The sequence below is a fragment of the Procambarus clarkii genome, chromosome 46 (assembly GCF_040958095.1).
Source record: "Procambarus clarkii isolate CNS0578487 chromosome 46, FALCON_Pclarkii_2.0, whole genome shotgun sequence".
Taxonomy (NCBI): Eukaryota; Metazoa; Arthropoda; class Malacostraca; order Decapoda; family Cambaridae; genus Procambarus; species Procambarus clarkii.
In genome coordinates this window covers 9,441,058-9,585,236 of record NC_091195.1, presented here as the reverse complement: position 1 = coordinate 9,585,236, position 144,179 = coordinate 9,441,058, and the positions used below count along the sequence as shown (strand labels likewise).

Below are 144,179 nucleotides of genomic sequence, written 5' to 3'. Positions count from 1 at the left end.
AAGACATCATAAGAAGGAAAGTGAAACGCCATGCAACCTCTGAAGAGACAACTAACACAACACCTATACCCCATATTAGACTATTTTACAGGAACTTCTTTTGCACAGCCCATAAAACGGAGGAAAGGGTCCTGAAAGATATTGTCAGTAGAAACGTTATCCCTACAGACAAAAATCAGAAGATACAACTGACGATTTACTATGAAACCAGAAAAACGGCCAGCCTACTCATGAGAAACTCTCCAGACACAAAGCAGAACGCTTTAAAAGAGACCAACGTCGTCTATGCCTTCAAATGCCCTCTTGGGGTCTGTAAGCCTAAAAAAAAACCAGTATATAGGCAAGACAACAACATCTCTTTCCAGGCGTTTAACGATGCATAAGCAACAGTGCTCCATTAAGGAACATATAATCTCTTCCCACAAACAAACCATCACCAGAGAAATCTTAGCAAACAACACAGAAATCATCGATAGATACAGCGATAGCAGGCGGCTTGACGTCTGCGAGGCACTACACATCAAGAAGTCAACACCAGCAATCGACAGCCAATTAATGCACAACTATATTCTACCCACTTCAAGACTCCGCTCCAATATAGAAGCATCAAGAAATATGGACCAATAGGCTTTCTACAATTACTTCCATTCAATACCCATTGGTTCGTGTTCTGTCTTGAGTTTGAATTTAATACCCATTCAATACCCATTGTTGAAAGTTTGTTTTCACCTCATCCACCTCACCGAAATGTAGATATAAAATCGAAGATGTGTAAGCTCTATTCAGTTTCAGTTATGTGTTTGTAAACTAAAGTCTTTGAAAATGTAATAAGTTTTACGAAACGCGCTCAAGTGTTGCGTCAGACTAAAAATAAAAATTGAATTTTGGGGAATTGAATTTTGAATTACCATCAACAGTGAAAAGAAACGTAAGATAGATAGAGAAAATTCGTGTTAGAATTATTAATCTTACTTTTTCGGTCATATTTAATAATATATGTCTACAGGAAAGACTGCTACCAAAATATACTAATATATACATATATATATATATATATATATATATATATATATATATATATATATATATATATATATATATATATATATATTGTGACGGTACCGCATTGGTGTTCGGCTGTTCAAAAGCTAGGGGTATGGCCTCGTCACATATAGAATAAAAATAGAAAATCTGGAACTTCGTCTGTGGTAAGGTAAGGAGAAGTCACACAAAACAAGTAAATTTTAACAATGAAATTTTAATTACGTTAAAGAAAGCAAAACATGAATAAAATGGACATACAAATTCGTATAATAAAATCAATCAAAATAATAAGAATAATCAAATGGCAAAATGAAAAGTTACGTTAAGACAAGTGAGCTAATAACAAGTGTATGACAAACAAAGTAAATAGGTGCAGGAATATTGGCTTCAAGCTATCACTTCTCTTCGTACACGTAAGCCTGGGGCTTAGTCTACCAACGAGACGTGTTAACTTGTCGAAAGCACGGGATATTCTGAGGACTGAGGTCGTGGCGGCCCCAGATATCAAGTAGTATGGTGGGTGGAGTGCAGTTGCAGCTGGACCCGCAGCCAATCAGCGAGGAGCAGGCGACAAGACAGGTAGTTTGGTGGTTCGAGGTGGAGCAGGTGTTCCTGGCTGCATACGTTTTGCTCTCTGGCAAACCTTGGAGACGTTGTTGTCGTTGTTGAATATTTCTTCCATATTAGTTGTATATAGATTTGTAGCGACGTATTTTGGAGGGAAGAGCAGGCTCAATCTCTTGAAGGAGATTATCGTCACAACTCTCCCCCGAAGCCTGCGGTTCTGGAAGAAGTACGTCGTTATGTGGTGGAGTAATAGATGGAGTCGCTTCTACTTCATAAACTCTGGAGAGGGCATCGGCTATGGTGTTGTCAGAACCCTTGATATAGCGGATCTCCAGGTTGAAATCTTGTAAATACAAAGCCCATCGTAGAAGACGTTGAGATGAGAAGTGGGCGTGCTGCAGGAGGTGTAGGGTGGTGTGGTCCGTGTTGATGGTAGACCGAGCATTTTTCAGGTGTGGAGTGAAGTGCTGGAGCTTCAGGATGATGAAGAGTAGCTCCTTGCCAATTGTTCCGTAGTTCCTTGTCGCAGTAGTCGCTGACAGGTGTATTCTCCTCGCCTCGTTGCTGCATCACGACACCACCAACGTCGGTACCACTGGTGTCGACATGGAGGATGAAGGGCTTATCTGACGAAGTGAGAGTGGAATTAGAATATGGCAAGGGAGCACTATTATTATCCTGAAAGTATTTGGAAAGATCATTAAAGGATTTTGGAATTAGAAAGCGCCGACTCCTTGTCAGTGCTTTTGGGAGGAGAAGCTGGGAAGGTCTCACTGTGGAGGTAGGGTTCTGTGAAGGTAGAACAATTAATTAGGACAGTGGGAGGAGTACCATTATATTGCTTCAGGAGGTTGACGTGGCACAGCTGGGTCTTCCGCCGCCTATCTGGAGTCTCTATAACGTAGTTGTTGTTATTTCTGCACTCTTTGACGCGGTAGGGTCCTGAAAACCTGTTTTGTAAAGGTGAACCTGGGATAGGGAAGTATACTAGGATGAAGTCTCCCGGCTTAAATTTTCTTACTTTGCTGGTCTGGTCGTAATGAGTCTTCATCCTCTCCTGGGCTTTCAATAGATTATCATTGGCAAAACGGTGGACTTTCTCTAGAATGTGTTGAAGGTTTTGAAGAAACTGGGGCACATTCTGATGCTCACTGAAGGTGGCATCTCTGAGAGAGTCTTTGAAAGCCTTAAGGGGAGTACGGCACTTACGGCCGTAGAGCATCTCATAAGGAGATACTCCTAGGGACTCATTGGGAAGACTTCTGTAAATACACATTATAAGGTCGATTTGCTTATCCCAATCCTTAGAGGTTTCCCTACAAAACTTTTTCAAGAGTGCTTTGATAGTCTGATGACTACGTTCAAGAGAACCCTGTGAAGCAGGATGATTGGGGCTGGACAATACCTGTTTGATGTTGAACTCCTCCAGTGTCCTTTTGAAGAGATCACTGGTGAAGTTGGTACCACAGTCGCTCTGAATCTCCCTGGGAAATCCGTATTGAGTGAAGATCTTCAATAGATGTTTTACAACCGTAGCAGCCGTGATGTTCTTCACTGGAACTGCTATGGGAAATCTGGTGGTAGGACACAGGATGGTTAAGATATAGGCGTTACCTGAACTGGTCCGAGGTAAAGGACCAACACAGTCTATTATGAGTCTGTGGAAAGGTTCCGCAGGCACCTGTATGGGAATCAGTGGCGCTCTGGGAATCGAGATGTTCGGTTTGCCTGCCATCTGACATGTATGACACTGTTTTACGTACTGTTTGACGCTATTTACCATACCTGGCCAGTAGTAGTCTTGACGAATTCCATGGTAAGTCTTGTTGAAGCCGTAGTGGGAGAGTGCTCCGTGGGCCAGGTGTAGAATAGTGGGCCGCAGGCTGGTAGGAATCACAAGTTGTTCGATGTTGGCCCAATCGTCCTCCTCCTTCAGTTTACTGGGTCTATATCTGCGGTAGAGCAAGTCTTTCTCTAGGAAGAACCCAGGAATACTGTCGGGTTGAGTCTCAGCCTGGAAAAACAATGGTGTTAAAGTAAGATCTTCCCTCTGCAACTTACGGAACTCCAACTTGGTCAGATTCGGGGGTACTTTCTGAGGGTCTTGAGGGACAGCGGTAGCAGTAGACTCGGCTGGCTGTGGACGTGCGGCTTGTGCACGGGTGGTCACAAGAACCGGAGGAGAAACTTCATCACTCTCTTGAACCTCTGCTGGAACATACGCTAGAATAGGATTAATTGGGACAGATGTACACACCTGGGGTTTGTCCATGACGATCAGGTTGGTCGGTTGCAGGTCTTCTGCCAAGTCGTTGCCTAGGAGAAGTTGCACTCCAGGCATGGGAAAAGGCTTTTCCCTGACGGCGACTTGGACTTCTCCGTTCACGTAGGGACAATCCAGGTGGACTCTGGCGAGAGGGTATGGAGTGGTAGCAGTGAGGTCAGTGATGAAGACAGTTTCTCCGGTGTAGACGATGTTGGGCACAGCCGACTTCAAGATGATCGATTGAAGAGCCGCTGTGTCCCTCAAGATCTTCAATTTGAAACGTCCCTCCGGATTTGAACTGTTGGCAGAGACAGTTCCAGTATACAGGTGGTTACTGAAAAGAGAAAGATCATTAACATTAACACCAACATTCATCACAGGCTTACCGGACTTAGGAGGAGTTGGTTTGGGTTTCTGTGGGTCAGTGGTTCCCTTGTATTGAGACTTACCACACTTGTCTATGGTATGTCCATAGAGTCTACAATACTTGCAGTACAATTGCGAGCCAGCTTGATCGGTGCTCACTTTCTCGTAACTGTACCACGACTTCTTACTGGAGGATGGTTCGGGTGTCAGCCGGTGGATGAGGCTGTAAGTGTCAGCCGACTTAGCACACTTCAGGTGGTCGGTTTCTTCTTTATCTGCTAAGTAGAGACGGACAGGAGGCGGCACACGCCTCAAGAATTCTTCAACTAGCATCAGGTTGACGAGTTCTGTAAAAGTAGAGACATGTGCTGCTTCCAGCCATTTCATGAAATATCTCCGTTTTGTGTTAGCAAACTCGAGGAAGGTAGTGGTACTTGCCTTCAGGTGGTCACGGAATTTCCTTCGATAACTTTCTGTAGAGAGGAGGTAGGCGTCCAACACTGCTTGTTTCAGAGTCTGGTAGTCATTCTCAGACGCCAAAGTACTGAGTGTGACTGCAGCTCTACCTGTAAGATGGACTCTGAGAAGTGTGGCCCATTGGTCGACAGGCCAACTGAGTTGATTAGCAAGGGTTTCAAAGGTGGTGAAAAACACATCAACTTCTACAAAGGATGGCATTAACTTACTTGCATGTGATATATTAAAACTGACGGGAAGATTGGCAGTAGCTTGCTGGCGTTGAGCGAGGTGTGAAGTTTCCAACGTGTATTCTCGTTGACGACACTCTAGAGCCAGAGTCGCTTGTTGCTTGTCATGTTCGCGTTGCATCTCCAACTCGCGTTGTTTGGTTTCAAGCTGTACTCGTTCCCGCTCACGGAGTAGTGCAACCTCAAGTTCTTGTTCTTCCCTCCTCAAGGCAGCTTCACGTTCTTTGAGGGCGATTTCACGTTCTTGTTCTTCCCTTCGTATGGCAGCTGCTTCTCTTTGCTGCTCACGTTCAATCTTGGCCAGCTCTAGTTTGAGTTTCATCGTTGCCAAGTCAGTTTTATCTGCAATATAGTAAGTTTCATGAGTTTCAGAGTCTATCTTACCTTGCTCTAAATAGTGATCCAGCAACAGGTTGTGTATGTCATTCTTGTTGGCTTGGTAGGGAACGTCTAGTTGGTACTCATGTGCAAGAGTTTGTAATTCAGTCCTCTTGGCACGACTTAAAGTCCCTATTTCACCTGCTGGATCTGCACGGAAAGCTTGGAGACGAAACATGGTGAAATTAGCAAATAAATATACACGAATATTCAGTTATAGTGAATGTCAGAAACAGGACAACGTGGCAACTGGTACCTATCCTGTGGAATCTTTAACAATTAAAGTTAAGTACAAGATGTTAAATGATTAATTTAAATCAAAGGCGCAGGAAATCTTGTACCCGGTACTCATGTAAGAGGATAAGGGCAAGAAAATCCTACTAACAAATGAAACAGAGTTTCGAAAACAAATGAAACAGTTAATTGCCTCAAAAGTAAAATTGGTAGTCCAAGGATGTAGGCATACCTTGCCGAGTCTCTATAGGACAAAGCAAGTTTTTCCTACTTAATTTAATATGATACTTACAGAATTAGCGAACTTTTGTGCTCTGAAAAAGTAATCTAATTCCCTACCGTTGTATGTATCATCATCTCTGACTGACGTGTAGGGGTGCGAGGTGTCAACTGGTGATGAGAACTGCTGCTGAGGTCCCAATTCAGCAACTAAAGTTCGAGCTAGAGGAACTATGGCCCTCTTTGTCCTCCTACAGTCAGATTGCAGAAGATTAGGTGCACTTGACCCGGGGCAGACCACAGTACCAGGGTACCAATATGATGATCTGTCAAAAATGAGAAATATCCAAGGGACAAAGATGGTAAACACGAGTAATAACACGGAGGGAGAGATGACCAATTAAGAGTATGACTGAGGCCTACAGTCACCACGTAATCCAAAGTTGTCTCACCTTCACCATATGCTACTCTCGTAATGCACAATACACCGCACCATATAAAAAATGAAATTGAATATGAAAAATAGTAAAAGCTACGTTAACAAAATTAAATACGCTTACCATAAATTACTACTTGGCACCAGTACCTGAGTGAAGCTCCTAGGACAGGCCCCCATATAATATGTGACGGTAACGCGTTGGTGTTCGGCTGTTCAAAAGCTAGGGGTATGGCCTCGTCACATATAGAAAAAAAAATAGAAAATCTGGAACTTCGTCTGTGGTAAGGTAAGGAGAAGACACAAAACACAAGTAAATTTTAACAATGAAATTTTAATTACGTTAAAGAAAGCAAAACATGAATAAAATGGACATACAAATTCGTATAATAAAATCAATCAAAGTAATAAGAATAATCAAATGGCAAAATTAAAAGTTACGTTAAGACAAGTGAGCAAATAACAAGTGTATGACAAACAAAGTAAATAGGTGCAGGAATATTGGCTTCAAGCTATCACCTCTCTTAGTACACGTAAGCCTGGGGCTTAGTCTACCAACGAGACGTGTTATCTTGTCGAAAGCACGGGATATTCTGAGGACTGAGGTCGTGGCGGCCCTAGACATCAAGTAGTATGGTGGGTGGAGTGCAGTTGCAGCTGGACCCGCAGCCAATCAGCGAGGAGCAGGCGACCAGACAGGTAGTTTGGTGGTTCGAGGTGGAGCAGGTGTTCCTGGCTGCATACGTTTTGCTCTCTGGCAAACCTTGGAGATGTTGTTGTCGTTGTTGAATATTTCTTCCATATTAGTTGTATATAGATTTGTAGCGACGTATTTTGGAGGGAAGAGCAGGCTCAATCTCTTGAAGGAGATTATCGTCACAATATATATATATATATATATATATATATATATATATATATATATATATATATATATATATATATATATATATATATATATATATATATATATATATATTATATATATATTTTTTTGTGGATTACTAAACAATAGCGTGTGATACACAGTCTGAAAAATGTGTTCACCCGTTGTTGTTGTGGACTTGAGTATGAACTCTGGGATATTAGGAGTTTTAGAAACTCATATCTAGTCTATTTTTATTGCTTAAGAGTTGTTTGTTAGTTGTATTTTGTATTGGTTGTTGGTTACATTGATTTTTTTTTAATAAAAATATTGTTGGGTATCTTCTTTAGAGTTTAAGGATCCAGATACGCTGTGGTGGGCAGTTACCACAGGTGTGGAGTGGAACACTAGGTCCCTGAGAGGTAGTGTTCCTCTATTTTGAAATATTTTTTTTTCTTTGAACTTTTATTGACATTGTTTCTATTTTATGCGATGTGCTGTGATGTGTTTGATCGTTATTCCAGGAGGAATACTGGGATAGCTGAGGGCTGACGGAGGATTTTAGCTAGTTGTAAGTTGTTGGGTATGGATTTTTTTTTTTACAGTTATTTGTTACTGTATCAGGACATGTATAGGATGTTTTGTCTTCCAGGTAGTTGGAAGGGTACAGGGCTGCATCCAGGATGGACAACCAGGATTTGGGGACGATCTCTGTCCCTCATTTATTTTGTTTATGTATTATTGCTGTTTTTTTTCTTTTATGTTGTTATGTATTCATACATGCTGGGGCACACCTTTTGGGGTGCCATTATTGTTTTTAAGGATTGTATGGAATTAGTTAGGATTAGATAATTTCTTTTGTTCTTGAGGCATAGGGTTAATATATTGTTGGATTAAAAATGTTGTTTTTAGAGTTAATAGTTATGGTAGAGCAGGATTTTCAGGATAAGAAATTTGTGCTTTAAAATACTTTACACACAAATTTCTTAATTCCGGAGAGAGGGGAGTTATAACGGCTGATTCTCTCCTTCCCTCCCCCCTGTTCCCCCCACCCTCCCCTTCGCCCATTGTCAAGGGCCAAGAGGTTGACCTGAGGGTGGTCTTGCTCTTGATGCCTATGCTCCCTCACTCAATTCTCCCCACTCCGATTCTCTCTCCATCCACCTCTCATTCCCTTTCCCCCCTCTCACTGATTCCTCCTCCATACCAGGCAAGTCAAATGTCCCTACCTTTTATCTTCGAGGAGACAGGGTTGAACATAATTTATCAGTTTGGTAAACATTGCTCGGATATGCACTAGGCTTGGGTGGTCCACTATAGAGGCGCCCTGTCCCCTTCGAATAACTGGAGAGAGCTGACTCAATCTTCAAGAATTTCATGTATCCTTTCACCGCAGATCATGGAAGGTGATTGGCGGTAGATAAGTGCCAAGTCCTTACTGGCTCTGAAGAGCCAGACCTCAGGCCTAGTTTTAAATGGTTGGCCATAGCCAAAAATAATGGGTGGAGCCCTGGGGCTGTATTAGATTGTGGGAGGAGCAATCCTTTCCACTGGTAAGCTGGTGAAACAAAATTTCAGTAGTATGTTCTGGGAGTGCTTGGGGGAGAACTCGGTCTGGCGTCAAAGGGACTGAGGGCAGCCATCGACATCTTGGCCTAAGTGCGGTTTTAAGGAATTTTACACTTGAGTATTCATGTCCTTGGTGGATATCCACTTTGCCTCTTAGGGATAATAGAGTAGGGTATATGTTCATAGTATTAACTGGTTTTTGATTGTTTAGTTATCTCTGTCTCTTTTGTTATTAAATGAAAGCAGTTCTATATTCAGTATATATATGTGTGGTATTTGGAAATCCTCCTGTTCACCTCCCTTTAATGGATATTAAAGTTGCCCTTGGACTTAAATAAGCAAAGTAAATTAAACAAACTAATTCCCAAGATTTTTTACTGAAGTTCCTATTGCCCGGGAGTTCCATGATTACTGATTCCTTGCCTTCCTGGGGGATCGGTGATAGACACATTCAGGTATGGTAGATCTGGAAGGTGGTGGCAGTGTCTAATGAGTTGTTAATTATTAGTTATAAATTAATACCCCTATTCTTGTTGTGTCCTGCTCATTTAATATTCAGCTTGTATTCGTGGCAGTTCAGTGAGGGGTCATACTGGACTGTAACAGTGTTAAGCTGAGGTATTGAGTGAAGAAGAGAGAGGGTAGGAAAGATTTATTACAATGGTAGATTTCGGCACATTACAATATACTGAGGGACCGAGTAGCACTAGATACAGTGCGAGTTTCAATCACTAGGCAGGAAACTATGATAAGGAAATTTGGTACTTTTTGGATTTATTTTTGAATAAGGGAAACGTTTGACAGCTTTTCAATTCGTTAGTGAGTTCCATAGACCAGGTTCCTTTATTTGCGTAGAGTGTTTACACAGATTCAGTTTAAATCTCGGGATATCAAAGAGATATTTATTTCTGGTGTGGTGATTTTGTGTTCTATTACATCTGTCCAAGAAGAGTTTCAGAACAGGGTTTACACTTAAGAAAAGGATTTTGTAAATGTAATTGGCACAAGAGAATGTGTGGAGTTAGTTTATGTTCAATATGTTTTGGGATTTAAACAGGGGAGGCGGTGGAGGGGGGGGGGGGGGTGGGTGTGTTCTATCTGAAGCTGAATTGCATTTGTTGATTTGCCTCCAAATAAGATGTAGTAGGTCTTTCCTATGTTTAGTGTTAGTTTGTTGATTGACATTCATAAGTGAACCTTTTTTAGTTCATTGTTTACAACTTCATTTAATGTGTGTGTGGATTGGGATCTGAGTAGATGAGGGTAGTATCATCAGCAAATAATATAGTTGTAAGAATGTTAGAGACATTAGGCAGATCATTGATGTATATAAGAAATAGGAGAGGTCCTAGGATGCTGCCCTGTGACACCCCTATGGTTAATGGTTGTGTGGGAGAGGTTATATCATTGACGGTTACATATTGGTGCCTGTCACTAAGATAGGATCGATATAGTTCAGGGCAAGGCCTCGGATTCCATGATAGTGGAGTTTAAGTAAGAGGTTAATAGTATCAAAGGCTTTTCGCAGGTCAATGAAGAGTCCAATCGGAAACTCATTTTTGTCAAGTGGCTGAGTAGATTAAGTCAAGCAGCGTAATAATTGCATCATTGGTACTCTTTTGGGTGTGAAAGCCAAACTGACATGGACTTAGTAATATGAATTTTACGAGATAGGAGTAGAGCTGTTCGTAAATCATTTTATCAAATATTTTTGATAATATAGGTAGATTTGATATTGGTCTGTAATTATTTGTGTCTGCCGGAATGCCTCCATTATGAACTGGCGTTACTCTTGCCTTTTTAACGATATCAGGGAATGTATGAAACTCATGAGATTTGTTGAACAGAAATGCTATGGGTTGCGCAAGGGCATGGGAGACACTCTTGTATACCATAGATGGTATTTCACTAATGTTCCCAGATTTTGTTTTTAGTGAGTGAATGATGGACACAACATCTGTAGGGCTGACAAGTGAAAGGAGAAGAGAGTTTGGGTAGCTGCCTCAAAGATATGTGTTAACATGTGTCTGAGCCTGTGGAATTTTTTGGGCAAGGTTAACATCAATCGATGAAAAGAAGGTATTAAATTCAGTTGCCGTTTCAAGATCTTTTGCAGGTGTGCAACCATCCTTGGAGAGTTTTATCTGGTTATGTGAATGTTGTTTAGATCCTAGGAATGTAATGAATGATGGCTCTCCATTTGTTTTTCATGTTGACTTTTGCTTCTTTGAATCTACTCTCATAATAGGAAAGTTTTTTTTTTTTTATTATACTGGTAAGCACTGGCGAGAACCCCTTAACTACTTCCTTTGCAACTAGGCCAACCCAAAAATTTTCTCATATTCATGTTTCATGTCGATTGCTAGGAGTATGCCATTTGTAAGCCAGGGATTGTTTAACCTTTTGTCAGTTACTTGCTTGGTGAGGAGAGGACAATGAATGTTATAAAGGTTTAGAATTTTGGAAAGGAAGAGGTTAGTTAATGAATTTATATCCTGAGTATTATTAAATTCAGATTCCCAGTTTATATTGTGGAGTGTATTTGTAAGATTGTCTATTGATGCTTCACTGTGTAACCTAAAAGTAAGTTCCTTGTTAGCTGGTGGTGTTATGTCCATGTTCGCTACTAGGAAGGTAGGACATTGGCCAGTTGATCTGTCAGTAATTATACCAAATGCAAGGGGAGCTGTTATGCTAGTCCATAAATTATCCAAGGTAGTAGCGGATGTTTGAGTGATTCGAGTGGGCCTGGAGGTTGTGGGGATTAGCATACAGGAGTTCATGCTGTTTAAGAAATAGCCGACTTGTAGGCTATATTGCTGACCTAGGTCAGTATTGAAGTCTCCTCCTGGATTATGTGATTTTTGTTGAGATTGTTGTCTTGACAAGATTCCTTAGGTTATGTAAGAATGATGCTATGCTAGTACTGGGTATCTGGGTTAATAACTTGAACCATGGGTTCTGTTTACATTGTTTACAACTTCAAGCAAAGCGCTTGAAGTTGGAACAATTCGGCAGCTCGTTTAAGGTGTTTCATGTGGTTATCTAATTGTTGCATGGGCCGTGACGGACACGCCGATGACGTCGCTCAACCCAGTTGAGATGTTTTTTTGTTTTTTTTTGCAGGGATATTCATGCGCGGGCCCTAAGCCTCTAGCTGGTCCACTAAGTGTTGCTTGTTTCTGTTTTACTTGGGCGGAGTATGAGTATTTATGATTGGTATGGTCGCTTCAGTAAGATTTTGCCATATGTGTTTAACAACTTCTTCTGCTCTGTTGTTATTGTTGTTGAGGGGAGAGACCGTACCCCCTCCTCCCCTGGCCTCCCCAGTGGAGGAGACAGCCACACTATTCCTATTGCTAGCCTGACTAGTTGGGTTATTCCCGGTAGGTGTGCTGTCATAGTGGCCTTACAAGGATTCGTTTTGGTATGCATGGTAGTTGGATAAATGGGAAAAACTCGTCGGTGTGGCAGCAATGAATGTTGGGTACACACCCACTTCCTCCAGGGAGCAACACTTGTGAGGTTGAAAGGGTATATTATGGGTTGGGCTCGTCGTTAGCTTCAATCACATTTCGGGACTGTGTACATAGCTGTCTTCTGGGGATGCTACATCGTCTGTGGGTAGGTGTAGGCTCAAGAAGCAATTAGTAAAATTGGAGGAGCAGCAGCGTAATTATAAATTAAGAATTATAATTAACCTGTGGTGTGCATAGCTACCACCTATGGCTCCTTGTTTAGTATTTTGGATGATTTTAAGGTTTAATAATTAAGATTTTGTTGAAGTCGTCAGCGAAAATGATGGCTGTTGTCAGCTGAATGCTCTCTACTATAATGAAACTACTAGTCAAGAAAACGTTATAGTGAGTCTCCATTCTGTGTCAATGTTTCAACCCATGATTTAAACTGATTCTACAGTGAATCCTGTTAAAGGTTAGCACTGAGGAAAAATCTTGGTGCTTCTCTGAAAATTATAATAAGCACTCTAAAAGTTATTAAATATAATAAAGATGCTTTTGCCCACAGAATGGGTATGTGATCTACTACCCCCCACAGGATGAACATGCGGTTCACTACCGCCCACAAGATGGGTATGGGGTCCATTATCGCCCACAGGATAGGTATGGAATCCACTACCGCTCAAAGGATAGGTATGGGGTCCTCAACCACCCAACAGATGGGTATTGAGTCCACTACCACCCACTAGATGGGTATATGGTCCACTAACGCACACTGGATGGGTATGGGGTCCACTACCACCCACCGAATAGATATGGGGTCCACTACCATCATCAGGATGGGTATGGGGTCCACTACTACGATTAGGATGGGAATTGGGTTCACTACCACCAGTAGGATGGGTATGGGGTCTACTACCATCCCCAGGATGGGCATGGTGGTTCCCTACCGCCCTCTGGATGGGTATGGGATCCACTTCCACCTGTTGAATGAGTATGGAGTCCACTACTACCTACAGTATGTGTATGGTGTCCACTGGCCTCCACAGGATGGTTATGGTGTCTACTACCGCTCACTGGATTGATATATTGTTTACACTTACACGATGTGAATTGGGTCACTACCACCCATAGGATTGGTATAGGGTCCACTACCACCAACAGGATGGGTATGAGGTCCATTACTACCCACAGGATGGGTATGGGGTCCACTACCGCAATGTAAACAGTACACACGTAAGCTGTCATGGGTGATGGGTCCATTTAGGAGCCATCACGTATGACCTAAATGGATGCCATGGTGAAGGCATCCATTTAGGAGCCATCACCCATGACCTAAATGGATGCCATGGTGAAGGCATCCATTTAGGAGCCGTCACCCATGACCTAAATGGATGCCATGGTGAAGGCATCCATTTAGGAGCCATCACCCATGACCTAAATGGATGACATGGTGAAGGCATCCATTTAGGAGCATGGTTGAGACCTGGTCAGTCGTCACGGGTGGTTGTGAGTTCGTTGTGAGTGTAGTGTGAACAGTGCGCCTCTCTTCATTTTATTTTATTAATTTATTATGCACCCATTCCGTGGGCGGTGGAGGAAAGGGATACAAAGGCATATAATTGATTCAGGAACTGAACCCCAAAGTTCGTTTAGCTAAGCAAGTGACATTCTTGTGAATCTAGTTACACAGTTATTAATATTACATACACATCTACATATAAATTCATACATTAACACAAAATACATATACACATCAATAATCTTTTTATATCACAAGTGATTCAAGAAGAGACTCACAATAGTCACTTTACATCTATGGTGAGTCATGCAGTTTCTAATCCTGCTCCCCACCCACCCAACTGGGCGGCAGTTTTACAGTTATGTGCTCCACACCCACCCAACTGGGCGGCAGCTTTACAGTTATGTGCTCCACACCCACCCAACTGGGCGGCAGCTTTACAGTTATGTGCTCCACACCCACCCAACTGGGCGGCAGCTTTACAGTTATGTGCTCCACACCCACCCAACTGGGCGGCAGCTTTACAGTCATGTGCTCCACACCCACCCAACTGGGCGGCAGCTTTACAGTTATGTGCTCCACACCCACCCAACTGGGCGGCAGCTTTACAGTTATGTGCTCCACACCCACCCAACTGGGCGGCAGCTTTACAGTTATGTGCAAGCTGCACCTACAGTAAGCAAACTTTGAGAACTTGTCAAAGATTCCTGGCAGTACATCATTATGAATGAAGTACAGTACTTACTCATTTCTTGGACTACATTGATAGTACTATCTCTGAATTCGGAGATTTTTTCACGTTCCATTATATAATGACGCAAAGTATGCGAATAGTTCTGCTGACAGAGTTTACATTTACTTCAAATCTACATCAGCAGATGTTACAAATTCCCAGAGGTACTTATAGCCGTGCCAAAGCTTAGCAGTGGTAACATCTAGATGTCTGCTAACCTTATGGAATGACCTATGTCGTGCGGTTCTTCCAGCATAATAGAATGCTGATAGATGGAGTAATTGGTGTGAATTTCACTTTGTCTCAAGCCTACGCGATATTATTGATGTTCCCAGAATATTACTGCCCTCAGGCTGCTCAAAGGTAGTCCAAGATGGTAATCAATTCCCTCTTTATGAGCAAAAGTATGTCTTTAAGATTTATTGTGTAAATCTTGTTTAGGTAGTGGATGAGGCTAACTCGACTCATCAGTAGTTCTCTGACAGAACTGATGAGTGCGCCTCTCTCCCTTGTCACCATGCACTTCATATTCAATTGTACGTTTACAGTGAAGGCTATTTACAGAATTACTGCATTGCATATTCCATGTATTTATTGTATACTAGCAGTACCCGGTCACGCGTTGCTGAGTCACAGCAACGCGTGTGCGTTGGTGAGTCACAGCAACCTTCCCTGTCCCCTCGTCCTTCCCCACCATTACCCCCTCCCTTGTCCCCTCGTCCTCCCCACCATCTCTCACTTCCATCCCCTCGTCATCCCCACCATTCCCCACTCCCTCGTTCGATGCCTATCCAAATGGTCTGATTGTGGGAACCGACCTGTGAGATTTATATTTATTTAATTTATATGAATTTATATAGAATTTATATTTACGTTAATTTATATAATTCGATAGCAATTGGTATGATGTTAAGTGGACTGTATTTCTGCAATATTTCTCACAAATCGATCCTTACACATTAGGGGGGTTTATATTAAATTTATATATATATATATATGCAGCCAATCAAACTACAGCATTAAACTACATATATTAGTATATAAAATTGGGGGTGCCTTATCTTATTGTACAGCAGGCTTAGTCCACCAGGTATAACTAGGATGTAGAGACCAAATTATCCTCGTGAGAGGCTGGCTTCCATCACCCAAGTAACTGATGTACCAAGATTAATTCTTGCTTCCTCTTCCTGTTCCTGTCAAAGGGCACTAGCTGTAAAGCCGGAATCCGAATATATGACAGCTATATCAAAGAAAACACTGTATATAATTAGATAAGGACCAAGGCTTAATTACCTGTATTTAGAGGCTCTTTCTCGTGCTAACTGGTTCGCCCTTTATCTACCTAACATTAACTGGCCAGAAATGATTAGATAAATGGGTTTCGGTAAGACACTTCTCTTGTTTATGTTGACAGCGTGTTGATGATGGTTGAACACTAATTTGATCTCCATAACACTTCGTCCAAGAGAATTATAGGAGCTGAATTTGCTCCCTGCGCCTCTTGTCTTAACATACAATGGCAGACCTCCCTCCACTGACACTCCTGGCTCACTTTGTCCAGATGTCAATATGTGGTAGAAGGGTCACATTTACTCTATTTTGATACTGATAATTAAGTTAATTCTAATGAGATGTTTTTATGATATTAAATGTCCAAAGACTAATGTATTTAAGAATAATTCCCAACAGAATAGCTGGTGAATTGATAGTACTATGTGGCAATGATATCACGTTTTCTATTGACGGAAAATTCCACTACAAGCTACATTTTCTATGGGTAACTTGTGTATACAACACAGCAGCAATATTATCTGCCTGTTGTATGTAGTATTATTAAATGGTGTCGGGTTTTCCGACACTGATGTTCCCATCAGAAAATTGGGAACATCAAGTGATCTGATGTTCCCATCACTGAAATATAAGAAAAACAGGTAAAATTGAAATGAAAATATGAAAAAATAAAAAAATAAACTACACTCATGAAATGAACGGTATGCTAAACAACACAACTCAATTCCAACGCAATTCACACAAAATAATTATATCAAAATGAAAATAAATTAAAATCTTTGAAAATTCAATTTATCAATGCGATCAGAAACATTGAAATGGAATTGTAACATATTTCAACCCGTTCTCGCAAATTTAATAAGTCAATATTAATGCGCCAATTCGAATGCAACGTTGTGTCAAAATTACAAAGCAATCGGTGAAGAACTTTCGAAGATTAACAATTATGCACAAATGAACATTTCCATTTTTTTATGTAGATGATTATCATTCTTATTAATATATATTAAAGACATATTTATATTTATCATTAAATGGACAAAACAATTTAAACGAAATAAATAGTGCCAGAGTTCATTTCATGTGGATTCCATCCCGTGGGAAGTAGTGGAACTGATATCCATTCCTTGATCTCTATTGACCCCATACCCTATCCCGTGAGCTGTTGGTGACCCTATACCTCAACCCGTGAGCTGTAGGTGACCCTATACCTCAACCAGTGAGCTGTAGGTGACCCCATACCCCAACCCTTGAGCTGTTGGTGACCCCATACCCCAACCTGTGAGCTGTAGGTGACCCCATACCTCAACCCATGAGTTGTAGGTGACACCAGACCCCAACCCGTGAGCTGTTGGTGACCCCATACCCCAACCCGTGAGCTGTAGGTGACCCCAGACCCCATCCCATGAGCTGTAGGTGACCCCAGCCCTCAACCCGTGAGCTGTAGGTGACCCCAGCCCTAAACCCGTGAGCTGTAGGTGACCCCAGCCCTAAACCAGTGAGCTGTAGGTGACCCCCATACTTCAACCCGTGAGCTGTAGTTAGTAGGGAGATTTAAGCCTACGAGGATGCACTCCACCTGGACAGCTGGTGCAAGAGGTGTTGCATCAGGTGTCCAGGAAGATAATTGATGCAACCTTGTAGGCGTAAAGGGCAAAAGTGGGTATGTAACCGCATGCTCCTCCCCTTTGGAGGTGAGAGAGCCATAGAGTCTGTTGAATAGTTGGAGGAGTTTAAGAACAAGATCCAGAACAAACATGTGGAAGAGATGTGGAGGATGTGTGTGTGTGTTAAGCCCAGCCCACAAGGTGTGTCTGAGGGAATGAGTGAAGTGGGAGGAGTTTGAGGGGCCGGTGCATGAGCACCAAAACTTCCTCAAACACACTCAATTTTTTGTGCATAATCTTTATGGTAAATGCTTCAACTTTTCCTAAAGGATAAACATCATACCATGAAGAGAAAAAAAGTTAAAAAAAATAAATTCACAACTTCAAATTAGTAACTAATATCTTAAAATGTCACCAATTGTTGTTTAATTCATTATGGTCTCAGATTGGCATATAACGTTCATATTCCTTGCAGAAAATTATTGTTTAAAAGTATAGTTTACTGTAAATCATTTTTTGAATGTGGCCATCCATGTATGTGTCAAATTAATACACAAAATACTTATAACTCCAAATATTATGGCTTTATAACTAAACCAGTCTCCGTGGTGAAGTGGTAAGACACTCTCCTTGCGTTCCGCGAGCGCTTTGTCATGGGATCGTATCCTGGCCGGGGAGGATTGACTGGGCGCAAATCCATAACTGTAGCCTCTGCTTAACTCAACAGTAAAATGGGTACTTGGTTGTAAAAACGATTCTTCGCGGCGGGGGTCGTATTCTAGGGACCTGCCCGAAACGCTACGCGTACTAGTGGCTGTACAAGAATGTAACAACTCTTGTATATATCTCAAAAAAACAAAACAAAAAAAACGATGGCAAGGAAACCTTAGAACTAAGAACTTTGTACATAAAATGTAAACATGGTGAGAATCGGTAAGAAACTGAATTTTTAGTTAGGTCTCAAAGTTAAAATTCCTGTTATAGAGATAATTGAAGTTTAAGTTAATGACAATGAATATGGGGTATTTTCAATTAATGAATTTTCTTGTATGTTTTAATAAACATTGTTTGGCATTCATACTCGAATATGTGAAAGTTGTAGGTCAATATGTGTTGAAATGAAGTCAAGAAAAAATATCCCTCTCCCCCCAAAAAATATATAGGGATATTTTAGGGTTAACTGTGGAACAGACAGTACATATATATGTCTAACAGTAGGTTAGACATATATATGAACGAGATTGGGTGGATATAAATATGAGCTTCCTCATATCGGCAATAGGCCTTCTGTAGTTACCTCCATTCTTATGTTCTGATAACGAAACATATATATTGCAGTAAATTTATTGCCCATATATATAAGTGATAAGACCCTCATCTAGTTCTCATTCATGAATACAACCGAAATAGACAAAGAGAATAAATAGCTTGAAATCTAAATAAATCGGCCAATAAACAGTAAAAGTCACAATTTCTGCCACCTGTGCCTGATTAACATGTTGACCAATTTCGTTACAACTTCACATGCTTAGTGCAGATATGCATTCTCCAAGATGTAGAATTCACAAAAAATCTGCATAGAAACATCGGGTGAAGATTAATGAGCTGACATGTGCACAATTAGCCTCATAACTGGGAGAACAAGCGTGTCCACGTGTATCTCTTCAACTCCAGATTATGTCTTAAGATGAGCTGTGGGTAAGGAAGAGCCCTATGCCACCAAATACAGTGGGTAAATCATAAACCATCAGACACTGTACTTCTTTATACATAAACAAATAAGAAAAATGGGGAGCATATAGCTGACTACTTCAGAGTCTCAGTTGAAAGGTGATAACCGTTCAGCGCACACCTGTCACTCTCTTTAACTCCTGAAGTCTCCCGCCGTTTGTATATGAGTTTTTATATAAATATTTACCTTAACCTTCTAAAACACACTTCACCTCTCTCTCTCCTGAAGGAAGGAGACACCTAGGAGATCATCACCTGTTCGCTCCTGCAAGAGGAGACTATCTCTCTCTCTCTCTGTCCTTCTCTCCCTCCCCCCTCCCTCGCCTCTATACACACTTACACAGTGCAGGAAAGAGGATGGGCTTGATGCTATCTGTCTGCACACCTTCTCTATTACAGGGCGGAGCTTCCACATGTGTTCTTGTTGTTAAACTCCTCCCACTATTCAACAGACTCACTCTCTCTCTCTCTCTCTCTCTCTCTCTCTCTCTCTCTCTCTCTCTCTCTCTCTCTCTCTCTCTCTCTCTCTCTCTCTCTCTCTCTCTCTCTCTCTCTCTCGCTCTCTCTCTCTCTCTCTCTCTCTCTCTCTCTCTCTCTCTCTCTCTCTCTCTCTCTCTCTCTCTCTCTCTCTCTCTCTCTCTCTCTCTCTCTCTCTCTCTCTCTCTCGCTCTCTCTCTCTCCCTCGCTCTCTCCCTCGCTCTCTCTCTCTCTCTCCCTCGCTCTCTCTCTCTCTCTCTCTCTCTCTCTCTCTCGCTCTCTCTCTCTCTCTCCCTCGCTCTCTCTCTCTCTCTCTCTCTCTCTCTCTCTCTCTCTCTCTCTCTCTCTCTCTCTCTCTCTCTCTCTCTCTCTCTCTCTCTCTCTCTCTCTCTCTCTCTCTCTCTCTCTCTCTCTCTCTCTCTCTCCCTCTCTCTCTCACTCTCTCTCTCACTCTCTCTCTCCTCATCCCAAATCCTTATCCTGATCCCTTCCCAGTGCTATATAGTCGCAATGGCTTGGTGCTTTCCCCCTTGATGATTCCCTTCTCTCTCTCACCTCCAAAGGGGAGGAGCATGCGGTTACATACCTACTTTTACTCTTTACGCCTACATGGTTGTGCTAATTATCCACCTGGACACCTGATGCAACACCTCTTGCACCAGCTGTCCAGGTGGAGTGCATCCTCATAGGCGTAAATCTCCCTACTGTAGTTGACCCCATACCCCAACCCGTGAGCTGTAGTTGACCCCATACCCCAACCCGTGAGCTGTAGTTGACCCCATATCTCAACCTGTGAACTGTAGTTGACCCCATACCCCAACCCAAGAACTGTAGTTGACCCCATACCCCAACCCAAGAACTGTAGTTGACCCCATACCCCAACCCGTGAGCTGTAATGGACCCAATACCATTCTATGACAGAAGTGAACACCATACACATCCTGTGTGGTGGTAGTGGACCCCATACCCATCCTGTGGATGGTAGTGGACCCCATATCCTCCCAGTGGGTGGTAAGGGACCCCATATCCATCCTATGAGCGGCTGTGAACCTTATTGCCATCAGTTTGGTGGTAGTGGACCCGATACTTATCCTTCAGGTGGTAGTGGACCCGATATCTATCCTACGGGTGGTAGTGGACCCGATACCTATGCTACGGGTGGTAGTGGACCCCATACACATTGTGCGATTAGTTGTGGACCCAATATACATACTGAAAATGGTAGTGGACACCATACCCATCCTATGGGCAGTTTTGGACCCCATACCCATTCTATGGGCAATTTTGGGCCCCATAACCATCATATGGGCAGTTTTGGGTCCCATACCTATCCTACAGGTGGTAGTGGACCCCCTTATCCATCCAAGATGTGGTACGGGACCCAATACTCTTCCATCAGCTTGTAGTGGACCCATGCCACCCTGTGGGCGGTTCTGAACCCCCATACCTATCCTGGGGGCGGTAATGTACCCCATACCCATCCTGTGGACAGTAGTGAACCATATACCCATCCTGTGGGCTGTAAGGAACCCCATATCCATACAGTTGGTGGAGGTGAGCACCATACCCATCCTATGGGTGGTAGTGAACCTCATACAAATCCTGTGGGCAGTAGTGGACCCATAACGCATCCAGTGGGTGGTAGTGAGCCCCATACCCATTCTGTGGGCAGTAGTGGACCCCATACCCATCTAACAGGTGGTAGCGGACCCCATACCCATCCAACTGGTTGGAGTGGACCCTATACCCATCCAACAGATGGTAGTGGACCCCATACCCATCCAACAGGTGGTAGAGGACCTCATACCCATCTAACAGGTGGTAGTGGACCCCATACCCATCCAACAGGTGGTAGAGGACCTCATACCCATCTAACAGGTGGTATGGACCCCATACCCATCCAACAGGTGGTAGAGGACCTCATACCCATCTAACAGGTGTTAGTGGACCGCATACCCATCCAACAGGTGGTAGAGGACCTCATACCCATCTAACAGGTGGTAGTGGACCCCCATACCCATCCAACAGGTGGTAGAGGACCTCATACCCATCTAACAGGTGGTAGTGGACCCCATACCCATCCAACAGGTGTTAGTGGACCCCATACCTATCGTTATGGGTGGTCGTGGACCCCATAAACAACTGGGCTATGAGTAGTTTTAATAAGGAAAGTTTTCAGAAGCAGCATCCTTCTGCCAAACTGGAATTTTCAACTTTCCCTGACTACTACTGACGCTCAGAGTATTACTGACACACGCCCAGGTGAATTAAATGTTTATATCCGCGGAAGTGTGGATGACAATTTATATGATGTGGGCGTGGGTCACTAATTACTGTGGGCTTCAGTAGTAGTCAAGGAAAGTCGAAACTTCCAATTTGGCATCCAGAAGCACCAGGATGCTGCTTCTGGAAAGTTTCCTTATTAAGACTACTCATAGCCCAGTTGATAGATCTTCGCCCTCACACGCGTGGGGGCCACAGTTCCATACTCATACAGCCCAGGTGAATGGAATTAGTATACCATATTATTTAGTTATTTTACTGAAAAGGAAAACAGATAAATGAACAATAGAAAAGGACTGAAATACCAGTGCCTATGGATAATGTAACTATTAAGAGTAAATCTTTAAACATTAATGGACTATAACTTAAATTACTATTCGAGAATAAACTTCGCTTCCTTCACAAAATGGGGGGTTAATACCAGAAATACAGTACTCCCGATACGCTTCATCGAGGCTGGTTCTTCCTCGAATAAAATTAGTAACTCTTACTAAGATATAAACAAATACACATTAAATAAATTGGTTAGTAGCAAGAATATTGAATGATGACAAAACAAGAAAATTATTCTCATTTAAAGTTCATGAGGCTATCAATTGTACTTTATCTTCTAAATCACGTAAATTAAATATTCCTGGCTAATTATTAGTTATCAACCGTCACTTAATAAAATAAGAACTAAATTAAAACTGAGTCAGCTGCTTAGCTGTGACAGTGAACGGAGATGCAGAGTGGTGATGGCGTCATCTGGTGCTTGCTAGGACACGTGAACCAAGAGCGTGGCATGGGAAAATGATGAGACCACAGCCGCTTCAACACACGCTGTTGTAGGGGGGACATGATCACCACATTCAAGATCCTCAAGGGAATTGACAGGGTTGATAAAAATAGGCTGTTTAACACAAGGGGCACACGCACTAGGGGACACAGGTGGAAACTGAGTGCCCAAATGAGCCACTGAGATATTAGAAAGAACTTTTTTAGTGTCAGAGTGGTTGACAAATGGAATGCATTAGGAAGTGATGTGGTGGAGGCTGGCTCCATACACAGTTTCAAGTGTAGATATGATAGAGCCCAATAGGCTCAGGAACCTGTACACCTGTTGATTAACAGTTGAGAGGCGGGACCAAAGAGCCAGAGCTCAACCCCCGCAAGCACAACTAGGTGAGTACACGCTGAAATTCCAATTAAATGTACAAATTGTCTACACCAAATATATTGTGTCATCAGTATTCAATAGAAGGAATAGAGCTAATTCCTTGTGGACGTACTTGGTGTTTGGGGAGGTCTTGTGGTATAACGACGGACATGTGTGTTATAAATGTAAACGAGCTCGAGTAAAAATATGAAAACACTTAACCTGCTGGTTGTCCACCGATGCAATCCTTAGATTGCTACTGGAGCAGTTGCACGCTCCTAGGCCGATTAACTGCAAGGGCCTTTCGTAGAATTGTTGGAAATTCGCCTCTCCCTGGACGCTCGTGTACTTCCGATGGCGTCGCCAGTACGTCCAGTAACAGAATGGCGTATGGCGTCGCTACGCCTCCTCTCCCTCAGCCCTCTCTCACGCATTCGCAATCGAATTTAGTAAAGACGGAAAATTCTTTTCCGTGTAATTACAACCCTATTCTCATTAATGAGAATAGGGTTGCAATTGTAGGGAATTAAATATTGTTTATATTCTCGCTAAATGGTATTAATTATGAACAGTGATCTTATTAACGACAAATGGAGAGCATTTCTAATTTCTCCATGGCGTTTGGATTTAACAGATAAAACTGTTATTTAGTAATATTTTAGTTAATAACTCGGGGTTATTGAATCACTAATGGTTATATTATCAGAGATTAATTCTTAGAAAGAATACTGATAAAAGTTGAGAATATTATTCAATTGTCTAGCATGTTGACAATAATTATGTCCTGCTGGACAATATCTGACACAATCCTGCCTCTCGATGTACTGAGAATTTTAGCAGATGGTGCGCAGATAGGGAAATATTAATTTGTATTAGTACTACAGTTAGTAGAGTTAATAGATACTGTACTTAGTATACAACAGTAATGTATTATGATACAACAAGAATGTATCAGTGTTGGAACTTTCCAACAACAGTGTCTGTCTCCAAGTTAACCTGTTTATTCTACTGCAGCGGGTTCCCCGCAATGGGAGGGGGGGGGGGGGGGTCCTTCCTCCTGTGGTGGCTGGTGAGGATGATGTGATGGTCCTGAAGAAGGAGGTCTGCCGGGAGTGGTCTGTACTGATGCCCGGACCTGTGGATATTGTTACATCCAACAGGTCCTACACCACAGGGTCCTGAACGACCCTGTGATGTTTCCCCCTGACATGTCGCATCACGTGGTGGTGCCTGCTGTGTTGCCTGCCCCCGTGATGCCGCCCCTGTCCAGGGGTGCGCTTCCCCTGTGCCAGAAAACTATTTGAATCCCCCGCGTGCATACATAAGTGTCCGAGGTTCCGGATCTTATGGCGCACCCTCGTGAGCGTTATCATCATGGTGAGCATCCTGAGGTGTGGCGTTGTTGGGAGTCGTACTGTATACGGTTTCCGGTAGCAGAATTTCCGGACAAACACTACTAGGGGTGGCATGTGTTGCTTCGCCTGCCCTTTCTGTATTTGTTTTGGGCTCAACGGCGTGTGGTAGCGTGTATTTGTTTACTTATTTTATTATTTATTTTTGTGTATTTTTCTGTTTTATTTTTCTATGTTCCCGGCTCCTGTGTGTGCCGGTCTGTTTTCTCTGTGTGTAATGTTTGTGTGTTCTGTAGTTCCTGGTTCCTGTGTGTTTAGGTTCTATGTGCGTGTCTGTATTAGTTATGTATTTTCCGTGTGGCCCTTCTGGCTTGATTTGTCCTTTTTGTTTCGTGTGTCTGTTGTGTGTTTCCTTTTGTGCCTCCTGGCTGATTTTGTGTTTTGCCTTTGTAATGTATGTTTAAGTGTCCTGTTACGGTTTTGTGCTTGTCATGTTCTTATGTTACTGTTTTGTAGGCCCTTCTGGCATGTGGTATTGTGTTTTTATTTATTTTTCGTTTTTTTTCTTTACGAATTTTGCTTGTTCTTCGCATGCTTTGCATGTAAACATAAACTAAAAACACTACAGAGCATCAGCGGAGCTGAACTTTGACAAGAGTCTGGCCAACGAGTCAGCCGTTGCTCTGCCCAATGCTGACATTCTCTCTTGCACATCACACCAGTTAAACTTAACCCAGTATGATTCTACCATTGTCACAGAGATAATGTTATATATATATATATATATATATATATATATATATATATATATATATATATATATATATATATATATATATATATATATATATATATATATATATATATATATATATAATGTTTTGGGATGAATAAAACAGTTAGCATGTATATATAATTACTATTGATAGGTGATATATGCACAGATAAGTATGCATTTTTTCGGCGTATATTCACTTGAGAATTTACTTCAGTACTGGACTATGTTAAGGACTAAAGAGTATATAGTGATTGGTTCGTATACTAATGCCATGGCTTTAATAACCCTTCAGCAGTTGATACATTATATGAGAGAAGTGTACCCGCTTCTCGGTTCAGAAAGGTAGTTACGGCTTTAATAAGCCAACAGTGCCAGAGATTGATAGGCCTTAAACACAAGATCAACCACAATTAAATTTTATTTTTAGTTGTTAATGAAATCATATAATTATGCTTAATAATTATGTTTACACAGAAACATAGGCTTACATATACGGTCCGTATGCCCTTGCACACACACACAAAAACATTTTCGCTGATTTAATTGATGCAACCAGATCAGTGATGTATTTCTGCGATGTACCGTCTGAAACCTATGCGTTGTTTTCTTTGGGTTATTTGTAAATATTGTGGTCTATTGCGTTTAAGTGAGTTCTCTCATATTGACTAAACTTCTCAATTATCCTAAGTTCCTTCTCAAAATTGTTTTTTGGTAGCATTTTTTCTCATTTAATAAATCCACGTTTGATATTCTCACTTATAAAGTGATCATCAGGTCCCTTCTACCTCAAACTGCAAAATATATCTTGAATATTTGTTATTAAGATACAATAACGACCCATGTACTCGTTATGAGTGTGACGTTGTGTAATATCACTGTAACAATTTCTGTTACATTGTAATTAGGTCTCGATGGATTAGTTTTAATCTATGAATTTGACTTATGGTGTTGAGCTTAAAGCCTATAAACCTCTCAAGGGTTATTATGGTCACAATAATTAATAGCTTATTGACCATTCAGTAAGCATTCAGGACACGTTTTGTCCTGAACAAAGTGGTGGACTAAATTCAAATTTCACCGCATATTTACCGATAAACGGGGCGTAAGATTCGATATATATATATTTGAACACCGTGCTGAGTTTACTATGATACGTGGGTGAATCACTCAAGCAGCAAGCCAACTCGGAACCCTTCTTGGCAGTATCGTCTTTTGTTATATGTTTGATATGTAAGTTGACAAAGTTTTGGGCATTGGGCTTTACACCTCTCAACCTTTGGATTGTTCTTAAACCGTGTCATTAGCTTGCTTAGTGACCCACCACCAAATATTGTAGTCTTATAGTCTTTGACTAAAGTAAACTTTGTGTATGTTGTACATCCGAACTAAGTTTCTTGTTGAAGGAAATTAATTCGACTTTGATTTCAAACGCATCTTTAAAGAGTATGCTTTTGGATAGTAAGACTAATTAATGGTAATTTGTTAAATTTGTATCTGAAACGCTTTCAATGGTTTTGCATTGCATATTTGGCATTTTAATTTTTTTTGCTAAGTAGCTTGAACAATGTATTGTTTGCCCAACGTTGATGCTATTTTTTTTTTAACATAAGTTCAGCATAATAGTTTTACTGAGACCAACGTAACACCTCATCTTTGTGGAAAGGAATTTCTCAAATCATAAGTAAGGTCCAGACACATTTATTTAAATGTTTAAACAATTGCAACTGCTGATATTCGGCTGCGTCGCGTCCGTCAAGTCTCTGTTGACGTACACGCAACGCATCGTGACGCTTCAGCCAGTAACTGGTGGTGCTCCAGCCATATGGCTCAGTGATCGTGATGCTTCAGCCAGTAACTGGTGGTGCTCCAGCCATATGGCTCGGCGGTCGTGACGCTTCAGCCAGTAACTGGTGGAGCCATATGGCTCAGCGCTCGTGTCACTTAAAGCAGTAACTGGTGGTGCTCCAGCTATATGGCTCAGTGCTTATGATGCTTCAGGCAGTAACTGATGGTGCTCCAGCCATATAGCTCAGCAATCATGGTACTTCAGCCAGTAACTGATGGTGCTCCAGCCATATAGCTCAGCAATCATGGTACTTCAGCCAGTAACTGATGGTGCTCCAGCCATATGGCTCAGTGCTCGTGATGCTTCAGCCAGTAACTGGTGGTGCTCCAGCCATATGGCTCAGTGCTCGTGATGCTTCAGCCAGTAACTGGTGGTGCTCCAGCCATATGGCTCAGCGTTCGTGATACTTCAGCCAGTAACTGGTGGTGGTGCAGCCATATGGCTCAGCGCTTGTTAATACCTTGGTTAATGGCCGATTTTTTTAATTAAATAGTTTCCTGAGATTGTGAACAAAATATGAATAAACTAATAAAGTCACAAAAATAATTAATATAAAGAATAAAATAAATTTACACTGTCCCATAGACTGCTATATTACAACGCCATCCTCAAGAAATTATAGTACTTATAGCTTCTGTGGATGGAATATATGTAATATAAACTGTTGTACTCAGAAAAAGTCCACATATTGTAAAAGTGGAATCCTAAATGACAACAAAAACTGAAACAGCCTAGACTGTCCTAGGCCTAGATAAGCCATACTAGGCTAAACACAATCTTAGGCCTAGTTTAGTAAACATATGTTCATTACTAGAAAAAGTTAGGCTAGTTGTTGCCAAATTTCTCGTGCCCTCTACAAAATAAATGTTACAAAAAGTGTATTTTGTGTATGTGTGTAACAGTTAATATATTGTACATTCTGTTTATAGCGGCTATAGATACTATCAATTTTGGATGACAGGTTGTCAAGGTGATGCAAATCACCTTGCATATCATACAGTGATGCAAATTATATATATAAAAAAAACAGAATTCGGTGAAAATCAAATAGCAACAGATCAAAGCCCATTCAAGGCTGCTTGTTTTTGCTGGAATGTGATAGCCCATCTCTCACAGCTACTTTAACTTACAGAATACTAATTTACAGGATACATAACTTACAGGAAACATAACTTACAGGGGAACATAACTTACAAGACGCATTGCCTATAGGGTACTAAATTTACAAGAACATAACTTACTGGAACGTAACATAAAGGATTCATAGCTAACTGGAACATAACTTACAAGCACATAATTTAAAGGATTTATAACTTAAAGGATACATAACTTACAAGAAGATAACTTATATGGAACATAACTTAAAGAAACATATTTTAAAGGATACATAACTTACATGGTAAATAACTTATAGGGAACAGAACTTACATGAAAAAAACTTACAGTAACATACCTTACATGGAACATAACTTACAGGATACATACCTTACAGTAACATAAATTACAAACAACATAACTTTCATGGAATATAACTTACAAGAAACAAAACTTACATGCAATATAACTTACATGTAACATATTTTACACGGAACAAAACTTACATGGAATAAAGTACAGTAACATAACCCTCAGAGAACATAACTCATATGGAATATAACTTATGGGGAACATAACTTACAGGGAACATAATTTACATGGAATATAACTTATGGATAACATCATTTACAGTGAACATAACTTACAGGAACATAACTTACAAAGAATATAACTAACAGGTAACATAACTTACAAATAACATAACTTACATGGAATATAACTTACATGGAATATAACTTACAGATAACATAACTTACATGGAATATAACTAACAGGCAACATAACTTACATGGAACATAACTTACAAGTAACATAACTTACTGAGAACATAATTTATATGGAATATAACCTATGGGTAACATAACTTACAGGAAACATAACTTACAGAGAATATAACTTACAAGGAATATAGCTTACGGGTAACATAACTTACTTGGAACATAACTTACATAGAATATAACTTACAGGTAATAACATATAGGGAACGTAATTCACAGGAACATAACTTACAGGGAACATAACTTACATGGAATATACCTTACAAGTATTGTAACTTACATGGAACCTAACTTACATGTATTGTAACTTATATGGAACCTAACTTACAGGGAACATATACCTTACAAGGAACATAACTTACATGAAGTATAACTTATAGGTAACATACCTTACAAGGAACATAACTCACAGGAATATAACTTACAGAATACTAACTTACAGGGAACATAACTTACGGAATAGGTAACTTGCTGAACAGTTATAAACAGGGTTCGTCGCTTACAACGTTCAAAAGACATTAATAGTTATCGCAGGCCAGCAATATTTTTTTCATTATTTAAATCGATATATTAAGTTCTGTAATAAATGTTTTGTTCATGCAACCTGCAGGCAAATGTTTAGTCCCAATATACACATAATAACTTAATTATCAATTTTCCAATTCATAGTTTCACAGTCCATCCTCCAGTATTGATAGTGCTTATAGCAAGTATATTTGATCAGACTTACACAAATGAACTGTTTCAGTCAACAATGTTCACATTTTGTTCTACTGATGTAAGTTTTCTTGCTTTAATACTGTGCGTTAAAATATTTCAGACAGTTTTGTTGGATTGACTGGAAATTTTAAACCACAAAGCACTCTGAACAATTATGCGAGATTCAGGATCATTAATTATCTTGAGAGATTATTTGTATTTTAAAACGTTTGTTAAAACATGTCTGTCAGCACATATATAATTAACAAAATATATTTGTAGTGTTGCAGCAAAGAGATTGTAAGTGTTGTTCCCTTCATCTCATTAACGTTGTTCCCATTATTATTTTAGAATTTAAAATTATTCGTAAATACAGCAGCTTAGTACAAGTTAATAATAAATTTAATAGCTTAATAGAAGGAAGTCATGTATACAATATCTTAATACAAGTAAATCATCAATTCGAAAGCCTATTATCTGTTTTACAAAGGTGTAGGATCGGTCGAAGGAAATGTGTACTGATGAGCGCTGTCCTCTCCTTAATAGTAAACTTCCTCACCGTGTCTTCGACCAATGTGGAGACTTACATCTTTATGAGAGCACTTTTGCAGGTGGTTGTCTTAGCTGCAACACGGGTTGCCTGCTTGTCAGTATCAAAAATACTTCTTACATCAGTATAGTCGAGGTCACATTCTAACCCGTTACATATAAATATAACGCAAGGTATAGTATGTACTAAACTTGACCAAGCAATGCATTGAGGAACATTGACGTTTGGACGTACATGGTAGGCTTATTCTTTATTCATTAAAACATGTTTTAAGCACATAGTTTCGCCTTGGTTAGGCCTAGTTAGCTCCTATTGTTGTTGATTGTATATAGTTATGCATAAGTTGGATAATAGTATTTTACACATTGTCAAAATTATAAATCAATAATACGTACAATATTATACGTTTTCAAGTACGTAAAACATCTGATGTTCTATGTAAAGTTAATTTAATTGCAAAAGCTTCCACATCCATTGTCTCAAGTGTGGCACGAACTGTGTCACGCTTGATGATATACTAAAGTTATGACGGGTTATATATATAATGACTGCAATAATATAGATTTGTATGTAAAGCTATAGACTAAGACACATACCTCGTCTAAAGTAATATTACGCATTATGATATTTGAATGAACTGAATCTAACAGTAAGGCCTAACATAAATGGATGGACCGGAGGGAACAATATATGAACTTAACTGAATACATTGACTGAATAGAATTGATTGAATGTAACATCATCAGATACGGGAAGCAAGTATTTCTACTGCCTTGCCATGCTATTTTAGCTCACGTGCCTCCATTGTTTACGTTTCTAAAGACGAACACACACACACACCTGTTTCTGCCTCTGCCGGGGATCGAACCTGGACTATTAGAACTACGACCCCCGAGTGCTGTCCACTAAGTCGTGAGGCCCGATAGGTTCTGTGTGTGTTTGTACTCACAACTAGGTGAGTACACACACACAGAAGGAATTAGGCTGTGATGCCAAAGGCAGAGTTCATACATATTTTCAAAAGTAGACATGATAGAGCCCTATAGGTTGATTAACTTCAGTTGATTAACGGGTGAGAGACGGAACCAAAGAGCCGAAACTCAACTCCTGCAATCATAATTAGGAGAGTATAGACACACACGAAGCTGGAACAATGACGAGGACCCCGAAAAGTAGACTATTTACTTGGATGACAAAAACTGTCAGAAAAATGAAGGCATTAATCAGATGCAGTGTATCAGACATAAGGAATGTTACCAGTGGAGTACCATAAGGTTCAGTTCAAGAGCCAGTAATGTTCTTTGTCTATATAAACCATCTATGAGAAGGAATTCAGGTTACATAAATATGTTTGTAGATGATACTAACTTACTACTTAGAGGCTCTAAGGCTCTAAGATGGCTGTCAAGCTCTTGAAAATGACCTAGGCAAAATAAATGAATGGAGTAACACATGGCAGATGGAATTTAATGAGGACAAATGCCACGTAATGAAATGTAGAATAAGAGAAAATAAGCAACAAACAATCTATATGTTATGTGAAAAAGTTAAAGAACTGGACCAAGAGATCTAAGGGTGGTTCTGGATAGTAACTGTCAACAGAGGATTACATCAAAAGCATTGTGAGAGGAGCCTACACTACACTTTTTACAATGTTCAAAATTGTTTTCATATTCATGGATGGGGAAATAATAAATGATTCGCGACATTCTTGTGAGTGAAAGTGGAGTATATAACAGTTGTATGGTGACCATATAAAAGTGGAGTATATATCAGTTGTATGGTGTCCATATAAAAGTGGAGTATATAACAGTTGTATGGTGTCCATATAAAAGTGGAGTATATAACAGTTGTATGGTGTCCATATAAAAGTGGAGTATATAACAGTTGTATGGTGTCCATATAAAAGTGGAGTATATAACAGTTGTATGGTGTCCATATAAAAGTGGAGTATATAACAGTTGTATGGTGACCATATAAAAGTGGAGTATATAACAGTTGTAAGGTGTCCATATAAAAGTGGAGTATATAACAGTTGTATGGCGTCCATATAAAAGTGGAGTATATAACAGTTGTATGGTGTCCATATAAAAGTGGAGTATATAACAGTTGTATGGTGACCATATAAAAGTGGAGTATATAACAGTTGTATGGTGTCCATATAAAAGTGGAGTATATAACAGTTGTTTGGTGTCCATATAAAAGTGGAGTATATAACAGTTGTATGGTGACCATATAAAAGTGGAGTATATAACAGTTGTATGGTGTCCATATAAAAGTGGAGTATATAACAGTTGTATGGTGACCATATAAAAGTGGAGTATATAACAGTTGCATGGTGTCCATATAAAAGTGGAGTATATAACAGTTGTATGGTGTCCATATAAAAGTGGAGTATATAACAGTTGTATGGTGTCCATATAAAAGTGGAGTATATAACAGTTGTATGGTGTCCATATAAAAGTGGAGTATATAACAGTTGTATGGTGTCCATATAAAAGTGGAGTATATAACAGTTGTATGGTGACCATATAAAAGTGGAGTATATAACAGTTGTATGGTGTCCATATAAAAGTGGAGTATATAACAGTTGTATGGTGACCATATAAAAGTGGAGTATATAACAGTTGTATGGTGACCATATTGTAACACTGTAAAAGTGTTTGGTTTAGGTTAATACATACATAGAGTACATGAGTCACAGACAAGGATCGGAGAGGCGCCAGTTGTCTGCCTGAGATCTCACACCTCAAAGCGTTAATGACCTCAAGTGACCTGAGGTCAGATCATGAGAATTTCACCTTGCTTCCGCTAAGCTTATAGTTGGAGCCTGGTAGCCTTCAAACTTGCCGACGTTTAAGGAGTGGCTTGGTAGTGCCGGAGGCTATCTACTTGTGGGCGGAGTTAGCTACTAGGTTCCCCAATATAAACTCGGAGAGCTATCCAGCATGAAGCATTAACAGACAGAACGGCAGTCAGGATTGCAGAGGAGACGGCCTAGCAGGAAGGCTGTCGGCCGGCAGGGCGGGAGTCTCTGTCAACTACAGACCCCCCCCCCCTCTATCCAGCTATAGGCAGAGACACTTGGTGAGTGAACAGTAAGGTGACTTGTCGTGTTTTACAAGTGTTGTGTGATGATCAGGGGCAGTCAAGTTGTAGGGTTCTCGAATTCTTGGATGATGACTCACTTTGCATATTAAACTGGAACATTTTAATTGAATTGCTAAATTATGATACTTCATGTGAAATATAATTATGAATTTATTATTTAAATTGTGTTTAACTTTGTTCCCTAGAGCTTTGAGTTGAGGATTTGAGAAAGCCTCTGTGGTTACTGGGTTCATGATATAAATGAGTACATGTTTGGAGTTGATACATGGTACAGAGGGAACATACTAATAATGAACTCATGATAACATCCTTTGAGAATTTTGTGATACAGGCAAGTTCCATTCCTTGTCTTGTATGTAATGATCATGAATGGATGGTGGCAGCATTTCGTCTTCTACTATCTACTCTTCTACGTCTACTTTCTACTCTTCTACTTCTACTATCTACTCTTCTACTTCTACCTATCTACACCTCTCCCTCCACCCCTCTCTCAACTCTCACTTTCAACTAATGACCATCCTCGCCCCTCCCACCTCTCTGCCTCTCACCCCAAACCCTCACTAATTACTTCACTATTCATTTCTTTCCTTTCGTTTTCTCGTATACGTTTGTGGCAATGATTATGTATTCTAGAGTTCTCTCTAGAGTTTCGGGTAACTGATCAAGTGACGGCGCCTTGTAGTCTTAGCACCTAGGTAGTCAAATACCTAGGTTACAAGGTGTTGAACGAGAGAGGTCGCCTTAGGACCTCTGGGAGTGCTCTAGAATAGTTAGCTAACTGGGGACGGGATAACGGACTAGAGAGAGCTGTTTCCCCCGGCCTCGTTAGTTAACTGGGGGGTGGAATAATGGACAAGATAGAGCTAAGACCCCCCACCCCCCGTTACAATATAAAAGTGGAGTATATAACAGTTGTATGGTGACCATATAAAAGTGGAGTATATAACAGTTGTATGGTGTCCATATAAAAGTGGAGTATATAACAGTTGTATGGTGACCATATAAAAGTGGAGTAAATAACAGTTGTATGGTGACCATATAAAAGTGGAGTATATAACAGTTGTATGGTGACCATATAAAAGTGGAGTATATAACAGTTGTATGGTGTCCATATAAAAGTGGAGTATATAACAGTTGTATGGTGACCATATAGAAGTGGAGTAAATAACAGTTGTATGGTGACCATATAAAAGTGGAGTATATAACAGTTGTATGGTGACCATATAAAAGTGGAGTATATAACAGTTGTATGGTGACCATATAAAAGTGGAGTATATAACAGTTGTATGTTGTCCATATAAAAGTGGAGTATATAACAGTTGTATGGTGACCATATAAAAGTGGAGTATATAACAGTTGTATGGTGTCCATATAAAAGTGGAGTATATAACAGTTGTATGGTGTCCATATAAAAGTGGAGTATATAACAGTTGTATGGTGTCCATATAAAAGTGGAGTATATAACAGTTGTATGGTGACCATATAAAAGTGGAGTATATAACAGTTGTATGGTGACCATATAAAAGTGGAGTATATAACAGTTGTATGGTGACCATATAAAAGCACAACAGCAGAAAAGATGCCAAAACACGCTACTAAATGGCTTTCAAACCTAAACAAACAAATATGAGCGGTGAGGAAAAACTTGAGGTGTTAAAAGTGCAAACGTTAATACAAAGAAAAGAGGAGATATGATCACCATTGTCAAAATCTCGATAGGAATGAACTCGTTCACGAGGAGAAATTTTAAAAACTTGTAAAGTCTTGATCACGAAGCTTTAAACTCCAGCTTAAAAAGCATCGTTACCGGAAGAATGTTCGAAAGTTCTCTTTTACGAACACAGTTGTAGAATGTAAACGGACAAAATTAGAGACGCGCGCGGTTGCTATATTATCAGTAGTTTCAAAATCATATGAGAAAGATAGTAGGTGAGACAGGACACCAGTATTGAAGCTCTTATCCTCTAACTACATGTGGGTAATTACACAAATAAACATACAAACAAACATATACCAATCATGGCCTTACAGAAGACACGAAATTTCTTGATTGAAAGTGAAATCTGGCAAGTTGTGCACATGCAGCCTCCGGCAGGTACTTAACAGACAGGCGCGAGTTACAGACAGGAATCAAAGTTCTGAACACCAGCATCTGTTCCTCTTCCCTCAAGCCAACTAAATAACTCACCCTCATTCAGTGCTTTAAGTGCTATCACAACGCACATGAAACACGTGCGTTGTGTACTACATATGGACCACCACTTACCACATATGTCAGACCAATCCTGGAGTATGCGGCTCCAGCATGGAGTCCATATCTAGTAAAGCATAAGACTTAACTGGAAAAGGTTCAAAGGTTTGCCACCAGACTAGTACCCGAACTGTGGGGCATGAGCTAAGAGGAGAGACTACGGGAATTAAACCTCACGTCACTGGGAGACAGAAGAGTTAGAAGGGACATGACCACCACATACAAGATTCTCAGAGGAATTGATAGGGTAGATAAAGACAGACTATTCACCACAAGGGGCACACGCACTAAGGGACACACGTGGAAATTGAGTGCCCAAATGAGCCATAGAGACGTTAGAAAGAATATTTTCAGTGTCAGAGTAATAGACAAATGGAATGCATTAGACAGTGATGTGGTGGAGGCTGCCTCCAAACACAGTTTCAAGTGTAGATATGATAGAGCCCAGTAGGCACGGGAACCTGTACATTAGTTGATTGACAGTTGAGAGGCGGAACCAAAGAGCCAGAGCTCAACCCCCGCAAGCACAATTAAGTAAGTACAAATAGATAAGTACGTAATGTAAAACACTACAATAAATCTGCTCAAAATGCTCTGCTCCTAGACACTTGTGGTGAAAATGTCCCCCTGCAGATCCCTTAACTGCGCCAATTGTCAAGGCCCTCACAGTGCTGTAGACAAACAATGCCCACGTAGGAAACAAGCCATGAAAGCACTTGGATCTAACCAGCATCAACATCCATCTCCCACTAACAACACAAACGCTGCACATCAACTTCCTTTCAATCAGCGCACCCATCATACCTCTGTGTCCTACTCCAGTGCAGCTCAAAATCATCCTAATATTCCTTACCTACATCCCATCACTACTTTTCCCCTCTCTTCACCACCCCATACACCAACATCCCATCACTACTTTTCCCCTCTCTTCACCACCCCATGCACCAACATCCATCAATCGTTACCCTCTCCCTCCACCACCCCATACACCAACAACCCATCACTGCTTACCCTCACTCTCCTCCATCCCATACACCAACATCCCATCACTGCTTACCCTCACCCTCCACCACCCCATACAACAACATCCCATCACTGCTTACCCTCACTCTCCACCACCCCATACACCAACATCCCATCACTCCTTACCCTCACCCTCCACCACCCCATACACCAACATCCCATCACTGCTTACCCTCACTCTCCACCACCCCATACACCAACATCCCATCACTCCTTACCCTCACCCTCCACCACCCCATACTCCAACATCCCATCACTGCTTACCCTCTCCCTCCACCACCCCATACACCAACATCCCATCACTGCTTACCCTCTCCCTCCTCCACCCCATACACCAACATAGAAACAGGAGGTTGTGGAGGCTCTTCTACAAGGGAAAATAGGTGATGTAAAGCTCTCCCCTCTAGATAATCCAACACAGAACAAGAAGATGGATGAATACCTAGTCTACAGGTACAGTCACAGGTATCCACTAGAGTGGGCCTATGAATTAGACGGGGTACACAGAGCACGAAGATTGACCAAGAATGGTAAGCCTACTGATCAAATAGTCATAGTCTGGAAAAAGCCTGATCCGCCACCTGACCGGCATTGGTTTGGTGGGTTGTATGCGCCCCCCAGCACGTTCCGGGTATGGGAACCGAACCCTGTGGAGTGTTACGAGTGCTGTGGCAGTGGCCACATAGCTAAGTACTGCTTGTGCCCCACACTCAAGTGTGCTCTCTGTTCCGGTCCTCATCCACTGAAGGACTGTCAGTATAAGAAGACCAGAGACCAAAGAAAGCAGGAACAGGAGCAACAGAACACTGCAACAGAAGCAGGGCAACATCCTGAATCTGTGGCTCCGTCTAAACCGCCGCTGAAGTGTTTCAGATGTGGTATGGAGGGAGTCACTATCTGGCACTCAGACTGTACTAAACGGCCAGCCTCCCTTGGCACAAGGAGGCAAGTGCCCGAGACACAACAAGTGTCTACTGATGCCGGCTCTAGTACTGTTGACCCATCCCATAGTGGTGACAGTACCAGCAACGCCCCTGACAACACACAACAGCCTGATACAACAGTTAATGGACAGTTGGCATCCTTGCAAGCACAGGTAGCAGAACTGACTGAAATTATACAGACGCTACGTCAGGCTCCTTCACAAGAGATACAGCAGCCTCCATGCTCCTGTGTCACAGCCGTTGCCCGCGCTGGTAAAGGTTCCTGTGGTGGTGGTGACGGCGGCGGCGGCAGCGGCGGCGGCAGCAGCAACGGCGACAACAGAGATGAGAGCGACAACGGAGGCGGTGGCAGCGACGTCGTCAGTCAACTCAGGGATGACAACAGTAATAGTGACACAGAAACATTAACTGGAAAAGGAAGTCGACCTGCATCAGCATATTTTAAAATGATTCATGACCTTAAGGAACGCGCTCAAGCCAAGTACGAGAATGAAAAAGATAATACTCTGAGTGACAGTAATTATGCCCTACGACTTACAGAGAGCATTCACTCGCTGGCCATCCCGAGTTGCTCAGTGATCAAGAATCTGATGATGTCACCAGATGTTCCTGACGACACCAAACGCCAGGTTGGTGTGGCTCTTTACGTCGTAGAGTCACTTATTGACACATTGTGTGAGTGGGACAAGGACAACAATGGGACCACCAGTCCCAGGGAGGAACAACACCGAGACGATGGCTGCTGTTGACACAAGAACCATTAGGTTTCTCAGTTGGAACATTCGTAGCATCAACAAAAGACTGAATGACCTAATTGCATATGTTACCAGTAACAACATAGATATAATTGCTTTACAGGAGCCCTACACATCCAATATGATAAACAAAACCCCACCAAAGATCAGAGGGTATGCATCCAATAATAACAGTAACGCCACAGGCCTATTAACATACGTCAGAAGTGATTTACCGCACATTCTTGTGAGCTCGTCACACAATGTACACACACAGTACCATCACTTTCATGTACAAACTACAGCAGGCCACTTTTCATTCCTCAATGTATATACCAGAAGCCAGAAACTCAATGTAACATTGTTCCCAGATCTAGACAATCATGGGACAATATACATGGGAGATTTTAACGCAAGACATATTACGCTGGGAGACAGTACTAACAACGATAATGGATGCAAATTTATCAAATATGTTTATGACAACAGATCAACCGTGTATACTACGGATACCCAAACTCATTTATTGGGAGGCAGACTTGATTATGTAATGGGTAGAAACCTTGTGCAAGATAGGATGGAATGTTCATTGGTAAATCACTTAGTGATCACTATGCAGTTTCTGCTTCCTATGAGGTACAGTGTGATGTACCTAATAGACATCGGAAACGGAAAATGAATATTCCATATGGTTTGCATGACCACTTTATTAATTGTATATCAAAATGGTATCAAGATTACACAATAACGAATGTACAAGCCTTCTCCAGATATCTCGTTGATACGATTACTACCTACTATGACACATGGGTGTATTGGGGAACAGGTCGTAAGCCTAGCAGAGGTGGGCAACACCTACCAGCACCCAAGTGGGTCCTTGACCCCGTATTTGTTAAAGAACATGAACGAGTAAAGCAACTTGGAGATACGTACAAACGAACCAAAGCACAAGGTGACTTGCATGCATTTCTAGTTGCAAATAGAGAGGCGAGAGACATGAGCAACGTTATACGTAATAAACATTGGGAAGAGTTCCTACAAAGTATAAATGAGCAAACAACACTTGTTGAAGTTTGGGAAAAGATACGAAAAATCTCTAGAAGCAGGCCAACCAAACCACTGCACCACAGTTCACTAGAACAAGCAAACATCCTCCTTGATCAATGGGCACTAACATCGAGCTACGATTCACTCCCAATTAACATACAGCACAAACTTGATGACACACGCCCCAACAGACAACGAACCATCAATCTTGCCTGTACAGCTATCGACGTGTCGGACCTTAATGATGGGAGCCGGTCGGCCGAGCGGACAGCACGCTGGACTTGTGATCCTGTGGTCCTGGGTTCGATCCCAGGCGCCGGCGAGAAACAATGGGCAGAGTTTCTTTCACCCTATGCCCCTGTTACCTAGCAGTAAAATAGGTACCTGGGTGTTAGTCAGCTGTCACGGGCTGCTTCCTGAGGGTGGAGGCCTGGTCGAGGACACTAAAAAGCCCCGAAATCATCTCAAGATAATCTCAAGATGTAACTGAATGGGAATTAAATCATGAACTAAGGATGGAAAAATCAACTGCTCCTGGAGAGGACGGTATTACTTACAGTCTACTGAGATTAGTCTCACACGTACCAGGTAATCCACTATTAGTGTTGTACAGAATGAGTTTCCGTGAAGGAGTATTACCTGATGCTTGGACAAAGAGTGTCATTGTTCCCATCCCCAAACCACACTCAGATAATTATAGATCCATATCTCTAACATCGTGTGTTTGTAAAGTGCTTGAACGTATTGTTCTTAACCGACTCATGTATCGTATACAGGGGCACCTGTCACCTCAACTGTTTGGATTTATGCCTGGGCTCAGTACACAACACTGTTTTGCTGAGTACTTCGCACATATTGAAGCTTCCCCTCAAACAGTCTTCATCGACCTAGCAGCAGCTTTTGATACAGCAAACAGAGAAATCATACTGGAACAGCTTGCCGAGCTGGGAATACAAGGACAATTACTGAAATGGATAAAGGGCTATTTGTCTAATCGAACAGCATATGTTTTGTTTAATCGTGTTAAAAGCACAGAGAGCAAACACTTTGAACTGGGAACTCCACAAGGAGGGGTGCTCAGCCCCTTGTTGTTCAACGTTCTGATGCATAAACTTATTAAAGATCTTCCAACTAATAATGAAGACACTGTCATTTGTTATGCTGATGATATATGTTTACAGGCTGCCACCGAGCCTAGAATGCAAGTTCTGCTCGACGCTTTTGCTACTAGAGCTGAGGAATGTGGCCTCCTTATCTCTGTACAGAAAACTCATGCCCTCATTCCATGTGGTATTCCACCACCCAATTATAATATAGATGGGCGAGCACTTGAGAACTGCGAGTCTTACAGATACCTTGGTGTCCCCATTAACGACCCTGGGTACCTTTCTTCTCTCAAGAGGAGACTTTGGGAGAGATTAAAGCCCTTGCGGGTCCTTGTTGGTGTCAATCATGGACTTAACGTGAGACTTGCTAGAATGTTTTATGTATCATTTATACGTTCTGTGATTGACTACAATGCTCTACATCTCACACTGTATACTGACAAAGAGCTGAAATCTCTTGAAACCTTGCAAAATGAAGCTATGCGTCTCATCCTTGGGGCTCCAAAGTCCACGAGAATAGTTAATATGAGAGCAGAGTTAAAATTACCTACCATAAGTGAGAGAATTTTGTCTATTAGCACAGTTTTCGGCGTGAAGACATTGAATAGATCTAGACAACACATGAAGTTTCAAGCTAAACTTTCTAATATGCTGCACTCACCTGAGGTCTATAGAAGAAGAACGAAATCTGATTATGTATATTGGTTCTACACGGTAGCCAACTCCATCAAAATATTAAATATGTACCCAACTCAACTAATGATTAATCAGCCAATTACTCCATGGGATAACTGGGATCTATCAGTTGATTTTGTAAATGCGCCCAAGAAAGATAGTGTGCACACTACATTATTAAAACAGTTAACACTGAAAAGCATCACTGAAAGTACTCAGAGTATGGGTAACGATGTGTATCAGTGCTATACCGACGGCTCTGTAGAAGAAGGTGGACAATGTACCGGATGTGCATGTAACATATTTGAACAATCTTCTCTCGTACATACAGCAATGAAGCGCGTCAATGACTGGGCAAGTACAACTCAAACCGAACTTGTAGGCATATACCTTGCCACTGAATTTTTAAAAGACAAAGGCAGTGGACTTATATACTGTGACTCGCAGAGTGCACTCCTGGCATTGAACGCACATAGTAGTGACACCCAGAAAATAGTCAGTGATATTCGAATGAATGTTTTAGCTGCCAAAGAAAACAGATTTGAGATTAAATTCCTATGAATACCATCACATGTTGGCATCTCAAGGCATGACACTGTTGATATGCTTGCTAAGTCAGCCTGCAGAAAACCAGTGGTAGAAATTGATATGGGTGTTTCATTAGCAGTGACAAAGAGAATACTTAAACAAATATCTAATGAAAATCTCACCGACCTAACAAATTCTCAAAGACCTGAAAGTTGTAACATTAAATATTATGATAGATATCGTAAGGAGACATTCACATATGGGTCTAATAGAACAAGAACCTGGCAATGTGATGTTATAGTGGCCAGAATACGTCTGGGATATAGACGTATCTGGCAGCTTTCTCAAACCCAAATGTCGAGTACACAATGTGTCAACTTTGTGAAAGAGAAAAAATGCACTCTCTTGAACATTATATTGTAGAATGTCCCATACTGACTGACTTTCGCCTTCCTGGGCTAAGGTATGCTGAACTCTGTAGTTACTATATGAGTACTGGAACACTTGATGATATATTGGACTTGTATCCAAGATTGACCATGTAATATATCAATCATACAATGTATATATATGATGTAACTATATAACCTGAGCTTGTAAAAGCACCTTCATCACCTTCAGTGATTAAGTGCTTAATTGCACACTAGTTTCTTTATCAGCTACCTCACCCTATCAGAGTAAATGAGACAAATGTATGTGAATGCATGTGTGTGTGTATATATGTATGTATATGTGTGTGTGTGTATGTATATGTATGGGTATAAAGTATATATGGATGCTGATCAGAATTACATTTCACCTTTGTGAATGTACATTAATGACACTATGTAAAAGACACATCTAACACTTTATGTAGGGCATACGTAAATCTGTGTATCTATGTATTTACGTATGTAGGTTAGCTTAGCATTTTAAAAGCACCGAATCACCTTCTGTGGTTGAGTGTTCAATAAACCCTTGAACTATATGTTTAACACTTCTCTAACCCTGTCCATGGAGGACAGAAGAAAATGTATATATGCTGGTTAGCATTGTAAATGTGTGGCCACGTCTGTGGTAGAAAATATTAATAAAAAAAAAAAAACTGCTTACCCTCACCCTCCACCACCCCATACACCAACATCCCATCACTGCTTACCCTCACCCGTCACCACCTCATACACCAACATCCCATCACTGCTTACCCTCACCCGTCACCACCCCATACACCAACATCCCATCACAGCTTACCCTCACTCTCCTCCACCCCATACACCAACATCCCATCACTGCTTACCCTCACTCTCCACCACCCCATACACCAACATCCCATCACTGCTTACCCCTCACCCTCCACCACCACATACACCAACATCCCATCACAGCTTACCCTCACTCTCCTCCACCCCATACTCCAACATCCCATCACTGCTTACCCTCACTTTCCACCACCCCATACACCAACATCCCATCACTGCGTACCCTCTCCCTCCACCACCACATACACCAACATCCCATCACTGCTTACCCTCTCCCTCAACCCCCACATACACCAACATCCCATCACTGCTTACCCTCTCCCTCAACCACCCCATACACCAACATCCCATCACTGCTTACCCTCTCCCTCAACCACCCCATACACCAACATCCCATCACTGCTTACCCTCTCCATACACATAAGGGGCATAACTGGCAAACCCCTCACAGTGTTTAAGAGAGAACTGGATAAGCACCTCCAAAGGATACCTGATCAACCAGGCTGTGACTCATACGTCAGGCTGCGAGCAGCCGCGTCTAACAGCCTGGTTGATCAGTCCAGCAACCAGGAGGCCTGGTCGACGACCGGGCCGCGGGGACACTAAGCCCCGGAAGCACCTCAAGGTAGCCTCAAGGTAGCCTCCCTCAACCACCCCATATACCAACATCCCATCCATGCTTACCCTCTCCCTCAACCACCCCATACTCTAACATCTTCACTGATTGCTTTGAAATTATCACACAACGTTCTTTTCCCATCTGAGCGGGTTTTTATAAACATACTATATAGATGTCACGTCTGTGATGGGACAAAAACATACTTTAAAAAAAAAACTGCGTTTTTCATGTGAGGGAAATCATCGAAACCTCTTTACCGATTCCTTTGAAATTTTGACACAAAGTTGCATTCGAATAGGCGCGCGTTTTTGTATACCTACTATATTCATGCTTCACCTATGACAGGAAAAAACTTTTTTTTTTTTAAACAGCGCATCTGTTGCATATAAGAGCAACACACGCTGTAATCTCCAAAAGTTCTTCCCAGATTGCTTTGAAATTTTGACACAACGTTCCATTTGAATACATGAGTGTTTTTATATACCTACTATATAGATACCACATTTGTGACAGGTAAAAGCTTTTTTTTTTGGGGGGGGGGGGTTAAGAGCGCCACCTGTTGCTCATAATAGCAACAGAGGCTATACTAAATATGTTACGATTCCATTTCAATGTTTCCGACTGCATTGATAAATAGAATTTTCATAGATTTCGATTTATTTTAATTTTGATTTAAATATTTTTTGTGACATTGCGTTGGAATTGAGCTGTATCAGACGAGAGAGTGGGGAATGGTGGGGAGGATGAGGGGACGGGAGTGCGGGACGGTGGGGAGGACGAGGGGACAGGGGAGGTGGTAATAGTGGGGAATACGAGGGGACGGGGTGAGTTGTAAATGGTGGGGACGAGGGGACAAGGGAATGAAGAATGGTGCGGAGGTCAAGAGGAAAGGGGAGTGAGGGATGGTGGGGAGGATGAGGGAGGGGGGAATGGTAAGGAGGATGTGGGGACACTGGAGTGGGGGATGGTGGGGAGGACGAGGGGATGGTGGAGTGGGGAATGGTTAGGAGGATGTGGGGACACTGGAGTGGGGGATGGTGGGGAGGACAAAGGGACAGGGAAAAGGGGGAAGGGTGGGGAGGACGAGGGGATGGTGGAGTGGGGAATGGTTGGGAGGATAAAGGGACGGGGAATGATTGGGAGGACGAGAGGACGGGGGAGAGGGGATGGTGGGGAGGACTGGGAGACAGGGGAAGGTTGCTGTGCTCAGCAATGCACATGTGTTGCAGAGCCACAGCAACGCGTGGCCGGGTACAGCTAGTTATAATAATAATAATAATAATAATAATAATAATAATAATAATAATAATAATAATAATAATAATAATAATAATAATAATAATAATAATAATAGTTTATTTTAGGAAAAGTCCATACATACAAAATGAGTTACAAGCAGAATGTTTGATATCTAGATAGAGCTACTATATAATATGCCTAAAGTGGTAAGAACTCTATACATGTAAGATGTAAAGCCATAATAAGCACAGTGTTTCTGAGAACTCTTCCATGTTCCATTGCCAAGGAAACATCCGTGTATTTGTTGAAAATGTTCCAATGTATCTTGAACACCAGAAGCTCTCTGTCATCCATGTTCCACCTTCACTCATAGGGGCTCCCCCAGTATTTGTACCATGGAACACTCCTCACTTTTCCCATATCATTCAGCAGGTACATCTTCCATAGTTCCCCTGCCTACGCGGAGGCTTCTCTGTACACCACAGAAAACGTTTTGACAACAGGCAATTCTCACCCAGGACTATACTACTCGAGATCACCAGTTCTATCAACACCTGCTGCTCCTGTCCACCAACCCTTTACCACCTCATCATGCACTGACATCGACAGAAACACGCCTCTCATACCATTCAACCTAGATACATTTCCACCACAATCACCCCTACACCTCAGCCAACCCTTTTCCTTAAAAGATCCCAGAGGTCACAATCATCATCAACCTCTTTACCCCATTCTGAGTGGTCCTTCACCTCATCCCTCTCATGAGCACCTGCATCCCTCTCATGGGCACCTGCATCCCTCTCATGAGCACCTGCATCCCTCTCATGGGCACCTGCATCCCTCTCATGAGCACCTGCATCCCTCCCATGAGCACCTTCATCCCTCTCAGGTGCACCTGCATCCCTCTCATGAGCACCTGCATCCCTCTCATGAGCACCTGCATCCCTCTCATGAGCACCTGCATCCCTCTCATGAGCACCTGCATCCCTCTCATGAGCACCTGCATCACTCTCATGAGCACCTGCATCCCTCTCATGAGCACCTGCATCCCTCTCATGAGCACCTGCATCACTCTTATGAGCACCTGCATCCCTCTCATGAGCACCTGTATCACTTTCATGAGCACCTGCATCCCTCTCATGAGCACCTGCATCCCTCTCATGAGGACCTGCATCAATCCCATGAACACCTTCATCCCTCCCATGAGCACGTGCATCCCTCCCATGAGCACCTGCATCCCTCTCATGAGCACCTGCATCCCTCTCATGAGCACCTGTATCCCTCTCATGAGCACCAGCATCACTCTCATGAGCACCTGCATCCCGCTCATGAGCACCAGCATCCTTCTCATGAGCACCAGCATCCATCTCATGAGCACCTGTATCACTCTCATGAGCACATGCATCCCTCTCATGAGCACCTGCATCCCTCTCATGAGCACCAGCATCACTCTCATGAGCACCTGCATTCCTCTCATGAGCACCAGCATCACTCTCATGAGCACCTGCATCCCTCTCATGAGCACCAGCATCACTCTCATGAGCACCTGCATCCCTCTCATGAGCACCTGCATCACTCTCATGAGCACCTGCATCCCTCTCATGAGCACCTGCATCCCTCTCATGAGCACCTGCATCACTCTCATGAGCACGTACATCCTTCTCATGAGCACGTGCATCACTCTCATGAGCACCTGCATCATCCTCATGAGCACCTGCATCCCTCTCATGAGCACCTGCATCCCTCTCATGAGCACCTGCATCACTCTCATAAGCCCGTTCATCCCTCTCATGAGCACCTGCATCACTCTCATGAGCACGTGCATCACTCTCATGAGCACCTGCATCACTCTCATGAGTACCAGCATCATCCTCATGAGCACCTGCATCCCTCTCATGAGCACCTGCATCACTCTCATGAGCACCTGCATCACTCTCATGAGCACCAGCATCATCCTCATGAGCACCTGCATCCCTCTCATGAGCACCTGCATCACTCTCATGAGCACCTGCATCCCTCTCATGAGCACCTGCATACCTGTCATGAGCACCAGCATCATCCTCATGAGCACCTGCATCCCTCTCATGAGCACCTGCATCACTCTCATGAGCACATGCATTCCTCTCATGAGCACCTGCATCCCTCTCACGAGCACCTGCATTCCTCTCATGAGCACCTGCATCCCTCTTATGAACACCTGCATCACTCTCATGAGCACCTGCATCCCTCTCATGAGCATCAGCATCATCCTCATGAGCACCTGCATCCCTCTCATGAACACCTGCATCCCTCTCGTGAGCACCTGCATCCCTCTCATGAACACATGCATCCCTCTCGTGAGCACCTACATCCCTCTCATGAGCACCTGCATCCCTCTCGTGAGCACCTGCATCCCTCTCATGAGCACCTGCATCCCTCACATGAGCACCTGCATCCCTCCCATGAGCACCTACATCACTCATGAGCACCTGAATCCCTCGCATGAGCACCTGCATCACTCTCATAAACACCTGCATCCCTCTCATGAGCACCAGCATCATCCTCATTAGCACCTGCATCCCTCCCATGAGCACCTGCATCCCTCTCATGAGCACCTGCATCCCTCTCATGAGCACCTGCATCACTCTCATGAGCACCTGCATCCCTCTCATGAGCACCAGCATCATCCTCATGAGCACCTGCATCCCTCTCATGAGCACCTGCATCCCTCTCATGAGCACGTGCATCACTCTCATGAGCACGTGCATCACTCTCATGAGCACCTGCATCACTCTCATGAGCACCTGCATCCCTCTCATGAGCACCTGCATCCCTCTCATGAGCACCTGCATCCCTCTCATGAACACCTGCATCCCTCTCATGAGCCCCTGCATCCCTCTCATGAGCACCTGCATCCCTGTCGTGAGCACCTGCATCCTTCTCATGAACACCTGCATCCCTCTCGTGAGCACCTGCATCCTTCTCATGAACACCTGCATCCCTCTCGTGAGCACCTGCATCCCTCTCATGAACACCTGCATCCCTCTCGTGAGCACCTGCATCCCTCTCGTGATCACCTGCATTCCTCTCATGAGCACCTGCATCACTCGCATGAACACGTGCATCCCTCTCATGAGCACCTGCATCCCTCCCATGAGCACCAGCATCATCCACATGAGCACCTGCATCACTCCCATGAGCACTAGCATCATCCACATGAGCACCTGCATCCCTCTCATGAGCACCTGCATCACTCTCATCAGCACCAGCATCATCCACATGAGCACCTGCATCCCTCTCATGAGCACCTGCATCCCTCTCATGAGCACCAGCATCATCCACATGAGCACCTGCATCACTCCCATGAGCACCAGCATCATCCACATGAGCACCTGCATCCCTCTCATGAGCACCTGCATTACTCTCATGAGCACCAGCATCATCCACATGAGCACCTGCATCCCTCTCATGAGCACCTGCATCACTCCCATGAACACCAGCATCATCCACATGAGCACCTGCATCCCTCTCATGAGCACCAGCATCATCCACATGAGCACCTGCATCCCTCTCATGAGCACCTGCATCACTCCCATGAGCACCAGCATCATCCACATGAGCACCTGCATCACTCCCATGAGCACCAGCATCATCCACATGAGCACCTGCATCCCTCTCATGAGCACCTGCATCACTCTCATGAGCACCTGCATCCCTCTCATGAGCACCTGCATCCCTCTCATGAGCACCAGCATCATCCTCATGATCACCTGTATCCCTCTCATGGGCACCTGCATCACTCTCATGAGCACGTGCATCCCTCTCATGAGCACGTTCATCCCTCTCATGAGCACCTGCATCACTCTCATGAGCACGTGCATCCCTCTCATGAGCACCTGCATCCCTCTCATGAGCACCTGCATCACTCTCGTGAGCACCTGCATCCCTCTCATGAGCACCTGCATCACTCTCATGAGCACCTGCATTCCTCTCATGAGCACCAGAATCATCCACATGAACACCTGCATCCCTCTCATGAGCACCTGCATCCCTCTCATGAGCCCCTGCATCCCTCTCATGAGCACCAGCATCCCTCTCGTGAGCACCTGCATCCCTCTCATGAACACCTGCATCCCTCTCGTGAGCACCTGTATCACTCTCATGAGCACCTGCATCCCTCTCGTTAGCACCTGCATCCCTCACGTGAGCACCTGCATCCCTCTCGTGAGCACCTGCATCCCTCTCATGAGAACCTGCATCCCTCTCATTAGCACCTGCATCACTCTCATGAGCACCTGCATCACTCTCATGAGCACCTGCATCCCTCTCATGAGCACCAGCATCATCCTCATGAGCACCTGCATCCCTCTCATGAGCACCTGCATCCCTCTCATGAGCACCTGCATCCCTCTCATGAGCACCTGCATCACTCTCATGAGCACCTCCTTCCCTCTCATGAGCACCAGCATCCTTCTCATGAGCACCTGCATCCCTCTCATGAGCACTTGCATCCCTCACATGAGCACCTGCATCCCTCTCATGAGCACCAGCATCCTCTCATGAGCACTTGCATCACTCTCATGAGCACCTGCATCACTCTCATGAGCACTTGCATCACTCTCATGAGCACCTGCATCCCTCTCATGAGCACCTGCATGAGCACCTGCGGGGAGCCTGTACGTGTATTTTATAATGTTTGTTTAAGATTTACAAATTGCTATATCAAAACCTTCTGTTCCTCCTGCAACTCTTCCTATGCCTTGTGGCCGTCAGTCTGTACCTTAATTATTGCGTCACTATTCACACTGAGTATTTCCTCAACAATCTCTTCAATAGATTCTTCTTTATTCACAGAACTTGCCGCCTCATTATTTTCATCAGCTGTTTCATTATCTTTCTTATCAATCGCTTCAGCATTATTATGGAAGTTACTTCTAAGTATCGTGAGTTTATCGTTGTCAGTGTTGCAGTAAAAGTGAAGGAGGCACTTTCCCTCGGTGTCCTCGTAGGTGTATGTCTCACACAAGGTGACCGTTGGTGTATGTCTCACACAAGGGGACCGTTGGTGTATGTCTCACACAAGGGGACCGTTGGTGTATGTCTCACACAAGGTGACCGTTGGTGTATGTCTCACACAAGGCCACCGTTGGTGTATGTCTCACACAAGGTGACCGTTGGTGTATGTCTCACACAAGGTGACCGTTGGTGTATGTCTCACACAAGGTGACCGTTGGTGTATGGCTCACACAAAGTGACCGTTGGTGTATGTCTCACACAAGATGACCGTTGGTGTATGTCTCACACAAGGTGACCGTTGGTGTATGTCTCACACAAGGTGACCGTTGGTGTATGTCTCACACAAGGTGACCGTTGGTGTATGTCTCACACAAGGTGACCGTTGGTGTATGTTTCACACAAGGTGACCGTTGGTGTATGCCTCACATAAGGCCACCGTTAGTGTATGTCTCACACAAGGTGATCGTTGGTGTATGTCTCACACAAGGTGACCGTTGGTGTATGTCTCACACAAGGTGACCGTTGGTGTATGTCTCACACAAGGGGACCGTTGGTGTATGTCTCACACAAGGTGACCGTTGGTGTATGTCTCACACAAGGTGACCGTTGGTGTATGTCTCACACAAGGTGACCGTTGGTGTATGTCTCACACAAGGTGACCGTTGGTGTATGTCTCACACAAGGGGACCGTTGGTGTATGTCTCACACAAGGTGACCGTTGGTGTATGTCTCACACAAGGTGACCGTTGGTGTATGTCTCACACAAGGTGACCGTTGGTGTATGTCTCACACAAGGTGACCGTTGGTGTATGTCTCACACAAGGTGACTTACTCGAGCCAAAACAAGGGCACTGTCTAGTGATGACGAATATGGGGAACCAATCACAGCCCAAGAAGTAAGGGGCGCTATGAAAAAGGGTAAAAGTACAGCACCTGGTGAAGATGGCGTCACCTACGACATACTCAATGCACTGTGTGAAGTGTCTGGGAATCCACTACTCCATCTGTTTAACAAGTCATTCCTAAGTGGAGTGTTGCCCACACAATGGAAACACGCAATAATTATTCCCATACCGAAGCCTAATGACCCAGGTAATTACAGACCTATCAGTCTCGTGTCATGTACTTGCAAGATGCTTGAAAGGATCATCCTAAACCGACTGTTGCACAAAATAGGCAGGTTAGGGGAGGGGGTCAATGGATTTGTTAAAGGACGGAGCACAGCAAATTGTATAGTTAATTACTTGGCTAATGACACGGCTAGGTACTCTGTATTTGTTGACATCAAAGGAGCCTTCGACAAAACACAGGGGATTGCGATCCTTGACGAGCTTCCATGCATGGGTGTCAAGGGGAGACTTATGAAATGGGTTGAAGACTACCTCACAGGAAGGAAAGCCAAGGTTTGCTTCAATGGATTAGTCTCCAGAACAATGAATATGGAACTCGGGACCCCCCAAGGCAGAGTCTTAAGCCCTACAATATTCAATGTACTTATGAACGCCATTGCAAATATTGATTTTCCGGAAGGAACACAACAAGTGGGATATGCAGATGATGTTTTAATACAAGCTCCCACCTTGGGAAAAATTGAACAGTCCATTGAACGCCTTGGAAGGAAATGTATTGAGCTAGGTTTCACTCTCTCCACAAACAAGACGAAGGCATACTCCCATCGCAAGCGGAGAGCAAATGAAGAACTGCAAATTAATGGTGTAACACTTGAATGGGTTGACCACTATCGGTACCTTGGCGTCACTATCGGCTCTAACAAGGGAAAGAAAGAGGAGCTCAATCAACTCATAGGGACATGCAAAAGTCGACTCAGGGCACTGAAAGTTATGACCTGGAATAGACATGGAGCCTTTATTGCCGTGCTTAAAATGATGTGCACAGCCTATGTGCGCTCCGTCATAGACTATGCCGCACCAGTTCTGTGCACCTACTCCCAAAGCGATATGAAAAGGCTTGAAAGCATTCAAAATGAAGCCATGACAATCATTTTTGGAGTTCCAAGAACTGCCAAAACGTCTAATCTACGAGAGGAGTTGTCCCTTCCCAGTGTTAAAAGCAGAATTCAGGAGCTGAATGCTAAGCTTGCAATTAGGATAGCCAGAGATCCCCATTACAATGATACTGCTAAGAAAAAACTGAGCTCTGTGCTACTTTCAGGGGGAAACAGGAGAAGCAAAAAATGGCATCACAGATCAGTCTGCTACCTCGAAGAGCTTCACCTGCTTGAGCAAGCTCGTGAGCTCCTGCCTGTAGAGAGGTTACCTCCCTGCGAGGATGACTCATGCAAGATCATCATCAATGAAATGGCAACGAAAAAATCCAACATGATACCACAAGAAATGAGGCACAAGTATCTCGAGGAAATTTATAAAGAAGCCGGAGATGAACTAGATCAAATCTACACTGACGGATCATCTAATCCTGTCAATGGCAGGGCTGGTGCAGCATACACGGTAATCAAGGTTAATGCATTCCAACGCAGAAATGAAGAAAAAGCAAGTATTGAGAACTATGCCTCTTCAACGCAAGCAGAGCTAACTGCCATTGTTATGGCGTTAAGGTTTCTTGAACGGAACACTAATGGTGCAGTGATTTGCACCGATTCAAAAGCAGCACTGCAAAGCCTAAGTAAAAATCGGGCAGAAAATCTTGCAATAGTCGCTGAAATTAAGAGAGCTGTGAGAGTACTTACCAATCAGGGAAGAGTCATAAAGTTTCTGTGGATCCCCTCGCATGATGGAATATGTGGGAATGAACGAGCAGATGTGCTGGCTGCTGAAGGCGCTGAAGGAGACCATATTGAATACTTCATACCCAAGACTCTACTACAAATTAGAGGTATTGTCAGGCAACATCACCGTGACAAGGTAACTGAGGAAAGGAGGATAGAAGCACAAACCAGTGAATCTATATGATGGTACAACATGGTTGCAGCTGGCATTCCCAATCAATATGGCGGAAGAGGAGGACGACGAGGGAGAGAATCAGTAATAGCGAGAATCCGTCTTGGATACAAATATCCATGGAGATATGGAATGAAAACAACAGTTGATCAGCGAAGTTGCAGAATCTGTGGTGAGAGTGATGGACACCGCCTTGACCACTATCTACGTGAATGTGAACACCTGAGAGACATTAGGAATATGTGTAGAATAATAAACCCCACATTGTTTGAGTTAGGAAAACACTATTTGTCAAATATTGATACTGTTCTTAAAAGATTTCTCCATTTTGCACCCACAAGATAACGTAAGCTTTTAAGGGTTGATAGATGTTAATCTTCTTATTTGAGGAGCTGTTCACTTGAGACAGTTAAACAAGTCCCAGTTGTGTCTGGGTACAAGTGACAGGATGAACAACCCAGCTGGTTTTCTTCCTATTGCGGAGTGTTGTACATTCTGCTATGGCGGTGTGTCCACTCACAAGATGAGTGACGCTGCCCAATAAACTCGTCCCTCGGGGCAAAATTTAAATTTAAAAAGTCAACTCCCAAATCCACATCTGTCACATATGTCCTCTGGCCCTCCATACAACCAGCCCTTGTGCGTTTCCGGCCATCCTGTGTCCTTGAAATACCGCCTTCCTTATAGCAGCTATAACTGGCGGATGATTCTTAGACGGTACCGACATTCTGGCGTCCCAGATGTCTCCACTAGCTTGCTTGCACACACACACACACATTCATGCACACTTCCCTTGCCCCATACTCTGAAAGAGATTTTCGAATTTATTCATGTGTAACAAACAAGGTTTGTTGTAGGAATAATTCAGTATGGTTTCTCATAGACTAAGGGGGGTTTGGAGTCAGGCGGTAGTTTGACCTGACCCAAGCACAGGGTCATCTCTCCTGGGATTATCAGTTTAGGTCACAAAATGGCTGGCGCCTTTGTCTTAAGCAACGTATAATGAATTATTTTACAGAATTCAGTAATTTAGAGAAATTCAAGTCTTCATTCAAATTGTATTCAATAGTATTCCTGGTTAAAGTATCAAGAGTATCCTCAGTTGTCTGAATAATGAGTAAGTCACCATCAGTGACGTCACTAGCCGGGACTAGCCTCGGTCGCGGAGCGATATGTGCGACCGAGGGTCACAGGTCACCAAAACCTTCCACATTTAGTAATTCTCGAAGGTCAAATAGCCATTTTGTAATTGAAAATAGCCTTTCTCTAAGATGCCTGTGCAATTACCTTCAGTTTAAAAGAGTTCAACCATCTGGGTTGTTCAGTGCAACAGAGATTAGTTGTTCAACTTAAACCCTGCTTAGTAATCTCGGTAAACCTGGCGTAGGAATACCCCTCGGGCTTCTGTGTTGAGCAGAGCGATGAGGATCAGTGTGGACAGGTCAACGACTCGGGAAGGTGATCCACTCTCACCCTCTCTCTAAAGAGATCAGCCTAACATCTAGCTGGTCGCAGTAAAAGGTAGAGTCTGCTATAGTTTTGTATAGGAAATTAGTTCATCTCATGCCCAAGTCAGGGAATGTTAACTATAGCGAGTGCTTTGATTTAGATTTTGTTTTAGATTTTGAATAAATTATTTAGTTAGTAATTTGCATTTTTATTATTTCCATTTCATGTTTTCGTATTTATCATTGTCCTTTGCACGTGGTCTCCATGAGTCTGAGTTTAGTTGGGCCGCCAGCCCAACAAAGATTAGGAGTTCAGTTATCCCTTTGTTTGCTTTAATTTCCCACACTTAATGTAGATTCTTCCCTCCTAGTCCAAATAACTGGGGTCAAGCTCCAAGGTATTGATGGCATAATCGGTCCAGACCCCGGTTATTGCGTTTCGTGTTACTGGTCTAGTGGTGGTGTAACACTGTAAAAGCGTTTGGTTTAGGTGTATTTAATACATACATAGAGTTCAGGAGTCACAGACAGGGATTTGAGAAGGTGCCAGTTTGGTCGGCCTGAGTCTCACACCTCTAAGCGTTAATGACCTCAAGTGACCTGAGGTCAGATCATGCAAATTTCACCTTGCTTCTGCTAATCTTATAATTGGAGCCTGGTAGCCTTCAAACATGCTGATGTTTAAGGAGTGGCTTGGTAGAACGCCTGCGGCTATCTACTTGTGGGCGGAGTTAGTTACTAGGTTCCCCAATCTATACTCGGAGAGCAGAGCATAGAAAGAGAAAAGAACAGCAGCCAGCAGAGGAGAGAAGACGGCCTAGCTGGGAGGCTGTCGGCCGGCAGGGCGGGACAGTTTCTGTCAACTACAGACCCCTTCCCCTCTCAATCCAGCTATAGGCAGACACTTGGTGAGTTGAGCATTAAGGTGACTTGGTCGTGTTTACATATGTTGTGTGATGATCAAGGGCAGTCAAGTTGTAGAGTTCTCAAATTCTTGGATGATGACTCACTTTGCATATTAAACTGGAACATTTGAATTGCTTAAATTATGATAGTTATCATGTGAAATATAATTGAATTTATTATTTAAATTGCCTTTAACTTGGTTCCCTAGAGTTTCTGAGTTGAGGTGAGAAAGCCTCTGTGGTTACTGGTTCATGATATTAATGAGTACATGTTTGGAGTTGATACATGGTAATAACATCTTTTGAGAATATTTTGATACAGACAAGTTCCATTCCTTGTCTTGTATGTAATGGTCTAGAATGGATGGTGGCAGCATTTCGTCTTCTACTATCTACTCTTCTACTTCTACTATCTACTCTTCTACTTCTACCTATCTATTCCTCTCCCTCCACCCCTCTCCGAACTTACCCTTTCAGCTAATGACCCTCCTCGCTCCTCCCACCTCTCTACCTCTCTCACCCCAAACCCTCACTAATTACTTCACTAGTCTTCTCTTTCCTTTCGTGTCTCTTATACGTTTGTGGCAGTGAAATGTGTTAAAGAGTTCTCTCTAGGGTTTCGGGTAGCTGATCAAGTTACTGCGCCTTGTAGTCTTAGCACCTAGGTAGTCAAATACCTAGGTTACAAGGTGTTGAACGAGAGAGGTTGCCTTAGGAACTCTGGGAGTGCTCTAGAATAGTTAGCTAACTGGGGATGGGATAACGGACTAGAGAGAGCTGTTTCCCCCGGCCTCGTTAGTTAAGTGGGGGCTGGAATAATGGACAAGATAGAGCCATTTCCCCCACCCCCTGTTACAATGATGGCAGCGGTGTTGAACAATGTTTAATGTAACAGGTGTTAGTTTAACATTGTTCAGTCCCATGTGTCTTTTTGCCGCTCAGGCACTATCAGGGAGATCTTGACAGGTGTTTAATATTCGCGAGTTAGCGAGTTTTTTCAGGTTAGGAGATAGTGATTCTCTGGCGAGGTGTTTTAGTGAGTTTGTGGGTTTTGTGTAGTTCAGGGAATGTTCTCCAGAACTTGCATGTGTAGTGATTTATGTTAGTGATAAGATTTGGCGATTTGGGAACTTAGCGGTTGGTGGTAGTGCAGGTCAACTGAGTGTGACAGGTGACCTCGCATGTCCCAGGGGGACCCCCAGCCTCCGCTGATCTCCAGGTCAGTTGGGGAGTGGCAGGTGTAGTTCTTAAGTAGTTTTAAGTAGTGGTTCTGCTCAGATTATTGCAATCGACTGTTTTACTCCATTTGAACACAATAACCCGAGGTGTACTGGTATTGTACAGCATGCTAGGGGGAGGCTTAGTATGTCAGTAGACTTCACGTTGGGGACGCTCGACGTTAAATAGTCTGGTCACAGGGGTGGCAAAAGTTTGGAGTTGTTGACCCGCGGAGAAGCGAGGAAACACTCTGGGTCACGTAGGTGGCTGTAGGTTAAGGGTGGGAGTAACGGCTATTTAAGTACGTAAGATTAGGAACGGTACAGTTAAGTTAGGCTAGTGTTTTGTCTATTAGTTTTGATATATATTGTGGAGATTGGTTTAGGTGACAAGTTAAAAGTAGTAATGACCTTATTCTCTCTTCTCTAAACTTTACTCTGTTACTGTTTTATGTTCCATCAAGTCAATTTCATTCAGTGTTAATTGGATTATTAAAATTTGTGTGTAGTCGTTGCCAGGAGGAGAGCGTTATGATCGGACTGTGTGAACCCTATACAAACTACAGGGTCACACAACAGGATGGAACACGGGTATTGTTGCCTTTCTGTTCATTCCCAGGTCGGAGCCAGAGGAGAGACGCATATACAGAAGAGAGAGTCGGCTGCTTGGTACCATACTCACGGGCGTTTATCACCACCTCGACGACCAGCCCCTACCTGGATTGTCATTGACTCCACCACCACCACCACCCCGGGGGACCCCCAAGATGCAGCCCTCTCGGTCGGTCAACATTGGTCTACCCAGTGGACCCCAGGACGGACGGACCCCAGTGGACCCCAAGAGGGACGGACCCCCAGTGGACCCCAGGTCGTTCTGCAGACGACCCCAGACGACCCAGTAAAGATGGAAGAGGAACAACAACGACTCCAGTCTGTCCCACCAACATTGGTCTACCCAGGATGGACCCCAGGACGGACGGACCCCAATGGACCCCAGGTCGCTTGTCAAAGACCCATGGCAGGAGGAAGAGAGAAGAAAGAAAGAAAAGAGAAGAAAGAAGAAAGAAGAAGATAAGACAAGCTGAGTGAGACACGATGCCTAGTGTCCCTTGCTGGTGTCAGCATCTTTGCATGGAGCGTAATTGCAAGACAGGATCATTTGCCTTAACTGGCCGCCCCTCCTGCAAGCATGTTGCTCTGTTGAGTGATTCTTCCTGTGTCGTGCAGACTTGATGTGGCTGTCAGAAGTGGCTCTCTGAAGGAGGCGTGCTGGAGCAACAGGAAAGAAGTAGGATGGGATTTCTACGGTGGCAACTATATGGAGGTCTCGAAACTTGTAGTCCCTATAGCTGTGAAGAACCCCAATATACGTCTCTCATGGTGACTGACGTAGGGCCAATTACAGATCAGCTGGGACAACCGAATTCCACGGTCCTGTGCGCAGTACAAGTAGTAACGGCTTCCTGGTTGACCAAGGATTGTTGTGCATTAACGACGGAGAAGCGACGGAGGCAGTTGTGTTCAAGAAATGTGGTATAGGATTATCTACAAGACCAAGCAGTGACGTCGCCCAGCCAGAGACAATGGACGTCTGTCTACATATTTCATTTTTAGAGTAGGATGATATATATTTGTTTAGCTAGGATGTATTTTTTTTCGTTAATAAAGTTGTTGCACACAGCTAGCTTGCTTTAGCAGTGTTGCAAAAACTTTATTTCAGGGAGAAGGGGAGATGTAACACTGTAAAAGTGTTTGGTTTAGTTTTATTTAATACATAGAGATTCAGGAGTCACAGACAAGGATTTGAGAAGGCGTCAGTTTGGTCGACCTGAGACTCACACCTCTAAGCGTTAATGACCTTAAGTGACCTGAGGTCAGATCATGCGAATTCCACCTTGCTTCTGCTAATCTTATAATTGGAGCCTGGTAGCCTTCAAACATGCCGACGTGTTAGGAGTGGCTAGGTAGAGTGCCTGAGGCTATCTACTTGTGGGCGGAGTTAGTTACTAGGTTCCCCAATCTATACTCAGAGAGCTATCGATTTGAGAACATTAACAAGACAGAGAAGAACAGCAGCCAGCAGAGGAGAGAAGATGGCCTAGCAGGGAGGCTGTCGGCCGGCAGGGCGGGACAGTCTCTGTCAACTACAGACACCCCCCCCTCTCAATCCAGCTATAGGCAGACACTTGGTAAGTTGAGCATTAAGGTGACTTGGTCGTGTTTACATATGTTGTGTGATGATCAAGGGCAGTCAAGTTGTAGGGTTCTCAAATTCTTGGATGATGACTCACTTTGAATATTAAACTGGAACATTTGAATTGCTTAAATTATGATAGTTATCATGTGAAATATAATTGAATTTATTATTTAAATTGCCTTTAACTTGGTTCCCTAGAGTTTTTGAGTTGAGGTGAGAAAGCCTCTGTGGTTACTGGTTCATGATATTAATGAATACATGTTTGGAGTTGATACATGGTAATAACATCTTTTAAGAATATTTTGATACAGACAAGTTCCATTCCTTGTCTTGCATGTAATGGTCTAGAATGGATGGTGGCAGCATTTCGTCTTCTACTATCTACTTTTCTTCTTCTACTATCTACTCTTCTACTTCTACCTATCTACTCCTCTCCCTCCACCCCTCTTGGAACTCTCCCTTTCAACTAATGACCCTCCTCGCTCCTCCCACCTCTCTACCTCTCTCACCCCAAACCCTCACTAATTACCTCATTATTCATCTCTTTCCTTTCGTGTCTCTTATACGTTTGTGGCAGTAAAATGTGTTCTAGAGTTCTCTCTAGGGTTTCGGGTAGCTGATCAAGTTACTGCGCCTTGTAGTCTTAGCACCTAGGTAGTCAAATACCTAGGTTACAAGGTGTTGAACGAGAGAGGTTGCCTTAGGAACTCTGGGAGTGCTCTAGAATAGTTAGCTAACTGGGGACGGGATAACGGACTAGAGAGAGCTGTTTTCCCCGGCCTCGTTAGTTAACTGGGGGTTGGAATAATGGACAAGATAGAGTTATTTCCCCCACCCCCCGTTACAGTGGCGACATAAAGGTGATTCTAGTGTTTACTAGGAGTCAGGTACCACGTTGTGAGGCTGTAGGATCTTGGCCGGTCAAACGGCTTAAGACCACGTGGCGTGGGATTCGGCTTAGAGTAGTAGCTCTGGGGTCCCTTGGATTGTAGAGAAATAATTCAGAATACGGGTTGAGGTAAGGGGTAAAGAACGGAGGAGAGCCGATACCCCCCCCCCCCCCCTCCCCCGTGTTACACACGTCTACACATTGGGTCACAACAATGACCTTCTTAAAAATAAATCATGCCATACAAACTGCTCCAGGTTTTGGAAATTTCAACCAGCTATTCAGACAAGGACTTCCAATACATGTAGTATACATAAACTTTGCTAAAGCTTTTGATAAGGTACCACATGAAAGAATGACATGGAAAGGACAAGCACATGGAATATATGAATACTAGAATGGATCAAACAATGATTAAAACAAAGCAAAGTGTCGTCCTAAACGGAAATATCTCTGACTGGAGAAATGTGGTGAGTGGAGTACTGCAAGGTTCCATTTTGAGACTAACCCTTTTTGTCATATTCATCAATAACAAAGAATAGAATATCACAAACCATGTCATCAAAATTGAAGATGACGCTAAGATTTAGGGTAAAGTAGGGAGTGAACATAATATTGAGGCCTAACAAAGCGATCTACTTGAACTCCACAAGTATCAGACGATTGGCAGATGCTCTTTAACTTCGAAAAATGCAAAGACCTTGCATGTGGGGCATGAAATTGCACATAACAACTATCAAATAAAAAATACTACCTTGCTGGAGATTGATGAAGAAGGACCTTGGAGTCAGAATCCACAAATCAGTAAAAGTTGCTCAACAAGTAGAAACTGCAATAAAAAAACCCAACCATGTCCTAGGAACAGTCAGCCATAACTTTGATTTCAGGGAAAATAGAGTAACTATTTTTCTTTTAACAGTATAAATCTCTGGTATTTGTATTATCGTATTGAAGCATAGAGACCTCAGCTTCAGAAAGGTACATTTGCTTAAGAAAAAGTTCAACACCGGGCGAGAAAAATCATTCTTGAACTAAGTGGGCTCTTTTCTTTGATGTCCAAAGGATTTGGAAAGGATAGGGGAGGTAGAGGGTATGGGGAGGTGAAATTCTGGAAGAGGATGCGGGTGTAGAGAGAGAGAAGGTTAGAAAGTTCGGTGGCCTGTCCACCATGGGTTGACATATGTGTGTCGTTTATTTGAGTTTGTGGTATGTTAGGTTGCCAGTACTTTGGCTGGGTGGCTAGTGTTTGTGTCCTAGCTGGTGTCTGGAAGCCCTAGGTGGAGTTGGCTGCAAGAGTTTAATCTTAGCAACATCAGGGTAGTTACTCCTCTGGTAGCACAAAAAAGGTTTTTGTTGTTTTCTATTTTTTTAATTTTTTATTTATTTATATATTTTTTTTATTTATTTTTTAATTCTTTATTAAGTATAGATCGGGTCCCGGATGGGCCACTCATCTAGGTCGTCTGGTAGGCCACTTAATATTTGAGGTCTTGGGAAGGCCTGATCATGGATGTGTCTGATCACTTTTTGTTAGAAAGTTATTCTTCTGGTCTGTGTGGTGGTTCATGGATCTCGTAGTCACTGGTGGTGTTTATTGCTTCGTAGGGATCTTCGGGGTCTGGGGCATACATGTGCTTCATGCGGTACAGCTGCCTTCTGGCCAGGTAGCTGAGCCTGATGTTCATTGGCATTATGTTGAGTGTCTCATGGAGTTGGTCTGTTCTTACCATATTCATCAGTGACAGGCACACTGCAAAGTGAAGTGCTTTATTTTGTACCCGTTGGATCTTCAGCAAGTTGGTTTTGTTGGTAAGGTTCAGGTGGACGTAAGGGTACTCCAGGCTAGGTCTTATTATCATTCTGTACAGGTGGAGCTTGATGTGGGATGGGGGTTGCCTAAAGCGGAAGAGCCTCAACAGGGAACCCCTAGCCATCGCTGTCTTCTTGGAGACGTTCTGAGTGGAGTTGAGTAGCTTGTTGAAGTTGTATCCGAGCACTGTGTTGGAGTTTGAGATGTCTATGGGTTCACCCCTGATCCTTATCCCCCCCCCCCCCCCCTCGTTTTCAATTCAGAAGGCCATACATCTGACAGTGCTTATTTCGATCTTTTCTGGGTTAGTGATGATCCTCCATTTTCTTTCCCAGTTAGTAGTCCTGGCTAGTTCTATGTTCGTCTTACGGGTTACAGTTGCATGTTTGGCTGCTTGGCTACTTGGGTTAGATGTTATTACGTGTGTTTCGTCGTCCGTTAATTGGACAATAATGGTGTCCCTGTACTCCGGTTGGGGCAGGACATTTACAAAAATTTGAAGGAGACCGGGCTCAGGCACGACCCTTGGGGGACTCCAGCTGTTGGGGTGAAGATTGATGCAGCTTTCGCCTTGAAACTGGGAGTAACTTGTCTGTTCTTTAGGAAGTTTCTGATCAGCCTGAGGAGGGTCCAGTTTTGGGCTGGTAATTCTGCTAATTTTTACACCAGACCATCGTGCCATAAGCTGTCGAAGGCCTAGTGGACGTCCCTCGTCGCAATCAGGACTACCTGTTTTTTTCTGGCGAATTGAGCTCACAGCATCGTACATTGCTTATTGCGTGCTGGGTTGACCTTTGTGCTCGAAAGCCAAAGTGTTTTTCTGTGAAGTGGTTGTTGTACTCCATGTAGTAGTTAAGACGGTTGAACATGAATTTTTCAAAGCATATGCCTATTGTATCTAAGAGGGAGATTGTATGGTAGTTGTCAGGCTGGTGAGGGTCTTTCTTGGGTTTGGGAATGAATATCATCTTGGCCGATTTGAAAGCTAAGAGAATGTGACCAGAAGCCAGCATGGCATTGAATAGGTTGAGTAGGGATTGCAGAAAATTGCCTGCTAGGAATTTGATCTGCTTTGCTTTGATCGCCGATGATCGTGGCGCCTTATCTTGGATGTTTTTAATGACTCCTCTCATCTCTACCATAGTTCTGGGTCTTGTTAGTGGGTGGTCGTCTTGGAGGGTTGTCAGGTCTCTCAAGGGGGTGCTGAGAAGGGAGGCGGCGTTTTCTGTTGTCCATTGGTAGACACGGATGAAGTGAATGTTGTTGAAAGCTCTGCTGTTTGAAGCCGTGAGTGTCTTTTTTCCATACTGCACCGATGAGGTCAGCCTGTTCTTGTGCATCTTCTATTTTTTCCTGTTGTTCCTCGTCATCTTTTCCAGGAATGTGTGTATGAGGCAGGTGAGGCTGGGGTTAGCCGATCCGAAGAGCTGTCTGATCTTACGCCAGAAGGCTCCCGGCTCCTTTTTTTACTGGTTGGCCTATCTCACAAGGGTTCCCTCTTATGAGTTAGCGTTAGGTCTATGGTTTCCCTTCTGAGTGTTTGTAGGAACAACGCTGGTGGCTGGCCAGTTTGGTAGTGGCTTTGACAGGCTCGTTGGTAGTCATTCATTTTACCTCTGATTTCTTAGGTCGGTTTATATTGGTGGTGGATCTTTCACAGGTGGCCTCAGTTGCAAGCTAGATGTGGTTGTGGATGGTGTTTACTGCTTGGTCTATTGTTTGGGTGGGTAGGTTGTCAAACTCGATGATGAGGTCGTCAGTGAGGAAGGTGTCATAGTCCCAGCCTTGCATGGTTTCCAGTCTGGGCCTGGGAGGTGTCACAAACCAGAAGGGGGTAGCATGGAGGATGGTGACCACAGGGATGTGGTCCGACCCCACGTTTTTGCCTGGGGTCACTCTGCAGTGGAAAAGGTCACAGTCTCTGTTGGTCAGTAATATGTCAGGGGAGCCCCTCACATTGCCCGCAAAGAATGTCTTGAAGTGGGGGCCTTCGAAGGAGAGGTCTCTGTTTTGCATTAAACTGAAGAGCTGTCTGCCCTTTAGGTCTGCTCTGGTAGGAGCGTTAAATAGGGCCTGGTGGTGGTTCGCATTCAGGTCTCCTGCAATTATAGTTGGGAGTGTCCTGTCGAGCAGCCTGTTGAGTGGGATGGAGGGGAAGTAAGTGAGTCTTGGGGGTAGGTATGCGGTGCAGACGATTAGGGGGCCGTGTGAGGTGGTGAGTTCTATTGCAAGGAAGTGGTCATCTTCTATGAGGATGGGCGGTAGGAAAGCCTTCTCTTTATTAGGATTGCCACCCCGCTGTGCATCCCCCTGTTGACCTCCCTAGTAGAATATCCCCAAAGAGAGATGTGCTGGTCCTGTCTAACCGCTGATTCATTGAGTAAGATAATATCTGGGTTAAGTCTGGCTACCTCCAGGGTGAGGAGGTATCTGTTGTTGAAGTAGTGTCTGATATTTACTTGAAGAATGGTGATCCTCATTATTGGTTGTGAGTCGTATGTGTTTGTTTGGTTCGAGTGCCAGTGGTGTTAACTTCGGTTTGGCTTCTGATGTGTGTGTGTAGGTGGAGGATAGGTCTTTTGGACCAGGGAATATGTTCCTAGTTCCGGCAGGGGGTTGGATAAGGTTTTCCCACACGTTGCTGTACAATTGAGGGGTCTTTGTTGACGATACTGTTCTCGATATCCACGTCTGTAGTGCTAGAGTCACTCACAGATGGAGTATTAGGGGTGTTGCTTGCCCTTATCCTGTCCTCAGGGGATGAGCTTCGGCTGCTAGAGTTGGCCCTGAGCCTCTTAGAACAATGGTGTGTGGAACTGCTGGGTGTGGAACTGCGGTGTGTGAGGCGCTGATTGCCTCTAGGGTTTCTTATGGCAAGGGTGCTTGTGAGGGCTTTGAGTATAATCCTGTCTGGGACTACTGTAGGAAGGGTGGACCTGGGTGTTTACTAGTTTGTCGGGGTGGAGGGGCCGGGGTGATTCTGGGAGTTTGGTGTCTCTTGAGCGTTGGATGAGGCCTGGGGGTGGAGAGTATTTGGGTTGGGGTTGTTGGTTTGTGCTTGGGCCTGGCCGGCGGCTGTTGTGTTGTTAGGAGACAGGTAGGCCAACGAGTCCATGGACATGTGGACAGGCCATTGTGCCTCTTGTTGGTTGGGGTTACCCCCAGGCGTTTACTGGTGGAGGAGGGGCAGGAATGGTGATTGCTGCTTGTTGACGGGCTTTTGTCACCGTTTCTTGTGCTTGATTGATTGCATCCTGTTTATGGGGGACACAAATAAGAGATTGCAATGTGTGCACCATTGCATAGTGCACATTTGGGTGTTGGATTTGTGCATTCCCTGTAGTTGTGATCCCCTGCACACCTGCTGCACTTGGGTATTTCAATGTTGCATGCACTGGAATAGTGGTCATACAGGAAGTATTTGAAGCATTGTTTGAGCTTGTGAAACCTCTGTAGGGTGATTTGGTCAGGGCCAGACTTGATGCCAAATGCAGAAAAGCCAAGGTAGCAGACTTGTGCTGCTTGCTCCGGTGAAGCCAGAGTTAGCTTCAGTATTTGGTTGTTGTGGGATTGAGTTGTGAACCAGTGGGCCTGAATTATTTTAATATCACTGTTTTTTCTCCAGATTTCTGCAGTGGATCCTATGTACAAAGATAGTGCGTTTGGCTTGGAAGTTGGCCGGGGGATAGACTGTGATCCCCCTTCTCCAATAGTTTCTTCAGACTGTCGGTCGAAAGGAGTTCTGGAAGGTCTGCATTGTGTACCAACAAGATGGCTCCCGTTGTTATTTTGAACACATTTTTTGTAGGTAATCTGGGTGATCTCATGAATTACTTCAAGTAGTTGGGCTGGAGAACGAATCTGGCCAGATTCGTCAGTGAACCTGACTTTGGTCGCCATGACCTTGTGGGGCCAGGAAGCCTAGTCTAATCTGTACTAAGGTGGATGTTTGTGTTGTGTCTTGGTAGACTAAGTGGCTGATGGGTGTTAGTTCGGCCGAGGCTGCTAACTTCTATTTGTTAGGCAACTAGAGCTACTTGAACAGTTGGTAATTGAACCTATCGATAGGCTAAGCCTGCTAGTTCCCCTTCAAACCTTCGCGAGAATTTCAAAAACCCAGTTTTGGCTACCGCTCGGGAATGATCGTTTGGAATGGCGAAATACAAGAGGTAGAAACAGTTTAGAAAGACAGCCTTATTCACATCTTAATTCTATGATTAGTAGGTTGTGCATTGTGTGAGTGTGTGTGTGGAGTGTTGTTGTACAGGCAGGGAGAGAATAAGGAGGATGAGGATGGGTGGGATGGGTTTATTTGGACATCATTCTGCTGTAAGCGTCTGTAGAGCTGGTTGGGTCAAAGTTCAGTTGCCAAGGCCTTAACGGCGCGACTTGGCGACAAGAGAACTTGTAGCTGACTGAGAGCAAGTCTGGCTGCTGAGCGGCCGGCCGGCTGTGATTGGCTGGCTGGCGCACCAATCCTGAGAGAGGTGGGCGGGGCCAAGGCGCGGACGTCCCTGTAGATGGCGGGAGTTCCTGGGCTTTATGCCGTTGTGTGTTTATGCCTTTATGCTCTAAGTGGGCTCCCATACGAGGAATAGTTAAGAGTTTACAGGGTTAACAACACTGCAAACCAGACATGACACGGCTGAACTCATCGAAACTTAAAATGTTGAAGAATTTTTTGAGCGTTCTGTCCTCGTCGAGGCTACTCGAGAGATAGTGGCCAGAATCAGAATCAGAATAATACAGGAGAAGATGCCCATTGGGGCGAGCTTGGAAGTGGGGACAGAAGTAGATAAGGGGGGGGGGGGGTGAGAGGAAGAAGATTTGTAAGAGAAAAAGTGCCAGGGCTAAACCCAGCTGCGTGTCGTTTGGTTGCGGCATTCGAGGCAGGGACTCAGTCGGGTGTTTTCAGTGACAACATCGGGACATCACAAACTCACAACATCACAGTGATTGGCTCAAGAGCGTCAGGGCTGAACTTTTTACGGATGGTTTGTGCTGGTTGTTGAGAGCTGAATATGTAATGATGGTGGATGCTGGGTGTTGAGAGCTAAAGCTTAACGAAATACAGAGTTAGGAGGAGGATCATGGATGGTAGAGAAGAGGTCATGATTGTTTCGTGGTAGTCTGAGAGTGTGTAGGAGAAAATCAATGTGTTGTTCATGATAAGTGAGTAGTCTATCAATTTGTTTGTCTGATACAGTTTTCCAGTAGGTATATAGGGCAGGAATGTTCGTACTTTCATGGAGACTTTGATTGGTATTTAACTCTTGCCATCGGGTGTTGAGTACCCATCTTAGTGCTCTATTCTGTATTCTTTGAAGCTTTATTTTGTTAGTACGTGCAGATAGAGAAAGAGCTAGTAGAGCATATGTTAGGAGAGGTCTAATTAGTGCTTTGTAAAGATGCATTTTTGTGTCAGGTTTTGCAAATCTAAGTCTGTACAGTTTTTTCATGGCTTGAAGAGCTATTGCATGTTTCTGTGTAATGTGTGTGTGAAAGAGTAGTTGTCGATCAAATGTGAGTCCAAGGACTGTGGAGGAGGGAGATACAGAGATATAAGTAGGATTTTAAGTGTATGATTTGAGTTTGAGAGGAATTGGGCGAATAGTTCTTTTGCAGAAAAAGTAGGTGATTTTAGATTTGCTGGAGTTGGTTTTTATACGCCATTTGTACTCCCACTCAGTGACAACATCAAGTTATGTTTGTGCTCTGTTTGTTAGTGTATCAATGGTGTTGCTGGTAACAAGGTGAGAGACATCATCGGCATAACATATGGTTAATGAAGTGTGATGAACAGGGTCAGGAATGTCGTTTATGTATAGGATGTAGAGTGTTGGGGCAAGAACAGAACCTTGTGGAACACCGGCATGTAAGTTGAAGTAGTCAGAGTGTTGTCGGAGGAACTTAATTCTCATTGTCCTATTGTCTAAGTAGTTAGAAAGAAGTTTGGTGGTGATAAGAGGAAGATTAAAGTTGTTGCATAGTTTGAATTTTCAGCCGTCATGCCAAACAGTGTCAAAGGCCTTCTCAACGTCCTTAGTGATGAGTGCAGTCTTAAGTCTTTGGTGCTGATTGATACTGAGGTAGTTAGTCATGATGTTTAAGGCGTCGTGAGTGGACCATTGAGGCCGAAATCCAAACTGTTTGTTAGTGAGTAAGTCATTGTGTTCTAGGTGGGTTCTAAGTCTCTGGTTGATCAGCCTTTCAAAGACTTTGCCAAGTGTCTCTAGAAGACTGATGGGTCTATAGTTCTTTGAGTCAGTGTGGGGTTTCCCAGGTTTTGGAATAAGAACGGCTGTGACAGACTTAAAGTTGAGTGGAAAGTATCCAGAGGCAAGGGAGGCGTTGAATAGGTTAGTGATAGCAGTAATGATAGAAGCAGGGAGTTGTCTAAGAAGGATATGTCCAATGCCAGACGCACCAGGGGCTCTACGACGAGTGTCCATGAGAGCTGTCTTGACATCAGCTAGAGTTAGGGGAGTCTGTAGTTCAGTGTTTGAATTGAGATTGTCAAGGTGGATGAGGTCGTCTGGTGTAGTTGCATGTCTATTTTGGTGTATCCAGTCTTCGACTGCTTCAATGTTGGGGCGGGTAAATGGTTCAGGAGGATGTGGGTGAAAGATTTGTTCCCAGTGGTGTTTAAAAATGTTGAGTACTGCTTCAGGATCAGTGATTTTGTTGTTATTATGTAGAAGGTATTTAAACGGTGTGTGAGTTTGTAATTGTTTGATTTGTTTCCAGAATTCTTGAGGTGTCAATTTTCTGTATTGTTCTGCTTGTTCTATGAGGTGTTTCCAATGTTTTGTGTGATCTTCATCTAGGCTGTTAAGAATGTGGTTTTTTAATGCTGTTATGTCCCATAGTATTTGTCCATGACGATGTATGTTTTGTAAGAATCTAGTGTGATAGCAAGCTAAGAGGCGTTTTGAGCGAATGGAGGGGGTGAAAGTGAAATGTGGTTTGTGTGTTGTTTTAGGAATGGAGATGTTTGCTGCATGAATGATGGTGTCTTGTATGTTGCGTGCTTGTGTGTCGATGTCAGTGTGATGTTTGTCATTGTATTCATAAGTGAGATCAGTGTCATCAATGTGTCTTTTGAACATGTCCCAGTTTGCCCTAAGGTATGAGAATTGAGGAATGCTGGGGATGAGAATAGGATTTGTGGAGACTGTGAGAATTAAGGGAATATGATCAGAGCCCGTAATGGGCCCTGGTGAAATGAAGTGTTGCAAGTTGCTGCCATGTCTGTTGGTGAATATAAGATCTGGCCTGCCAGAACCTGTATGTGTGAAACAAGTGGGGAAATCAGGGCCAAGAAAGAATAGATGTTTTTGGGTGTATATTTGGTGAAGCTGTCTGCCATGCTGATTTGTGGTATTGTGGTGGAATGTAGGATGTTGTGCATTGAGGTCTGCAAGCAGAAAAACAGGCAAGTGAGTGTGGTTGAAGAGAGTTATGAAATCTTGCATGGGAATGTCGGTGTTACGACGGGTGTAGGTTGTGCAGATGATGAGAGACCCCATTTGTGTGTGAACTTTAATGGCTAGGAAATGTTTGTGAAGCCAATGAGTGTGTAGGAGTTCGTGTTTGTATGAAGAACGGATGAGTATTGCAACTCCTTCCTGTGCTTCATCTGGTGACTGGTAAGAGGAGTAGCCATAATGTTTGATTTTATATCAGTTCGTAATGTATGTGCTATTTAATAATAGCACATCAGGTCTCTCGATCTCAATAAAATCTGACACCATGTGTCTAATGGAGAAATATGCCCGCACATTAAATTGTATGATCTTTATGAATTATTAGGTTTTGATGGGGTGCTGGTGGGGTTTTGTGCATGTACAGGAGCATGAGGTTTGCGTGATTCAATGACTTGGGCAGTTATTGAGGAGGGTGGTAGGAATTGTGGGAAATTGACAGCGGGAGGTGGGAGTAAGACAACGGGTTGCTGAGCGGGCTCGGGACGAGATGAGATGAGTTACAGAAGAAATGACTGGAGTTGTTGGGGGATGGAGGAAGGCAGAAGGCTTGTTGGTAGGAACCGGGTGAGAGGTATCAAAGGTTGTAGTGTTTGAAGTCAGATTAGAAGTGGAGGGGACAATGTTGGGAGAAGAGGGTGAAGGTGCTTTTGACATGGATGATTCAGTTTGGGATAGTCCAGGATGTGCTGTTTGGTCAGTGGCACCGTTTTCTGTAGCAGTCAGGAGTGGGTTGGGAGGACATTGTGGGGGAACTGTAGTATTTTTCTCAGTTGAAGTCGTGGTGTTTTGTCGAGTGAGGACTGTAGGCGAGAATGGATCAGAGCGCATTAGCTGAGTAGGAGGAACAGAGATACTAGGAAGGCCGTTATGAGTGAGGAAAATAGGAAGATAGTCAGCAAAGTCACGGCCATCGTCCTTGGCCTTCAGATAAGCAGCTTGTACACAGGCAGTGACTCGTTCATATGAAAGGTTCTGAAGAGGAGAATAAGGTGGAGGTGGTGGGTGAGGGAAGAGAGGTGGAGAGGACTGAGTTTGTTGTGCAGTATTATGGAGATGATGTTGCTGGTGAGGTGAAGCATTAAGGACACTGGCATAGGACATTGAGGTGGCTGATGCTGCTTGGTGATGAGATAAGTTATGGGAGGTTGAAGAAGAAGAATGAGGGTGTGCTTGAGTGCGAGGTTGGTTATTGCGAAGAGATTTTAGGGTTTGCTTCCTCAAAGTGCAAGATTTGTCCACTGCTGAGTGAGCACCTTGGCAATTGGTTCATTTTAGGATAGGGGCAGAGCACTGAGTATAAAAAAGACCTTCAGCAGAGCATTTGGAGCAAATTTGTGGGCTTTTACATTTTCGTGTTTCGTGATTATACTTGTAACATTTGAAACATTGTAGCAAAGGAAGATAGTCAACTGGACTAATGAGATAGGGAGGAGTGCTGGTGTTGAGGATTTTAATTCCATGGTGCAAGAGTTTTTGAGCTTCTGTAGGGGAGGAACATTGGATCTTGAGGTGTTTTGTATTGGGCACTGGGTATATCTCCATTACAGTAATAGCATTTCCGTGTGAGATGTCTTGAGAGAGATTGATAGTATTAGGTGCTGATAGGACAGAGCTGTCGACATTTCTTACAAGGACAGAGCATTTAGTTTTTTGTTCAATAGTGAGGACAGGAGTCAGTGAAGCTTGTGTGAGTTTACTGAAAGTAGGTTCCTTGAAACAGGCAAAAAGGTCGTCTTCTGAGGCAATGAGAAATTTGATGGTGTTTGTGTTGGCGTGTTTGATATGGTTAGTGGCTGGTGTGCCAGTGGCATTGTAAAAGGTAGTGATGCAGTCAATAGTGTCTATGGGTGTATTCCCAGTGTAGGTCATCCGTAGACAGTGAGCCATTGTGACTCACTATCTACTGACAGTCCCGTGTTTTGTGCTAATCACTGTGGTTCCATAAGCTCAGTGGGGTCAGTGTGTAGGCCAGGTCTAAGACCTGGCCTAAGGGTCTCACCACGAACAAACACCGTGTTCCGGAAGGTTGCAACCCCCAGTTATGGTGGGCTCGAAAGATCACCAGATTCCACAACTGGCACCTATATGCATGCACCTATGCCATGACGCAGCTGCAAAAGGTGAACTTCCGTCTTCTCACCTGGGCCTGTTCTGGCTCGAAGTGGGGCTGTTCACCTAAATGCAGTCCGACCTGGACACAAGCACATTGGACAACACACAGAAGATGCCACGAGGAAGATGTCACTACTTAGGACTAGATGCTGGCTGGGAAGCGCCTGGTTCTGCTCCAATACACTGCTGGCTGGAACTGGTTTTTGGCTGCACTGAAGTGCTCGTCGAGGCTGGAGATAACAGCTGCTGTAGGACAGCGAGACGATGCTGGCTTGCTGTATGGCTGGCGAGCTGATCGATCTATCCACTCACGCACTCTAAGAGGTATCAGACGTTTGTAGAGTGGGCGTGCGTAGCGCTCAAGCAGAGGGGCGCCTAAGTCACACTGCGAGCGAGACGATGCTACTCTTGCAACGATGCTGATTGGTTTGAAGTAGTGGCCCTAAGGCAAATTCAGGTAAATATGAAGACGTTGGACTTGACGGTGTGAGAATAGCTTGAGCTGCTTCAACTCTACGTGTGTAAATCATATCTCAATAAATTTATTTTAATTTCAAAACAAGAAATACATTTTGAAATAAATTTATTTCAATATTAAAACATTAGTAGCCAAATATAAACAGATCTAACAGAGAACTGTAGTAAGGTCAGGTTCCGTCTCGTGTCCTGTATACAACACTGCTGTATAGTGTAGAATACTTATCTCTGAAAGTATTACGTGTAACACAGGTCCAGAGGAATCTTTACCGACCTTCCTTTCTCTCTCATAATTTTATAATTTCATCACGAAATTCATAAACCGTTTTGTCTTTTAAGGCAATCAGAAATCATTTGACTGTAAAATATTTGTTTTGTCTTAAATCCTGTTGATAATATAATGGTTAGAGCACTAGTTCTTGGTCTGGTCTGGGACAGGCAGCCATCTGTGGGACACCCAGCATCTTGCCACAGGGTATCCCAGCCATCTCTGGGGTACCAAGCATCTTGCCACAGAGTATCCCAGCCATCTCTGGGACACCCAGCATCTTGCCACAGAGTATCCCAGCCATCTCTGAGGAACCCAGCATCTTGCCAAAGGGTATACCAGCCATCTCTGGGACACCCAGCATCTTGCCACAGGGTATCCCAGCCATCTCTGAGGAACCCAGCATCTTGCCACAGAGTATCCCAGCCATCTCTGGGACACCCAGCATCTTACCACAGAGTATCCCAGCCATCTCTGGGACACCCAGCATCTTGCCACAGGGTATCCCAGCCATCTCTGGGACACCCAGCATCTTGCCACAGAGTATCCCAGCCATCTTTGGGGCACCCAGCATCTTGCCACAGAGTATCCCAGCCATCTCTGGGGCACCCAGCATCTTGCCACAGAGTATCCCAGCCATCTCTGGGACACCCACCATCTTGCCACAGGGCATCCCAGCCATCTCTGGGACACCCACCATCTTGCCACAGGGTATCCCAGCCATCTCTGGGACACCCAGCATCTTGCCACAGAGTATCCCAGCCATCTCTGAGACACCCAGCATCTGGCCACAGAGTATCCCAGCCATCTCTGGGACACCCAGCATCTTGCCACAGAGTATCCCAATGATATATGAAATTAGGAATGCTTTAATGTGACAATTCCAACCAGGCAAACTTCTTCTATTTATACAGAAGGATTCTCTCTCCTCTTCCTTAACTAACACTGACATGACAGATGGAAAAAAACAGTAACTGAAACGGTTTTGATAGATATTACACTGAAGATTTGTGTTGAAAGTTGCAATGATTTTATCTTGAGGTTATCTTGAGATGATTTCGGGGCTTTTAGTGTCCCCGCGGCCCGGTCCTCGTCCAGGCCTCCACCCCCAGGAAGCTGCCCGTGACAGCTGACTAACACCCAGGTACCTATTTTACTGCTAGGTAACAGAGGCATAGGGTGAAAGAAACTCTGCCCATTGTTTCTCGCTGGCGCCTGGGATCGAACCCAGAACCACAGGATCACAAGTCCAGTGTGCTGTCCGCTCAGCCACCGGCCCCAACTGGTGTGTGTGTGTGTGTGTGTGTGTGTGTGTGTGTGTGTGTGTGTGTGTGTGTGTGTGTGTGTGTGTGTGTGTGTGTGTGTGTGTGTGTGTGTGTGTGTGTGTGTGTGTGTGTGTGTGTGTGTGTGTGTGTGTGTGTGTGTGTGTGTGTGTGTGTGTCTGTCTGTCTGTCTGTCTGTCTGTCTGTCTGTCTGTCTGTCTGTCTGTCTGTCTCTCTCTCTCTCTCTCTCTGTGTGTGTGTGTGTCTGTCTCTCTCTCTCTCTCTCTCTGTGTGTGTCTGTCTCTCTCTCTCTCTCTCTCTCTCTCTCTCTCTCTCTCTCTCTCTCTGTCTGTCTCTAACTGGCTGGCTGGCTGGCTGTCTAACTGGCTGGCTTGACTGGCTGTCTAACTGGATGACAGGCTGTCTAGCCGGCTGCAGCTTGCTCGCTGTGTGTATATCCAATCAAAGACCCCTAATGGCGTAACTTCCTCCAGGTGGGGGAACCAACCCGAGCCCTTCCTACACACGCCAGACATCTGCTCTCCCATATTGAGGCGCACTTGTATCCCCCCCCCCCCCCACACCCCCCATAACCCAATCACTTCACATGCCCTACGAAGCGCCCATAGCACCGCTCAACCAGGCCGACATGCGTTACACTAACAAAGCTATTCAACTATCACCAATTTTAACGTGAATTGCGTAATTTCATATTAGTATTTAAACAATGATTGATATATGAATATTATAAAATTTTCTGTTAAACAGACACTCGAAGTTTTTCCAGGTCAGCAATGGTGACTTTTTCCCAGTTTAAATGTTTTAAGGTTGGTTACTGTTCTCACTGTCAGCAGCAACAGTTCGACAGTGAGGTATAGTGACGGTGTCTATGACAGGAAAATGTCAGGAAAGGTTGTCACAATCACTGTGTCTTATACCCTCAGATGTAACTAGTTAGGTCATCTTCAATTATTTTTTTTTTTCAAAATAAGACTTTCTTCTCCAGTAACTTAAAGAAAAGTCAAAGTAATATTAAACTTTGCATAGACAGTATTGATCATCATATGCATCTCTTATGTTAAATTTTAAAAGCCTCAGTTATCTTGCAACGATTTTAAGTTTTTCTTAATTTATTTCTATCAACATTTTTGTATCATCGGAAACTAGGTAATGTTGAACTTGAGTGTTGTATCTACATGGTTTATATATACGGTAAACAAGACAGGTCTCAGGCCAGAGTCCTGAGGACCATTGACAACTATGGTAATGTTGCACTTGAGTGTTGTATCTACATGGTTTATATATACGGTAAACAAGACAGGTCTCAGGCCAGAGTCCTGAGGACCATTGGCAACGTTTACCACTCCGATTTGTCTTACTGTTTCTGTTGAAAAAGTCATATCATATACCACTAGCAAGTTACAAACAATAATACAATAGACTTCAGAGAATGAGCGAAAATAAAAGTGTTAATATTGTTTAAACTTATATGTTGCTTTATTTCAGATAATGCATGTATTTACTTTAATACTTGCAGTACTGAACTATAAAAAGCTTAGTACAGTACTACTTACAGTATCAAAGGAGGTGTACAGTTTAGTTCATTTATTATGCACCCCATACCCATCTTGTGGGTGGTAGTGGAAAGGGTTACAGAGGCACATAATGGGCTCAGGGACTGAACCCTACAGTTCATTTAGCTAAGCACGTTACAATCTTGATGAGCTAGTTACAAAATTCAGTATTAGTCGTCACATCAACAATGGTTCGAGATCGACCTCAAATACAGTTTCTAAATTAAGCAACTGACATATGTAGAGAGCTAGTGTCACAATTGATATGTTTGTCCTGCACACCGCCCCCCATCCAGTGGGCAGCGGTGGATAGGTTACAATCACTCTTAGTTACTACCTACAGTTAGCAAACTGGGGATATTTGGCTAAAATTTCTGGTAGCAGATCATTTTGAATGAAACATTTACACATCTTTAGAACATTTTTATAGAATTGTCTCTGAATTCACGTACCTTTTCGCACTCCATCACATAGTGACGGAGGGTGTGCGAATAATTTTGTTGACACAGTTTACATTTGGTCAGGTCTACAACAGCAGATAATGAGAATTCCTAGAAATACTTACAAACGAGTCTAAGTCGAGCAGTAGTAACATCTAGAAGTCTGCTGATTTTATTGAATGAACCATAGATGTGTGGCTCCTCTTGCATGATAGTATGTTGATAGATGGAATTACTGGTGTCGATTTCACTTTGCTTCAGATCTACAAGATTTTGTTGAAGTTCTTGGTGTACTATTGCTCTGAGACTTCTCATTGACAATTCAAGGTTATACTCAATTTCTCCTTTAAAGGCAGATTCTTGGTAGTTTCTTTACTAAAGAAATTGTACATTTAAGTGAGCAAGACACTTACTGTATTAAACAACTTGAACAGTATACTGCATACTATATTAAAGTACTTGTACAGTACGCTACTTACTGTAATAAAGAAAGTTCCTAAAAAGGCTAGCTACTGTAGTAAAACAAGTTTACAATCGGATACTGATAATATTAAAGTACATATACAATAAACTGCTTAATGCATTATAGTAAGTTACAGTCGGCAACTTACTGTATTAAGTTGTACATTAAGCAACTTACAATAACACAGGTGTATATATGCTCCTGCTTGATCTTAAGGATAATAAGGTTAAGACAGACTAAAAGTGAGACAGAAATTCTCAATGCCTAAAATTCCTAAAATGTCAAAATAACTAAAATCCCTTAAAAAATAAACAGCTAAAACTAATAATATTGATCCAATAAACAATAGTAAAGAAAATCATATCGATATAAAGTGTAGAAAATGCTAATATATAAATTACATGCCAAAACTTATTCATAAAATCAGTATATCAAAATCAGTTATTCATGCAATATGCATTTCTGAACGTATTAATAAAATCTGCATACAAATGCTCATTTATACCTCCAGTATACTAAAATACATTCATACAATGCATACAAAAACTCAATCATTCCATCAGCATACCAAAACTCATTCATCCTACTAACATTCTAATACTAATTCATACCACCAGCATACTAAAACTCATTCATACCACCAGCATACTAAAACTCATTCATACCACCAGCATACTAAAACTCATTCATACCACCAGCATACTAAAACTCATTCATACAACCAGCATACTAAAACTCATTCATACTACCAGCATACTAAAACTCATTCATACTACCAGCATACTAAAACTCATTCATACTACCAGCATACTAAAACTCATTCATACTACCAGCATACTAAAACTCATTCATACTACCTGCATACTAAAACTCATTCATACAACCAGCATACTAAAACTCATTCATACTACCAGCATACTAAAACTCATTCATACTACCAGCATACTAAAACTCATTCATACTACCAGCATACTAAAACTCATTCATACAACCAGCATACTAAAACTCATTCATACCACCAGCATACTAAAACTCATTCATACTACCAGCATACTAAAACTCATTCATACTACCTGCATACTAAAACTCATTCATACTACCAGCATACTAAAACTCATTCATACTATCAGCATACTAAAACTCATTTATACCACCAGCATACTATAACTCATTCATACTACCAGGATACTAAAACTCATTCATACCACCAGCATACTAAAACTCATTCATATCACCAGCATACTAAAACTCATTCATATTACCAGCATACTAAAACTCATTCATACCACCAGCATACTAAAACTCATTCATTGTTGGAAATATCCAACACTTTTTTTTCATTTTAGTACTTCGATATAGTATCTTTGTACTAACAATTACAATTTACTAACACTATACTAACCAGTAGTGTACTAATATCATTTCATATCCTATTGCGACCCAATTCTGCCATATCTTTCCTAGTATTTATGGCGTCGTGCTCCAAAGACCGCCATAGGGAATAATTTTCTACATTTCTGTAGACTCAATAGAGTCCAGTTATTTACTTTCCTTTATTAACGATGATCGTTTATTAATAAGTTTACATTAATTAGTATACTAAAGTGTACTGCAATTCAATTATCCAGCTAGATAGGTGTTTCAGTGAATAATAATATAACACAAATTACTTACCATTTAAATATTTCTCGTTTATTTTGCGCGGTTCATATTAACTTACTTGCATTACGAGAAAATATATTACGCATAACACATTTATTTATGATGTAAATATTCGTCATACTCACTTCCTTCCACATTAAGAATTAAATATATAATATAATTTATGCTCAGGGCCCCAACTGGGAGCTTTTGCGCATGCGTCAACCCGAGATGGAGGAAAGGGACTCTCGCCATTTTCGATCAACTGGCAGCAAAGTGTTCCGAAGCAGCCCGACCAAATCCTCCAATTCTGCAAGCATCTCGGGGCTTCAGAATAAGGGCGCAGCTTACCCAATTCACGGACACCAATTTCGGCGGGCATTTTACCTCATCGTTTTATTGTTGAGCTCAGGTATAGTCACTAAAGCAGGTGCCATGTCGTGATGCTGTAGGCGATATTAAACACCCATGTAAGTGATGTTTCTAACCCTCCAATTATTTCATATCTTGCGTTTAAATGAGTGAATACTAGTGAAGTGGAAATTATAGAAGTTACTTATTTCAGCGTTGTGTAGTTCAACTGAGGAGGCGTATGACTGTCTCCATGAACACATGTCCCAAGGAGTACTATCTCATTGCTGGTCCCAACGTGTTGTAGAGGCTGGCCGCAATCTACGTTCCTCTGATACAGCTCAGAATTTACCAGTCATAATATATAGATAGTGTCTTTTCATTATTGAGAGTCAGTGAATTTCCATTTATTTGCATATTAATTATATACTTGATTTAATTATTGATATGCATTAATATTTCAACTTTTCATTAACTAACACATATTTCACATATATACTATAATTAATAACTTATATTCATATTGTAGTAATTTGTAGTGAATTACCTAAAGCATTAGAGAATAGCCCCCAAAGTGTGTAGAGGGATTTGGCTCTATAATTTTAATTATCATTCTACAGTCCATTGCCCTAATATTCTTATGATCAATCACATTATATTATCCAGCATCTCAGAGCATCCTATATTATTCATTATTGGAGATCCATAGGCACTGCTTCTTTAATTTATTCAATTTAAATATTTAATTTATTTCTCCCATTAAAGGAGTGGTCCTTCGAAATTTAATTATCATTATTATTAGTATTCTGGAGTTAGATTTTTCCACATTCATACCACCAGCATACTAAAACTCATTCATACCACCAGCATACCAAAACGCATTCATACCTCCAGCATACTAAAACTCATTAATACCACCAGCATACTAAAACTCATTCATACCACCAGCATACTAAAACTCATTCATACCACCAGCATTCTAAAACTCATTCATACCACCAGCATACTAAAACTCATTCATACAACCAGCATACTAAAACTCATTCATACCACCAGCATACTAAAACTCATTCATACCACCAGCATACTAAAACTCATTCATACTACCAGCATACTAAAACTCATTCATACTACCAGCATACTAAAACTCATTCATACCACCAGCATACTAAAACTCATTCATACTACCAGCATACTAAAACTCGTTCATACTACCAGCATACTAAAACTCATTTATACCACCAGCATACTATAACTCATTCATACTACCAGCATACTAAAACTCATTCATACTACTAGCATACTAAAACTCATTCATTTCATCAGCATACTAAAACTCATTCATACCACCAGCATACTAAAACTCATTCATATCACCAGCATACTAAAACTCATTCATACAACCAGCATACTAAAACTCATTCATTGTTGGAAATATCCAACACTTTTTTTCATTTTAGTACTTCGATAAATCATTTTGTACTAACAATTACAATTTACTAACACTATACTAACCAGTAGTGTACTAATATCATTTCATATCCTATTGCGACCCAATTCTGCCATATCTTTCCTAGTATTTATGGCGTCGTGCTCCAAAGACCGCTATAGGGAATAATTTTCTACATTTCTGTAGACTCAATAGAGTCCAGTTATTTACTTTCCTTTATTAACGATGATCGTTTATTAATAAGTTTACATTAATTAGTATACTAAAGTGTACTGCAATTCATTTATCCAGCTAGATAGGTGTTTCAGTGAATAATATAATACAAATTACTTACCATTTAAATATTTCTCGTTTATTTTGCGCGGTTCATATTAACTTACTTGCATTACGAGAAAATATTTTACGCATAACACATTTATTTATGATGTAAATATTCGTCATACTCACTTCCTTCCACATTAAGAATTAAATATATAATATAATTTATGCTCAGGGCCTCTACTGGGAGCTTTTGCGCATGCGTCAACCCGAGATGGAGGAAAGGGACTCTCGCCATTTTCGATCAACTGGCAGCAAAGTGTTCCGAAGCATCCCGACCAAATCTTCCAATTCTGCAAGCATCTCGGGGCTTCAGAATAAGGGCGCAGCTTACTAAATTCACGGACACCAATTTCGGCGGGCATTTTACCTCATCGTTTTATTGTTGAGCTCAGGTATATTCACTAAAGCAGGTGCCATGTCGTGATGCTGTAGGCGATATTAAACACCCATGTAAGTGATGTTTCTAACCCTCCAATTATTTCATATCTTGCGTTTAAATGAGTGAATAATAGTGAAGTGGAAATTATAGAAGTTACTTATTTCAGCGTTGTGTAATTCAACTGAGGAGGCGTATGACTGTCTCCATGAACACATGTCCCAAGGAGTACTATCTCATTGCTGGTCCCAACGTGTTGTAGAGGCTGGCCGCAATCCACGTTCCTCTGATACAGCTCAGAATTTACCAGTCATAATATATAGATAGTGTCTTTTCATTATTGAGAGTCGGTGAATTTCCATTACTTGCATATTAATTATATACTTGATTTAATTATTGATATGCATTAATATTTCAACTTTTCATTAACTAACACATATTTCACATATATACTATAATTAATAACTTATATTCATATTGTAGTAATTTGTAGTGAATTACCTACTAGCATTATAGAATAGCCCCCCAAAGTGTGTAGAGGGATTTGGCTCTATAATTTTAATTATCATTCTACAGTCCATTGCCCTAATATTCTTATGATCAATCACATTATATTATCCAGCATCTCAGAGCATCCTATATTATTCATTATTGGAGATCCATAGGCACTGCTTCTCTAATTTATTAAATTTAAATATTTAATTTATTTCTCCTATTAAGGGAGTGGTCCTTCGAAATTTAATTATCATTATTATTAGTATTCTAGAGCCAGATTTTTCAACATTCATACCACCAGCATACTAAAACTCATTCATACCTCCAGCATACTAAAACTCATTCATACCACCAGCATACCAAAACTCATTCATACCTCCAGCATACTAAAACTCATTCATACCACCAGCATACTAAAACTCATTCATATCACCAGCATACTAAAACTCATTCATACCACCAGCATACTAAAACTCATTCATACCACCAGCATACTAAAACTCATTCATACCACCAGCATACTAAAACTCATTCATACCACCAGCATACTAAAACACATTCATATCACCAGAATAACAAAACTCATTCATACCACCAGCATACTAAAACTCATTCATATCACCAGCATACTAAAACTCATTCATATCACCAGCATACTAAAACTCATTCATACCACCAGCATACCAAAACACATTCATACCACCAGCATACTAAAACTCATTCATATCACCAGCATACTAAAACTCATTCATACCACCAGCATACTAAAACTCATTCATACCACCAGCATACTAAATCTCATTCATACCACCAGCATACTAAAACTCATTCATACCACCAGCATACTAAAACACATTCATATCACCAGAATAACAAAACTTATTCATACCACCAGCATACTAAAACTCATTCATATCACCAGCATACTAAAACTCATTCATATCACCAGCATACTAAAACTCATTCATATCACCAGCATACTAAAACTCATTCATACCACTAGCATACCAAAACTCATTCATACCACCAGCATACTAAAACTCATTCATACCACCAGCATACTAAAACTCTCAGCAACAACCAGTTCCTCGTAGATGTGTCCTTGTACATTATTGGTCTCGTGAGGCAGGTCTCAACAACCAGCTCCTCGTAGATGTGTCCTTGTACATTATTGGTCTCGTGAGGCAGGTCTCAACAACCAGCTCCTCGTAGATGTGTCCTTGTACATTATTGGTCTCGTGAGGCTGGTCTCAACAACCAGCTCCTCGTAGATGTGTCCTTGTACATTATTGGTCTCGTGAGGCAGGTCTCAACAACCAGCTCCTCGTAGATGTGTCCTTGTACATTATTGGTCTCGTGAGGCAGGTCTCAACAACCAGCTCCTCGTAGATGTGTCCTTGTACATTATTGGTCTCGTGAGGCAGGTCTTAACAACCAGCTCCTCGTAGATGTGTCCTTGTACATTATTGGTCTCGTGAGGCAGGTCTCAAAAACCAGCTCCTCGTAGATGTGTCCTTGTACATTATTGGTCTCGTGAGGCAGGTCTCAACAACCAGCTCCTCGTAGATGTGTCCTTGTACATTATTGGTCTCGTGAGGCAGGTCTTAACAACCAGCTCCTCGTAGATGTGTCCTTGTACATTATTGGTCTCGTGAGGCAGGTCTCAACAACCAGCTCCTCGTAGATGTGTCCTTGTACATTATTGGTCTCGTGAGGCTGGTCTCAACAACCAGCTTCTCGTAGATGTGTCCTTGTACATTATTGGTCTCGTGAGGCTGGTCTCAACAACCAGCTCCTCGTAGATGTGTCCTTGTACATTATTGGTCTCGTGAGGCAGGTCTCAACAACCAGCTCCTCGTAGATGTGTCCTTGTACATTATTGGTCTCGTGAGGCTGGTCTCAACAACCAGCTCCTCGTAGATGTGTCCTTGTACATTATTGGTCTCGTAAGGCTGGTCTCAACACTCTACCAGTCGAGATAAAAATTCTAGTTTGAAATAGCTTAAAATTCTTAAGCGACTCAGCGAGTTCGCGAAGGGCCTTCTTCTCCCCGCTGACATCAATAGAAAGCACGTGACCAGTGACGCCCCTCCGGTGAAGTTCTCGCAGGATTCTCTCCACACCCACACCTGTAGATGAGAGGGAACACTGAAGCCCACACCTGGCTACTCTCCACACCAACACCAGTAGATGAGAGGGGAACACTGAAGCCCACACCTGGCTACTCTCCACACTCACACTTGTAGATGAGAGGGAACACTGAAGCCCACAAATGGCTACTCTCCACATCCACACCTGCAGATGAGTGGGAACACTGATGAACACACCTGGCTACTCTCCCAGGTGTGGGCTTGGGAGAACCCAACCAACCCACAACCCACACCTGCCGATGAGAGGGAACACTGAAGACCACACCTGGCTACTCTCCCCACCCACACCTGTAGATGAGAGGGAACACTGAAGCCCACACCTGGCTACTCTCCACACCCACACTTGCAGATGAGAGGGGAACATTGAAGCCCACACACCCTGCTAATCTCCCCACTCACACCTGCCTAACCTCCACACCCACACCTGATGGTGAGAGGGAACATTGAAGCCCATACACTTGGCTATCTCCCCACCCACACCTGCAGATGAGAGGAAACACTGAAACCCACATCTGGATACTCTCCACACCCACACCTGCAAAATTGGGGAACACTGAAGCCCACACCTGGCTAATCATTCACCCACACCTGGATACTCTCCTCACCCACACCTGCAGACTGAAGGGAACAGTGAAACCCACACTTGGCTACTTTTAACACACACACCTGTAAAAAGAGGGAATACTGAAGCCCACACCTGGTTAATTTCCCCAATAACACCTGGCTACTCTCTCCTCCTAACACCTGCAGATGAGAGGGAACACTGAAGCCCATACGTTGCAACTCTCCCCACCCACACCTGCAGCAGAAAGGGAACATTGAAGCCCACACCTGGCTACTCACCTTACCCAAACCTGCAGACGAGAAGGAACACAGAAGCCCACACCTGACTACTCTCCCTACCCACACCTGCAGATGAGAGGGAAAATTTAATTCCACACCTGACTACTCTCTCCATCACACCTGCAGATGAGGTGGAAAACTGAAACCCACACCTGGCTACTCTCCACACCCACACCTGGCTACTCTTCCCACCCACACCTGTCCACTACCCCCATTCACATCTGCAGATAAGAGGGAACACTGAAACCCACACCTAGCTGATCTCCACACCCACACTTGTAGATGAAAAGGAACACTGAAGCCCACACCTGGCTGCTCTCCACACCTCACCTGGCTACTCTTCCCACCCACACCTGTCCACTACCCCCATTCACATCTGCAGATGAGAGGGAACACTGAAACCCACACCTAGCTGTTCTCAACACTCACACCTAGCTGGTCTCCACACCCACACCTGATGATGAAAAGGAACACTGAAGCCCACACCTGGCTACTCTCCCCACCTACACCTGTCCACTTTTCCTATCCACACCTGCAGATGGGAGGGGACAGAGAAACCTACACCTGGCTTCTCTCCCCACTCACACCTAGCTTTGTCACACACTCATGCCAAAGAAAACTTATATCAAGTAAATCTAGCTTGTATTAAGCAAGACAATGTTGGGCTAAATATTAATCCGTGTTGCTTTATAAGCAGTGAATCTTGCTTAATCAATATTCTTGGTCGCTAAACGGTGCTCAAAGTTACTCAGGAAGCCTTATACCTTCTGTAATTCATGACTTTTAACGTAAAATTGTTTTTGAAACCACTTGTAGCACTGTGAATTAAACAACTGAGTTATATATACTGACGTGTTAAAATGAAGTCAATACGTACTGGTAAGACACGTATGAGTGAAGCGCAGGGAACTATACCCTCCTCTTGAGAAAGGGCACAGCTGAGCCGCCAGGTGGCAGCACCAGTCTATGGCGGGGTCGTCATCAGCGAGGTCCCAGTTGATGATCAGGGTGAGCATCCATTTCTGGTACGGTAGCCTGTCCAGTGTGTCCGGGTCCACGTAGCCCGTGGCGTCCAGGGTGTCCGGGTCCACGTAGGCCTTGGCGTACCGGGTGTCGACATAACTCCTGGCGTCCAGGGTAATGGCTGAAGACATACACTGAGATACAGTCACTGTTGTTACTGGTATGTTCTAAGATATAACAAGAAGACATACTGAGCCATCCACTCACCTTACTGCTGGGTTTATTACCTGATGAAAACTGAGTATTTTGGATGGCATTAATAGCATCTTAACTATGTAATAATAGTTTTTAAAATTATAAATTCTTTACTGAAATATGTTTCGTTGTGTGACGTCCAGCCTTCGAAATGCTGTTATGTAACCACCTGGCTGGCAGGGATCTCACACCAGATGCGTCTTTGTGTATAACCGGAAGGAGTGGCTTTATTGAGTTAATTTAATTACTCATATTAAGTTTTATTTCTGGTATTTATTTTTTTATTCTCTCAGTAATCAGACTGGTGCTTTTCCAGTTTAAAGTAAGTAATAATGTTTAGGGTGTGAGATAATTAAATGACGGTTTTTTATTATTATTTTCAACCACAGACGTGGCCACACATTTACAATGCTAACCAGCATATATACATTTTCTTCTATCCTCCATGGACAGGGTGAGAGATCTGTTAAACATATAATTCAGGGATTTATTGAACAATCAACCACAGACGGGGATTGTAGTGCTTTTAAAATGCTAATCTAACCTACAGACATAAATACACAGAGTTACGTCGGCTTAACATAAAGTGGTCCATGTGTTCTTTACATAGTGTCACTGATGTGCATTTACAAAGGTGAAATGTAATGCTGATTAGCTTCCACATATACTTTATACACATACATAAATATATATATTATATATATATAATATATTTTTATTGGAGTTAAAATTAACGTAGATATATGACCGAACCTAACCAACCCTACCTAACCTAACCTAACCTATCTTTATAGGTTAGGTTAGGTTAGGTAGCCGAAAAATTTAGGATAGGAAGTCGAAAAACAATTAATTCATGAAAACTCTGCTTATTAGGCAAATTGGGCCTTGCATAGTAGGCTGAGAAGTGCGTTCTGGCTACTAGGTACGACGTATATATATATTTCATTGAATATGACCGCATATTCTGTATTTATTATTTTCTGGTTTAGGGCTTCTATCCCTCTAACTATTTTCTTAGCATCAGGGCTTAATTGAAATAGGAGTTCTCCAAAACTCATTTTCGTACTTTTAAGGTGAAGAAAAGAAGTAATTTACTATAGAGTGTATTACACTTATTTGTATAATTTGCACGACGTTTCGAACCTCCATGGTTCATTCTCAAGTGAACAGATCTTACAATACTAGTTGATTTTATACCCGCATTAGGTCAGGTGATAATACACCTGGTCAGGTGTAATTATTAGGTCAGGTTAATTATTAGGTTAGGTCAGTGTAATAATTAGGTCAGGTGTCTTCAGTAGCAGACAAAAACCAACTGTATACTGCCGTTATGTAGATGACATATTCGTAATAGTAAAAGACTCAGATGAACTAATTGACCTAAAAAGACACCTAGAGAGAGAGTCAGTACTCCGATTTACACATGAAAATAGTGAAAATAACAGTCTGCCATTCTTGGATGTACTAATAACAAAAACAGGAACCTCTTTAAGCACCAACGTATATACCAAGCCCACCAACATAGGATTATGCCTGAACGGTAGAAGTGAGTGCCCCCAAAGATACAAAGCTAGTGTTCTCAATGCTTATATTCGTCGAGCGCTTACCCACTGCTCTGAATGGAGCAACGTGAGTAGAGAGTTTGAAAGAGTAACTCAGGTATTGGTGAACAACGGATATAGCAACGCGGAAATAAACGCTGCTATAAGAAGACACTTGGACCGTTGGTATAATTCAGAACCTAGAACAGAAACCACAACACCCCCAATAAAATTATATTACAAATCAACCATGCACAGTGAACATATAAAAGAGGAAAGAATAATGAAAGAAATAATCCGTAAAGGAGTAAAAAGCACTACTCCTAACCAAAACATAAACCTGATAATATTCTACAAAACCAAGAAGACTTCCGAACTCCTTATCAAAAACAGCCCGAAGCCGACGGAGAACCCTCTACAGCAGTCAAGCGTTGTATACATGTACACTTGCCCCCACGAAGGATGTAACCTTCAATGTAAGTACATAGGTATGACGTCGACCAAGCTGACGAGGCGTTTGACATGCCATCTTCAATCTGGTGCCCCTAGGAATCGCATGAGACAAGCCCATGACATTACTCTAACAAGAGAAATGTTGAACAAGAATACTTGCATAATAGACAAAACCCAAGATTCAAGAAGATTACAAATTCTTGAGGCAATTCACATAAGAATAGAGCGACCTACCATGAACACCCAAATCACGGAACTATTTACTCTACCCACCATGAGAGTAAGGACAAGACAAGAACATATCGATGCCAACACAGAAGACAATGTCCAACATAACAGGCCAATTACACTGGATTAATCTTTGTGTTTAGATAGGAGATGCCTCGTATGGGCCAATAAGCCTTCTGCAGCCCCTATGTTTATCCCTTATGTATCCCCCCATGTTTTTCACCTTCATTGTATTATCACCTGACCTAATGCGGGTATAAAATCAACTAGTATTGTAAGATCTGTTCACTTGAGAATGAACCATGGAGGTTCGAAACGTCGTGCAAATTATACAAATAAGTGTAATACACTCTATAGTAAATTACTTCTTTTCTTCACCTTAAAAGTACGAAAATGAGTTTTGGAGAACTCCTATTTCAATTAAGCCCTGATGCTAAGAAAATAGTTAGAGGGATAGAAGCCCTAAACCAGAAAATATTAAATACAGAATATGCGGTCATATTCAATGAAACATGTTTGAAAGAAAACCTGCTGCCAGTATACACCAATATATATATATATATATATATATATATATATATATATATATATATATATATATATATATATATATATATATGCGAACAAGCCTGAATGGTCCCCAGGACTATATGCGAATGAAAACTCACACCCCAGAAGTGACTCGAACCCATACTCCCAGAAGCAACGCAACTGGTAACTACAGGGCGCCTTAATCCGCTTGACCATCACGGCCGTCAAAAGGAAGTGATAGCCGAGGCTATTTAAGCCACTTCCCCGACGGCAACTCGGATGGTAATCTTGGGCATAGCATTTCACCAAATCACCTCATTCTTTGGGGCACACGTGAGGAACACAAATGCGAACAAGCCTGAATGGTCCCCAGGACTATATGCGAATGAAAACTCACACCCCAGAAGTGACTCGAACCCATACTCCCAGAAGCAACGCAACTGGTAACTACAGGGCGCCTTAATCCGCTTGACCATCACGGCCGTCAAAAGGAAGTGATAGCCGAGGCTATTTGAGCCACTTCCCCGACGGCAACTCGGATGGTAATCTTGGGCATAGCATTTCACCAAATCACCTCATTCTTTGGGGCACACGTGAGGAACACAAATGCGAACAAGCCTGAATGGTCCCCAGGACTATATGCGAATGAAAACTCACACCCCAGAAGTGACTCGAACCCATACTCCCAGAAGCAACGCAACTGGTAACTACAGGGCGCCTTAATCCGCTTGACCATCACGGCCGTCAAAAGGAAGTGATAGCCGAGGCTATTTGAGCCACTTCCCCGACGGCAACTCGGATGGTAATCTTGGGCATAGCATTTCACCAAATCACCTCATTCTTTGGGGCACACGTGAGGAACACAAATGCGAACAAGCCTGAATGGTCCCCAGGACTATATGCGAATGAAAACTCACACCCCAGAAGTGACTCGAACCCATACTCCCAGAAGCAACGCAACTGGTAACTACAGGGCGCCTTAATCCGCTTGACCATCACGGCCGTCAAAAGGAAGTGATAGCCGAGGCTATTTGAGCCACTTCCCCGACGGCAACTCGGATGGTAATCTTGGGCATAGCATTTCACCAAATCACCTCATTCTTTGGGGCACACGTGAGGAACACAAATGCGAACAAGCCTGAATGGTCCCCAGGACTATATGCGAATGAAAACTCACACCCCAGAAGTGACTCGAACCCATACTCCCAGAAGCAACGCAACTGGTAACTACAGGGCGCCTTAATCCGCTTGACCATCACGGCCGTCAAAAGGAAGTGATAGCCGAGGCTATTTGAGCCACTTCCCCGACGGCAACTCGGATGGTAATCTTGGGCATAGCATTTCACCAAATCACCTCATTCTTTGGGGCACACGTGAGGAACACAAATGCGAACAAGCCTGAATGGTCCCCAGGACTATATGCGAATGAAAACTCACACCCCAGAAGTGACTCGAACCCATACTCCCAGAAGCAACGCAACTGGTAACTACAGGGCGCCTTAATCCGCTTAATCCGCTTAAAGAATGAGGTGATTTGGTGAAATGCTATGCCCACGATTACCATCCGAGTTGCCGTCGGGGAAGTGGCTCAAATAGCCTCGGCTATCACTTCCTTTTGACGGCCGTGATGGTCAAGCGGATTAAGGCGCCCTGTAGTTACCAGTTGCGTTGCTTCTGGGAGTATGGGTTCGAGTCACTTCTGGGGTGTGAGTTTTCATTCGCATATAGTCCTGGGGACCATTCAGGCTTGTTCGCATTTGTGTTCCTCACGTGTGCCCCAAAGAATGAGGTGATTTGGTGAAATGCTATGCCCAAGATTACCATCCGAGTTGCCGTCGGGGAAGTGGCTCAAATAGCCTCGGCTATCACTTCCTTTTGACGGCCGTGATGGTCAAGCGGATTAAGGCGCCCTGTAGTTACCAGTTGCGTTGCTTCTGGGAGTATGGGTTCGAGTCACTTCTGGGGTGTGAGTTTTCATTCGCATATAGTCCTTGGGACCATTCAGGCTTGTTCGCATTTGTGTTCCTCACGTGTGCCCCAAAGAATGAGGTGATTTGGTGAAATGCTATGCCCAAGATTACCATCCGAGTTGCCGTCGGGGAAGTGGCTCAAATAGCCTCGGCTATCACTTCATTTTGACGGCCGTGATGGTCAAGCGGATTAAGGCGCCCTGTAGTTACCAGTTGCGTTGCTTCTGGGAGTATGGGTTCGAGTCACTTCTGGGGTGTGAGTTTTCATTCGCATATAGTCCTGGGGACCATTCAGGCTTGTTCGCATTTGTGTTCCTCACGTGTGCCCCAAAGAATGAGGTGATTTGGTGAAATGCTATGCCCAAGATTACCATCCGAGTTGCCGTCGGGGAAGTGGCTCAAATAGCCTCGGCTATCACTTCCTTTTGACGGCCGTGATGGTCAAGCGGATTAAGGCGCCCTGTAGTTACCAGTTGCGTTGCTTCTGGGAGTATGGGTTCGAGTCACTTCTGGGGTGTGAGTTTTCATTCATATATATATATATATATATATATATATATATATATATATATATATATATATATATATATATATATATATATATATATATATATATATGTCGTACCTAGTAGCCAGAATGCACTTCTCAGCCTATTATGCAAGGCCAGATTTGCCTAATAAGCCAAATTTTCCTGAATTAATACATTTTCTCTAATTTTTTTCTTATGAAATGATAAAGCTACCCATTTCATTATGTATGAGGTCAATTTTTTTTATTGGAGTTAAAATTAACGTAGATATATGACTGAACCTAACCAACCCTACCTAACCTAACCTAACCTATCTTTATAGGTTAGGTTAGGTTACGTAGCCGAAAAAGTTAGGTTAGGTAGGTTAGGTCGTCGAAAAACAATTAGTTCATGAAAACTTGGCTTATTAGGCAAATCGGGCCTTGCATAGTACGCTGAGAAGTGCGTTCTGGCTACTAGGTACGACATATATATATATATATATATATATATATATATATATATATATATATATATATATACACTCAAAACAATAATATATACGTATATGTACGTATAATATATACTATATACGTACTATATACGTGTTGGTCGTTTCACTTTCCTTCTTATGATGTCTTCGACGAAACCATTGGAGAAGCCGTTGTTGACTAGGACCTGCCTTACCCTACAGAGTTCTTCGTCGACTTGCTTCCATTCTGAGCTGTGGCTGAGAGTACGGTCGACATATGCGTTAACAACACTCCTCTTGTACCTATCTGGGCAGTCGCTTTTGGCATTTAGGCACATTCCTATGTTCGTTTCCTTAGTGTAGACTGCAGTGTGGAAACCTCCGCTCTTTTCCATGACTGTTACATCTAGAAAGGGCAGCTTCCCATCCTTTTCCATCTCGTAAGTGAAACGCAGCACGGAACTCCGCTCAAATGCCTCCTTCAGCTCCTGCAGATGTCTGACATCAGGTACCTGTGTAAAAATGTCGTCAACATACCTGCAATATATGGCCGGTTTCAAGTTCATGTCGACCAAGACTTTTTGCTCGATGGTACCCATGTAGAAGTTTGCAAACAGGACACCTAGGGGAGAACCCATGGCGACCCCATCTACTTGCTTATACATGTGCCCATCCGGGCTCAAGAAGGGTGCCTCTTTAGTACAAGCTTGGAGTAGTTTCCTTAGGATATTTTCTGGTATGTCAAGAGGAGTACAGGCTGGATCACGATACACTCTGTCGGCTATCATCCCGATTGTCTCGTCCACTGGTACGTTGGTGAACAGCGATTCTACGTCCAACGAGGCTCTTATTCCTGTGGCCGTGTGCCCCGCAGTAAGTCAACAAATTCCTTTGGCGACTTCAGGCTGAAGGCGCAAGGGACATAAGGTGTCAGTAGGCCGTTGAATCGCTTCGCCAGTCTGTACGTGGGTGTGGGTATCTGGCTAATGATTGGCCGAAGTGGGTTTCCAGGCTTGTGTGTCTTGACATTTCCATACGCATATCCAGGTTTATATTCCCCAATTATCTTTGGCAGGTGGAGTCCTGATTTCTTGGCGTTCACAGTTTCGATTAGTTTGTTGACCTTTGCTTTTAATTCGGCTGTAGTGTCCTTCGTTACCCTTTGGAATTTAGTTTGGTCAGAGAGTATGAGGTTCATTTTCGCCAGATATTCGTCTTTTTTAAGAATGACGTATATTGGCGACTTGTCACCTCTCCTGACAACTATCTCCTTGTTCTCACGAAGGCTTTTGGCTGCCGTTTTGAGCTCGGGGGACAGTATGGTGCTTCTGTAATTGCCTCGATTCTTTCCTCCTTCCGCAATAAGTTCTGCTTGTAAAGTGTCTTTGGTAGTGACCTTCTTTTGTGTCTCGAGGTCGAATATGTCGTCCAACAGAATTTCCAACTCCACTTTCCGGGCCATCTCACTCGGTCTGGACATAACGTGACAGTTTATGCCCAGATTTAGGAGAGTGACTTGGTCCTCAGTGAGGTTAATTCCTGCAAGGTTCAGGAAGCCATCTCTTGGTCGTGGAATTGCCATAGGTCCTCCATATAACACAAATATACACATCAATAATCTTTTGTATCACAAGTGATTCAGCAAGAGGCTCACAACAGTCACTATACAAGGCACTTTATATCTCTGGTGAGTCACACAGTTACTAGTCTTGCTCCACACCCACCCAACTGGGAGGCAGAGTTCTTCTGAAGAACTCTGTAGGGTAAGGCAGGTCCTAGTCAACAACGGCTTCTCCAATGGTTTCGTCGAAGACATCATAAGAAGGAAAGTGAAACGCCATGCAACCTCTGAAGAGACAACTAACAACACCTATACCCCCTATTAGACTATTTTAAAGGGACTTCTTTTCCACAGCTCATAAAACGGAGGAAAGGGTCCTGAAAGATATTGTTAATAGAAACGTTATCCCTACAGACAAAAATCAGAGGATACAACTGACGATTTACTATAAAACCAGAAAAACGGCCAGCCTACTCATGAGAAACTCTCCAGACACAAAACAGAACGCTTTAAAAGAGACTAACGTCGTCTATGCCTTCAAATGCCCTCTTGGGGACTGTAAGCTCCAAAAAACCCAGTATATAGGCAAGACAACAACATCTCTTTCTAGGCGTTTAACGATGCATAAGCAACAGGGCTCCATTAAGGAACATATAATCTCTTCCCACAACCAAACCATCGCCAGAGAAATCCTAGTAAACAACACAGAAATCATCGATAGATACAGCGATAGCAGGCGGCTTGACGTTTGCGAGGCACTACACATCAAGAAGTCAACACCAGCAATCAACAGCCAATTAATGCACAACTATATTCTACCCACCTCAAGACTCCGCTCCAATATAGAAGCATCAAGAAATATGGACCAATAGGCTTTCTACAAACACTTCTATTCAATACCCATTGTTTCGTGTTCTGTCTTGTGTTGATGAAATTAATACCACCTCTTGTTCTGTCTTGTGTTGATGAAATTAATACCCTATTAATGCCACCTCACCCCATCCACCTCACTAAAATGTAGATATAAAATCGGAGATGCGTAAGTTCTATTCAGTTGTGTATTTGTAAACTAAAGTCTTTGAAAATGTAATAAGTTTTGCGAAACGCACTCGTGTCGCGTCAGACTAGAAATAAAAATGAATTTTGGAGAATTGATTTTTGATTTACCTCCAACAGTGAAAAGAAATGTACGAAAGATTGAGAAAATTCGTGTTAGAATTATTAATCTTACTTTTTCGGTCATATTTAATAATATATATATATATATATATATATATATATATATATATATATATATATGAAACCTAACCTAATATATTCTATCCTATTCCTCCCCCTAACTCAGGGGTCTCCAAACTATGGCCCGCGGGCCACATCCGGCCCGCCACATAATTTCATCCGGCCCTCCAAACAAATCCCTGTGTGGTGGCCTTGAAAAAATAATTATCGTACGAATGGCATCGCAGAATTATTCAAAGCTGGGGCTGCTGACTGGTGGCGCTCAACCCGAGTCAGTTTTCCTCTCTCTCGATAGTGTGACGCACAGATACTAATACTGGTAGGTATGTGTTGTGCATTACAACCAATCAGTTGTGTATAACTGTATATTGTGGGGATGGAGGGCGAGTGGGGCTTCGCTGCTTCCGTTTCAGGGAGCACAAACACTGTACAATATTCTTTTCTCTGTACTTTGACAATGCCTTTATCTTAGTTATACAAAATAGCAATAATACTATTGTAGCCAAAAATATTGCATGTTTAAAATAGTTAAAATGGTAACCATTAAGTTTATCAACGAAAGCTGTTGCCATAATATTTACCACTTTATAATAATATGCTATGCTTTTTAACACCACATACAAGCTGTTTTTTTCCTGTAGAATTTATTTCATTTATTTTACCCTTATGTTTTCAGATACGGAAAAGATAAAGAAAAGAAAAGTGGACATAGAGTGCCGTCGGTTCAATGACGAATGGAAGATAAAGTACTTTTTTGTGATAGCAAATGATAAAACTTTATGCATAATATGTAGAGACAGTGTTGCTGTTCTGAAGGAATACAATATTCGTCGGCACTATGAATCTAAACATGGCTCAAGTTATTCTCACATCACAGGAGCAGAACGCACTAAAAAGTTTGAATCATTTCAGCAGTCTGCATTCTCAACAAGCTGTTTTCAGTAAGAAAAAATCTGAAAATGAAACTTCAACTAGAGCCAGTTACAAAGTTGCCTATGTGTTGGCTAAAAAAGGAAAACCTTTCACTGATGGTAGTATCATAAAAGAGTGTATAGTGGAAGCAGCAGGAGAGGTATGTCCAGAAAAAGTAAACCTCTTCAAAATGATAAGTCTTGGGCCAAATACTGTTGCTCGTAGAATTGAAGATTTAGGAGGCGACATAATTCGGCAAATAAAGGAAAAAACAAAAAGATTTTGTTGGTATTCTCTTGCGTTGGATGAATCAACTGATGTGTGTGATACTTATCAGCTCTTAGTATTCATTCGTGGTGTTGATAGTGAATTTAACGTGAGCCAAGAATTAGCATCAGTTCACAGCATGCACACCACAACAACTGGAGAGGACATTTTCAATGAAGTAAGTAAAACTATGACAGAATATAACCTGGAATGGAAACAAGTGCAGTGTGTGACAATTGATGGAGGAAAGAATATGTCTGGGACAAAGAAGGGTTTGGTTGGGCAAATTACAACAGCTTGTGAGGTTGGAGGAGTCTCAAAACCCATTTTTCTGCATTGCCTTATCCATCAACAAGCATTGTGCCTAAAATATGTTGATATGTCTTGTGTCATGAAACCTGTTGTTTCTGTGGTTAATTTCATTAGATCTCATGCACTCAACCATCGCCAGTTCCGTGATTTCTTGAAAGAAATTGATGCGGAGTTTGTTAACTTGCCTTATTATACAGCAGTTAGATGGCTTAGTTGTGGAAAGGTTTTGCTGCATTTCTTTGAGCTCAGATTAGAAATTGATTTATTTCTCACAGAGAAAAATAACCCTCAGCCATTATTATCAGAATGTGAATGGATTTGGAAATTGGCATTTTTTGCAGATATGACAGGTCATATGAATAACTTGAATCTGAAATTGCAAGGCAAAACAAATTTGATCAGTGACTACTTTGTTCATGTCAAGGCATTCAGAGCAAAACTTGCGCTACTTGAAGGCCAGGTGAAGGTTAAGAATTTTGCTCATTTTCCATGTTGTGAAAAATTTCATGCAGAAAGTAAAGTTGAATTTCCTTTTTCATTTGCAAATGAAATAATTTCAGATTTGAAAAAACAGTTTCAGAAGCGATTTGCTGACCTTGATGCCAAAGCAAATGAAATCAGGCTCTTTCATAATCCATTTGTCTGCAATGCTGAAAATCTTCCAACTCAATTTCAAATGGAAATTATTGATCTCCAGGCAGATGACAGACTGAAAGATAAGTATAGAGAAGGAAATCTGATTGAGTTTTATAAATGCCTGCAGCCAGATCAGTTTCCAAATTTGATAAAGTTTGCTTGTAGTTTTGTGTCCATTTTTGGTTCAACATACTTGTGTGAACAAACTTTTTCCAAAATGAAGTATGTGAAATCTAACTATCGAGCAAATTTGTCTGATGATCACTTGAAATCAATTCTTACAATTGGCTCATCTAATCTGGAACCTGATTTTAATGAAATTTTGAAGTCAAAACGACAGTATCATTCGTCACATTAATTTGGTTGCATAAAACTAAAGGCAGGAATCTATTTAGTTTACCCTGATTTTTTCCAAAAAGATATGTTTTAATTTTTCCATGTTTATACTTTAATATTTGAGGAAATTAAATTACTGGCACTGATTTGTTTTTTGTTTTTTTTTCATTTTTTATTCCTCCGGCCCGCATAAATATGGGAAATATATAATGTGGCCCTTACATTGAAAAGTTTGGAGACCCCTGCCCTAACTGATGTAACTTACCTAAACTTGCCAATCCTAAGCTAACTAACCTAACCTAACTTAACCTAACCTATCCTATCCTAACCTAACCTACCTTTACGTAACTTATTTATCCTATCTTACCTAACATCCTAAGATAACTGAACATAACTTACATAACCTAACTTACCCAAACTGACTTAACCTAACTTACCTAGTCCAACTCACCCAACCAGACATGACATAGCTTACAAAAATATTCCTGCTTGTCTTTTGTGTTTCATCAATTATTGTCTCATATTCATTTGTTTGTTTCAATGGTTATTTTTCTCTAATGGTCATTTATGCATTTCAAGCGCTATTTGTTAAAGATTGGGTGTTTATTGGTAAAGTTAGGGTATTTCAGCATTTATAGGAATATTTGTTAGAAATGTCAGTTTATGCACTTTGTAACCTTTTTACTTAAAATTCGTCATGTTACTCATAAGTTGTATTTATTGTTTGTTACATTGTTTTTACTCCTCCCCCTTTAACCTAACCCCTTTTGATCATAGTGCAATTATTATGTTTGGTATAATTATTCAAATTTTTCTTTTATTATTTATTCCAATATATATATAAAAATATATATATATTTTAACAGAAGTGCAAGTTTGATATGAAAAGCTGAACTAGTTACATTTTGGAGAGAAATTTTATGACTGAGGATGTTTTAGAGAACAACATTGATGTCCTAAAGAATAACTTGATGAAAGAAGGAGAGTTTCTTTGAAGAACGAAGATGTCTTAGAGAACAACACTGATGAACGAAGGTGAGTTAGAGATTACCTTTGATGACTCTGAGAATACCTTTGATGACTCTGAGATTAACTTTTTTGATGACTGAGATTAATTTTTAATGTCTCTGGGGATAATTTTTATGACTTAGAGAATAACTTTGATGAACGAAGGTGAGTTAGAGATTACCTTTGATGACTGAGAATAAATTTTGATAAATAAATAAATAAATAAATAAATATGTTTATTCAGGTAAGGTACATACATACATACAAGTGATGTTACATTAATGGATTGATAAATAGATAGAGCTAGTACATACAATGCCTAAAGCCACCATTACGCAATGCGTTTCGGGCAAGAAAAACATTAATATCTAGAACTTAATACTAATTGAGCATAAAGAATAAAAAGTGTTGAGAACAAATACAAATAAAGATAAAAAAAAGGGGGAACATGACTGAAAAAGCAGCACAAATACAATAGGTTGACAAACAGTGTTGATTAAAAAAAAAAAAATTACAGACATGGGTTGACAATAGAGGAGTGAGGTAGGTTACAGGGAATTTATTAGGTAGTGTTTAGTTTTTATCTTAAACTGGTTGAGAGAGGTACAGTCTTTAACATGGTTGGGAAGGTCATTCCACATTCTGGGTCCCTTGATTTGTAGAGCATTTCTAGTTTGATTAAGTCGTACTCTAGGAATATCAAAACTGTATTTATTTCTGGTGTGGTGCTCATGGGTTCTGTTACAACCTTCAATGAAGCTTTTGAGGTCAGGATTGGCATTACAGTTCAGCGTTTTATATATGTATAATACACAAGAGAGAATGTGCAGTGACTTAATATCTAACATATTCAGAGATTTGAGCAAGGGTACCGAGTGATGTCTGGGGCCAGAGTTGGATATTGTCCTAATAGCAGCTTTGTGTTGGGTAATAAGAGAACGCAAATGATTTTGGGTAGTAGAACCCCAAGCACAAATACCATAGTTGAGGTATGGATAGATGAGGGAGTAATAGAGAGTAACCAGGGCAGGGCGGGGTACATAATATCTGATCTTAGAAAGAATGCCAACAGTTTTTGAAACTTTTTTTGATATATTTAGAATGTGACCCTGGAAATTCAGCTTGTGGTCGATGAGAACGCCAAGGAATTTGCCATCTAATTTGTTACAAATTTGGGTATTGTTTATTTTGAGATTTATCTGATTAGAGGATTTATTGCCAAACAGAATATAAAACGTTTTGTCAATGTTAAGGGTGAGTTTGTTGGCGGTTAGCCAAAGATGGACTTTCTCTAGCTCAGTATTTACTGTGGCATTTAGAGCAAGGGGCTCAGGACTGGAGTAAATGAAGGTTGTGTCGTCAGCAAATAGAATTGGTTTGAGGTGTTGGGAGGCATTTGGAAGGTCATTAATGTAGATGAGAAAGAGGAGAGGGCCAAGTATGCTGCCCTGAGGAACACCAATGTTGATGGGTAGGGTGGGAGAAATTGTATTATTCACAGAAACATACTGGAGCCTGTCAGTAAGATAAGATTTAAGGTATTGCAGGGAGTGTCCTCTGACTCCATAATGATGTAATTTAAGAAGAAGGTTTTGATGGTTGACAGTGTCAAAAGCCTTACGCAGGTCCACAAATAACCCAACAGGAAACTCCTTTTTATCAAGAGCTGCGTGAATTAAGTTAATCATACTAATATGTGCATCGTTAGTGCTTTTTTTGGGTCTGAAGCCATATTGACAAGAGCTAAGTATATTGTGTTTGGCTAGAAAAGAGTAAAGCTGCTTGTAGATTAGTTTTTCGAATATTTTTGACAAGTTAGGCAGGATTGATATAGGTCTGTATTTGTTAACATCTGTGAGATCACCACATTTGTGGACAGGGGTTACTCTTGCTTTTTTTAGAATGTCAGGAAAGGTTTGGAGTTCAAGTGACTTGTTGAAGAGCAATGCAATAGCAGGGGCTAGAGATCTGGAGGCTTTTTTGTAAATTAAAGTTGGTATCTCCTTGAGGGCACTAGACTTGGTTTTAAGGGAAAGGATTATTTCATTGACATCAGTGGAACTAGTAGGCTTTAGGTACAGAGACTGTGGATAGTTACCTGTAAGATAGTCCTTAACATCAGTACAGGAAGATGGAATATCATTTGCAAGGGATGACCCAATGGAAGAGAAGAACCTATTGAACTCAATGGCAGAATCAGAGGCTGAAAGCTGACCAGCGTTATTGGAAAGGAGTGTTGGTTTGTTATTTAAAATCTTCTTTGATCCCAATATTTGTGAAATTGTGCTCCAAGTTTTTTTAATGTTGCTCTTTATTTGGGTAAATTTATCTTCATAGTATTTAGTTTTGGCTCGTCTAATTATTTTAGATAGCAATAACGAGTAATTCTTTGAGAATTCTTTGGAGACTGTTCCTAGCCTATACTTCTTCTCAAGGTCGTGTTTTTTGTTAATGGATTTAAATATTCCCTTTGTAAGCCAAGGATTGTTAAGTCTTTTGCTTGTGACTTGTTTTGTAAGCATAGGACAGTGGGTGTTATAAAGGCTAAGAGTTGTTTGAAGAAAAGATTGCACTGCTAGGTTGATGTCCCCAATGTTACCTAACTCGGACTCCCAGTTGACATTATCAGCAGCAGTTATAAAATTGTTTATAGCTGTTTCATTGTGCAGCCTGAAGCTTAACTCCCTTGTCTCTAGAGGTGGTTTGCTAATGTTAGTTAAGAGAAATGTGGGGTAATGGTCTGTAGTGCTATCGGTGATTATACCTGAAGTAAGCGGAGAGGTTATGTTGGTCCAGATGTGATCTAGAGTCGTAGCAGTACTATCAGTGATTCTAGTTGGTCTAGTGATTAAGGGTATGAGGAAGCAGGAATTCATACAGTTGAGGAAGCTAACAGCAGTAGGGTGTTCAGGCTCGCAGAGGTCAATATTAAAATCCCCTGCGATAATTAGATGGTTTTTGCTCAATCTGTTATCTAGTATTAGACTTCTAAGGTTTGAGTTGAATTCAGACACATCAGTGTTAGGAATTCTATAGACTGCACCCACAGACAGAACAGATTCGGCACCCTTGACTCTGAAACTGGCGAAGATATACTCCCCACAGCAGTCTCTAGTTCTAATTATTTTTAAGCATGTTAGGTCTTGGTGGTAGTAAAGAGCAGTACCACCACCTCTCTGCATTTGACGACAGTTGTGAATTGCCGAGTAGTTAGGCATGTTAAAGAGTTGAGTATTATCCTCTTTCAACCATGTTTCAGTAAGTATAATAAAAGAGAATTTGTTGTCAATAGTTTCAATCAAGGCACTAACATCATCGAAGTGTTTACCTAGGGATCTAACGTTCAAGTTGATTACAGAGATATTGTGATTATCTGTTAATACATTGTTTACATCGTGTGCTGTAAAATATCTGCAATTTTGATCATTGAAGTGATGATTGTCATAGATAGTGGATAAGAGGTTTAGTTCTGGGTCTATACTTGTCTGCATAAAAAGGCTGTTTGCAGGAAAACAAGGCAAGAATGGCAAATTACAAAATAGAAAACAAAGAAAAAAGTAGATTAAAAATTCTAAAGTAAAATAAACTTAATGGTAATTTAAAGTAAAAAGGAAAAAAAACATAATGGGAACTAGGAATGTAAAATATTAACTAAAATAATTAATAACAATAGATGACCAAAAAAGTAAAAAAAACAATTATGAAATCTATAAGATGAAAAGCTTGCTTACTATACTATTAAAAGTACACTAAATTTGAATACTAAAGTTACACTAAAACAAACTGAGGTAGGTTAAATAGAGATACACTCAGGACACTAGATAATGAAGTTAATACTAGAGGACACAGGCAAAGCCAGTGTACTATGGAACATGGGAGTAAAAAGAAAAAAAAAGACAATAATAAAGATGACAATATTATTCTTTTTTCTTTTTTTTTTTTTAACTAAAGTTAAAACCTTTTCAAGGGAAAGGCAGAGCTAGAGTACACAAAGGTAGTTAAATGAGATTATAATTTGAATTCAGGCAGATATCCCACAGTCACTGAGGAAAGAATTAAGGTGAGCTTCTGTGGTTATTGATGACTCTGAGAATAACTTTTGTGGGCATGAGTAGTATTTTGACGTTTTTGAGAGTGTCTTTGATGTCTTGAAGAGCATTTTTGATGTCTTGAAGAGTATTTTTGATGTCTTGAAAAGTATTTTTGATGTCTTGAAGAGAATTTTTGATGTCTCTGAGTGTGTCTTTGATGTGTCTGAGTGTGTCTTCTGATGTATCAAAGAGTAACTTTGGTGTCTCGAGGAGTGTCTTTGATGTCTCGAGGGGTGTCTTTGATGTTTTAAAGGATGTCTTTGATGTCTCGAAGGGTGTCTTTTATGTCTCAAAGGATGTCTTTGATGGCTCTGAGTGTCTTCTTGACTATTATTTCTTACTCCACGATGTATAATTTTAGTAAAGAACAGTGTTGATTGAAGTTACATTTGACTATTTTTTAGTTAAGGGGCGAATAATTTTAGTTATGTACAGTGTTGAATGTGACTATTTTTAGTTGACTGAAGAATAATTTTAGTTAAGAAATGATGAACAAGACTATTTTCAGTTGATTGACGATAGATACAGTTAGTTATGAACATTTTGGAAAGTTTTCTCTGACTATTTTTAGCTAAGAGAAAGGTTATTTTAGTTAAGAACAGTGTTGAACGAGATTAATCCTGACTATTTTCAGTTGATTGGCAAGTAAGTTTAGCTAAGAAGTTACAAGAAAAGTTTGTCTTTGTAAATTTGGTACTGAATAAAGTGTAGATTTGTTTAAGAACAGTGTTGGTAAGAAATAATATGTTGACTACGAGAATTACATTGTCGTAGTTTTGCAAATTTAGTCAGTCTTAGTGACTGACAAAATTTGTTGGGGGGGAACTGTATTGCTATTGATAATATTTGACAAAGAACTAGTTACTGAACGGAAGAAACAATTATATAATTTATTTAAAAGAACATGTAAGAGAATGCGTTGAACATAATGAACATACTGAAAACATGACAAAGAACACATAAAACATGTAAGAGAATTTGAAGAGCACAGTGAACACACGGGGAAATGAGAAAGAACGAAGATAACATGAACGAAAAAGCTAATGAACACAGTGAACATATAGGGACCGTGACAAAGAACACAGAAAATGTAAGAAAATCTTTTGAACAAGGTGAATATGAATATTGAGTATAAAATTTGTACGGAGAACATGCGATGTACATGAAAACATGACAAAGAACACAGTGAACATACGGGGAAAAGTGACAAAAACAGACAAATGAAGAAAACTGGTGAAAAAATATGAATTGAACATGCTGTGAACACTTGCTGAACATGGGGTGAGCATAGAAAACATAGGAGAGTGTGCAAAGAACACAGAAAATGTACAAATACAGTATGATTATTGAAGGTTTGGATAAGTTGGGGAATGGGCGAGATGAAGGGGGGGGGGGGGGTAAGGGATAAGAAGGTAAGGGGGAGTAGGGTGTGAGGGCGAGATGAAGGGTGAAAGGGCGTTGGGAGAGGTATCTGAAGGGAGGGAAGGTTATCTTCTCGAGGTTATCTTAAGATGCTTTCGGGGATTTTTAGTGTCCCCACGGCCTGGTCCTCGACCAGGTCTCCACCCCCTGGAAGCAACCCGTGACAGCTGACTAACACTCAGGTACCTATTTTACTGCTAGGTAACAGGGGCATAGGGTGAAAGAAACTCTGAACATTGTTTCTCGCCGGCGCCCGGGATCGAACCCGGGACCACAGGATCACAAGTCCAGCGTGCTGTCCGCTCGGCCGACCGGCTCCCTTAAGGAGGTAAGGTGTGATTTTTTACTGTGTGATTATTGCTTACTTGGGTAAACAAAAGGTATTGAAGGTAAGGTGCAATCTGACTGTGCGAATATTAGCACGATAGTGATTATTTACATAGCTGAGTACAAAAAGGGTATTGAAGTGCATGATGTTTACTTTGATAGACCGGAGAGCATTTTGATCTGAAATAAGTTTGATGAAGTAAGGCGGAGGACATGAGCTGGAGCTTTGTAATTTGCTTTGATTTATTTTTTACATAGGTCTGAAATGTAGATGGTTTTAAATTTTAGGAGATTTGGACTGACAGTAGTGAATTTACAGGAGAGAACTAAGACAGAGAACATAGAGCTAGAGTTCAGTAACACTATTTTTTCTTTATTTACTTAGTTAGAAGTACAATGGGTTTAAATTTCAGAAAAATTGATGGGTTATTAACGAAGATACGTGAAGGAACTCAGGCTGAGGACAAGAGCTGGAGCTCGGTAAATAAATTGTCATATACGTTTGAAATATGAGGGTTTAAAAGTTCAGGGAAATTGGAATGTTAGTATTGAATCTACGACAGGAGACTAGGGCGGGGACAAGAGCTAGAGTTCGGTAATTGTTTGGATTTACTGAACTATGTCTGAAACACACCGGGTATAAATTTTATGAACATTGATAGGATATTAACGAAGTTATGAGAGGGGGTTATCGCAGGGACAGAAGCTAGAACTTAGAACTTGTTCGGATCCTAATTACTACATCTGAAAAATGACTGTTCAAAATTTCAGGGGGATTGGACTGTTAGTTAAGAAGTTACGGGGATAAATTAAGGCGGGAACAGGAGCTAGAACTTCCTTACTCACTTGATCTATTTTACTACATCAGAAATATGACTTTAAAATGGGGTTAAAACTGGGCTGTTAGTAGCAAAAATGCGGTCTCTAACAAATTTTGGTCTGGAAATGGTCTTGGATGAAATTTGGGTCTTAAAACGGTCTCTGACGAAAATTGGTCTCTGAATATTTCTAGGCTCAAACTGGACTCTGTTAATTTTTCGGTCTATAAACAGACTCATAATATCTTAATTTCCTCTATAAAAACTCTTTAAGAATGCAGGTGTAAGTAAAATTCTGAAATATATTGGTCTTAAAGTGGACTCTGACTATTTTTCGGTCTTTAGGGGACTCTGTTAAATTTTGGTCTGCAACTGGTCTCTGACAAAATTCTGTCTACAACCTGACTCGACGAGTTTTTGCAATAAACTGAACTCTGATGAAAATTGGTCTGAAAATGGACTCTGATTAATTTTGGATCTTTACAGGACTCTGTTAATTTTTCAGGCTTAAACTGGACTCTGACGAATTTCTGTCTACAACTGGACTCTGATGAATTTTCGGCATGAACTGGTCTCTTTCTGACTGTCAGTCGTTAATTGGACTCTGGTGATTTTTGGGCATAAACTAGACTCTGATGAATTTTGGGGCCTAGACTGGACTCTGGTGATATTTGAGCTTAAACTGGTCTCTGACTAATTTTTGGACTTTTACAGGTGAAACAGCTGTAAATGAATATATATAACTGGTCTTTGTATAATTTTGGTCTTTTGACTAATCTCTGATTGATTTCGGATTTCTATTGGACTGAATAATTTAGGTCTATTACTGGACTCTGACAATATTTGAGTCTAAAATAATATCTGTCTTAAAGGGACTCTGAAGAAAACTCGGTCTTCAAATGGTCTCTGAATAATTTTTGGTGTTTTACTGGTGAAACAGCCGTACATGGATATACAAACTCAAAGTCACGGCTAGGATGTCTGTTTTCCTTAACAAAACGTCTATGACAATATTCCCTGAAAATGGTTGTTTTTCTACATTTTGGTCACAAACACGTAAATAAACTCCTATGATTACACGAACTCTGAAATATTTTCATAAAACTGAACTCTGAAAAATTTTGATTTTTTCCTATAAAAACTGTTAACAAACTTCTAAGATCTCAGAAATTATTTTCCCCATAAGAACTCTTAATCAGCTTTTATGATAGTTTTATCAGAAAATTGTCTTTTGAAAAAATGCTCGATTTTGAAAACAAGCAAAAATTGTCCGTAGAGTTTATTCTCAGTAAGATGAGAGTGAACTTCGCCCTTGAATTTTTCTATAAGATTTTCTTACTTATTTTCTCTCATAAGAACTCTTAACAAACTTCTAAGATCTCGTAAATTATTTTTCTGATAAGAATTCTTTATTTCCAAATCAGTGACTAGCCCAATTTACCTGGAACCCCCTGCATCTCAGAGGATTTTTTTCTAAAAAAAAAAATCCTTTGTGATCTGCGCTCCCTACTACTAACAGCTGAGTTAACTTATTCCTGGATAAGTGATGCGAGAAGTTTTCCCCACACCTGGGTTTGTAATGTTGTTATGCAACACCTGGCTTTGAAATGTTGTTATGGAACACCTGGTTTTGAAATGTTGTTATGCAACACCTGGCTTTGAAATGTTGTTATGGAACACCTGGTTTTGAAATGTTGTTATGCAACACCTGGCTTTGAAATGTTGTTATAATAATAATATATTTTGAAAGGAACAGGCAGCCTTGGTCATATTAGATACGTTAGGCTTATATCCAAGCTCTCCCCAAGGATGAATTACCGACCCTCCACATGATGCAACCCCACAACAAGCTAACAAACTCCTGGGTGCCTATTTACTTCTAGGTGAACAGTTGCATTAGGTGATAGGAAACCATTTTTGTCGTGCCGATAATTCCCGGTTGTGAGTGAGGAAGGAGCTCAACTGTACTACCGACTCCACCTGGCTACACAATGTTGTTATAAACACCATCCACGGTACAGTGTTGAGGGTCGTATTGTAACGACCGCTTACCCTGTCGTAATAACCGCGGCCTCTATTGTAATAACCCAATGTTCCCCAGTATTAATCCTGTTATCTTGTTTTCTCTCGTGATCGTAATATACGCTCTCTGTTGTACATCTCTGTCTCTCTTCACTCAATACCCCAGCTTAACACTGTTACAGTCCAGTATGACCCCTCACTGGACTGCCCCGTATATAAGAGGAATATTAAATGAGGAAGATACACCAAGGACAAGGGTTATTAGTTAAAAAAAATAAACAATAACAACACTCATTAAACTGCCACCACCTTCCCGACCAACCATACCTGAATGTGTCTATCACCGATCCCCCAGGAAGGCAAGGAATCAGTAACCATGGGACTCCGGAAATATGACTTTCAGAAATAAATTTTGGAAAATTAGTTTGTGTAATTTACGTTACTAATTTAAATCCAAGGGCAACTTTAGTATCGATTAATTGTAGGAGAACCTGGGGCTTCCAATACAACACCTAAAAATGACAAAGTAGCAAAATATATCAAGGGGGAGTTAAGTGAATACCACTGGACAAGCTATACAATTTATTTTATGAAACATATAAATTAAGACAATTTGAAACACATAACCTATTCTATTTTCCTAGAGGCACAATGGATATTTATTGAGGGCACGAAACTCAAGTGCTACTATTCCTTAAATACCCGCACTACGGCCAAGATGTTGATGGCTGCCCTCAGCCCCTAGGATACGGGCTTGCGGCCCTGTTCCTAATACACTCCCAAGACACAATGATGAAATTTTTTTTTTCCAACTTATTGCTGGGAAGGATTACTCCTCCCACCATCTAATACAGCCCCAGGGCTCCACCCATTATTTTGGCAATGGCCAACCATTTAACACGTAGGCCTGAGGTCTGGCTCTCTAGGGCCAATAAGGACTTGGCCCTTATCTCAGGCCAATCACCTTCACTGATCTGCCGTGGAAAGCTACATGAATTCCTGAAGATTGAGTCAGCTCTCCCCAGCTATGAGAAGGGGAAACAAGACGCCTCTATGGGGCCCAAGTGCACCTGCGAGAAATGTTTACAAAACTGATAAATTATGTTCAAGCCTGTTTCCTCTAAGATAGGAGTAGGGACATTTGACTCTGCCTCGAATGGGGAAGACCGCTGCTGAGAGGGAAAGAGAGGGAATGAGAGGGGGAAGTTGAGTGGGAGAAGCCAAGGTATCCGAGACCACCCTCAGGTCAACCTCTTGACCCTGACAAATGGGCGACAGGGGGGGGGGGGAAGAGGAGGAGACGAATGACGGCCAAGGGGAGGGGAGAAGGAAGGAGGGGAGAGGGAGAAGGAAAGGAGGGGAGAAGGAGAAGGAAAGGAGGGGAGAAGGAGAGGAGGGGAGAACCAATGATCTGAGCCCCAGATCATTACAACTCCCCCTCCTCGGAAATTAAGAAATTTGTGTGTAAAGCCAGAAATCCACTAAAGCCACTTTTCTTATCCAGAAATCCTGCCCTACCCTAAGCATTAACTCCAAAAACAACATTTTTAACCCAACACTATATTAAACCAATGCCTCAAAACAAAAGAAATTATCTAATCCTAACTAATTCCATACAATACTCCAACAACAATAATGGCGCACCCAAAAGGTGTGCCCCAGCATGTATTTATACCTATCAACACAACAGTAATAATACATAAAACATAAGGACAGAGACCGTCCCTATAATCCTGACTGTCCAACTTGGTTGCAGCCCCATACCCTTCCAACTACCTGGAAGACAAAATATCCTATATCTGCCTTGATATAGTAACACATAACTGGAGAAATCCAAACCTAACAATTACTAACTAGCTAAAATCAGCTGATAGCCTTCAGCTATCCCAGTATTCCACCCGGAATAAAGATCAAACACATCACACAAAACATTAACAAAAAAATCAATGTCATAAAAAAATTAACAATTATAAAATTATATCAACATAGAAGAACACTACCTCTCAGGAGCCTAGTGTTCCACTCCACACCTGTGGCAACTGTCCACCACAGCGCATCCCAATCTTAACATCTAAAGAAAATACACAAAAATATTTTTATTATTAAAAAATAATTCAATGTCCACAGACATGTCTCTTAACCACAACAACATACTGGATATAAGTTCCTCAAACTCCTAATATCCCAGAGTTCATATTCAAGTCCACAACAACAGCGGGTGAACACATTTGTCAGACTGGGTACCACACCCTTATTGTTCAGTAAACCACAAAAAAAATAAAAAAAAATATATGTATAACTATCAGTATCTAGGATCTAGAAAAATCTAGATAAAGTTCCCCACTGATCAACGTTTCTAGAGACCCTACTAGATGGTTCTCAAACCAGTTCACTCATACAACTTATCTAGAGACAGGGTCATTTTCTAATGTTCACTTTCTGGATTCATTTCTCTATTTCACTAGTTCTAGTTTTCAACATTTAATACTGTTCCAGAGAACTTTCCGAAGGTGTATAGGTGCTTACTATCAGATGGAAAATTAAAAGTTGAACTGTTCCGAGTTACCACAGTTTACTATATTAATAGCGTTTATTTTTATATGAAACTTTTCTATAAATATTTTCTCTCGTTCGTTCCTGTTGACATTTCGTTGCTGTAGATTCCGGCGACTACCTCATGTTGCTTGAAGATCCTGGTCGTCTGGAAGTTCCATTTCCGGCCTCGGCCAACTACGGACAGTACAGGGGGTCTAGTACTACCCGCACCTGACTTGAGTGACAGCTGACAGCTGGCGGCTGTCAGCTTAGGTGGACCCCGCTAACAGGAACCCGGGTTCACCTCTTCTTATCTCTCCCCAAACAGTCTTGATGGATTGTTGTTAACCATGGCTGCCACAGTAGAGCACAGCTTCGACGTGTCACGATGTCTCGCGTTGGTAGTGAGGTTCGAGTGGCGTTGAAGAGGATGGCATGGTGGCAGGACAGGTGGGCCCTGCCTCAGCTCCTGGGCGTCGTCATCTACCGGCGTTTACTTGTTATCCCAGTACTACTGGGCCGGTACACCTTCCGTGCAACCCCTCGTGCAGCTGAGCTTGGGCCGAGGTACAGGATTGTACCTCATCTGGCGATTCCGCAAGCACTCTGTAGGGGTAGTGCTGTTCGTACCTGAGACCACCGTGTTGACTCTTGGTTTCCACAGACGACGCAACCGCAGGTTTTGAGAGAGCTGACAAGTCCTTGCAATTAGCGTTCTTCGTAGACCACTCGTCTTCCACTTCCGGTTTTCCCGCAGTCTTGACTACGCGGCTGGTAGGCTTGGTTGGTGACCTTGAGACAGCTAACCCACGGTTGTGATGGTGACTGGACTCTGCTCCGTGAAGACAGCATGGCTGGACTGGGACAACCTCGTTAGTGACGTGAGGTGTCGGCCGGGTGACTGTACACCAGTCACCCCTTCCGGATAACCAATTGACGAGTTACCGGGTACAAGGGGGAGGACTTTATGTAACGTGCCTCAGACCCCGATCTTATCAGCCAGGTGGGTCATCCCCAGACCTGCTGATCTCGATCCTTGGTTCACGTGTGACTGGGAGGCTGGAACTGGTGTACCATCAGACCTGAGAAAGACAGACAACAACAAATGGCAGAAGCATGGATATTACTCTGAGGAAGTTGGAAACCCCAGAGCAAGGCAAGTATGCTACCTGAGTCATGTACATCAGTAAATACACACCAGTGCCTCTATAGGATAATTATTATGAAATTACTAAACCTGACTAGGGGAGACCATTAACAATTTACTGTACAGCTCGCGACCTTGTTACCATGGGGTGACAAGATTGAACTTGACTACTGATGAGATCTGACAGAAGGTCATCCTCATCATCTGACTCAGCACTTGGATCATTAGACAGGTCAGGAATTAAACTTGCTGAAGGCAGCTCTAGTTCCTCCCTCGCGTGATAAGGTTTTAATTTATTAATGTGAATCGTTCTCTCAACTTGGTCTTCAAAAATACCTTTAATAACAAAATTAACCGGACCTTTTCTTTCAATTACTCGGTAAGGGCCCCGCCATCTAGGTGCAAGTTTCCTACTCTGATTGGCAGGAGCCGCCTCATTAACTCTCAGAACAAGACTCCCGACTTTCAACTCAAGAGGTCGTACCTTCTTGTCATAATGCTGAGCATAGCGGTCTCGTGCTGTCTTGGAAGCCCTGGCTGCAATTCTCCATGCATTTTTCATCTTATTTAAAACTTCTGATGGGTAGTCTTCCCCATATACAATATTATGTCTGTTAAGCAGACCTGACGGGAAATTACATGAATGCCCTGTGAACAGCAAAAGGGGTTGGGTGTTAATGGACTGATGGATGGCAGTGTTCAGAGCCAACTGGACATAGGGGAGTTGTTCGTCCCACGAATTTGCATCATGATCTGCAAGAATTGCAAGCATATCTTTAACTGACCGGTTCGTCTGTTCTGTCATACCGTTAGCCTGAGGGTGATAAGCCGTCGTGAATGCTGAAGTGGTTTCTATAATTTTACATACTTCTCTAAAAATATTCCCATTAAATTCCTCGGTCAGAAACTAACACTTTAGGGGGACCAAATACCGTGACCAACCTATCTAAGAACGCCTTTGCAACAGTTCGTGAATCTTTCTGAGGCAATGAAATCAGTGTGGTGTACCTGGACAGGTGGTCTACCAACACCAATACGTAACGGTTTCCTGAATGACTGTGATGCAGATCAATCAGATCAGCCCCCACCCGATCTAAAGGTTCCAAAATTTCTGGGAATTCTTGCAATGGAGCCTGTACCTTAAGGGTACCTCTCCTCCTTTGACAATGACCACAGGACTTAACGAAGTTAATGACCTCTGTTAACATACCGGGGAAGAAAAAGAGTGACTTGGCTTTCATGTGAGTTTTAAAAATCCCCGGATGACCCGCAATCTTAGACGAATGTGCGAGTTTCAACGCCGACTTCTTCAACACCTCTGGGATAACCAACTGAAAAACTGCACGATCCTTCTGTCCCTTTACATAAAATAAGACCCCATCCTTCATTTCAAAATCATGAATTGCTAAATTACGTTTCTTCGACGGATATTTTCCTCCCTCCAAAAGTTCAATAATTTCCTTCCACCTTGGTTCGTTCATCTGGAATTCTCGCATTTTCTCACTGGAAATATTTTCAATATTAAGATTTACGTTACCAGTAGCAATGTTTCTTCTCAAAGTGTCTGGTACAACATGTGATGGACCAGGCTTGTAAAGTATTTGGAATGAGTGAGCAGCTAGTTCATGAGACCAACGGGACATGCGAGGGCACTTAGTTCTTTTCTTAAAAATATGAGTCAACGCCCTGTGATCTGTATAAATGACAAAGTGCCGTTGGAAAAGATACGGTTCAAAGTACCTGACACTTTCTACCACAGCCAAAGCTTCCCTATCCGTTGCAGAATAGCGGACCTCCGGACCCTTAACTTTCCTGCTGAAATATGCAACTGGGTGAGGAAGATTGTCATTATCATGTTGCATTAAGCACCCACCAATAGCTATGCCACTGGCGTCAGTGTGTACTTCCTACTCCTTATCAAAATCTGATACTGCCAAGACTGGGGTGGTAATGAGTTGACTTCTTAATTTTGCATAAGCGTTATCATGCTCAGGTTTCCAAACGAATTTAACATTTTTCTTAGTGAGCTCAGTTAACGGTGCTGTTGTACTTGCAAAACCCTCAATGTGGCGACGGAAATATCCAGCTGCCCCCAAAAACCTTCGAACATCCTTTGCTGTCTTAGGTGTAGGCATGTCAGCAATGGCACGACAGGAGTCTGGGTCAGGTCGGATACCGTCTGTGCTCACCTGGAATCCCAGAAACTTGAATTTCTGAGATGCCAGAGTGCACTTACTCACGTTAAGTTTGAACCCCGCCTTATCTAACAATGCCAACGTCTCAGTCAAATCTCGTAAGTGCTCATCAAACGTCCGGGAGTAGATAACCACATCATCTAGGTACGCTAATGAGTGCCTCCCCAAGACTGGACTGAGGATATAATTAATTGCCCTCTGAAATGATGAAGGCGCTGTCTTTAACCCGAAAGGCATCCGCTTGAATTGATAAGTATGAACCCCATCAGAGAAGGCGGTCTTCTCTCTATCTTTCTCAGCGACTGGGATGGCCCAATACGTAGATTTCGCATCCAGAGTGGAAAAGTATTTGGCGGCCCCAAACTGATCTATTATTTCTTGTATCCGTGGCAAAGGATACACATCACCTTTAGTAATTTCGTTTATCTTTCGGTAGTCAACACAAAACCTATAACTACCATCCGGTTTATGTACCAGCACCACTGGCGACAACCATGGTGATGTACTAGGCTCTATCACATCCTGTCTCAACATTTTGACACTCATCCCTAATTACTTCCTTCGCCCGTTCCGGAAGCCTCCATTGACGGGTGTAAATAGGAGGATGGTCACCTGTAGGAATAACATGCTCGATCCTATCTAGATCGATCGTCCGATCTGATCGTCCTCTGTTGCAAACAGTCTAGGGAATTTACGTAAAATCCCTCTCAAAAGTTTCCTATCTGACTGTTGCACATGTTGCAAATCCAGAGCCGAGATTAACTTATCAACTTCTTGAATATTACTACTTTTTCCTGTCTCGGTCTTGTGTTTCCCCTGTGTACTACTTTCTGTAACATTAAGTGCACTACATTGTGCTATGGTGGCTGGCATCTCCTCCTGGCTTTGATACTGAAAAATTCCTGTATTTTCTACAATTGTAGCCTGAGACACCCTATCACCTGCCCTGAAACGAAATGTTTTGTGCGAGAGATTGACAACTGGAATAAGGGCACCTTTATCAAGCACTGTGATCAAATGATGAGGGATCAACAACCGGTCACATCTCCCAGCCACCTGAAGGGTGGTACCTGGTGCAATGTGACGTCCCACTGATACTTTAATGAATTTAACTGAATGTGGTGGGCAACATTGTTTCACCAAGGCATGTAGCCCACATGATTTCTTATCTGTGTCTGGAAGAGACTTAAACAACAACTTAGGGTAGTGAATGTTGTACTTCTGTTTCTTGCTAATGGAAGCAATTACTGGAGGATGATCTACCATTTTAATGGGATAAACTACCTGGCCCAACTTCAATCTGCACTTCCTTGCTCCCTCTTGAGCAGACAAAGAATAGTTAACTCCCAGTCCCAATAGTCCCAGAAAATCCATTCCCAATAAAATCTGACCAGGGAATGCAAGATTTTCGACAATCGTGCAATTGTGTGGGTAAGCTTCCTCCGTACCCACTTCAAAATTGAGAGTGGTCTGGCCCAAAATATTGATATGTTGACCATTCACTGCTGTTAAATGCTTACCACAACGCTTAAGGCGTGTCTCTTTAAGTGTGCTGAAGGCTGACTTTTTAATGAGAGTTGCTTGACTTCCGGTGTCCACAAAAACTGTCAATCGCACACCTTCCACCGTCATCTCAAACGTAGGTCTGCCACCACCCGAGGCCGGATTTTCTCATGATTCTGTTCTCCCCTTCCGGCATCTCGCTTTTACGTGGCCTCTTTTCCCACAATTAAAACAAGTACGCGAGTCCCACCAGTCATTACGTGGGGGTTGTTGCGTGCGCCCACTGCCCGCCGCTTTCGTCTGGGGGGGTCCTGACCTATTGCCCCCTTGCCCGCTCTCTACCTTCCTGCTCACCGCATTGACATATGGCGACGTCCGCGCCTCCTCCGCATCCAAGTCCTCATCTATATGGTCTTCGGCGTATTGTACGAGTTCCCTAAAACTCAGGGAAGCCGTGTCCGTAGCTAGATATGGACCGATATGAGCGGGCAAGGCCTTACAAAATAGCTGCTTTGCAAACCGTTCCTCCTGCTGCGCATCGTAACCCAACTCCTGAGTGAGATCGCCTATCCTGGTCCTAAGGAAGGCACCAAAATCTTTTAATTGAGTGCCTTTATCCCTCTGCAATGACGTTAAGTAGCGACGAGCCTCCTCTTTAGTAATTTTCGCCTTAAATCGGTCCTTGATGGCCTGCACAAATTGTGGCCACGTCACCAAATGCCTGAATTCCTCAGACTTCCTCAGGGGCCCGTCGCGACCCATACATGCCCCAGTGGCCAGATTAATTTTAGTTTCATCGTCAGGAGCCGCGGCTAACACAGAATCCATCTCCCACAACCAATTTTCCACACAACGGTTGCGTTCCACTTTATTCGATGGGAGTTCAGCACAATTTAACCTTGGCAAGGACAACTTCGGGAGTGACGCCACAAGTCCCGGTCTATAGGATGGAGTACTGGGAGTGTAAGGGGGTGCCTGACCAGGGGGGGAAGGAACTATGAGGGGTTGGGTGTTGGATGGGGATAGGGGTTGGGAGTGGGGTGAGGAGGGATTCCCCATTGACCAAGGGGCTACCCCAGGTGAGTAACTATTGGAGGTAATACTCAGATAAGGTGGTTGTTGACCCTGTTGTTGATTGTGTGAGGGTTGTGAACCGTTCTGTCCTTGTAGTAACTGTAGCAGCATCTGTAGTACCTGTGGTTGTTGTTGTGCAACCTGGTGTACGTGTTGTTGTTGTTGTGCTACCTGATGTACCTGTTGCTGTGGTGCAAACTGTTGTGCCTGTTGTACCTGATGTTGTTGAGCAACCTGTTGTACCTGATGTTGTTGTGCAACCTGTTGTACCTGGTGTTGTTGTGCAACCTGTTGTACCTGTTGTTGTTGTGCCTGTTGTACCTGATGTTGTTGTGCAACCTGGTGTACTTGTTGTTGTTGTTGTGCTACCTGATGTACCTGATGTTGTGGTGCAAACTGTTGTACCTGTTGTTGTTGTGCAACCTGTTGTACCTGTTGTTGTTGTGCAACCTGTTGTACCTGTTGTTGTTGTGCAACCTGTTGTACCTGTTGTTGTTGTTGTGTAGCCTGTTGTACCTGTTGTTGTTGTGCAACCTGTTGTACCTGGTGTTGTTGTGCAACCTGTTGTACCTGATGTTGTTGTTGTGTAGCCTGTTGTACCTGTTGTTGTTGTGCAACCTGTTGTACCTGGTGTTGTTGTGCAACCTGTTGTACCTGTTGTTGTTGTGCAACCTGTTGTACCTGTTGTTGTTGTGCAACCTGTTGTACCTGTTGTTGTGTAACCTGTTGTACCTGTTATTGTGCAACCTGTTGTACCTGATGTTGTTGTTGTGTAGCCTGTTGTACCTGTTGTTGTTGAGCAACCTGTTGTTGTTGAGCAACCTGTTGTACCTGTTGTTGTTGAACAACCTGTTGTACCTGTTGTTGTTGAGCAACCTGTTGTTGTTGTGCAACCTGTTGTACCTGTTGTTGTTGTGCAACCTGTTGTACCTGGTGTTGTTGTGCAACCTGTTGTTGTTGTGCAACCTGTTGTACCTGTTGTTGTTGTGTAACCTGTTGTACCTGGTGTTGTTGTGCAACCTGTTGTACCTGTTGCTGTTGTGCAACCTGTTGTACCTGTTGCTGTTGTGCAACCTGTTGTACCTGATGTTGTTGTTGTGTAACCTGTTGTACCTGGTGTTGTTGTGCAACCTGTTGTACCTGTTGTTGTTGAACAACCTGTTGTACCTGTTGTTTTTGAGCAACCTGTTGTTGTTGAACAACCTGTTGTACCTGTTGTTGTTGAGCAACCTGTTGTACCTGTTGTTGTTGAGCAACCTGTTGTTGTTGAGCAACCTGTTGTACCTGTTGTTGTTGAGCAACCTGTTGTTGTTGAACAATCTGTTGTACCTGTTGTTGTTGAGCAACCTGTTGTTGTTGAGCAACCTGTTGTTGTTGAGCAACCTATTGTACCTGTTGTTGTTGTGTAACCTGTTGTACCTGTTGTTGTTGAGCAACCTGTTGTACCTGTTGTTGTTGAGCAACCTGTTGTTGTTGTGCAACCTGTTGTACCTGTTGTTGTTGTGCAACCTGTTGTACCTGTTGTTGTTGAGCAACCTGTTGTTGTTGTGCAACCTGTTGTACCTGGTGTTGTTGTGATCCATTTTGCCCCTGCAGTAACTGTAGTAGCATCTGCATGGCTTGTTGTTGTGCGTCGGGTTGTACCTGTTGTAATTGTTGGGGTTGTGGTGGTGGTGTGTGTACGCTCATAAGCCCAGGGATCGTCAGGCCTTGAGAACCCGCAATGGCATCATCCCCGGGAACTCCTTGTTCAATTGGGGTGGATGTTCTAATAGTGGGGGGCTCAACCCCATCACTTCCTAACGCCTCACCAATCATCGTGATGTCCGCTGAGCCAGAGCCCCCCAATGAAATCCTGCTTTCGTCCAGGGCTGCCGCCCCTTGAGCACCCGGATCCGTTACTTCCCCCATGGGGTTCGCTTGGCCACCAGTAGGGTCCGCTTGGGGTCCCTCCTCAAGTGCTAACGTCTGTACTGCCCTCACCAGGTGAGGGTCTGTCGATGGTGTTCCCCCGGTAGCCTCGTCGTCTACAATACCTTTACTCCTGAGCTTCATGTACTTATCACACGACATATTCTCGCTAAACCTCGCAACCTAACCCTACCTGGGGAAAACAGGCAAAGTTCTGATCCCGACAAGCGATTGCGGTGAAATTTTAACACAACCCCGATCTCAACAACTAATCACTCGCTCAATAATCTCTAACCTTTTATGTTAAACCTCTTGAACATCTAGACCGGAACTACTCTTCATTTACGTCGGTCACCGCGTTCCACAGCCCCAGTGAAAACCATAAATTACCAAAGCTTGTTGACAGACGATGACAGCTGTCGGTGTCAGATTCTCGCTGACTACGCTACACCAATGAATGAATTTCTTTAGTCATATTATCCTCTTCTCTCATTCGTAAAATTTATATGCGGACAGATGGAAATACGCAACCGGCATCGACTACTAATCATCACTTGTGAAACAAACACTGTATACGATGTTGAACAAACCATATATGCGCACTTATAATCTACATAAAAAGATTACGTTAATTGTCAATTGATCGAACTACTAGAATAAACTTGAAAAAAAAATGTAATTAATTTCCACTATATTTATTTGACAATCGAAGTGGACTGGTAACGCAAATATTAAAAGAATTATAGTACGACTTTCTTGTCTCTAAATGCAAATCCAATATAAATCTTAGAAAAATTGATAATTCCCGAATTCTTTAACAAAATATACTGAAATTATACAAGTAATATTTACGCGAAAGGAATGACACTGAATTTACTGTAAATAATTTAGTTTTAACTGTTTTTATTTATCGAAAATAATCAGTCTAGTTTACCAGCGCACAATAAATACAACACTTTACGTTACTGAATTCCCTAAATATTTCTTGAAAATCTTAGGCGCACTATGAATGAATGACGTTATCGTTAATTTAACACTGGCGCGATGTTTATATCTTCAACAATTATTTTTAATTCCGGAACGCCCGACGCTAACAACGGCGCTCGGATATAATTATAAGTATTATTAGTTAAACCAAATTAATGTTAAATTAATTATTTACGTTACTGTATGAACTCGATGTTTACATAGAGTTCATGTAACTCTACATGAACTCAAAATCATGTAGCACTCAAAATCATGTAGCACTGGTTCACCGCCGGTCGCGTTGTAGAATACTGAGAAATCTACACTGATATCTGCGACGCTCACGGCTACAGACAGAGTCGCGCTGAACCTTAAGTAAAAATTAGTAATTAATTTCCCAAAATTATAATTTAAATACTGGCGCGTAGTTGACTTGTTACTTTAACCGAATATAACACTCGCTAACCACTTGGACACGTTGGTAAGTATACAAAAATTGAAAGTGCGCTCACTGTCACGAAGCCGAATCCTCAGAAAGTTGTCTCCGCACTAATTCTTAATTAACCAAGTATTTCTTTTCTCAAATTTATAAATTAAATACCGACGTGTAGTTCGCTTATCACTTGAACTGAATATGAGTCTGGCCCTAGCTTCGGTAAGGGGCGGACGTGTTGCATCGGCGCTCCAGCAGTTTGCCCGTTTCGGCCGGTTGGGGGCGGGTGTGTCTCTGCTCGCCTGTGCTGACGTGGCGTTACGATGGGGGTCCCTCTACCCCCAGTCGTCCGGGCTCAGTCTGTGGGACTAGAGTTCTCTGTGCGGGCTGGTTACCCGGAGATTGCCCTGGCTTGTGAAATGCTCTCTGTCCCTGTGTTTGCGATTTATGGGGTCGAGTTGGTAACGGCCCGTAGGGCAATTGTGAAGTTTGCTGAGGAGGTGGCGTATCGCGATTTTCTCCGGCGATACGAGGGGCGGACTCTGCCCCTGCCGGATGGTGCGGGCACTGTCACCCTCTCGGATAGAAGTGGTGCACTTACTTACATCAGTGTGCATGGGGCTCCCTTGGAGTTTCCAGAGGCTCTGCTACGGCGGTATTTCGGGCGGTTTGGCGCAGTTGTTAGTGTGAGAGTGAACGTGGTGTCTTCTAGTCCTCTTAAGGGTGTGAGGTCTAACATTCGCACCCTGGGCATGAGACTCCGGGCGGATATTCCGTCCTCTGTGCGCCTTATGGGGTACAACGTTCGGGTGTTTTACGCCCGTCAGCCGCGGACGTGTTATCGTTGTGGTCTTTTGGGCCATCAGGCTGCTGACTGTTCTGCGCCTCCTGTTGCACCAGTGAATCTCTTCAGTGAGGAGGATTTTCCGCCCCTTCCTGTGGGGGATGATTCGGTGGGTATGGACGTCTCTTCGGCTGAGGAGGTGCCCTCTGTAGCAGCTGTTGCTCCGCCTGTTGCGCCCCCTGTTGTTGCCGCATCTCCTCCGGAGGTTGGGTCCTCGCCTAGTGCTCCAGCTGGTGTCCCTGAGCCTCTTCCGCCTGCCGTTTGCTCGGACCTCTCGTCTTCCAGTTCTTCCTCTGCTGTGTCTGTCCCGGTCCCTGCGCCCTCGCCGTCTGTTCCGGCTGTGCTGGGAGCTGAGGTGGTTCCGGCATTCCCTCCTGTGCCTGGCCTGGTGCCCCGTGTGGTTGAGGAGGCTGCCGTGCTGCGGCGTGCGTCGGTTCGCTCGGTTGGTGCTGCGCGGGTCGCTGAGTCTGCCTCCGGGTCTGATGATGTGCGGCCCGAGCCTAAGCGTTCCCGGCGTTCTTCTGCGTGGGCTGATGTTGGCGAATTCGACGAGTGTCGTCCTTCCGTTGACGGTGGAGTGGCTCCGGATGTGGTGCACACTACGGTGGTGGCGGAGGTACACTTGCCTGAGGATGCCGGTGCCGGCGTTTCGGCCTCAACCTCTGGTCCGGTGTCAGAGGGTCCTGCTTCAGGTGCGTTGCCTGCGTCGGATGGCTCCGGTTCTTCGTGGGCGGTGGTTCCCCCTGCTGTAGTTGGTGGTGAGCGGGGTGGCCTGGTAGTGATGTTGAGAAAGGATGCTCGCTCTGGATGTTCTGTGGCTCCTTCCTCGTTACCCGTTTCCTCGGCAGCGGTCTTGCCGCCTCTTCCGTTTCCTGCAGTCCCTTCCGTGTCTCCTGCGGTATCCGTGGAAGTGCTATCGTCTCAGCGTCCGACACCTGCTCCGATGACGAAGGCGTGGCAGGCTCGGCGACCCTCGTCCGCTTCTCCGGTGTCATCTGCTTCCTCGAAGGGCGTGGTTGGCGCTCCCCAGCCTCGTTATGCGACTTGCGTCAGTGACCTTAGGCATTGGCCGATGCCGCCAGATATAGATGTTCCTGAGTTTATGATACCCGCTCGAGCGCGGGGGGTCGAAAACCCTACCGACCTTGAAGATCTAGTCTGGGAAGCTTACAAGGCGAAATATCCTCATGATCTTTTCCCGGAGAAGTACATTTCTCACGAGGTTCCTCGCAAGTGATTTCTATGTATTTTGTGTTGCCTGGTTGTGGGGTGTGTATGTGAGTGGGTGGGGTGGGTATTGTTTCCCGGTTCCTGCGTGCTCCGGTTTGTATTGTGGGTTTTCTTGTATGGCTAGTGGGGGGGTGTGCGGTTCCTGTGCGTTTGTGTGTTCGGTTGTGGATGTCGTGTGCGCTTGCTTGTCATATTGTGTGCCCTTCAGGCTGTTGGGGTGTGCTCTTTGTTATGTGTGCATTATGTGTTTGAGGTGTTAGCAGACTTGTTTTGTCTGTTTCTCGCCTCTATGCTTCCCTTATGTTTGTATTACGCTGTGTTTATATTTGTGTTATGTTTGTATATGCATTTTTTGTTTTGTGGTCAGCCCTTCTGGCTGGTCTTCTTCTTGATTTGTTCCTTTGTCATTGTTCATGTGTGTGCTTTGTTCTTTTGTTCTATGTTATATTTGTTCTGTTTTTATTGTACATTATACGCATGCTTGCATGTAAAAATAAAAAAAAAAAAAAAAAAAAAAAAAAACTTGAACTGAATATACTACTCGCGAGACACTTAGACACTTGGTTGAGCGCAAACAATTACTGGGCGCTGTCACACTGGGCTCTGAGTAAAACCGCTAGAAAATTCAGAGTCCCAACGCTAATTCGCTTAAATGACCAAAATTCGACTTTTGGTCTCTCAAAGTTCTTACTCGGATCACTTTAATCGCACACTTGAATTAACACTGACGACCCGATGATCGTATGGCCAGGCACAAAACTAGAATTTATTCCGAAATTGAGATTTTCCAAGCGACTTTGAAAAATGTCATCACAAAAATTTCCACGATTTTACTGATTTTAGTTCTTTCACTGACTTCACTTTATGCACCGCACTTCACTTGAAAACAGTAAACCCACTCACCTTATTAGTAATTCTCTAAAAGAATTAACACTGCACAATACAAAAACAAAAATTCCAGACTTAAAACATGTAAAAGAATTACTTAGAAAAAATAATAACATATACGAGAATTACGTAAACAAGGGGGAACACTTAACTAACGAAGGGATACTTAACCTGAAAGGGAACTTAATATACAGGGAGCTTAATTTAGTACTTAAGGAAATCTCGATTTAACCTATAACCATCCCGTCCCGGCCCGCCCTGTCATCTTTTCCAAGCCTAGGTAACCACATCCACCTAGATCCAGACAGTACCAAATAATTCGTCCTTCGCGGTCAACGGTTAGACTAGATAGCGGAACAACCGACGGATCTAACTGTCCGACACCACCGTTATTCCGTTGCTAGAGAATCTACTAGGCCATCCCTCAGTGAACTCTTGGTACCTTCATGGCTGTACCGTAAAAATCTAGCGATTGGGTCGCCTAACACGCCCTCGGGGATAATAATTAGCGTCCTAATACTTCCCAGCCCCGACAATTCGACACCTAGAATTGTTGCTGCGAAAACCACCACGAAGCACCCTTGTCCGTAGTTGCAGAGGGTCGAGAAAAAATAATACCCTTTCCAACTACCCAAGGCGGCCTCCACACTTAATTGCCTGCTAGCGCATACACTTATGTGACCGTAATTAAACTTACCAGCCCCTCACGACCCTAGAATCGCCTTCTCTATGCGAATCGCACCACATAGGATTACCGTCGCCTCTACCTCATGGGCCCCGGCTGCACCCTCACCACATAGCATAACCGAACGGACAGGCGCGTGAAGCTTCAATAATCGTCAAGAAATTATTGAAACACCACTGCTACCATTGTAACGACCGCTTACCCTGTCGTAATAACCGCGGCCTCTATTGTAATAACCCAATGTTCCCCAGTATTAATCCTGTTATCTTGTTTTCTCTCGTGATCGTAATATACGCTCTCTGTTGTACATCTCTGTCTCTCTTCACTCAATACCCCAGCTTAATACTGTTACAGTCCAGTATGACCCCTCACTGGACTGCCCCGTATATAAGAAGAATATTAAATGAGGAAGATACACCAAGGACAAGGGTTATTAGTTAAAAAAAATAAACAATAACAACACTCATTAAACTGCCACCACCTTCCCGACCAACCATACCTGAATGTGTCGATCACCGATCCCCCAGGAAGGCAAGGAATCAGTAACCATGGGACTCCGGGTAATATGACTTTCAGAAATAAATTTTGGAAAATTAGTTTGTGTAATTTACGTTACTAATTTAAATCCAAGGGCAACTTTAGTATCGATTAATTGTAGGAGAACCTGGGGGCTTCCAATACAACACCTAAAAATGACAAAGTTGCAAAATATATCAAGGGAGAGTTAAGTGAATACCACTGGACAAGCTATACAATTTATTTTATGAAACATGTAAATTAAGACAATTTGAAACACATAACCTATTCTATTTCCCTAGAGGCACAATGGATATTTATTGAGGGCACGAAACTCAAGTGCTACTATACCTTAAATACCCGCACCACGGCCAAGATGTTGATGGCTGCCCTCAGCCCCTAGGATACGGGCTTGCGGCCCTGTTCCTAATACACTCCCAAGACACACTGATGAAATTTTTTTTTTCCAACTTATTGCTGGGAAGGATTACTCCTCCCACCATCTAATACAGCCCCAGGGCTCCACCCATTATTTTGGCAATGGCCAACCATTTAACACGTAGGCCTGAGGTCTGGCTCTCTAGGGCCAATAAGGACTTGGCCCTTATCTCAGGCCAATCACCTTCACTGATCTGCCGTGGAAAGCTACATGAATTCCTGAAGATTGAGTCAGCTCTCCCCAGCTATGAGAAGGGAGACAAGGCGCCTCTATGGGGCCCCAGTGCACCTGCGAGCAATGTTTACAAAACTGATAAATTATGTTCAAGCCTGTCTCCTCTAAGATAGCGAGTAGGGACATTTGACTCTGCCTCGTATGGGGAAGACCGCTGCTGAGAGGGAAAGAGAGGGAATGAGAGGGAAAGAGAGGGAATGAGAGGGGGAAGATGAGTGGGAGAAGCCAAGGTATCCGAGACCACCCTCAGGTCAACCTCTTGACCCTGACAAATGGGCGACAGGGGGGGGGGAAGAGGAGGAGACGAATGACGGCGAAGGGGAAGGGAGAAGGAAGGAGCGGAGAGGGAGAAGGAAAGGAGGGGAGAAGGAGAAGGAAAGGAGGGGAGAAGGAGTAGGAGAGGAGGGGAGAAGGGAGAACCAATGATCTGAGCCCCAGATCATTACAGTATCCTCCCTGGTGGACAATGTTGAGGGTCGTATCCTCCCTGGTGGACAATGTTGAGGGTCGTATCCTCCCTGGTGGACAATGTTGAGGGTCGTATCCTCCCTGGTGGACAATGTTGAGGGTCGTATCCTCCCTGGTGGACAATGTTGAGGGTCGTATCCTCCCTGGTGGACAATGTTGAGGGTCGTATCCTCCCGGGTGGACACTGTTGAGGGTCGTATCCTCCCTGGTGGACAATGTTGATGGTCGTATCCTCCCGGGTGGACACTGTTGAGGGTCGTATCCTCCCTGGTGGAAAATGTTGAGGGTCGTATCCTCCCAGGTGGACAATGTTGAAGGTCGTGTCCTCCTGGGTGGACAATGTTGAGGGTCGTATCCTCCCTGGGGGAAAATGTTGAAGGTCGTATCCTCCTGGGTGGACAATGTTCAGGGTCGTATCCTCCCTGGTGGAAAATGTTGAGGGTCGTATCCTCCTGGGTGGACAATGTTGAGGGTTGTATCCTCCTGGGTGGACAATGTTGAAGGTCGTGTCCTCCTGGGTGCACAATGTTGAGGGTCGTATCCTCCTGGGTGCACAATGTTGAGGGTCGTATCCTCCTGGGTGGACAATGTTGAAGGTCGTGTCCTCCTGGGTGGACAATGTTGAAGGTCGTATCCTCCCGGGTGGACAATGTTGAGGGTCGTATCCTCCCGGGTGGACAATGTTGAGGGTCGTATCCTCCCAGGTAGACGATGTTGAGAGTAGTTTCCTCCTAGCTGAACATTGGTGAAGGTCGTATGTTACCGGGTGGACAATGTTGAGAAGACGGGAAGAGAGGATGCTCCGGGAATCGTGTGGGAAAGAATCTTGTGCGGAAAGCCACATGTAAAGCATCTGGGAATAAGAATGTCTGATAACCTAACGTTTAGGGAGCATAATCAAGCAAATTTAGCGTCAGCTAGAAAAATGTTGGGATGGATCACATGAACCTTCAAATCCAAGGATCCATCACAGTGCTTATACTGTTCAAATTGCTCGTACTGTCCCGCCTTGAATACTGTTCCATACTCACTTCTCCCTTCAGAGTAGGATTGTTGAAATAGAGGGAATACAGAGAACATATACGGCACGCATAGTCACGATAAAGCATCTAAACTATTGGGATCGTCTCAAAGCTCTCAAATTGTACTCTCCAGAAAGAAGATGGACAGGCCCCAAATCATATATATATGGAAAATACTGGTGGGAAAGGTCCCAAATTTGCATAGTAGAATAACATTCAAAAGTGACCAATATGGAAGGAAATGCAGAATAGAGTCAGTCAATAGTATAGGTGCGATAGGCACAATCAGAGAACACTGTATGAACATCAGAGGTTCAAGGTTGTTCAATATCCTCCCTGCAAGTATAAGAAATATTGCTGGAACAAAAATGGAAATATTCAAGAAAAATTGAGTTTTCTGCAAGGAGTGCCTGACCAAACGATCTCTAGTGGATATGTGGGCCTACGGGCCAGTCCAAGCAACAGCCTGTTGGACCAAGCTTTGAAAAGTCAAGCCTGGCCCCGGGTGGTTTGGAGAGTAGAAGAACTCCCAGAACCTCATGCAGGTACCTACCTTGAGGTTACCTTGAGGTTACCTTGAGGTTACCTTGAGGTGCTTCCGGGGCTTAGCGTCCTCGCGGCCCGGTCGTCGACCAGGCCTCCTGGTTGCTAGACTGATCAACCAAGCTGTTGGACGCGGCTGCTCGCAGCCTGATGTATGAGTCACAGCCTGGTTGATCAGGTATCCTTTGGAGGTGCTTATCCAGTTCTCTCTTGAACACTGTGAGGGTATTGCCAGTTATGCCCCTTATGTGTAGCGGAAGCGTGTTGAACAGTCTCGGGCCTCTGATGTTGATAGAGTTCTCTCTCAGTACCTGTTGCACCTCCGCTTTTCAACGGGGGTATTCTGCACATCCTGCCATGTCTTCTGGTCTCATGTGATGTTATTTCTGTGTGCAGGTTTGGGACCAGCCCCTCTAATATTTTCCACGTGTAAATTATTATGTATCTCTCCCGCCTGCGCTCAAGGGAGTACAGACTTAGGCTCTTTAGACGGTCCCAATAGTTTTGAAGTTTTACTGAGTGGATTCTAGCAGTAAAGGATCTCTGCATGCTCTCCAGGTCAGCAATTTCTCCAGCTTTGAAAGGGGCTGTCATTGTGCAGCAGTACTCCACTCTAGAGAGCACAAGCGTTTTGAAAAGTGTCATCATCGGTATAGCATCTCTAGTGTGAAAAGTTCTTGTTATCCAACCTGTCATTTTTCTTGCAGTTGTGATGGCTACTTTATTGTCTTCTTTAATGGTAAGGTCTTCCGACATGAGTACACCCAGATCCTTTACATTGCCTTTTCGTTCTATGTTATGATTTGCCTGAGTTTTGTACGTGGTTTCCGTTTTTATATTTTCATTTTTTCCATAGCGCATGAGCTGGAACTTATCTTCGTTAAACACCATATTATTTTCTGTAGCCCATAGAAAGACCTGATCTACATCTGACTGGAGGTTTGCCGTGTCCTCTATGTTGCCTACAATTATGAAGATCCTAGTGACATCTGCAAAGGATGATACAGTGCTATAGGTTGTGTTCTTGTTTATGTCCGATATGAGGATGAGAAAAAGTACTGGAGCAAGCACAGTACCCTGGGGGACTGAGCTCTTCACGGTTGATGGGCTGGATTTTATTTTGTTGACTATTACACATTGGGTTCTGTTGGTCAGGAAATTGTAGATCCATCTGACTATTTTTCCGGTAATTCATTTTGAACGCATTTTTTGTGCAATTACGCCAAGGTCACATTTATCAAAAGGTACATTTATCAGGTACATTCCAGATGTTAATAAGAGATCAATAAACACATCTCTTAGCTTCAGGCTAAATACAATTGTAAAAAAAAACTTTGGAGAGTTATTTTTTCAACTTCCTTTTCAAGTGAAGAAAACCGTAAGAAAAACGGAGAAGATTCACGCTAGAATCATTGATCTCACCCTTTGTGTCACATTCTATAGTATATTGTTAATATATTAAGAAAATGATATAAGTAGTGGTGACGGTGCCAGATAGACCCTGCCATTTTAGGGAACCAGAGGTGGGTGTGCCAGAGAGAGTCACCCAATTTTAGGTCATCAGAGGTGGGTGTTCCAGCAGCACCCATCAAAAAAGTGTAGATAGGAATCCAGTAGGTACCGCTATGTCCATGTGATTTATACACCCAAAAAAGTATGGAGATATGTATATGCATATAATATGTACATAATATGTATATAATATATGGGGGTGCCAGCTGCGACCACCAAAAAAGTGTAGATGCGCCAGTGGCTGTCTCTATGACCGGGGGTAAAATCAGGTTCCACAAAGTAGGGTGGTACTCCCTACCCTGTCCCACACCTGACGGTCTTGTCTATACCATAAGAGAGGTCATAATATAATATAATATATTATAATATACATGGATATGTCAGTAGGTACCACTATGTTTATGTGCTTTATACACCAAAAGAGAGTGGTAATAAGTACATAATATGATATACGGCTGAGCCAGTTGCGCCCAGTAACCTCCAGGTGTAGAAAACAGGTTCCAGCCAGTAGGGTGGTGCCCCCTACCCCCCAACTCCTGGTGGTCTTGTCTGCTCCATCACTTTCACTCTCAATGGAGTGGGTTCCTTCTTCCTCACCCCCCTACCCTCAGACATCCCTCCACCAAGGTCACTTTATATAAATAATAACAATTTATCAATTACCAAAGGGTGACGAAGGACACTACAGCAGATTTGAAAACAATGGTAAACAGATTGATCGAAACAGTGAACGCCAAGAAATCCGGACTCCACATGCCAAAGATTATTAGGGAATACACACCTGGGTATGTGTATGGAAATGTCAAGACACACAAGCCTGGAAACCCACTTCGGCCAATCATCAGCCAGATACCCACACCCACGTACAGACTGGCGAAGCGACTCAACGGCTTGCTGACTCCTTATGTACCTTGAGCTTTCAGCCTGAAGTCTCCAAAGGAATTTGTTGACATACTACGGGGAACACGGGCCACAGGGATAAGAGCCTCGTTGGACGTAGAATCACTGTTTACCAACGTACCTGTGGATGAAACAATCGGGATGATAGCGGACAGAGTGTATCATGAACCGGCCTGTACTCCTCTTGTCATACCAGAAAACATTCTAAGGAAACTACTCCAAACTTGTACTAAACAGGCACCCTTCTTGAGCCCTGATGGGCACTTGTATATGCAAGCAGATGGGGTCGCCATGGGTTCTTCCCTAGGTGTCCTGTTTGCGAACTTCTACATGGGTACCATCGAGCAGAAGGTCTTAGTTGGCATGAAATTGAAGCCTGCCATATACTGCAGATATGTTGACGACATTTTTACCCAGGTACCTGATGTCAGACGTCTGCGGGAGCTGAAGGAGGCATTCGAGCAGAATTCTGTGTTGAGTTTCACTTACGAGATGGAGAAGGATGGGAAGCTGCCCTCTTTAGATGTAAAACAGTCATGTTTAGATGTAACAGTCATGGAAAGGAGCGGAGGTTTCCACACTGCAGTCTACACTAAGGAAACAAAAATAGGAATTTGCCTCAATGCTAACAGTGACTGCCCAGACAGGTACAAGAGAAGTGTTGTCAACGCTTACGTCGACCGTGCTCTCAGCCACAGCTCAGGATGGAAGCAAGTCGATGACGAACTCTGTAGGGTAAGGCAGGTCCTAGTCAACAACGGCTTCTCCAATGGTTTCGTTGAAGACATCATAAAAAGGAAGGTGAAATGCCATGCAACCTCTGAAGAGTCAATTAACACATCACCTGTACCCCCCTATTAGACTATTTTACAGGAAGTTCTTTTCCACAGCTCATAAAACGGAGGAAAGGGTCCTGAAAAATATTGTTAATAGGAACATTATCCCTACAGAGAAAAATCAGAAGATACAATTGACCATTTACTATAAAACCATAAAAAAGCCAACCTTCTCATGAAAAACTCTCCAGGCACAAAGCAGAATGCCTTAAAAGAGACCAACGTCGTCTATGCCTTCAAATGTCCACTTGGGGACTGTAAGCCCAAAAAAACTCAGTATATAGGCAAGACAACAACATCTCTTTCCCGGCGATTAACAATGCATAATCAACAGCACTTCATTAGGAACATTATACATATTATATATATATATATATATATATATATATATATATATATATATATATATATATATATATATATATATATATATATATATATATATATATATATATATATATATATATATATATATATATATATATATATATACAATAGGGGCGATCAGAGTCATCACCAGTGAAGATTAAGTTGCCAGTAGGGATGCCCATACAGCACAAGCCCTGAGGGAAAAACACCCACCCAGAGCTCCTCGTGACGACAGTGTCCCCCTAGTCGGTGTCACCAGAGCAGAACCCCTGTGTGTGCTCGAATCCATGGTGCACAAAGCAGCTTTATCCTTCCCACCAGGATCAGCAGGTGGGTTCACAGGACTACGACCCAACCACATCAAACAAATGCTCAACCCTGCACTGGGAGACATTGCACAGGGCCTCCTGGTGGAACTAACTAGATTCGCCAACACATGTCTAGCTGGCAACATACCAGAGATCATACGGCCTCTCTTTTTTGGCGCTACCCTCTGTGCCCTGAGGAAAAAAGATGGAGGAATCAGACCGATAGCTGTGGGCAATTCACTCCGGCGTCTCGTCGCTAAGGCTGCTGCTAGAGCAGTTAGTCAGGCAGCAGCCGACATGCTGAAGCCAAAACAACTTGGGTTTGGCATTCCCCAAGGGTGTGAGGCAGCGGCTCATGCAGCTAGAGCCTACATTGCCAACATTACGAATGAAAAAGCCCTGATAAAGCTGGACTTCAAAAATGCTTTCAATCTGGTTAGAAGGGATGCAGTACTCAGTGCAGTTCAACGCCTTTTTCCTTCCCTCTACCCGTTTGTAAACTCATGCTACAGCAAGAATCTAACTCTGCTTTTTGGGGAACATGAACTTGAATCACAAGAAGGTGTCCAACAAGGTGACCCCCTTGCTCCTTTTCTGTTCTGCCTAGTTATCAAGGAAGTCACCGATAACCTGTCCAGTGAGCTCAACATTTGGTTTTTGGATGATGGTACTCTAGCCGGCTCCCCAGCCTCACTCTTGGACGACATAAGAATAATCCAGGAGCAAGGAGCAAGCCTAGGCCTCACCCTGAACCCTTCCAAGTGCGAAATAACCTCCACCAACCAGCACATAATAGAGCAAATAAAGGTTGTTTTGACTGACATTCATACAACCAACCCTGAGGACAGCACACTCCTAGGTGCTCCTCTTGGAAGGAATGCCATCGACGGGGTCCTCGGTAAGATCACTGACCTGAAGAGGATGAACGAGAGGATTGAAGACATCGATGCTCATGATGCACTTTACCTCATCACCAGATGCTTGTCCCTCCCCAGGCTGACCTACTTTCTAAGATGTTCGCCATCTTTCAACAATATTAAATTAGAAGAGTATGACAGCTTGCTGAAATCAACACTAGAAAAAGCTCTCAATCTTTCCCTCAGCGACTCACAGTGGAAACAGGCCTCCCTTCCTGTCAGACTCGGGGGCCTTGGCGTGCGTACAGCAACACAAATTGCTGTACCAGCGTTCCTGTCCTCTTCAGTGGGGTCTGACAACTGGGTGAAGGAAATCCTACCTGAGCACCTAGTTCAACAGGCAGGGGTGCATGATCCCAGCTTCACAGACTGCACAACCAAATGGGTCTCTCTCGCAGGACCAGCACCCCAACCACCGCCTTCTGAAGCCCATAAGCAATCCAGCTGGGATCGCCCCATTGCCGACCAAGAAGCTGCAACTTTGCTAGAAGCTGCGACAACACCACATGACACTGCCCGACTTAGAGCTGTAGCAGCTCCCCATGCAGGTGATTTCCTATTAGCAACCCCAATGTCAGCAACCGGCACCCGTCTCACACCGCAGGCCCTCCGAATTGACATGGCTCTCCGCCTAGCTGCCCCAATCCACACCGAATACAGGTGTATTTGCGGCGAGGCAGAGGCCGACAGATATGGACGGCATGGCCTTCTTTGCCAAAGGACGGGAGGATGGCATGCAAGACACGGCGAGGTTAATGACATTATTAAGAGAAGCCTTATCACAGCCGGTTGTCCAGCAGAGAGAGAGCCCCGTTACCTAATGTCCGCAACTCTGATGAGCCTGTTGGTCGCCCAGACGGAATTACGGTGAACCCCTGGAAGAATGGTAGACAGTTGGTGTGGGACTACACTTGTGTTTCAACTTTAGCCAATACCTATGTTGACTTCAGTGCTACACAAGCAGGAGGAGCTGCCAATCACCGGGAAGCGGCCAAGTCACGTAAATACAGAGACCTTGAGCACCACTACAATTTTGTCCCCATTGCCTCAGAGACACTTGGTGCCTTGGCTAAAAGTGCTGCTAGCTTTTTGAAGGAGTTGGGGTCTAAGCTAATCGAAACAACTAGAGACCCTAGAGCTGCCAGTTTTCTTTTTCAGCGCCTTAGTGTGGCAATCCAGAGAGGAAATGCTCACTGCATCCATGGTTCCTGCCCGCCATCTGAGGAGCTGGAGGAGCTGTTCAACTTGTGACAAGCAGCCTTGTACCCTGCATGTAATCAATATTGTAACTTTTTTGTGTAATGACATTTTCAAATAAAGTTAGATAAATATACACACTTAACAAAAGAGAAGAAAAGAAAATGATATAGCAAACAAAGCCAAGACCGAAACAAAGCTACTCCACAGTCACATCAGAAGGAAAACAACAGTGAAAGAACAGGTAGTGAAACTTAGAACAGGCGAGGACAGGTATACAGAGAATGACAAAGAGGTGTGTGATGAACTCAACAAGAGGTTCCAGGAGGTCTTCACAACAGAACAAGGTGAGGTCACTGTGCTAGGAGAAAGGGAAGTAAACCAGGCGGCCTTGGAAGAGTTCGAAATTAAGAGAGAGGAGGTCAAGACACACCTGCTGGATCTGGATGTTAGAAAGGCTGTTGGTCCAGACGGGATCTCGCCATGGGTACTGAAAGAGTGTGCAGAGGCACTTTGCTTGCCACTCTCCATAGTGAGTAGTAGGTCACTGGAGACAGGAGACCTACCAGAAATATGGAAGACGGCGAATGTGGTCCCAATATACAAAAAGGGCGACAGGCAAGAGGCACTGAACTACAGGCCAGTGTCCTTGACTTGTATACCATGCAAGGTGATGGAAAAAATCGTGAGAAAAACCTGGTAGCACATCTGGAGAGAAGGGATTTCGTGACAAATCGCCAACATGGGTTCAGGGAGGGTAAATCTTGCCTGACTGGCTTAATAGAATTCTACGACCAGGTGACAAAGATTAAGCAAGAAAGAGAGGGCTGGGCGGACTGCATTTTCTTGGATTGTCGGAAAGCCTTTGACACAGTACCGCATAAGAGGCTGGTACATAAGCAGGAGAGACAGGGAGGTGTAGCTGGTAAGGTGCTCCAGTGGATAAGGGAGTACCTAAGCAATAGGAAGCAGAGAGTTACGGTGAGGGGTGAGACCTCCGATTGGCGTGAAGTCACCAGTGGAGTCCCACAGGGCTCTGTACTCGGTCCTATCTTAATTCTGATATATGTAAATGATCTCCCAGAGGGTATCGATTCATTTCTCTCAATGTTTGCGGACGATGCTAAAATTATGAGAAGGATTAAAGCAGAAGAGGACTGTTTGAGGCTTCAAGAAGACCTAGACAAGCTGAAGGAATGGTCGAACAAATGGTTGTTAGAGTTTAACCCCACCAAATGTAATGTAATGAAGATAGGTGTAGGGAGCAGGAGGCCAGATACAAGGTATCATCTGGGAGAGGAAATTTTTCATGAGTCAGAGAAGGAAAAAGACTTGGGGGTTGATATCACGCCAGACCTGTCTCCTGCAGCACATATCAAGCGGATAACATCAGCGGCATATGCCAGGCTGGCCAACATACGAACGGCATTCAGAAACTTGTGTAAAGAATCATTCAGAACTTTGTATACCACATATGTCAGGCCAATCCTGGAGTATGCAGCCCCAGCATGGAGTCCATATCTAGTCAAGGATAAGACTAAACTGGAAAAGGTTCAACGGTTTGCCACCAGACTAGTACCCGAGCTGAGAGGTATTAGCTACGAGGAGAGACTACAGGAATTAAACCTCACTTTGCTTGAAGACAGAAGAGTTAGGGGGGACATGATCACCACATTCAAGATTCTGAAGGGAATTGATAGGGTAGATAAAGACAGGCTAATTAACACAAGGGGCACACGCACATGGGAACACGGGTGGAAACTGAGTGCCCAAATGAGCCACAGAGATATTAGAAAGAACTTTTTTAGTATCAGAGTGGTTGACAAATGGAATGCATTAGGAAGTGATGTGGTGGAGGCTGACTCCATACACAGTTTTAAGTGTAGATATGATAGAACCCAATAGGCTAGGTAATCGGCTAAACCCAATAGGTAATCGGTACACCTGTTGATTGACGGTTGAGAGGCGGGACCAAAGAGCCAGAGCTCAACCCCCGCAAACACAACTAGGTGAGTACACACACACACACACACACACCTGAGGGAATAATAAGGGTCAAGGGAGCGGGTGCAGTGTGCAGTGAGAATCGGGACAGTGTAAATCGAACAGTGGCATGGTAATGCAACACATTGACTACATCTCGTGGTGAAATATCTTAGTGAATTTAGAGAACATAGCTAGTGAAGTTTGACTACTTGAGGCATCATCAGGCGCATCAGCCGGGACGCAAGTGGAGACCTGAAGACCTCACAGGATTAATGACGAAACGACGTGTATTCGCCTAGAGTGCTTGTGGGGGGTTGGCTGGTAAATGTCTCTCATAAGTCTCCAACAGTGTGCAAGGTTTATATGTCATATCATATCGTAGAAGGTAATGCATTCTATTCAATAATACAATCGTAAGTGGTAGTCACGTAACAGGGACAGCAAATGTGAGCTCACTGGGAACCCAGATAAGCCGCTAATCCCAGCGAAGTCTGAAGACAATACCTCACCCACCTCCTCTTAACCCCCATCTCACTCTCCCACCACCCCCCACTCCCCCCTACCACTGACTACACTTACACACACACCTGGCCACCATCTCCGCCCCCACCCCCCAGTCCCCCGCATCCCCCTTGCACACACTCTCTTCTCTCTCTCTCTCTCTCTCTCTCACCCCTCCCCACACTCTCCCCCTCTCTCCCTCTCCCACTCACTCTCTCTCTCTATATATATATATACATATATATATATTGTGACGGTAACGCGTTGGTGTTCGGCTGTTCAAAAGCTAGGGGTATGGCCTCGTCACATATAGAAAAAAAAATAGAAATTCTGGAACTTCGTCTGTGGTAAGGTAAGGAGAAGACACACAAAACACAAGTAAATTTTAACAATGAAATTTTAATTACGTTAAAGAAAGCAAAACATGAATAAAATGGACATACAAATTCGTATAATAAAATCAATCAAAATAATAAGAATAATCAAATGGCAAAATGAAAAGTTACGTTAAGACAAGTGAGCAAATAACAAGTGTATGGCAAACAAAGTAAATAGGTGCAGGAATATTGGCTTTAAGCTGCCACCTCTCTTAGTACACGTAAGCCTGGGGCTTAGTCTACCAACGAGACGTGTTAACTTGTCGAAAGCACGGGATATTCTGAGGACTGAGGTCGTGGCGGCCCCAGACATCAAGTAGTATGGTGGGTGGAGTGCAGTAGCAGCTGGACCTGCAGCCAATCAGCGAGGAGCAGGCGACAAGACAGGTAGTTTGGTGGTTCGAGGTGGAGCAGGTGTTCCTTGCTGCATACGTTTTGCGCTTCTGGCAAAACTTGGTGTTGTTGTCGTTGTTGGACATTTCTTCCATATTAGTTGTATAGGGATGTATGTATCGACGAACTTTGGAGGGAAGAGCAGGCTCAATCTCTTGAAGGAGATTATTGTCACAATATATATATATGTCGTACCTAGTAGCCAGAACGCCCTTCTCAGCCTACTATGCAAGGCCCGATTTGCCAAATAAGCCAAGTTTTCATGAATTAATTGTTTTTCGGCAACCTAACCTACCTAACCTAACCTAACCTAACTTTTTCGGCTACCTAACCTAACCTAACCTATAAAGATAGGTTAGGTTAGGTTAGGTAGGGTTGGTTAGGTTCGGTCATATATCTACGTTAATTTTAACTTTTTTTTTAGAGAAAATATATTAATTCAGGAAAACTTGGCTTATTAGGCAAATCGGGCCTTGCATAGTAGGCCGAGAAGTGCGTTCTGGCTACTAGGTACGACATATATATATATATATATATATATATATATATATATATATATATATATATATATATATATATATATATATATATATATATATATAACCACACGGTCACCACAAGGTGACCGCACGAGAGACCGCACCACAAGGTAACCACACGAGAAACCACAAGGTCTCCTCTGAATACTTTTTATTTTCTTCTCCGAGGCTATGGGTCCCCACATTGGCACCAGAGGTGGTACCCTCACAAATTTTATATATATATATATATATATATATATATATATATATATATATATATATATATATATATATATGCGGAAAATCCACAGATAAATATGAAATGAGGTGAACGTTTCGGCTCTGTTAAAGCCTTTGTCAACACCAGACTGACTAAGGAGAAGGGAGAAGGGGGAGGATATATAGGCCGACACCTGACCAACCCATCCCTAGGGGTGGTCAGGTGTAATTAACCAAAAACAGGTATAGCTTAGCTTAGAATGGTCAAAGAGGATTAAGCGGTCAGAGAATAAGGATGAAAGATTAAAGAAAAGCCTCATGAACACACAATATATGAATATACAATTATAATGAGACATTGTAAGCCTCTCTATCAGAGTTGTTTCTTAAACTGTTGTGCAATATTATAACTTAAAAATGGATCAAGTTTGTACATTCCAGTACTAACATTAAGAAGATTTGGACACTGACTGATTAGAGCAGACTCAATCAAATTACGTTCCACGAAATCCCCACAATTGGTAATGCTTTTTGCCCCATTCCAGTTAATATTGTGATCGCATAAACTCGTATGTAGATAAAATTACATGGACTGGAATGGGGCAAAAAGCATTACCAATTGTGGGGATTTCGTGGAACGTAATTTGATTGAGTCTGCTCTAATCAGTCAGTGTCCAAATCTTCTTAATGTTAGTACTGGAATGTACAAACTTGATCCATTTTTAAGTTATAATATTGCACAACAGTTTAAGAAACAACTCTGATAGAGAGGCTTACAATGTCTCATTATAATTGTATATTCATATATTGTGTGTTCATGAGGCTTTTCTTTAATCTTTCATCCTTATTCTCTGACCGCTTAATCCTCTTTGACCATTCTAAGCTAAGCTATACCTGTTTTTGGTTAATTACACCTGACCAACCCTAGGGATGGGTTGGTCAGGTGTCGGCCTATATATCCTCCCCCTTCTCCCTTCTCCTTAGTCAGTCTGGTGTTGACAAAGGCTTTAACAGAGCCGAAACGTTCACCTCATTTCATATTTCTCTGTGGATTTTCCGCATAAAATGATCAGTGTTTTGTGATCGTCAATTGCATATATATATATATATATATAACTGAAAACTCACACCCCAGAAGTGACTCGAACCCATACTCCCAGGAGCAACGCAACTGGTATGTACAAGACGCCTTGTACATACCATACATACTATGCCCAAGTGCCGGCGGTGGGGTGGTTCAAATAGCCTCGGCTATCACCTCATTATGTCCGGTCGTGATGGTCAAGTGGATTAAGGCGTCTTGTACATACCAGTTGCGTTGCTCCTGGGAGTATGGGTTCGAGTCACTTCTGGGGTGTGAGTTTTCAGTTGCATATTGTCCTGGGGACCATTCAGGCTTGTTCGCATTTGTGTTCCTCACATGTGCCCCAAAGAATGAGGTGATTTGGTAAAATGCTATGCCCAAGATTACTATCCGAGTGCCGGCGGTGGGGTGGTTCAAATAGCCTCGGCTATCACCTCATTATGTCCGGTCGTGATGGTCAAGTGGATTAAGGCGTCTTGTACATACCAGTTGCATTGCTCCTGGGAGTATGGGTTCGAGTCACTTCTGGGGTGTGAGTTTTCAGTTGCATATTGTCCTGGGGACCATTCAGGCTTGTTCGCATTTGTGTTCCTCACGTGTGCCCCAAAGAATGAGGTGATTTGGTAAAATGCTATGCCCAAGATTACTATCCGAGTGCCGGCGGTGGGGTGGTTCAAATAGCCTCGGCTATCACCTCATTATGTCCGGTCGTGATGGTCAAGTGGATTAAGGCGTCTTGTACATACCAGTTGCGTTGCTCCTGGGAGTATGGGTTCGAGTCACTTCTGGGGTGTGAGTTTTCAGTTGCATATTGTCCTGGGGACCATTCAGGCTTGTTCGCATTTGTGTTCCTCACGTGTGCCCCAAAGAATGAGGTGATTTGGTAAAATGCTATGCCCAAGATTACTATCCGAGTGCCGCCGGTGGGGTGGTTCAAATAGCCTCGGCTATCACCTCATTATGTCCGGTCGTGATGGTCAAGTGGATTAAGGCGTCTTGTACATACCAGTTGCGTTGCTCCTGGGAGTATGGGTTCGAGTCACTTCTGGGGTGTGAGTTTTCAGTTGCATATTGCCCTGGGGACCATTCAGGCTTGTTCGCATATATATATATATATATATATATATATATATATATATATATATATATATATATATATATATATATATATATATATATTGTATACATATTATATACATATACATATATCCATACTCATTTTGGTGTATAAAGCACATGAACATAGTGGTACCTACTGGACCTCAATCTACACTTTTTTGGTGGCTGCTGCTGGCACACCCGCCTCTGATGACCTAAAATGGCAGGTCTATCAGGCACTGTCACCACTACTGATATACAATTACTGTAGTGATACTTAATCACTACTTTAACCATTATTCACCACTATCCATCATTAACCACCGTAAATCTTGAGGGGGAAGTAGAGAGAACAACGTGAATCTTGCAGATAAGTAGAAGAAGCACTGTGGATCTTGGTAAAGAAGGATAAGAAGTACAATGAATCATACATAAAAGTAGAGAAGCACTGTGAATCTTGCAGGGAAGTAGAGAAAGCATTACGAATCTTGTGAAGAAGGAGAAGAAAACCCGAGAATACAAAGTGGTGTGTTAGAGTTTATCAAGCAACAGCTTATGCTGACGCTTAATACTTAAGCTTTTGTGTGTGTAACGTTGGGATTATTTCATATCACTAAGATGTCTCAAGACCAATATATTGTGTACATATCAGGTCATATGTCATCTTTTATTACATCGTGAATACTTCTGGATCAAGAGTCAAGGTCATCTGTATCAATGGTCAAGGTTATCTGTATCAATTCTCAAGGTCATCTGTATCAATGGTCAAGGTCACAGTCGAGGTCATCTATATCGATGGTCAAGATCACAGTCACGCTCATCTGTATTAATGGTCAAGGTCGCAGTCAAGGTCATCTGTATCAAGTCAAGATCACAGTCAAGGTCATCTGTATCAGTGGTCAAGGTCGCAGTCAGTGTCATCTTTATCAATGGTGAAGGTCACAGTCAAGATCATCAGGACTAAGGATCAAGGTCAAAGTGATAGATGGGTCACCTGAATTATGGATGAAAGTTACGGAAAGTCTAATGAACCAAGGATCAAGGTCACAGCAAAAGGTCATCTTGAACAGGAATTAGGTCACAGTGAAAGGTCATCTTGAACAGGAATTAGGTCACAGTGAAAGGTCTTCTTAAACAGGAATTAGGTCACAGTAAAAAGTTATCTTGAACAGGAATTAGGTCACAGTGAAAGGTCATCTTGAACAGGAATTAGGTCACAGTGAAAGGTCATCTTAAACAGGAATTAGGTCACAGTAAAAGGTCATCTTGAACAGGAATTAGGTCACAGTGAAAGGTCATCTTGAACAAGAATTAGGTCACAGTGAAAGGTCATCTTGAACAGGAATTAGGTCACAGTGAAAGGTCATCTTGAACAGGAATTTGGTCACAGTGAAAGGTCATCTTGAACAGGAATTAGGTCACAGTGAAAGGTCATCCTGAACAGGAATAAGGTCACAGTGAAAGGTCATCTTGAACAGGAATTAGGTCACAGTGAAAGGTCATCTTGAACAGGAATTTGATCACAGTGAAAGGTAATCTTGAACAGGAATTAGGTCACAGTGAAAGGTCATCCTGAACAGGAATTAGGTCACAGTGAAAGGTAATCTTGAACAGGAATTAGGTCACAGTGAAAGGTCATTCTGAACAGGAATTAGGTCACAGTGAAGGGGGAGATCTGTAACACGAGTCAAAGTCAAAGTGGTAAGTCATCTGAACCAAAAGTATGGCGTCGCTAAATACTTTCTGAAATTATTTATGCACAAGAATATATACAGCAGCGGAATGTTTCGAAAATTTATTATTCATGGAGTAGTCGTCCTTAATAAGACTATATTTGAAATGAAAGTGGAAGGTTCGTCACCCTTAAGGTGATTATTTTTGTAAACAATATAGAGGGTTTGTCACCCTTAAGGTGACTATATTCGTAAACAATGTTGTAGGTTTGTTACTATTAAGGTGACTAGATTTGTCCACAATCTATGGGGTTTATCACCCTAATGTGACATTATTTGGTAACAATGTTGGGGGGGGGGGTTGCTCTCAAGGTGACTATATTTGTTAACAATGAAGAGGTTTATCGCCCTTTCGGGAACTATATTTGTAAGCAATGTAGGGTTTTTTCTCACTTTAAGTAACTATATTTGTCTTCAATGTAGGTGGTTTTCTCTCTTAAATTGACTATATTTGTAAACAATGTAGAGGGTTTGTCAACGTTAAAGTGACTATATTTGTAAACAATATAAGGGGCTTGTCATTGATAAAGTGACTATATTTGTAAACAACATAAGGTGTTTGTCGTCCATAAGGTGACTATATTTGTAAACAACATAAGGTGTTTGTCACCCCATAAGGTGACTACATTTTTGTAAACAATATAAGGTGTTTGACCCTCTTACGGTGACAATATTTGTGTTAACAATACAAGGTGTTTGTCGCCCATAAGGTGACTATATTTGTAAACAATGTAAGTCTGAATTACTATATTAAACTTGATGAACGAAGCCCATTACTCGGTTTTGCTATTAAAAAGACCCATAAAATTATGGTGGAAAACATTAATGTTTACCAAGATCATGCAGTTGAGGAATATGAGGCAGGTGACGGAAGAGGATGGGCAGTTGGACGGGCAGTTGCTGTAGTGTGAGGCACAGGCGGAGGGTCTTGAGGGTGGGAGGCAGGAGGGGTATGGCTGCCTCAGACAAGTAACCATCAAACCCCTCTAAGGTACACTTGCTGCCAGGGGCTGTCAATCTCTCCAAACATTGTTTTGATTTATCAATATTTCCGTCTTTGCTGTATAAACTATAGCCAAGACCTAAGGATATGGTTACCTCCATTTCTGCCAGCACAGACAGTTTAGACAGGCACTGGTTTGGAGGTGATCTATGGTCTATGTTCAGTAAAATTTTCTCAGGCGTCACCTTCTTAAGAACAAGCGGCAGGACAACACACGAGTCAACACTCCATATTCTCCACCTGTGGTCTGTTCGCAGCTTCTCACACACGGCTTGTATGACATGCTCACTTCCGCGGGACTCTGCTACATGCTTCAACAGCTCGTCAGTCTCAGGTGTAACCATCTTGCACAGGTGAATTATGTGAGTAATGAACCTGTGCTCTACTCCCCGGGCACACAGCACCCCGGTAGTGCTGAGTAAAATGTTCTGCCATCTGGAGCGCTCCTTAAACTCTTGTTGCACTTCGCTAATATCAAACGTTGACCCTCTCAGGTGATTTCCCAAGAAGCGTTTTTTCTTACATACAACATCCACCAAGAGATCAATGATTCTAGAGCTTTCCCCTGACACACGGTGTGATGCTGGATCACCTAGTTCTTGCTCAGCTCTCGACAAGAGAGCGACCTGCTCCCTGCTGGCACAATACTCCTGGTACCTGGCGTGAAAATAGCCAAACACCCACACCACAACATCCACCAAAAGGTCAATGATTCTAGAGCTTTCCCCTGACACACCGTGTGATGCTGGATCACCTCGGTCTTGCTCAGCCCTCAACATGAGATCGACCAGCCTCCTGCTGGCACAATACTCCTGGTACCTGGCGTGAAAATAGCCAAACACCCACACCACATCGAGGCCCCGACGGTAGCTAGTTCTTGTGAAATAGTTGGACAAGACCTCCTCCTGCGGCAGCCCCAGAGTGTCACACTTCTCCCTAATCTCCGCTTCCGTTTCCGGCCAAAGATCGTACTCCTGCCTTTGGATCCCTCGTAAACTAATCTCTTCTAAGAACCTCAAAAACTTTTTCACGTTTTCGTCACATTTTCCTTTGGGGTCGGTCACGTGTTTGTCTGTGAGTCTGGACACCAGTTTGTTGGTTATGAAGTCATGAATCTTCTCGTAGACTTGAGTGTTTGTGGTGAGGTTGTTAAATTCTTCTGGAGCCTCGACACACAGCAGCGCCAACAAGGTCAAGGTGAGTGGAGTGTTGAGGTACTCACCCAGGAACTCACTCATCTGCTCTAGCCGCTGGGTAAACCTCCCTGTGATGATACTCCGTTGGTTCTCTTCCTCAACCAACACCTTGATGGTTCTCTCGGCGAACTCCACACGACGTTCTGGAGTGATGCCCAAGACGAGGATGTTGCAGCGAGGTCTGGTGTGTGGGACGAGCTGTGACAGTTGTTGGTCCCACCCCGGCCGTGTGGTTATCACCAACCTCACATCCTTGCCAGGCAGGTGCAACAGCTCCTTCACCAGCCTTCCTGAATGGTCGTTGACCTCGTCGTAGCCGTCAATCAGGACTAATATATTTAAGCTCAAGATTATCTCCATAAACAGCTGGAAGTCAGCGTCAGAATCACGAACTGTTTGAGGCAGCAACTGACGAAGGAGATCATCGAAGGTATTAAGATGTGTGTCCCTGCACTGTACATAGAAAACGAGATCCACAGTGCCCAGGTGATGTATGGCAGCAGGGTCCTCTACCCACTTCTCGAGGATGAGCTTGAGTAAAGTTGTCTTGCCCATACCACCTTCCCCCGTCAGGAGGACACACTCAGGGACTCTTCCGTTCTCTCGTCTCATACTCAAGATGTCTTCATAGTTTATATCTTGCCCCTTGGCAGCGTGGGAGGGTCTTGTGCTATCCTGACCCTTGGCCGCGTGGGAGGATCTTGCCCTTATGACAGGATCTTCAAGGAGTCGTAGTCGTGTAAAAGCAAGACTTGGGTTGTGGTTAATGTTGAGGAGGAGCCAGGGTGCGGGAACAATCTGGTACAGCAGTTTATATCCGTCAGTTAGCTCCTGCTTGCTCATCTGCTTAACCTCTTCTGTGATGTGTCTTCTGAACACCTTAATATCTTGGTGGAGCTGAGCTAAATAGTCCACCTCTGGGGGATCCAGCGGCTCTCTGATCTTTGCTCGTAGTCCATCAATATACTCTGTGGCAACTCTGCTCGCCTGGTCCACATCCTGGCGGTCTGTCCTCCACTTGTTGCCAGCCTTAATCAACATATTTGTCATTAAGTCAGTGAGATCCCTTAGTTTTTTCTTCAGGTCTTGCTCCGTTATTCTCACGTTATTATGGGCCAACGTGTTTCGGTGTTGCTTCAGGCTGTAAATGAGGTGTTCAAGTGATGGTCCCTGAGGCCCTGGAGTGGTCCACGTGGGGTCATTCATCTCAGCCAGACCACACACACGTTGCAGGAGTTTATACAACAGGGTGATGTCAAAAGTTGCCGCGTCAGAGGAAGCTTCGAGTTTATCCCTCTGGTGATCATCGAAGACACGCCTGTACTGAGCATTGGTGTACCCCAAGTCCTGAGTGAGGTAAGTCCCTACTGGGAAGGTGCCCCGGTACGACCACATAAACACACTTGCTAGCGCGTCTCGTCCTGCCTTAGTCACAGCCAGTCCATACCGCAGTCTGTTAAAATCTACTGACATTGTGGAGGACATATTGGGCTTTATGGTTCACTCTTCACACTACGTTGGTCAAGTAAAACAACAGCAGTCAGAGGCCAATGGTAGGTTTCTATCACTAAAACATTAACCATGTGGGTTAAAAGTTGACAACATAATTTACTGACGTGAATTGTGTCCGGCTTTATTACACAATTCATATATGAGCGAGATATTTAATTGAAGTTTCCACACAATTTACTCATTACCAAAAAATTATTCTCTAATTGTTTATATACAATACACATTTAATCACATTCCAGGAAGCCAGATAATAACTGAGTCGCGACTTTATCCCTGGTCGATATGAGCATTATTGCTTCCCATTTTTATTGGTTATTTTAGTTAATTTGGTTTTCAATTTATTTAGTATTAGTAAATAATATGAAGTTATTTATGTCCTAGTTTTTATATTAATAAAGACTTTCTATGATTTTCATCTGTCTTTAAAAGTTCGTCGGGTTTCCGTCACCTGGAAATACAAAACATACAAAATTAATTTTATCAACACAAGTTGTTTTTCTTAAATAGTGATAGAAATAGGTTTTCTGAGTGAAAACCAATAATAAATTGATATTTGAGTTATGCCTCATCGTTTCTGTTTTGTTTTATATCATAAAACTAGTTTATATTTTAATATAAGTCGTGTAATCATTGTCGTGTTGGCTTGTGGGTTATGGTGTTTGAAGGGGGCTCACTTCCTCATGTGGAAATTGGACGGTGCGGAGATTGTTCACTTCGGCAGCCATATTAGCCTATTATAATGTTCAAAATTGACATCTGTGTCTTCGACAATATGATGAAGCCAACAATATGGTATTTATAATTTATTATATATTTTCTTAGTCGAGAATATAGAATATCTAACTAACCTGCAGCATATAACGGAGCAGACAATCTTTCCTGGAATTCAGAATTAAGTATAACTAACAATTTCCTTCCTGGACACTGCTGTCATCCTCCAAGATCACAAATTTATAGCTACAATTTACCATAAACCAACAGCTTTTTGTATGGGAATTATTTCACAAACAATAATTCTAAATAAATCTAATTAATATTACATATCCAACCTTCATTTTGATTTGACTTTGAAGAAACTCTAGAGCTAGAAACCACAACCACAGGTCACGAGTCTCATTAAAACTATCCAACTTACATCGTTAAGAGAGAATGTGTGTTTGTCCGTGTGTCCAAGGTTGGAGGCCAGATACTTGGCGCCAGCAGCAGCCAACTTTGCAGGGGAAATGGTATGGGATATGGGACGGACATAGGCTGATCTGGGGTTGGCCTAAGTTAAAAACTTCAAGAAATATTACCATTTACAGAGACCACGTCCGATTTCTATTGGGTCAATTGGGATATATTTCGTGTACTCCACCTACAGTTTTCAGTGGAAACCAATTTTTTTGACAAAAGAGGTGACGAGGGGAATGAGGGTAACAACCACTGGAAGTGGGACACCAATGGGAGTGGGATGATGGGGGGAGAAAGAGGTAAGAAAATGGGTTAACAGGGAAGAGGTAAGGGTTAACACTGACGAGCTGGAGGAGGGCAGGACGGGTGGACACTGGCGAGGTGTGGAAGGGCAGGAAGGGTGGACACTGGCCAGGTGTAGGAGGGCAGGTAGGGTGGACACTGGCGAGGTGTGGAAGGGCAGGTAGGGTGAACACTAGCGAGGTGTGGGAGGGCAGGTAGTGTGAACACAAGCCAGGTGTGGAAGGGAAGGTAGGGTGAACCTGGCGAGGTGTGGGAGGGCAGGTAGGGTGAACACTGGCCAGGTGTGGAAGGGAAGGTAGGGTGAACCTAACGAGGTGTGGGAGGGCAGGTAGGGTGAACACTGGCGAGGTGTGGAAGGGCAGGTAGGGTGAACACTGGCGAGGTGTGGAAGGGCAGGTAGGGTGAACACTGGCGAGGTGTGGAAGGGAAGGTAGGGTGAACCTGGCGAGGTGTGGGAGGGCAGGTAGGGTGAACACTGGCGAGGTGTGGGAGGGAAGGTAGGGTGAACACTGGCGAGGTGTGGAAGGGAAGGTAGGGTGAACCTGGCGAGGTGTGGCAGGGCAGGTAGGGTGAACACTGGCGAGGTGTGGAAGGGAAGGTAGGGTGAACACTGGCGAGGTGTGGAAGGGAAGGTAGGGTGAACACTAGCGAGGTGTGGAAGGGAAGGTAGGGTGAACACTAGCGAGGTGTGGGAGGGCAGGTAGGGTGAACACTGGCCAGGTGTGGGAGGGCAGGTAGGGTGAACACTGGCCAGGTGTGGGAGGGCAGGTAGGGTGAACACTAGCGAGGTGTGGGAGGGCAGGTAGGGTGAACTCTGGCGAGGTGTGGAAGGGAAGGTAGGGTGAACACTGGCGAGGTGTGGAAGGGCAGGTAGGGTGAACACTGGCGAGGTGTGGAAGGGAAGGTAGGGTGAACACTGGCGAGGTGTGGAAGGGAAGGTAGAGTGAACCTGGCGAGGTGTGGAAGGGAAGGTAGGGTGAGCACTGGCGAGGTGTGGAAGGGAAGGTAGGGTGAACACTGGCGAGGTGTGGGAGGGCAGGTAGGGTGAACCTGGCGAGGTGTGGGAGGGCAGGTAGGGTGAACCTGGCGAGGTGTGGAAGGGAAGGTAGGGTGAACACTGGCGAGGTGTAGAAGGGAAGGTAGGGTGAACACTGGCGAGGTGTGGAAGGGAAGGTAGGGTGAACCTGGCGAGGTGTGGAAGGGAAAGTAGAGTGAACACTGGCGAGGTGTGGGAGGGCAGGTAGGGTGAACCTGGCGAGGTGTGGGAGGGCAGGTAGGGTGGACACTGGCGAGGTGTGGAAGGGAAGGTAGGGTGAACACTGGCCAGGTGTGGGAGGGCTGGTAGGGTGAACACTGGCCAGGTGTGGGAGGGCAGGTAGGGTGAACACTGGCCAGGTGTGGGAGGGCAGGTAGGGTGAACACTGGCCAGGTGTGGGAGAGCAGGTAGGGTGAACACTGGCCAGGTGTGGAAGGGAAGGTAGGGTGAACACTGGAGAAGTGTGGGAGGGCAGGTAGGGTGAACCTGGCGAGGTGTGGAAGGGCAGGTAGGGTGAACACTGGCGAGGTGTGGAAGGGCAGGTAGGGTGAACACTGGCGAGGTGTGGAAGGGAAGGTAGGGTGAACCTGGCGAGGTGTGGGAGGGCAGGTAGGGTGAACACTGGCGAGGTGTGGGAGGGAAGGTAGGGTGAACACTGGCGAGGTGTGGAAGGGAAGGTAGGGTGAACCTGGCGAGGTGTGGCAGGGCAGGTAGGGTGAACACTAGCGAGGTGTGGAAGGGAAGGTAGGGTGAACACTGGCGAGGTGTGGAAGGGAAGGTAGGGTGAACACTAGCGAGGTGTGGAAGGGAAGGTAGGGTGAACACTAGCGAGGTGTGGGAGGGCAGGTAGGGTGAACACTGGCCAGGTGTGGGAGGGCAGGTAGGGTGAACACTGGCCAGGTGTGG

At 43.0% G+C, this 144,179-nt stretch overlaps 1 protein-coding gene across 1 annotated transcript; it reads right to left on the bottom strand.

Moving 5' to 3' along the window:
• Positions 1-73,962: 73,962 nt before the first annotated feature.
• On the bottom strand, positions 73,963-141,330 carry LOC138350637 (uncharacterized). Its single transcript, XM_069301688.1, has 3 exons — positions 137,884-141,330; positions 83,471-83,737; positions 73,963-81,729 (listed from the first exon to the last, which is right to left on the bottom strand). Exons 1-3 carry the CDS (start codon positions 140,732-140,734, stop codon positions 81,536-81,538), a joined length of 3,312 nt encoding a protein of 1,103 aa, XP_069157789.1. The 5' UTR covers positions 140,735-141,330; the 3' UTR covers positions 73,963-81,535.
• Between the last annotated feature and the right edge of the window lie 2,849 nt (positions 141,331-144,179).

What these genes read in the sequence shown, in the direction of transcription:
- LOC138350637 (XM_069301688.1), bottom strand. Translation starts at nt 140,734, where the DNA reads ATGTCCTCCACAATGTCAGTAGATTTTAACAGACTGCGGTATGGACTG. An exon ending in TCCTCAACTGCATGATCTTG is followed by an intron (nt 83,738 to 137,883) that starts GTAAACATTAAT and finishes GTATGTCTTCAG; the next exon opens with CCATTACCCTGGACGCCAGG. An exon ending in CACTCATACGTGTCTTACCA is followed by an intron (nt 81,730 to 83,470) that starts GTACGTATTGAC and finishes TCTCATCTACAG; the next exon opens with GTGTGGGTGTGGAGAGAATC.